The sequence below is a fragment of the Archocentrus centrarchus genome, chromosome 21 (assembly GCF_007364275.1).
Source record: "Archocentrus centrarchus isolate MPI-CPG fArcCen1 chromosome 21, fArcCen1, whole genome shotgun sequence".
Classification (NCBI taxonomy): domain Eukaryota; kingdom Metazoa; phylum Chordata; class Actinopteri; order Cichliformes; family Cichlidae; genus Archocentrus; species Archocentrus centrarchus.
This window is the reverse complement of record NC_044366.1, coordinates 28,398,049-28,519,944: the sequence shown is the minus strand read 5'-3', so window position 1 is coordinate 28,519,944 and position 121,896 is coordinate 28,398,049. Positions and strand designations below refer to the sequence as shown.

General features: G+C 39.9%; 5 protein-coding genes across 7 annotated transcripts; 1 reads left to right on the top strand and 4 right to left on the bottom strand.

The window, feature by feature from the left end:
- Window positions 1-3,647: 3,647 nt before the first annotated feature.
- Window positions 3,648-32,615, bottom strand: mphosph8 (M-phase phosphoprotein 8). Its single transcript, XM_030757768.1, has 14 exons — window positions 32,378-32,615; window positions 30,667-30,828; window positions 29,107-30,126; window positions 28,823-28,919; window positions 26,566-26,814; window positions 26,143-26,265; window positions 24,347-24,435; window positions 12,693-12,833; window positions 12,443-12,529; window positions 12,025-12,179; window positions 11,651-11,802; window positions 9,973-10,097; window positions 9,552-9,635; window positions 3,648-7,756 (listed from the first exon to the last, which is right to left on the bottom strand). The coding sequence occupies exons 1-14, from the start codon at window positions 32,477-32,479 to the stop codon at window positions 7,715-7,717; spliced, it is 2,628 nt and encodes an 875-aa protein (XP_030613628.1). The 5' UTR covers window positions 32,480-32,615; the 3' UTR covers window positions 3,648-7,714.
- LOC115800422 (uncharacterized) lies at window positions 17,859-19,940 on the bottom strand. The gene is made up of 2 exons (XM_030757769.1): window positions 19,743-19,940; window positions 17,859-19,390 (listed from the first exon to the last, which is right to left on the bottom strand). The coding sequence occupies exons 1-2, from the start codon at window positions 19,909-19,911 to the stop codon at window positions 18,072-18,074; spliced, it is 1,488 nt and encodes a 495-aa protein (XP_030613629.1). The 5' UTR covers window positions 19,912-19,940; the 3' UTR covers window positions 17,859-18,071.
- Window positions 32,616-33,375: 760 nt separating the features above from the next.
- ttf2 (transcription termination factor, RNA polymerase II) lies at window positions 33,376-46,068 on the bottom strand. 2 transcript variants are annotated; one of them, XM_030758404.1, is made up of 23 exons: window positions 45,977-46,068; window positions 45,634-45,739; window positions 45,242-45,328; window positions 45,096-45,118; window positions 43,175-44,026; window positions 42,132-42,252; window positions 41,708-41,890; window positions 41,392-41,549; window positions 40,492-40,573; window positions 40,093-40,218; window positions 39,809-39,959; window positions 38,884-38,989; window positions 38,553-38,737; window positions 37,692-37,845; window positions 37,450-37,541; window positions 37,046-37,131; window positions 36,585-36,727; window positions 36,203-36,382; window positions 35,693-35,751; window positions 35,375-35,528; window positions 34,362-34,444; window positions 34,072-34,146; window positions 33,376-33,929 (listed from the first exon to the last, which is right to left on the bottom strand). In XM_030758404.1, the coding sequence occupies exons 2-23, from the start codon at window positions 45,704-45,706 to the stop codon at window positions 33,785-33,787; spliced, it is 3,318 nt and encodes a 1,105-aa protein (XP_030614264.1). In that variant the 5' UTR covers window positions 45,707-45,739; window positions 45,977-46,068; the 3' UTR covers window positions 33,376-33,784. The 2 variants fall into 2 exon arrangements, with proteins under 2 accessions (XP_030614264.1, XP_030614263.1); XM_030758403.1 differs by having other exon boundaries at window positions 45,049-45,118; window positions 45,977-46,062.
- A 430-nt stretch (window positions 46,069-46,498) lies between these two features.
- On the top strand, window positions 46,499-58,745 carry cpap (centrosome assembly and centriole elongation protein). Its single transcript, XM_030757361.1, has 19 exons — window positions 46,499-46,617; window positions 47,036-47,448; window positions 48,267-48,393; window positions 48,513-48,713; window positions 48,862-49,006; window positions 49,129-49,234; window positions 49,449-50,195; window positions 50,335-51,166; window positions 51,383-51,515; window positions 51,761-51,926; window positions 52,241-52,372; window positions 52,555-52,689; window positions 52,957-53,056; window positions 53,895-54,037; window positions 54,385-54,474; window positions 54,827-54,967; window positions 55,785-55,869; window positions 56,321-56,441; window positions 57,780-58,745. Exons 2-19 carry the CDS (start codon window positions 47,065-47,067, stop codon window positions 57,988-57,990), a joined length of 3,999 nt encoding a protein of 1,332 aa, XP_030613221.1. The 5' UTR covers window positions 46,499-46,617; window positions 47,036-47,064; the 3' UTR covers window positions 57,991-58,745.
- A 149-nt stretch (window positions 58,746-58,894) lies between these two features.
- rnf17 (ring finger protein 17) lies at window positions 58,895-98,951 on the bottom strand. 2 transcript variants are annotated; one of them, XM_030758383.1, is made up of 38 exons: window positions 98,809-98,951; window positions 93,124-93,236; window positions 92,589-92,686; window positions 91,926-92,013; window positions 88,911-88,991; window positions 88,701-88,804; window positions 88,327-88,495; window positions 88,101-88,177; window positions 87,756-87,830; window positions 85,580-85,857; window positions 85,061-85,147; window positions 84,678-84,836; window positions 80,976-81,147; window positions 80,165-80,306; window positions 79,589-79,776; window positions 79,321-79,450; window positions 78,897-79,059; window positions 76,716-76,831; window positions 76,223-76,340; window positions 76,008-76,125; window positions 74,450-74,707; window positions 73,064-73,211; window positions 72,606-72,718; window positions 72,106-72,196; window positions 71,878-71,999; window positions 71,486-71,672; window positions 71,281-71,392; window positions 70,891-71,054; window positions 70,447-70,566; window positions 69,842-69,922; window positions 65,121-65,243; window positions 64,984-65,040; window positions 64,450-64,560; window positions 64,204-64,327; window positions 62,637-62,772; window positions 62,150-62,336; window positions 59,738-59,872; window positions 58,895-59,120 (listed from the first exon to the last, which is right to left on the bottom strand). In XM_030758383.1, the coding sequence occupies exons 1-37, from the start codon at window positions 98,873-98,875 to the stop codon at window positions 59,777-59,779; spliced, it is 4,773 nt and encodes a 1,590-aa protein (XP_030614243.1). In that variant the 5' UTR covers window positions 98,876-98,951; the 3' UTR covers window positions 58,895-59,120; window positions 59,738-59,776. The 2 variants fall into 2 exon arrangements, with proteins under 2 accessions (XP_030614243.1, XP_030614244.1); XM_030758384.1 differs by lacking the exon at window positions 93,124-93,236 and having other exon boundaries at window positions 98,809-98,933.
- Between the last annotated feature and the right edge of the window lie 22,945 nt (window positions 98,952-121,896).

The following is a 121,896-nucleotide window of genomic DNA, read 5'->3' as shown; positions in this document are numbered from 1 at the left end:
AACTGTGTTAATTAACAATAATTGGCAGCATACCTTTCCCTTAAAGCATCTGTTTTATTTTTTAAAAAAATGATATAATATATATATATATATATATATATACATACAGTGTATCACAAAAGTGAGTACACCCCTCATGTGTTTGCATATATTTAAGTATATCTTTTGATGGGACAACACTGACAAAATGACAGTTTGACACAATGAAAAGTAGTCTGTGTGCAGCTTATATAACAGTCTTCATGTAGCGCAACAATTCGTCTTTTAAGATCCTCAGAGAGTTCTTTGCCATGAGGTGCCATGTTGGAACTTTCAGTGACCAGTATGAGAGAGTGTGAGAGCTGTACTACAAAATTGAACACACTTGCTCCCTATGCACACCTGAGACCTAGTAACACAAACGAGTCACATGACATTTTGGAGGGGAAATGACAAGCAGTGCTCAATTTGGACATTTACGGGTGTAGTCTCTTAGGGGTATACTCACTTTTGTTGCCGCTGGTTTAGACATTAATGGCTGTATATTGAGTTACTTTAAGGGAAGAATAAATTTACACTGTTATATAAGCTGCACACAGACTACTTTTCATTGTGTCAAAGTGTCATTTTGTCAGTGTTGTCCCATCAAAAGATATATGCAAACACGTGAGGGGTGTACTCACTTTTGTGACACACTGTGTGTGTGTGTGTGTGTGTGTGTGTGTGTGTGTGTGTGTGTGTGTGTGTGTGTATATATATATATATATATATATATATATATATATATATATATATATATATATATATATATATATATATATATATATATTTACACGTCGCCCCTTTTCCAGGTCTCTTGGCTTGAGATCTCTTTCATAAAAGCCCTGTGTGGTTAGTACTCCCACCTCACATGCATTCACCCAGATAGATTCCCAGAGAAGTAAAATCTATCATCCTGTTGGGATACGTGCAGCCTGTGGGTTGACACAGTCATGCTGAAAGATGCAAGGCCTTCCATGAAACAGATGTTATCTGAATGGGAGCATATAACAGGTGGGCAAGTTATGTGCATTAATAAAACCCCAAGGGACATTTCTCACTTTGTCTAAGTCCATCTCTAGTGATCTTGGGCCCAGAGGAGGATGTGGTATTTCTGTCTTGTGTTTAAATGTTATTTTTCTTTCTAATTTGCATTGTGGACTTGGGATGAATTGTGGTCACTGACAGTCCATTTCAAGAGTGTTCCTGAGCCCTTGCAGTGATTTCTATAACAGAATCGTGTGTTTTTAAAGCAGCGCTGCCTGAAAGCCTGCCTAGTTTTCTAAGAATTCTCTCACTGAGTGGTGAACCCCTCCTCATCATTACCTCTGAAAGCTTCAGCCCTGCTGGGATGTTCCATCGGCTGTGCATTTTGTTTAGGAACTTTCCAATCTTATCATCCCTGTCAGAATATTAAAGACTTATAAACTTAAATATATCTGAGCTACTTTGGCTTTTAAAGCTTATGGAACAGCAAAATATTGATTCTACAAGAGAGATTCATGCAGAACTTTTACAAGTAATGAATGAATACTATGGATACTATATACAGAAGTGGCCTTTTAAAGTGGCCTGATCCCCAGGTTGTGGAAGACTGTATCAAAAATTTTACTGCAGCACCAATCAGCTATCCAATAATAATGTGTTACTTACACATTATTTAGTTACAAGATCAGAGTTTCTCTTCCACCTCCGTCTGTATGCTAAAGACATATTCCAGAAACGTATTGCTGTCCAGGGATTTGCGACAAACAGATTAGTACCTTCAGTTACTTTTTCCTGGTCGTTTTTCCTTAAGAAGCTTTAAAATTGCATCATCTCTCTGTGGCTTGCTTTGGAAAAACAGGATGACTATACACCTAACTAAAATGATCTTATACTATAATTATTACTTAATTGATTTATTAAGAAGTTAAAGAGCACCAGAAAAAAAAAAAAAAGGATGACAAAAAAATGAGTTGCAGTTTTGATAATTTTATTGGTAAACTCATTATTTAAGCTGTACTTATAACTACTGGGAAATTAACAACAAAGCATATTTTACACACTGATCAAGCATAACATTTTGACTGCCTGCCTAATATTGTGTTGGTCCCCCGTTTTTTGCTATAACTCTCCTGACCCACTGAGGCACAGACTCCACTGGACTCCTGACGGTGTGCTGTGGTATCTGCACCAAGATGTTACGGACAGATTCTTTAAGTTGTGCAGTGGGGCCTCCGTGAATCAGACTTGTTTGTCCCACAGATGATTGAATGGATTTAGATGTGGGGAATTTAGAGGCCACATCAACACCTCAAACTCGTTGTGCTCTTCAAACCAAGCCATCAGGAATGGTTTGGGAGCCATGCACACAGTTTCCATGAAAGGGTGTAGATGGTTTGCAACAGTGCTTAGGTGGGTGGTACGTGTCAAAGTAACATCCACATGGATGGCAGGACCCAAGGTTTCCCAGAACATTGCCCAAACTGCCTTTGCCAGCTTGCCTTCTTCCCATAATGCATCCTGCCGGAAGCCAGCTGTTCCCCAGGTAAGCGACTCTCCCTCTGATCATGACACCTTTTTCCAGTTCTGATGCTCATGTGCCCATAGTTGGTGCTTTCAGTGAGTGACGGGTCAGCATGGGTACCCTGACAGCTCGTCTGTTGGATCAGATCACACGGGCCAGCCTTCACTCCCCATGTGCATCAGCGAGCCTTGGCCACCCATGACCCTGTTGTTGGTTCACCACTATTCCTTCCTTGGACCACCTCTGATAGATACTGGCCACTGCAGGCTGGGAACACCCCACAGGAGCTGCAATTTTGGAGATGCTTTTACCCAGCTAGCCATCACAATTTGGCCCTTATCAAACTCGCTCAAATCCTTATGTTTACCCATTTTTCCTGCTTCTAACATCAACTTTGAGGACAAAATGTTCACTTGCTCTCTGATATATCCCACCCACTACCAGCTGCCATGATAAATAGATAATCAGTGGTATCCACTTCATCAGTCAGTGGTCAAAATGTTATGCTTGATCAGAGTAAGCTCTTCATCATAAATGATTCAGTAGACCAACTGATTTATCAGTGGGACTATATTATCTGCAGATCTATTATTACAACTGATAAGTGAAAATTTAAAACATAAAGAGACTGGAGAAACAGTTCAACCATATTATGAGTGTTGATGCTGCATAGGGCACTCTGTAACTTCCCTATCAGAAAGGTGTTTGGAAGGCTACAAACAACAACCGGGCAATCCGAGCAGAGTTGTGCAGAGCATAAATGAAACTAACTACACACAACAAATGTTAGGTAAATCTGTTAGTTTCATTTGTCTGAAAGGAAAAAAACACTGCTGATATTTACTGGAATAACTGATTTTTAAATCACTAAATATCTGTATTAGTATCAGTCTTAAAAATGTCTACTGCTCAGGCTCTACTGTTTAGAATGAAAAAAAAAGTGAATCTGTAAAGTAATCACTAACTAAAGTTATCAGATAATCGCAGCAAAGTACAAAGTACAATATTTCTGTCTGAATGTATCAGAGTAGAATAAGAAAATATCAAGTATTACATGAAAAGACTAAAAACCATAATTTTTACTTGAAAGTACTTAGTTACATTTCCTCATTGTAAATAAATTTCCTTCCCTCACTTTTTTTTTTTTTTTACTTTAAAACAGCCTTTCAAAGCCAGGTTTAGTTTATGTATTAATACTTCTTTTAAAACTAAACTCTGAAGCAGATCTCGTCTCCTTCCTCTGAGTGGTGCTGTTTCAATGTATCGCCCTCTTTGACAGGAAAGCGATCTGTCGGAGCTTCTAAAGGCCTCTGATCAGGAATGACTGGTTGAACACCTGCATCTGATGTGTTCATCAAAGATGTGGCTTCTAAAAAAAAAAAACTGGCATCAATGGTTATTTTATGTTTTCATGCTTGATTCAGATCAATTTGCAGAAACTTTTAATCAGTTTTTTGTTAGATGTACAGCATTAATATCAGCTGCATGTGTTTAAATATCCCAATGGCAACTCTTTCTCATGCATATATTTTCATCCTCTCATTTATATAATGATCACATCAGAAAACATCTTAAGATGAATAATCAGAAGTCTGTGGAGCTGCAGAAGAATGTAATTACTTACATTTTAAAATCTTTTAAGAGAGAGAGCGAGAGAACATCAACAGGAACTTTTATACAAAGTATTTCCTGTCTGTAAAACGGTGACCTCTCGATGTTTCTAGTTCAAAAAGTGAATTTGTGACATCCTCTGAACACAAAAAACCTCACGTATTGAGCAGATGGCCACGTAATAAACAAAAACAAGCAGCATGTGCAAATGTATGTACACGTTTTATTCAGGGCAGAGAGACAGCCTCAGGTAAGCAGCATCTCTCTACACACACACACACACACACACACACACACACACACACACACACACACACACAGCACATCTATCTGCAGGAAACATTCAGAGCCAAGTACAAGTCAAAGTGAAGCGACTGTAGAGGTAAAGGAAGGTACTGGCAAGGCAGTGAGAAAACCATGAGGGGCTCAAACTACGACACATGATCAAGAGACAGTTCCTGTCATTAAAAACGATCTTCACATTGCTCTAAAATGACTTAAAAAACAAAGCTGCGTATTATTTTTTACTGCTGTAGTTTAACATATCTTTAATGATCTTAATCCTTCCTCCCATCTTTTATTCCAATGCAATGTGAAAGCACTCCTGAAATAAACCACAAGGTGTAATCCATTAAAGTGAACACTTTTGCTCCACCTCTGACTGAGAAACCTGTATTATAAGAACTATGCATGTATTTGTATATATGTATAATGTCCTTAAGTAACTTAAATGATGGTGGATTTAATGTTCACTGAGATGGCTTACATATCTGAGGCAAGTTTAGAGAGGCTGGTTTTTACTGCTGGAAACCAATCACAGCATGGAGGATGGGGATAAATACATAAAGCAATACAAAACAGCAGAACGCGTTTCAAAACGTTGAGCTGTAATTGTAAAGCAGAAAAATCACTGGTAATGTTTGAACTAGAGCTGTCCTTGGTTTTTCAGGTATTCCAGTTTCATGTCTTTCCTCATATCGTGCTTGCCTCCAACAACTGAAACCAAAACGCCTACTCCATGTCCCGATTCCTCACTGTGCAGTGAGCTAAGAACAGGTGACAGGTGTCTAAAGACAAGGTTTTAGTTTTGCTGCCTTTTAATGCCGTAAAGTGAAACGCGCTGCATCCATCTGCCGAGTGAAGCAAAAGAAATCAAAATCAAAATGTAAAATTTATTATAGTGTCAGCATGATGTAAAGGCAATGCTTGATTTTTGAAGCATCCGCATGCCTGTTAAAAAATAGGAGTCAAAACTGTGACACCAGACAAGCTAAAAGTATGCAGCTCTATAAAGAACCAACTGACAAGTATGTGGTAAAAAACACAAAGCAGACCAAAGTTTCTTTAAAAGCACACTTCAAACTGTAGTCAGTGGGATGAGTTACTGAATGTGGACATCCAATTTCTTAACTGTTTACCCAGCACAGGATCGCAGGGGACCTGGAGCCTATCCCAGCTGTCATAAGGCAAGAGGTACCTCTATCTCACAGGGCTAACACAGAGAGAACCACTCATCTCACATTCACACCCACAGCCAATTTAGAATCACCAGATTAACCTAACATTAAGTCTTCGGACTGCGGGAAGAAGAAAAGAACCCAGAGAAAACCAATGCAGGGACAGGGCGAGGATGCAAACTCCACCCAGAAATCTTTACGCTCTGAGGAATCATTACAAATCACACCACCAACACTGTGCCACCTGAATGTGAGCATGCAACTTTAAATAAAAGGTTAAGTTTTAGACTAAGAAGTTACCGCCAACCTGTTTTTCTAAGAGAGCCAATTAAATGTTAATTCCAGCAGCAGTGAATACAGCAAATCATTTTCTGTCCTAGCTACAATCTCATTACTAACTTCTTTTTTTGAGAAATGCCTTACTTTGTGCAGAAAATGGAAACTGACTATTGAAATTAAAGATAAATAGCAGCATGTGAAGTCACCTTCGTGCTGAATTAAAACACAGGCAAAAATCTGCTGGTATATTGTTTACTTAACCTTCAGAAAAGACTGACAAACTAATGTAAAAACTGAATATGCAGCATGGAGACAACCAATCAAACAGCACTGCTGCGCTTTAGAGACATACTGCTGGCCTGAGCTGGGTTTGTAGGCAACATCATGCAGCTAGGTGCGTTTATGGTGTTCTGAAGATGAATATCAAAGCCAAACCTTTGAATTTGGTATCCATCTTGCTGTAGAGAGACTCCTTCAATATCACATGATGAAAACTGATTGTTAAGAGGCGACTGAAGGGGAGCAATAAGCAGGCTCAGTACAGTGTCTGTGTGGAAAAATGTGTTAAATTCTGCAGCTATACAGATGTTAACTATGAGGTTCTTCAACGTAAAAAAACAAAAATCCCCTAATCTGTACTAGCAGGGCAGTCTGAGACATTTTAGCCCTTAAAAGGAACTAACATCAGAGCGTTTTCCTGTACAAACTAAATAATTTAGCCCAAATAGGAACAAAAATATCAGCAGTCATCACATGACATAACTGCATATATGTATGTATATATTTATATATAGTATGTGAATATGTACAGAGCAGAAAATATAAACAGCAACTCTGTGCACGGAAAGCAAAAGTAACTTTTCTTCACTCACTAAAAACTCTCAAAATCACACTTTGAAATAACCTCATACTGGCGTAATTCTAAGTGGGAAAACAAGACAAAGGAAATTTAAGGATGCATGCATTGTGTCTGTGCCCCAGAATCAGTGTTTGAACTTCTCATCTCTCTCCTGAAGTGAATTATCCACCAACAACCCAGATTTAGCACAACCAAGAGATGTTATTAATTAGGGAGTTGTAAACTAATTTGACAGAAATGTAAATATCATTTGAGGATAACTATATACAAATCATTTTTTTCTGAGGGCAGCACTGACTCGAGTTCGTACAATGAAGTAAGTTCATTATAAAGTGATGTGTTACCAAAAGCAACACGAGTGAAAACGTTTTTCCATTGGTCCAACTAAAAATGCTAAAAACAGGAGGGGGAAAACAAACAAACAAACAAACAAAAAAAAAAACAGTGATGGAAAATCCCCTCTCCATATTCTTCAAATGCACCAAAAATCATCACACATGTACACACAATCAACACACGTATCTAACTGCTCCACCCTGACAGAAGGTGGAACTCGGAGAAAGGCACGGCACAGGTGGCTGTCAGTCTTCAAAGTTCCTCCAGTAACAGTTTTTGATCGCCTCCTTCACTCAGCTGACTGTGTAGTGATGGCATCTCCCACAAAGGACGGACTGCTCAAAGGTTACACAAGCCTTAACTGACTTTGTGCCTCACATTTGTGCTGTATATGTTGGCCTGCACCAAGCTTTGGTCTGGTCTGGAGTCAGATCTCATCACTGAGATTCAGTTGTCAAGAATGTGCACCTGCGTCTCAGGAAGCCAGCTTTGAATTTCACTCCACGACGACAAGGACGCAATCACTTTTTTCTTCTCAGAGGGTAATGTGCTTCGTGAAGTATTTCAGCTGCTGCTCAGAATCTGCATGTGTAGTATTATGTTGTCCAAGCTTGGTATGACCATTAACGTGAGCAGAGAGGGGCATCACTGCAGCTGGACTCTGTACGCGCAGATGAGGAGCTTAACCTGAGGAGAGAAGATCAGACAGAACCGCTGCAGAGATGTTTCAAATTGGATCGCTCATGCTAAACTAAACAAAAAAAAATCAGTTTTTATGATTGGCAATTAAAAAAAAACTGGACAGCTACAGAGTAAAGCTGATGATATTCTATATTTGAGTTATTAACATGAAAGCCAGCAGTGAAGGCATCCGATTGAAAAACACCATGTGTACCCAAAACCTGATATTATTATATGCTGCCACATTTTTTCCCCTAAAAACTATTTAAAAAACTCAAATAGAACCACATTGGCTGACATGTTTCTGTATAGACAGTGAAAGCAAATGTCTAAGAAAACAGTCCCTTTCAAAGCACCTTCAGGTTGTCTCTGGAGCTTGAAAAAAAAGGGCGACTGGACTTCTTTTTGTTTCTTGTAGATGTTTCACCTCTCATTCGAAAGGCTTCTTCAGTTCTCAAACCAAAAGGTGGAGAGACCCAGGTATTTAAACCCCAGTGGACCTGGTCCCCTGGAGGTGGTTATGACCCTCTATTGTTCTATTGTGCATAATCAAATGCACCAAGGTGTGAAAGGAGGCGTGGGTCATTACAATCAGTGGTTTCGGGTGAAACCAATTTGGGACTTCGCTTCATTGTATCAGGGGACCTATTGAGGTCACCGGAACAAAGGTGTGAATGGGGGTTGAGGCGCCTGGGGAGGGAGCTCAGGACAGCACTGTCCTGAAAAGAGTGCCCTTTCTCCTTCAGATGCAGATGTACTGCTGAGTCTGGTCCTGTTGAGGTGGCTCTTCTATGTTGTGCCATTCATTCATTCACAAACAAATGGCACAACATAGAAGATTTTGCTATGTTAAGAATTTCTGCGGCAGAACAATTAGAGAGATAATCAATATGCAAATTCCTACCAAAATTATGTCATGAACAACAGATGAAAACAAACTGAAGAAACAATTCTGTACTGGAAATTATGAAATTTAGGAAGTCAGCAGATAACAATGCAGCACACTGGAGTTTCCCAATCAGCTTTGAACGATGGTTTAAAGAAAAGAATGAAATGAAATGGGAATAAACAGGACACGACTGCAAATGCAATCTACAGCATCCAGTTGATTTACGAAATCACTTATAGTTAAACTATATACCTGTGACCCATTTTATATCTTCTAGGGACAAATGAGCTTTGGATCAAATGTTATTGAGAGCAGCATATGGACAGACCCAGACCTCATCCTTTAACATGTCTTCCATCATTACTAAAAAAGATAAACCCCACTCAGCTACATGGGTTTATTTTTTTTTGAATATTAAAGTAATTTGTGCAATATACATAAAAATTAATGCATTTTTATTACAGATGGGAAAAACTGACATTTCCTCACTTGTTTGTTTTTTTTCCAAAGTTTGCTGTTAAACAGTGGAAACTGAGTCAGAGCGTGATGGAGAATGTTACATGATTCTGGATGCTTGTCAACATGAACTCTGACACAAACATGGAAACTTTGTTATTTGCGGTAGAGGCTAAACTTAAGATTGAAGCCTCAGCCAAAAACCAAAGAACGCATAGAACCCTTTCAGGCTCGAAAGGTTTCTGTAAAAACTTTGTACATTATTTATTTGGGTTGGCTTTAAGACTGTGAACATGCTTTGTTCTGCTACTGGTAAACACAAACAAGCAAAACAAAAAAATGCCTCAATTTCAAAAACATTTCATCAGATTTCATAATGGACTGATTTGCAGCAGAGACCTTTGTATGCCTGTCTAAGATGTTGCACGTGTTTGTGTGTTACTGTATGTGTGTCACCTTGGCTGCTGGCGCCTCTGCAAGACGAATGAAGAGTTTGTTGATGCCTGGAGTCGGGCTGAAGGAGTAGATGAAGTGACTATCCTGAAAGGTTGAGCACAAATAGTGGAAAAGAATCAGCAAAAATCTGCACACTTCCCTAAATGTAAAAGATTTAATAAAGTACATTAAATCCAAACAGTGATATTAAAACATGGCTGCAGGAACAGCAAAAGCTTCAGTAAAGAGAGACAATCAGTAAAGGTTAACATGCGCTGCAGAGAAACGGCCACTTTGAACTGCATCAAAAAAAGATTTAATAAATGAAAATCAGAGGGATTAAAACAGTTTTCAGGTTTTATTTATTTATTTAGTTTTTGTATAAACCACTTGGTACATTTTGTTTTTAACCAAGTGTTGTATAATCATAACCTCAACGCACCAGGAAAATGGGCAGCTGGAACTTGTCATTGAGCACCACAGCGTGAACGCTGCAAGGACCGCATAGCCTGGCTGTGATCTCATTCAGGAAGTTGGCGTGGAAGATGAAGAGGAGGATGCCCGAACCTGGAAACAGCAGGGACGATAAAAACGTTTCACTTGGAATGCAAATCTAAAGCAAAGACATCAGCGGTAAAATGTTCTACTGATGTTTGACCCATTCGGTCCATATCAGCTTTTATTTTCGTTCACCTGATTCTGCTGTCAGGATCAGCTGTCTGTCTGAAGCTGTTTTCACACATGCATTGCTTAAACCTCTCTCATATGAAGGCTGCTTACCTGGGCCAGTGATGTGCAGGAGGTAGGATGTTTGATGCCCACGTCCCCACTGTGAATTCACAACTACAACCAGTGCTTTTCTCACAAGAACACAATCAGACACCTGGTACTAGCGGACTGGCAGGTTAACAAAAGTTTAAATCTTTTTTTAGACTAATTTTACTAAAATGTTCAAAATATACATTTACACCTTTATTTCATAACACCTTATGTCGACTGGACTTTGCATTATATGGTCTATGGATTATAAAATAACGTTTGCTTTAATGTCAGTAATGAACCGTTTATTTTTTCCCCACAAATGGCCTTTTTTTTTAAAAAAAAAGCATTTTATCACCCAGTAAGGACTGGAAAGGTATATTTATTTGACTTCCACTTCGTTTCACAGGTCTGGGTATTATCTTCATCTTTACAACATCTATTCAGTCATGCATGTTCATTGGTAGCAATGACCATCTGCTCACATCCCTTTTAATCCAAGCTGCTGGAAAGGTTGAACTGTTTTCATATATTGCAGCTCAAGGGTATTTAATAGTGTTGCCTTCCCCTTTGTAGTCCCCTCATCTTTGAATATTTTCTTATAAAGGTGAGGGTATATGTATAGTTTGCAAATTGTCTTTTCAAATAAATATGTAAAAAATGTCACAGTACAAAGGCAGCTTCCTCAACATGAGTTTTTTCTTTTACTCTGAGTCAGAAATCTTTACTGTTTCCAACCTTTCTAGTTTTATTCGTGTAAATATCCTGAAGGTTTTTACTTAAGATCAGGACCTGATTTACTCAACATTTTATTCCTTAAAAAAAGAAAAGAAAAAAGACTGATCCAAAATCCTCTCTGCTTGAATGTTGGAGAAATTTTGAATCAACATTTCGATTTCTGTTCTTGTAAAAAAAAACAAAAAAAAAAAACAAAAAAACAAAACAAAATGCAAATCAGCACAAAATGTAACATAAATTGCCTCATTTGCATAAAATATAATTTTAATCAAAGAAGAATCTTAATGCAAGTTATCAACTGGAGCAGTTTCATGGTGACACGTTCACAATTTCAGTCTAATGTCTTCCTCCTCTTATCCAGTCTGTAACATCTAGAGAAGTTCAGTGCTGCAGTGCATGTGTAAAAACAGCTTGTCAATAGCACAAAGGTATTATAAGAACAGCGTGTTCACCAAGCTGAGAGCAGCATGGACCAATGTGGACCGATATTTTTGATAACAACGTATTCATCTGATAACATCTGTTTTGCAACAGAAAACCAGGCAAACAGCTCTCACATCGAGTGAGGTGATAGAGTTGCACATCAGAGAATGTAAATTAAATTGAAAAAATTTGTATTTTACCCTCTGGTTGTGGCTGTGACTTGAAGGTAAAATCCATGGCGAAGTCTGGACCCTCACAAAGCCTGTGGCACGCCAGAGGGAAGACGGGCTCCAGCAGCACCAGACGAGACTCAAAGTACGCTCGGATGGTGTCCTCCGCCACGCTGGACAGCCTGCAACATAAAGCGGGAGTAGGTTTTAAAGTGGCGTGAAACCAAATTTATCTGGTTTATACTGGTCAGTATTAGCAATGCAGTGCACAGTTTTCTGACATCCCCTTTGAGGACATCAACCAAATATAAGTTCTCTCTCTCTCTTTCAAATATTACTGTAGACGCCATGCTCCCAAACCACATCACAAAACTGATCAAAACCACGATGTGGTTAACACTCACATGCTGATGTGGTCCTTGATGAGGTCGCACACTGTCAGGTTGTTGCTGTGCTTGGCGAAGTACATAGCTGTGTTCTGGTGTTTGGACAGGATGTTGCAGTCAGCTCCATACTCCAGCAGGAGGCGCACAACATCAGCATTCCCTCTTTTGCATGCCTGAAGTGAAGAAGAACCAACACTCACTAACAAGAACTGTAAATGGCTCTGAACAAGAGTTCTTAAAGTGCATTAAATATTTTTATCCTACAAACAATAGTAGAATAGAAAATGTGGTGATGCAGGAAAAAAATGTGCAAATCTTGCAAATTTATTTATTTATTTTTAAACAGGTCCAAGCTCATCTAAAAATGAACATGTGAATTTATTCTGGACAAAAACCAACATGAAAGTTAGTGTTTGTGTATGAAATGTAGCTTTACCTTCATCAGCGCTGTCTCGCCACTCAACGTCTGAGCATTGACGTAAGCCCCAGCCTCCAGCAGGATTGCAACAGTTGTCAAACAATTCTGGGATGACAGAAAGAAGAAGCTTTATAAAATACACAAATGTGGCAGATCTCTTTTATTTCAGTGTCCTTGACTAGTTTGACTTTCACTGGGAATTAGTATTAAACATTTATGCACAGTATAGGTAAAGACCCCAGCATCAACTTGGATAAAAGGTAGTTACCTTTTCGGCAGCATGCATCAGGGCTGTGGTGCCGTTCTTCTGTCGTTTGTTCACTCTCACCCCCTTTTTAATCAGTAACCTGAGGATGTCATCCTGTCCTCCTATTGCTGCCAGCATGGTGAGGGTCATACAACTGCCATCCTGCAGACAAATGGATAGACAAAATTATAAGCAAAGGTTGTAAAACAACATGATCTTCTGTGGATTCCATAATTCGCCCACTGCACTGTGTTACAGCTAAAGAGAGGAAATCCCTAAAAAATGATTTACCATGTGCAGTCTTTTTGGGGCTGTTGTACACAACACTGCGATGTGATGCCCTTTGCTCTTTGACCTCTGTAAAAACTTTAATGAGTTTAGAGGCTCAATCACATGCTCATTTTGGTCCTTATTAGAGTCAGAAGTGAGGATTATCCAGGGTATACACAGGGAAGTGTCCTCAGTGTCAGTGTCAGATCCACCCCTTCCTTGGCATGTGCAGTTTTAAAATACCAAAATGACAATGGGGAAAAAAATGCTCAAGTCAGAGCTTATTAACATGACTTCACTAATCAATGCATGACATTACAGTGGCCATTTTTATCTTTTATGCTCTTTGGTATTATCAGTTTACAGTTCTACTTAATGAAGACTCTGTTCAGCTCAGGCAGCTTTTAAAGGTGACATACCAATTCATGATCCATGGTTAACCTGCTTATATGCACGGTTTTGAGAGGACAGGATCTTATATCTACTAATATTAGTTCAGAAGTTCACCTCATGCAGATAGGCAGACAATAAATCCCACTGTGTGCACCCTAGTAAGGTTTAGTGACACAGTGTCCTTCCACAGCATCTTTAATGCACCACAGCAGTGAGTCTACATGTGAAACTCTACTGGAGGGATGAACGCCATTTTCCCAAAAGGAATGTGTGTCAGTGTAAATGTGTGTTTGTTAGTAAACACTTAGATGTAGAAGGAAGGGCTTGAATTAATAGGTGTGAATGGGCAAATGCAAACATGTTGTATAAAGTGCATTGAGTGCTGAGCTAGAGTAGAAAAGCACTATATAAGAACAAGTCCATTTACCATAGGGTGAAGCTGTAATACTTGGAACAACTAATTTGCAAAATGACAAACTGCACCAAAATGCCTCTCACATCAAATCCTCTCACTGTTAGGGAGTATCAAGGTGAAGGCCTAGTTCAAATCCTACAAAGCTTAATATCAATACCTGCTTGAGCAAAACTGAAAAATTATATTAATGACATCTTTGGTTGAACGTTTTCACATAAATAGGGATTATTTGAATATTACTTGAATAATTTTTTTGAAGCACTTACCGTTTCAACCTTAAAAATAAAATATAGGGATAAGGATATTGAGAACCTTTTTTGTATCTTTGCATGACAGCAATAATACATAAATATTCCGTATTCACAACAACAAAACTCATTTAGAAAACAATCAGGTATGCCTGACAGTCCTAAAGACAGGCACCAAATTATGCATAAACATTTAAGCTGAGAATTGCCATAAAATTTTGTCCTAAATTTGTTCTCTGTCCTTTTTGCGGCTTTATCATCAAATCAGCATTTTATTACTTTATGACAAAATGCACACACTCAGATTTCCAGCAGCTTCAGCTGTTTAGCAACGCTTTGATGGTGAACATGTGTAACATCAACATTTTAGCACTGTCACTTTACACATAACACCCCAATTTTGATCGGAGCATCTTTGTGCCTAAACATAGTTCAACAGTCAGCAAGCGTATAAATTGTTTAGCAAAACCTCAAACCTTCACCCACTAAGAGTCTCGATTAGCAATCAGAAAAAAAGCAAATAATTTAACACTTTTTATCAGTTTTCAAATTTTAAGCCAAGAAGCATTTTATTGTACAAGCAGAATTTATAAGTTTCTTATATTACTTGATAGGAAGTATTAACTGAGGGCAAGATAATTACAAGATGAAGACTAACACATAATGTGTGCTTATACAACAGCAATAAAAAAATAATCTAACTTCTACGAAGGGAAAAACATTTGTTTTGCAACATTAAACAACAATGGTAGTGTCTGAACAATCATTTGTATACCATCTACAGATTCAGCTTCCAAACAGCATTATATGTAACTATACACTGTAACACAGATGTACCCTTTTAACGAGGCAGTAACACAGGAAAAGCCTGATGGAAATCACATGGACATGGGCTATCTTAACCTGCTTGTGCAACTCATCTCATAGTCAGGGTTTATATGTCTAATACTAATGGCTTTGGTATGAAAGGGTGAACCCTGGTTACTCAAAACCAGTTCACCACAGCTACTACTGAGGTTAAAAGAAAAGCTTTTAAATGTGAACATAAGCAGCGGCACTGTCTGCCTCTGTATTCCTCTCCTTTTAAATTCAAAGAAAAATGGTTAAAAAAAAACTGAAGACTGCACATTAAATTTTCCTTTGCAAATGTCCTGATGATGGCATCTACAAAGTCGACTGACCTAAATAACAGATCATCTACACCACATCTCCTGTTGAATATCCAATGTGAATGAAACAATAAATTGAACAATTTTTGAACTGAAATGTAAAAACTTTGTTCAATGTCCGAGCCTGTAAACCAGCAGTCTGAGGTGAGCAAATGCAGGCTGAACTAAACAAGCCACAAATTTCTACTTAAAATGAAACGTGAAATATAAAAAGTAAACATTTTAGGTACTATCACTTTCCACGGGGATCAGAAACTCCTCATCCTCTGTCTACTGTCTGGTACACAACTATATAGTACCAGTCAAAAGTTTGGACACACTGTCTGGTACTGTACTTTTTTTTTTTTAAAAGTATATTAAAAAAATGATTACAAGCAACAATGCTTTTTTTGTCCAGGAACACGTGCTATGTTGTATTTTGAATATAATGTTGAAAAAAGAAAAAAAAAAAAAAAAAGAGAAAAAAAGGACATAAGGCAATTTGTTCTTAGCAACCAGATATTAATGTTATAAACATCTAGAAAATAAAAACCTAAAATGAAGTAATGCACATGATGCAAATTTAACTAAAATAGAGTACATCGAATAAAATAAAATACTAATATGTTTCTACACAGTCACTGTATGGTTATACAAAAATACAACACATCTTTTAGGCAGCTTGTTAAAGATAAAAAAACAAAAACAAAACAAAAACAAGACCAAAACAAATGATAATAATAGACAAGTATTAACTGGGTCTTCAAAGAAAAAAAAAAGTGTTATTTATATTTAATATATAGGTATACACACTGCTCCTAATTCTCTATTATCAGCAAAGAAGGTATGCCATTACTGCTGCAGGCTATCTACAATAAAGGCTATTGGCTAAAGCAAGAATATAGTACACTTGGGCTTGGCATTTGGGTACACAGCAAAGCAAGTAAACTCGCATCTAATCACGTTGGAAGGATTTACTGCAAAAATTTGCTGGTAGATTTTTGATTTCTAATCACCAAAATACATAAAAATGCTACTGAAATCAGTACAGGCAGTAAGACATGCATAGGTACATGTCAGACAGGTAAAAAAAAAAATCCCACCGGAAACATCGTTACTGAGGCCATCTATGCTCAGAAATAGGTTGCCCTGTTCATGGTGGAGGTGGCATTCCCAAGTAATTCCTGGTTTTATGATTTTCACAACTAGTGTTTGAAATTATGAAAGTATGTTTGGGTGGCACTACTCACCAAAAAATGGTTTCACTAGTGGAAAGTTGTGAATAGAGGCAAAAATGAGGTACAAGTCTGCTAAATGATCACAAAACTCAATCAGAGCATTTCCTAGAAACCTGACAGGATATGCATTCTAAGCCTATCTAACACTATCTTCTCCTTATAAGCCAAAGCTACAGTACACACTAGGGTTTAATCCCGGGATCCGGGATTCCCGGGAAATGCGATCAGAACCATTTCCCGTTTCCCGGGAAACGTTAGACGGGAAACCGGGAAAAAAGTCGCGCGCGTCGATTTGACTTTCAGAAAGAAAAGAAAGTTTCAGAAAGTTAAATTTAAGGAAATATTGAGAGAAGGGTTCGTTTAATGCGAAAAGCATTACTCTTCATTTCAGGCACGTTCAGCCTCCGTTTAAGGCTTCAGCCTTCATCTCAAGCGTTTTAATAGAGGTATTACACAGTTGTACTTTTTTCCTCTTTAATTTGTTGAAATCGTAGGCAATGGGTTTACCCTAAGGTATTTTGTATTATATAATTTTATATTATTATATATTGTTATATTGCATTATATAGCCTATAAAATATGCCTGCCCTGAACAATAAAGAAATATCTGTTTAACTTCGAGTGTTTCTTTTCCTCGTTTGCAGCCGCTTACTAACAATCATGAATTAGGATACGGGCCTAATGGGTGAAGAAATTATCATGAAATAGATTGCTTTAACATATTTCGCTTTTAAAATGGAGTTGAGGAAAATGTATATTTTTTAGGCTATAAGGATCGGCCAGTTTTTCAATAGACGATTCACAGCGAACCTACTTTAACCCTCAGACACGGTGTTATAAATTTGTTGTTGCCAGAATGGCAATGACCAAGTCGTAGTGCATTACTCAAGGCCCTGTGTTATGCCATATTATAGTGTAGTACGGTAGTTAACTTTTCAATGACTATTACAGCGTTCCACTGGTGGAGATATAGTGCAACAGATGTCGCCACGACAGCGTGGCTGAGCCTTTATCAATGCTGTGGAGATGAACCGTATTGTTTTGCACCAGCAGTTGTAAAATATCTTGGTATAATTCCATGTACAATGGAGGAATATTCTAATTATATTTGTTAAGGGAGTGTTGAGGAACGATACAACACCGCATAGCTCGAGCACTCGAATGTCGAGATGTAGGTTTTATTGCGTTAATCAAGCCGACGTTACCCCCTACTGGGCATAACAGGACATAGCTGGAAAGCTACCTCTACAATATCACAATAGGTTAAGGCCGACACAGGCTACAGAAGGCCTAATTAAAATAAAAAAATAAATAAACTTTTTCCCGGGATTCCCGGGAAATGGCTCGTCATTTCCCGGGATTTGATTCATGTCATTTTCGGGAAAAATATTAAACCCTAGTACACACATCCTTAATTCCACCCATTTAGTGTATATTTGTGCAACCAATAACTTAGTTGATACTTGGACTTGATCCAGAATACTCTGGGGTCTTTAACTTGAAGAATAAAAGGGCTGCCTGCAAATATGTCATTGCTACTGAGACAAAGACTGAATGACAGCATGTTACAATAATTCCCAACGGTTTAATTTTTACACCCCATTCAAACCGAGGTAAAGCCATGGCCCTCTCATGTCTAAAATCTCTCCAATAATGTACTGTTATCTTGAATGTCCAATAATTAACATTTACAGGGACAGATAAACGGGACCATCCCATTCAGGGTTTGAATTATGAGTCTCTGGATCCTGTCCTCCACTTTGTTTGGATGCGACAGTATGACCTCTTCTTTTGAGTGACTGAATTGAGTTATGCACAAAATATTTGACCTCCCTCCATGTTCGGCTGCTTAGAGCAGGTTCAGCAGCTAAACATGCATCACAGTCCTTTTTGCCTGGCACTTTCACCAGCTTACAGAAGTCTCCAAGCTGACGCCTCACTGCTGCCTGTTCTTCCTCACTCCACAACCTTTTGTTTCTCTTTTGAGGCTTTGCAGCTGGATTACTCTGTCTTCCTGCAGAAGACATAGGTGCACTTTCTTGTACCACTGGTCTTCTGTCAGAAACACTGGGTCCATGGATTGTTGGGACAACCTGTGCAGCTGCAGGGGCCTTAGGTGGGCTTAAGGGGTAAGGTGGTGAACTTGAATGATTCAGAGGTGTAAACGAAGACATGATAGGCCTGCTTCTATCATTTAGTGTTGCAAATGCATTGACCATTGGAGAACTTGGACTATTTAACTGTGTGAATGTAGGAACCATTGAGGTACTTGGAGTATTAAGAGAGGTAAAAGAAGGAATCATTGATGAAGTTGTAGTGTCCTGTGGTGCATACACAGAAGGAGGTGGCATATTTGCAGAATTCTGTGTATATGAAGGAGACATTGGCATAATTCTGCTGTTTTCTGAGGTGTATGGTGGAGGCATTAGAGCATTTGTAGTGTTGTGTGGAGTAAATGTAGGAACAACCTGTGTATCAGTAGCATTCAATGGTGTGAAAGCAGAAATCAATGACTGACTTGTATGGACCAGGTTTGTACTAGATGAGCAGAGGGATACATAAGTTGAAGTGATCTCTTGGGAGAATGGTGATGTGTCTCCCAGGTTGGCTGCTGGTGGTGGTTGTATTGTCATACAACAACCTGAACTTTCTGTTAAGATATCTGGGTGGACGGTTGTCATAGTACACACAGTGCTTGTATCTTCCAAATTTGACTTTACGGTTTGGACTCCAGCTTTTGATCTCTTTGGATTCAAAACATTTAGGTTCCCCTCAGACTTCTGTTGGTTGTTTCTCCTACGTATTGTCTGTAGTGTGTTGTGTACATAGTTTTTAACGTCTGTCCAAGATCTTCCTCCAAGATCTGGTTCAGCAGCTATGCAAGCATTGCACTCCTTTTTGCCTGGAACCTTCATCCTTGTGATAAATTCACTTAAGTAACGCTTCACTGCAGCCTGCTCCTTCTCACTCCAAGGTCTTCTCTTTAAAGCAGACTTCTGTACAGTTCCTAAAATGACAGTGTTGAGAATCACTGTTATGCAGGAGATAAAATATCTGTCCAATTTAAACTGTAGTTTAAACAATTTCAACGGGTTAAGATTAAAGAAATCATATTCATATATTCTGATGTTTTAAAGACAACTTTCTGCTTTTCGCAACATCAAACTATAAGCGAAGATTGTCTTGTGAAGTCCTAAAAGGGATCTGAAAATGGGTTATTTAAACATCTACTGCTTCATTAAAAGTGGGAAAATTTCTGATGAAGACCTTGTAATAGAGGACTAAGTTCAAGAACAAAGAAACTTAGAGGATTTTTGTGAGATGTCAGTTATATCTGGACAAAACAAAAAGGTACTCACCATCTTTTGTACTGCTGACTGGAATTGATGGCAGTGTTCGATCCATCTTCAGCAGTTGTTTGCTCACTTCCTCAAGCTGGGATGCATTTTTTAAGAGCCTGTAACACTCCTGGCTGCTCTTTCCCAATAGCCTGGCCACTCGATCCAGTTCGCATTCACTGAGGCTCATTAGCTGCCAGCAGCTGGCAATTTGCTCTCTTAGTGATGAGGAAAGAAGTGCTTCTGGGTTTTTAACTCCACATTCCATTGCAGCCCGTCGGAAACAATCCAACGCTCGGATGAATGATGGACCTTCAGTCCGTGCAAAAAGGTATGGGTTTGTTTTTGACACACCTGCTCGCTCTCTATTTTCAACAAGCAAGTCAATAGACAAAACCATCCGTTCTGTTAGAAGAACCAGCATGTTCCTTCCATACTGACCTTCTAGTTCCAATCTGGTTAAAGTTGAACCAAGTTCCAACTCCAATTTCGTGCTTTTCCTTATTTGATCTGTAGCGAGCATAAATGTTCCCTTGCTCTTTCTCTGAATGTAAGTTTGCAAAAGCAGTCTACCGATATTTCCCACCCTCCCTCTGTTGAACAGACAGACATCTGCTAAAGTTGCTTCACTGAGCTTTTTCCATGTTGACAAACTAGGACTTTCTTTGAGCTCCTTCCTGGCTTCATCTCCTTCTGCTGTGATAAACCTGTGAAGTTTCATCAAATCTTCTGTCATAGTTGATTTGTCTACTTCCACTTTCTTGACTTCTTGTTTTAGAGAGTAGGTGAGCGTTTTGCGAGAAAAACTCTCACTCCATTTTGTATCAAGAAGTTGGATGAATTTTTTCACTTCACTTTCTGATTCACTGTCCTCCGTCATGCGACTCTCCCCAAAAGCAATTTCGGCAGCTCGTTTCAAAGAGTATCCAATCTTCGAGACAAGGGAAATGGTTTTAAACTTACTGGAACTGGGGTCAAATCCACTAACCTTTTTGACTCCTTCAACGGCTAATTCGAATCGGGATGGTAGACATACTTCATGCAAGTACTTCACACTCTTGTCCAGTTCATTTACAGCAAGAACAAATCTACCCAGCTCCCTCATTTTCTGTGCAATGTAAGCAAATTGAGACTTGTCATGGTCATACTTAGCAGACAATGCATTGCCATATTTACAAATAAGTGGGTCATTTCTGATATGCCTTGAGATGTCATCTTGATGCATGATATGGATGATTTCCTCACAGCCTCCAGTTAAGAACTCCGACATTGGAAGCAGCCGGGAGGCAGCACTGTGACCTCTTGTTCTTTTTGCTCCTTCAGATGATTTCTCTTCTCCCTTTCTGGCCTTACATGACCTTTCGTGCCTCCATAAATCTGTTTTGCGATAAAACGCAAAACAATGCTGGCAAGGTAGGAAGTCACGAACAGATATGCTGGGTTTCTTTACCTGTTTCTTAGTCACAATTTCCCCATCACCACTCTTAAGAACTTGACAATTATGTTCATAATCTCCCTTATTGCGAATTTGATCAAGCAAAATTTGTCTGACTTTGGAACCTTTTGGAAAGTGAATTGCATGGGCAACATCTGTTTCCTCTGCGTGTTTCCTTTCCAAGTGCTTTGCAAGTTGACTGAAAGTCATTTTGCAGTATAAACAAAAGTGTTTCTTACATGACTCTTTCTTCTCTTCATCCACTATGCTAGGTGTTGTTTGAAGCACTTTCTTACAAGTTCTTAGACTTGATCTCGTTGGTTCTCTGTTCTCCACAGTTTTTGTGCGGCGCCGGAATCGTGTTTTAACCATCTCTTTCATAATTGACGTAGACAGAACCTGATGTGTTCTATCTGAATTACCTGCTCCTACATCCTTTACCCCATCACCTAGGTCACTGGCTTGTTTGGGGGAGTTTTGTTTGTTAGATATATCCTTTTGTTCGGTTTCATTATCCCCCTTTGACACCTCCCCTTCTCCATTTCTGATATGATCTGAATGATCAACATTCAAGCACATTTTTTTTGACAAACCTCCCTTTGAGTCAGCTGATGTCTCATCTTTGTCCTTTTGGTCTTCCTTTCCTTGACTTTTCTGCTCGGTAGGTGAACCAAATGCTGTGTTTTTTGATTCAGTTATATCATCATCATCATTTTTTTGATCATCCAAATCTTGTGGGGTATTTTCTTTTGCAGTACCCTCTTCATTTCTTGCACTGTCAGTGTTAGAAGTGAATTTAAGAGCATCACTCTAACTTCTCTCTTCAATCAAGTTCCTCTCTCCTTCAAATGACCTCTTCTCACCAATAGTACACGCCTGTAAAAGAACAAGTATATGTAAGACTCACAGCCAAATCAGATTCTATGAATAATTTTGGTAAACTTAAAACACAGACTTCAGGGAATAAGTGTGGAAGGGGACGCTTTAATTTTTTTAAAATTTTCGTTAAGTGGTTTTGTTTTTGTTTTGTTTTTTAATTATTGATACATTTTTATAATCCTGTTTTAGCACATCAGCACCTTGGCACTGCCCCAACCAAGATCCAGGCTCATTCAAACAAAAGTCAATGTGATGGCCACTTTTTATCCAAGCTTCGGTATCAAAACCCCCCTCCTGACACCTCAAGTCTCCAGTACAAAAACCACATATGACCCATTCAAGTACAATTAATGGCTTTATTGGATCAAGCAATGTTTTAACATCATAAATGTCTAACCAAGTATATGTAGTAATGGGGTGTTTGATGAAATGCTACATGAAGAGAACAGAATATGCACTGACACTAGACCCATATTCTTTGTTTAAAATTAAACAAAGGTAGATTTTGGCTGAGCATACCAGTGTTTTTACAGAGCTTACTGGTAATCTAGCACATCATGTCTTCAGGACCAGGCAAGGCACAAATGTAAAACATGGGAATGCCATGTCCAGCCCTTCACATATCAACGAGCTGGAAATTTTTTTCATCTATGCTTTCAATTTTTTGTTTAAAAAACATAATATATGGTAGCTACAGGTGCATGCTGCACACACTGTGCAATGGTAATGGCGATGATACAGATTCTGAAAGCATACATTATGTACCTGCTTCAAAGGGTTCATCTTGTCCAAGTGCTTCATGTCTTCAGTGTTTTCATTCACTGGCTTGTTAACTGCAATGCAAGATGATATCACAGTCTCTAAGGTGCACACATTACAATTTATATAGCAACGAATGGTAATTTGAACCCAATATTCAATCAACAAAAAATTCAAGATCCATTTCAGAAATCAAAAAAGTACAGGCTGGTGGTAGACAGAATGGCATGCACCAACATATTAACCACATAAAATCCTACTTTATAGTTCTTCTACACAAGTGTGACTAAAACTTTCATACATAACAAAGACACTGCTAATAATTTATTTAGAATTACAATTATGGCTCTATTTGTCCTACTGAGACTTTTATTAATATGGTAAATGAAATAAAAAGGCTTCTGAACTTGCTGACAAGAGCTAGCAATTAAAGTTAATATAATAACATCTACAAAACTAGGCAGCAATTCTAGCCACTTCTTACATATTCTTTCTACTGTAATACTGTAGCTCAGGTTAAATAGAATTTAACTTTAAAAATCTACAAATTACAATAGTGTAGGTTTTGCTATACAACTTATAATCAGACTGAATGAATTTAAACTATTACATTAACATTTCTTAACAAGTTATATATAGATTTTCATGTAAAAAAAAAAAAAAAGAACGAAGCCACATTCTTACCTGCTTTGTCGCAGAACGTGCCTTAGAGTTGAAAAAAGAAAACATCTTGACGTGTGGAATTATTAGTAGACATTAAAAAGTCTTTGGATGCAGATCTTGAAGAAACAGATTACATGGAGCACAATTTTGAAAAATAAAATTGTTCTTCCATCTAAAAGCGATATACGTAACCATTTTTTCAAATTATCTCCTTGGTAGTTTCTTTTACTGTTTTTACTTGAGCAAAATCATTAAAACATTCCAAAGAATTTTAAGTGCCAAATTTTATAAAGTCACAAACCTATTATTGTATCTGATACAGAAAATCATTAGTTTATAAGCACCAGTTATATAACAAATACCTTCATGATACTTTTGTAAGAAGTATAAAGATTGTGCTCAACAAAGCTGAAATCAGTTTATATGTAAACCATTGTTAAACATGTCAAATAAGCTTTTACCAATGTTTGTCTAATGTTTTCCATTTATTTACAGCAGTGGTTCTTCAGTGTGGAATTTTAATGCAATGCTAATTTATGCATGTGTAACTCAGGGGAACTATAGGGGAAGTATTCATTCCTATTAGTGTCATATATGTGACTGGCATTGCGTGATGGATAGTCATCAATTGAATCAATATTATTTTTCACAACAGTACAATCACTCCCAAACACACACACAAAACACACTAGGGGCAACCAAGGTGCAAGCTGTGGAATTTTTAAAATGCATTTGTCTTGATTTGAGCACTTAGAAAGTCTTGTGATATATTTAAAAAAAAAAAAAAAAAAAAAAAAAAAATCAAAACTAAATTTTTAAACCAGAAGTAGGACACAAACTAGCCAGGAAATAAAAATAAGCTAGGTGGATGATGGGTATTAGAACATACCTCTTGGTCCAGATTGTAGTCCTCTTTGGAATTAAGCGCCAATTTTACAGCCATGTAATCTCCACTTTTTACAGCATCTCGCAACTCATCTGAAAGAAACAGGTTAGGGACAAATGAAGTTCAGAGAAAGTGTACGTCACATACAATAATGTCATTCTTAATCTGTAGGGTGATGCCAGCCCACCCATTGCAGCTATAACTCTTCTGAGAAGGCTTTCCACAAGGTTTAGGAGTGTTTATGGGAATTTTTGACCAGTATTCAAGAAGCACATTTGTGAGGTCAGACACTGATGTTGGATGAGAAAGCCTGGCTCACAGTCTCCTCTCTAATTCATGTTCTATCAGGTTGAGGTCAGGACTCTGTGCAGGCCAGTCAAGTTCTTCCACACCAAACCTGCTCATCCATGTCTTTATGGACCTGCTTTGTGCACTGGTGCGCAGTCATGTTGGCGCATTATTAACACTGCATGTTATACACCAAACAACAAAGAAAAAGAACCTTAAAATAAATTTATGTTATATGAAAGCACATTACTGCAAACAATGTCACTGACTGAGAAAATAACATTCGAAAAACAAATAAATTGCAACTTAAAAGTGTGGCGCATTGTGCCGTGCATTATGAACGATGCTAGTTGTTCTACAATTCATTATACACATCCAAACAATACAATACAAACACCCATCCATATTCTTCCGCTTATCCGGGATTGGTGCACAGCATCCTGAGCAGTGAAGCCTCCCTCTCCCTCAGCCTACCCCTGATTCAGACTTCAGTGCTGCATCTATGTAGAGCTACGACATAACCCACATAAGTGGCCAATGTTGTTGCCGGCGTTTATGCTTGTGTAGGTGCGTTGCATGTGTTTATTACCTTTCGGTCATGTCCCGGTGTTTTACATGCAGTGCTGCCAACAGAAATATAAAATGCTGGGACTTTTTTCCTTCCTGGGTCCTACTCTTTGCTGTGGTCAGTTTTTTTTTTTTTTTTTTTAAAGGTGCAAACACATTTCCCTCTAGTTTTTTCGCTTCTTTGTACAAACTTGGGGGAAGTAGCTTGAAATGCAGGGAAGGAAGGGTGTTTCTATGGAGGGCCGCCTCAGGTTACATTGTAAAACTTCAAAAATAACTAACAATATTAGACCTAATAAAAGTATCAGGCCAAGATTAACAGAGTTATGGCATTTTTCTATAACAATGTCAGGGCTGCAGCTCCATCTGGTGGCAGATTGCTGCATAAAAGTTAGGACAAACATTTACCGGCACAGGGTATCAATTAAAACCTTAATAATACGGCTAACCGACTAGTATGTCAGGTACCAACTGGTGACAATAGCGACGATTAGACCTCTAGTTGCGCACATCCCTAGTGGCATCCTATCACGGTACCATGCTGGAATTCACTGAACTCCTGAGAGCGACCCATTCTTTTACAAATGCTACTTGTAGAAGCAGTCTGCATGCCTAGGTGCTTGGTTTATACACCTGTGGCCATGGAAATGACTGGAACACCTCAAATTCAATTATGTGGATGGGTGAGTAAATACTTTTAGCAATATAGTGTAGATTTCGTGCTCATTTTATGAAACACTGTTTCAGTATTTACATTTAAATTCCTCTCTTTACTAGTTTTGTTTTTATTTTCTTGCAAATTAGTCATTCACTCAGACTGAATCATTTGGATGGTAAACAATTTGTGGTTTTCTCATGGCTTGTTCGCACTAAAAGCACAACGCTTCTAAATACCAAGACTCATGTGATAGTCAAGTGTCTGATGAACAAAAGGAAATACTCACTTGGTGACAATGGTGGACCTGACAGGATCTCATCCTCGCCGTTAAGATGTTTCTGGAAATCATCCAGAGTCATCCAGTCCAGGTTGAGATCCATTCCTAGACTCAAAGTGGCCTGCCCCTTGTCTGTAAAAACACACAATGCAGAGATCATCAACTGGACAGTCAAAGCCTTGAAAACAAAACTGAAATTAAATCTTATTCCCTCTGAAACTAAAATCAACACATTTGACAAGTGAAATGTGCAGAGGAAATAGTTTAATCAGATGAGAAAGAATAATCTATCTATCTAAATGAAGCTACACTGTTAGCAGAGTAGAATTAGGTAGGTATCTCAAAATATGCCAAAATATGACTTAGGCAATTATGCTATTAGGCTAATGATATGATCGTTGGAGGCATTTGTCCAGCCAATCAGAAACATACCAGATTTGTCAGTGCCCTCTGATGGGTCCTGGGTATCATCACATGCCATAAAGAGTCTAGGTTCACTGTCCTCCCTTTTCTTCCTCCTATCATCAGTAGGGGTTCTCCGATCCCAGCTTTGCCGCTGTGGCTCCTCTGGCCTATCCCTCCGTTCCCGGGAATCATCTCCAGGCCTCAGTTTTGCCGTAGACTCCTCTTCTCTTTCATCACTATCCAGGCTGAAGCCGTAACTCTGACCAGGTCTGGGAACTGAAACGGAGGGGGACAGACAAGACAACATACTTTATGCACTATGTATCATAAAGACCTTGTTTAGATGTTCAGATGTGGTACATTTCAAAGTAACATCAACATGACTCCCCGGCATAATACTGTATTGTAATGCAATAGTTACTTTACCTGTCAGCATTATACTTTGGCTGATTGGTTTAAATAAAATGGATGGATGCGATTAAACAGTTTCTTTGCCATCAGGCCACTTCACACTTTGCACCCTTTATTATGTTGCACATTTTGTTCTGAACAGTTGAAATGGCCATTTTACATAAACTACACTAACGTTTTTCTTTACCAATGTCAAGAATGAAGTCATACTTTCAGAAACCTTTGCCCATATTAGGGGGAAAAAAAAAAAATCTAAAACTTCAATTTACAAAAAGAACTGTGTAGTAGCCCCCACAGCAGCAAGGACAGCTTTGAGTTTTGGGTGAGTCTCTACAGGATTTCCTGGAAGTACAGCGTGGCACATTAAATTTAATAATAAATGAGCTAAACATAGCTATTTGTGACTACTCTGACCATCGTCAATTCCTGAGATCGTTACCAATCTCCACGACCATATTCTTGACATAATTTGTCTTCAGTACTGGTCAGCAGAAAAACTATGTAAAATACACAATAATAAATATCTTTTGGTTGTTTGACAGATTAAAAAATTGACTGACATACTGGGCTTTAAAGAAAAAACATTTTTGTTCTTGCATGTCATGCCCTTAAAGAGACTAAATGATATTTTGGTGGTTAAGGAATGTGTTAAATTTACTTTAAAATGCAACGAGAGGTTGATGACACTTTTTTAAAATGACAAAATATTACATAACTTAAGACCTTTTTCTTTGGCATCACACACTAGGGGCAGGAACAGGGGTTAAACATGCAATGACAGCTAGACTTTGTTTTTGCATACCGTAATCTATGATAGCTCTATGTCTACACTTCAGTAATCTGCTTTCACCTGGGGCCTGAGCTACGAAGACAGTTTAACATACCCAGGATGTCTTTCCTCAGCTGGCTTCACTCACACTAATACCAGCAATCCCACAAACTGTTCACACGAAGGTGGTTTTCAACCCAGGGATAGGGACTCCTATTCTAGGTATGAGCGTGTTCACATAAAAGGGATGCTGCTGGCACCATAGGACCAGCCCACAAACATGGATCAGTCTGCTGACAGCAGAGCAGCCGGTTTTACAACGATAATAATATTTAACACAGAACAGAGGCTGAAAGCAACACAGCAGCTGCAGATAAAAGTGTGTGTGTGAAGGTACTGTACTGGGTACTGTTTGAATGTGCTTTGATCAGTAAGACTGGGAAATAGAATAGAATGCCTTTATTTGTCATTATACAGAATGTACAGTGAGACTGGAGCAGGAAAAGCGTTACTATATTAATGAAGTTTACACTATTTGAAGTCAGAAGTTAAAGTCGGCAAGAATGCTGACTGTGTAACTTAAGAGCCGTGTCATTAAGACGGGGAGAACCTGACAGATTATAGTTTTTATTCCATTCAATCAATGTTTATATGTACTTAAGGCAATTTTAACTTCAGTCAGCTGCAGCACCAGTGGTATTTAATGGTTTGGGTGCAAATAAAGAATAAATATAAAACAGGCACCCTGTTTCCTGATTAATCCTTCTAGAAGTTTTTTTTTTAATTTTTACAAAGATTCCTGCTTTACATTACAGGCCCCTGGAAGATAGAGTTGTTACTGGAGTCTGACTGTAGGGCAGTAACCCTCTTGGCCTAAGAGCTCAATTTTTGGAGGCTGCTTTTTTCAGAGGAGCATCTGACTATTATTTTCAGTCATGGATCAGGTCCTTTATGTCCTACAGCTTTATTTCCCACTTCCCTTTCTTCTGTTTTGACTTGATAACATATTTTTAAATTAATTAAGTTTAGGTTCATGCAACTATGCATAAGTATGATTAAAGTTACACAGTGTTAATTTAAGTTTAATTCAAGTTTCATGCATACCATCTGACTGCTTGGTCCGCTCTGTCTTCTCAGCCTCTTGTTTCTGAGCTGGAGACTCTTTGGTTGTCTTGGGAATCTTCTCAATCTTTCCTATTAACTAAAGTTGGGACAAAAAGTAAATGTTAACACCTTGTAGTGTTTCAGGAAAACCACTGAGCAGCAGACACTGTTTAAAAACACAAATGACATGAGCTCAAATCTGACCATGATGTCCAAAAGATCATATGATGCGTTTTTGTTTAATTTACAAAAATACTGGATGAAAATGGAAATAAAGTATAGACCTTTGTGGTTTTGCTGCTGCTCTTCTCTGCGGTGGGTTGATTCCTGCGGGGGGCGCGATCCTTGGCCTCACAGTTTAACAGGAACTTTTCAAAAAGGTTAGTTGAGCCTGTGGTGTCCTTCTGTCCCAACACCTCCTCCTTACTTACCTCCTCCTCCTTACTCTTGGTGATGCTAGCAGCTGTGACGGAGGATGAGGAGGAGGATGAGGATGTGGAGGGGACTTTGGGTGGTGCCGACGTGCTCTCCTGCCCCTTGCTCTTTGCTTTCTTATGTAGTGTGGAGCTGTCACTGGAGTCTGATTGTAGGGCAGTATCCTCTTTTGCTTTAGAGGCGTGACTCTTCAGTTTTTGGAGGGTGCTTTCTTTCTGAGTAGCGTCTGTCTTTTTGTTCTTTTTGTCATGGATAAGATCCTTTATGCCCTGCAGCTTTACTTCCCACTTCCCCTTTTTTTGTTTGGACTTGTCATCCAAACCTGCTTTCTCCACTGATTTTGTTACAGTCTCAGTTGATGCAGAATCGTCCATTTGGGACTCCGAAGGGCCTTCGCTCAGGTCATCCTCCAGCGGAGCAGTGGCCTCATCTTCAGATGTTTCAATCTTCCTCTCTTTCTTCCCTTTCTTTTTCTTCCCCTCATCGCCCTTTTCTTTTTTATGCTTCCCACCCTCTTTTCCCTTTTCCTTCTTGTGTTTCTTAGAGGGAACAGGCTCATCATCTTCCTCTTCAGAGTCAACCACACGTTTTTTTGATTCAGGCTTTCTCTCCTTGGGTGGAGAGGGTGGGGTTGGGACTCTGTCTTCCTCGTCATCCGTTTCTGGTGCCGGCATTGGCCTGAACTCTTCTCTTCGTTTGTCCTTCTTCTTTTTCTTTTTCTCCTTAAGATGTGATTCTTCTTCCTCCTCTTCTTCTTCCCTGATTTTCTTCTTTTTCTTCTTCTTGACGGGCGCCTCAGCAGGTCGGTCTTTGTCACTGTCACTTTCCGAGTCAGCATCAAACACGTCGCTCTTTGAAGGCAGTGGTTTCTAATGAGAGAATGGGAAGAGCAATGTCACATTTTGGTGATAGAAATTATTTTTTGACCTTATGCCTAAATCCTGATGGTCAATTATCTGATGGTTTTTCATAAGCAATTAAACATCAATGCTGCTACCAAAGATATTTTCCCTCTTTATTATACGCTGTCCAGACAGATGGCAAAACAACATCAATAATAACAACAACACACAAAATTTGTTTTAAGTTCTTCTGTTGTGTATCAGTTTCGTAATCCAGGGAAGAAAACATCAACGACTATGGACCAGATCACTCACACTACAGTAGCTAAGTTATGGTTATTCATTTCTACTACACAACGTATACACAAAGAGATTTAGTTTACTTCTGGCTGTCACACATGGGGCAGCGGTATGTGAAAAAAAATTAATCTTTACTTGACAATTACTCTGAATCAGGAAAGCCAACCATTTTATCCTGTTTTATATGATAGTTTTCAGTCATCATTATGATATTTTACATCATATTACTGTTTACAACATCAGCAGTAATTTGCAAGCCAGACTTACTACACTCTTCTTGGTTTCTGCCTCTTTCTTGGCCTTAGCTTCAGCCAGCGACTTCTTAAAAGCCAAGAGGACTTCGCGACAGTCTTCTAAATGGGCCTCTGGCTCCCACGTGTCATCGTCAGAGCAGTAGTTCTTCCAGCGAACTCTGTAGAGCACTTCACCCTGAGAACGAGAGGGGGAAGATGTAGTGGTTAGCATTACCTCCTCCACTGCCCTGACACAGTGGCTGAGATCACAAGCCAACAGAATCTATAGGAACAGAAAATTTCCACGATAGCTGAGACACAAGCAAACATGGGATGTCTGCATTCATAACATGTAATATTAAAATTAAAATTAAAAATAGGGTTCACTGAGGAGAAAAAGCAAAACACTTAAAACCTGCAGTGAAAGAAATTCTGGAAGAAAGTGCATGAAAAAAGTGCAAGGCAAAAACAGTAACTGGAGAGATGGATATTTTAATAACATAGACCAGAGTGGTTGTCAATATAGTAGCCTATGTATTTTAACCCACGATATCATTTTCGCATTTTTAACATGTTAGTTTCACAGTTGGCTTTTGTGGATTGGGAGCCACCGGGAGTGAGCAAGAGAGATGCACTATCCTCAAAAAAGCAGACATGTCTGGGAAAAAAAAAAAAAAAAAAAAAGGCAGAATAGACTGAATTGATGACTGAAATTAAAAAAACATGACATTTAACCTTTGTAACAAGACCTGGCACTCAAAGGAAAAAACAAAACAACAACAAACAAATAAAAAAAACACCACCCGCCAACACACTTCCACTCAAAACAGTGAAGGGCTAACTAATATTGTGTCCCTTGTAACAATGCACACCTGAAAACTACATCAGGGGAATAACAAGAGAGATCACTGCCAAAACATAAAGTGCACCTTTTCCAGTTTATAACACTGTCATCACTGCGACACTATACTGTAATTCATATCTGCGAGTCCTAAATAATTTACAGCAAACAAATAAACTGAATATAAAACTGTTTGTTACAATGCATTCCCGTTGGGGGTATTTCAGAAGACAAATATGGTACAAAAGAAACGTAATGCCACTGAAATTCTAAGTACTTTGCCACAATCTTACAAATACCCGACTTAACAAAAGGTAAAAAGCCAGAAAGATGTCAAATGTAGTTGAATATTAGCTACTGAGGCAGTCTTCGTTTATGCACAGGTCTCAATCATGTTTGTCCGTTACATTCAGCAGTTGTAAATACGGCGGCCACGGGGCTAACCCATTATTAGCTGGCGTTAGTAAATTCACATGGATCTACTACGTTTACGCACAATGTTAACCACCAGCAAATCTCTTCATACAATATGAGACTCGCATTATTCAGGGATTTAGTCGATGCAGCCCTGCAAATACGACGAAAACATTTGCAAGCTTGCAACGCGTCCGTCCTTGGCCTCAGCAGGGGAGAGCCGAGCGGACATCATGGGAGAAGTTGTTCTTGGAAAAGATGCTATGTATGGACGAGCAGCGAGCCGCGACGAAAAACACAAAACGCACGCAATAAAGTAACACACGAGCAATTCCGTGCATCTAACTGCATTGCAGAAGAGTGTTTTGTGAACATAAAAGGTCTGTCCGCCGTTGTAGGTGGGCTATGCCTCGGCAAAGTGGACTGAGAGAAATGCCAGCCATGTTTGCAAAGCTAGCGAAACGGCTACGTAGCACTTAGCTATCTTTACCTCTTCCACTCGCATGTCAATGATCTTTTCCACCTCATACACGTCTTCTTCCTCGTCCTGCTCGCTGTCCGCGGGCTCTACCTTGTCAGTTTCAGCCGCCATGGCTGCGTGATAGTGTTTGTTTTCCTAAAATTTGCCTATTTTGGGTTTTACGCTCGAAAAGGCCGCCGTGTTGACAGAGGTAGGACGCCGCCGTACGCCGGTGACCGCACTAGCTCTGCAGCTCGGAAGACTGTGATGAGCACAGACCCGGCTACAGCCCGCACTCACGGGAGGCGTTCAAATACCACCCCTAAATCGTATTGATATATAGTTTATTTTTGTTGAAGTTTGGACTCTAAAAAAACATCGATCGTGCTTTTTAGTAATTAATCTTAATCTAAATAATACATGAAAACTAATTTATAGGTAGCAGAAGATGGTAGATTGTTTTACATACCTCCTGACACTTTTATGCCCTGTTCAAAGTTTAAGGAAAAGCCCTGCGTGCAAAGCATTACAGAGTTTATATTTTATATATATATATATATATATATATATATATATATATATAAATAAAATTTTACATATATAAATAACATTTTACAACGTATTCTCCATTTTTTGTCAATTGTTATGTCATTTCACTCAATGACACCAAAAAGTCCGAGGTTTCCAAAAGGCATCAACAGGCTTCATTTGTATACATTGAAAACATGGAGGCCTGGCCTGCTAACTAACTAATTCTACTTAATGTAGAACACAACTTTCTCACTCAGTGAGATCTAAACACTAAACTAAACAAACGCACCCATTCATACTTTCATTCTTAAATAATCACAGCTGTAATACTAGGTCATAATATTAGCAACATGTCTCTGGGCTGAGCAAATCCACTCTGACTTACATTTTCTAACACTGTTTAATCATTTCAGTTTACTACCTAAAGCTAGCAGTCATTTCCAATAACTTCAGTCACCCGAGTTTATTTAAACATGATATCAACACAAATACAGCAATACTAATAAAAAAAAAAAAACCCTTAAAGAACATAAACTCCATCAGGTGGCAGAAAAAGAAGCAACACATATACAGAAAGATATTATGTAATTTAACAAAATACAGTAAGAAAATCTTGAAAGATGTACAAATACTTTTAGAATACTGTCCAACTGTGTGTTAGCTGTGGCATTTAAATATCTGCAGATGAAGCAGTCAAAAGGAAAAAAAACCCTCATGTTTTACAGAAAGCTCCAATCTGCTGTTTAGTGTAACATTGCTGCAATGCCTTCAAGTGGTTGGAGGGAAATTCTTAGTCTTGTTGCAGCAATATATTACCTCAGTTTTATCAATTTTTTTTTAAATTTTAAGATTTTCCAAAGTTATATCCTATGTGTCGGTAGCTGTCGGTCAGCTGGAGCAGCTCTCTCAGACTCCAAAAATGATTTTAAGATCAGCTAGCGAGAGTTTAGAGATGGTGTTTTCTGTTCCTGACAGGACATTCTGTGCCAGCTCCTTCTTCTTCACCTGCAGTGTGGAAATCTTCTCCTCTACTGTGTTTTCACACACAAACCTGTTGGCATGCACACAAAGAAGCTTAGTTTTCACATCCACATTACCATTACCTTACCGTACCTGCTTCCAGTAATAAAAATTAAAAATAAAGATGCAAACAGGAAATTTTGTGCAGATTCAGTCAGGAGCTGACGTGTCACCTGTGGATGGTGACATCTTTATGTTGTCCCACTCTATAGATTCGGTCACAGGCCTGATCCTCCAAAGCTGGGTTCCTGTCAAGAGAGTTAGAGTTCAAACTGGACTTTCTTCTACCATATCAAAATATTTCCTTAAGTTTGGAATAACCTAGTCTCTGCAAAACCGCTAAATTTGTTTTTAATCTCCACATAAAATGTACTTCAAATGCAGCTGGCTACAGTAAACCAAAGGGAGGCAAACAGCAGAAATTATGCTCTTTTGGCTTTTTGAAGGACAGTGTGGCTCTCACCAGTGCATGTCAATGAGAAACAGGTGATTCCCACCAATCAGATTGAGTCCGACCCCTCCGGCACAAAGAGAAACCAGCATCACCTTTAGCAGAAACCAGAAAAATTAAGTAGCATTATACATTTGAAGTTGTGCCACAAAGCAGTTGGCTTAGACTCATTTTTTATCAGTTTGCCTTCATGCTTAGTACTCAGCTACAGACCACACTTAGTACAATCATACATGTATTCACAGATTACAGCCTGCAAGCAAAGTTCTTTTATAGATAAATTATTTACAGTGTTACACAAACTGTACAGAAAGAAAAGTCTGTCTCTCTTCCACGTACAGTCTGTTTTGCCCTCGTTACCTCCTTTCAGTACAGCAGAACAAATGGGCAACTCCAGAACCACACATCTGTACATACTTTCATTTAGGGGTTATAAAATATCTTAATAGGTTTTGCCAGCAGAATCTTCCCCAAACACCTGAGTTGGTAGAGGTCAATTACACCAGGCACATATTCTGTATCATCATCTGAAAGTGGGAAACTTGTTCTCCCACTTAGATTACAATTTATTAGTTGATGGTTTCTTCACTGATTGGCTATTTGAATATATTATTACTGTTGGTTTTATACTTGTTAATAATTAAGACTATTAAATTGGAGTCCTTTGGGTTTCAGTATTTTATCTCACCTTTAAAGTAAGCTCTTAACTGTAAGTACCTGAAAAAGCCCATTTTACCTAAGCCATAGTTTTCCTGGAAACCAGTGTTATGTAATTCTCCATCTGATGAGGGTGAGCAGCAGGAAGTGAAACCAATTTCATTCCAATATTTATGATGATTTAATTATTTTAAATATAGGCCTGCTGCTCTCAGATTAAAAAAAAAAACAAACACCACCACCATGTGGACTTTCCTTGGGGTTTTATAGAGGTCTGTAATAAAACAGCCCTGCATGGCTCTGTAATCTCAGTAAACACTTAACTTATGAGTTTATGGGCATTTTATTTTAAGAACTGAGACATTTACCTGTGGTCCTTTTGGGTTAGTGTTGAATTCTTCCACCAGGTCCATGCGCCGTTTAGGGTTGACGGTCCCATCGATCACGGCGTACCTTAACCCCATCCGCTGCAGATGAACTGCTACAATATGGAGCATGCTGGTCCACTGGGACACGATCACACTGGACAATACCAGGCAGGACACACCATGCAGACCACACATAAGAATGTAACACAAAAATTGGTTTGCTAACTGTTAAAAAGCCCAAATGATATGAAGTCAGAGTTTTGAACATAAGTGGATGGAAAACAGAGTGTGGGGTTATTGCAACGTGTAATGTTTTACCTCTTGTGGTCATTACTCTTCTGTCTGATCGCCTTTAGCTCAGAGATGATAGCAGAGATCTAGAAGGAAGAATCATTTTTTTAGAATAAACACAGACTTTGAACTGGATCACACTATGTCCTCTTCGTCATAGAGAGCCAAAGTTCTCTCATCACGCATATTGTGCATTTTCCGTGGCCTCTAATAAACACAAATAGTAACCTATGAGGTATCAAACATTGAGCATAGAAACAATCATGTTTAATCAAGATTCAGAGCTGAACCCCTGTGCCAAAGATCCTCCTGTGATTTTATAACTGTGTAGAGGGAGAGGCTCCACCTGAGAACAGCCAATCCCTTTAAACACCCAGTGATCTGTGCCAACACCTATGGAAACCACCAAAACCCACAAACACTTGTCGTGCCATATAAGTCACTCATTTTTTGACTTTACTGTGACTTTTGAATGAACAAAAACAACCATAACCTGAGCCTATTTATCTTATTGAAGTGTGCTGAGTTTTTGCCCACCTTGGTACTTTCACTGGTGTCCTCAAACAGCTGTGAGGCGAAGCGGGTGCCATTTAGGGCCACGGTATCTTTGGGGTCAGGACCAGATGGCGAGGGACTGGAGGAGAGCGAGAGAGCATTGAGCTGCTCCTCCAAAGACAAGACGATCCCATCACCCTGCAGCTCCGATGAGTCCAGTGTCTGAGCAGAGGAGACATAGAAGGAAGGAGATGCTTGGGTGCAATCTTCAGTTTGTATTATTGTGTGTGTGTGTGTGTGTGTGTGTGTGTGTGTGTGTGTGTGTGTGTGTGTGTGTGTGTGTGTGTGTGTGTGTGTGTGTATATTGTTTTTCCTGTAAAGGACAAAGCTGGTAAGCCTCGTCAGTGAATGTGAGTGTATATACCTTCTTAAGAAGCGAGAGGTGACAGCAGCATTGTCGGAGGCGCAGCAACAAAGACAGGATGTGGACGGTGCTGGACGCCTGCTGAGGCTGCTGAGAGCTCGACAGAGCAGGATCAGCCTGGGACATGCCAAACTCCTGGGCCACTGGAGAAAGTGCGAGCGTGCACACAATTTTTAATCACTATTACTGTTAACAGCAGACACTGATTGCTAAAATAGACTTAAAAGGCAAAAATGACATCAAAATTCCCAGTTTAATTTTTAATTTCTACACATGAATTGAATTATGTACCTAAAAAAAACAAAACTTAAACAATCCACTTTATACAAGAAGAAAAGCCTCGTCTGAGTTGTACAATATACAACTGTGACTTCAAAACAACCTTTGCTCTGTTTAAATGGACTTATTGGTGAGTTGTGTTGTATAAGTTGGGGCTATATTCATGTGATGCTACACCTCACCTTTCTCAAAGGGATTAGAACTGGATGTGCTCCCCCTCGTCAAATTGTTTCCTTTGTGCCTCATTAGGTAGCTCTGCAGAGTAGATCTAGAGTAAAGGAAAAAGAAACATTAACAGTTTCCATCACTCTTTACGCGATGCCAAATTTATTTTACTCTCTAGGAACATACAGCCAAAAGCCAAAGACACAGCCAACATTTGGTGATTTAATTCCTATTTTCAAAGGTAAAAATATGAAGATGTCAAAAAAAGAATTGCAGGAAATACAATGCTGAACAAGAACAGCACATAAACAGAACAACTTTCTGTGTTATCTTTAAAACACTGAAGAAACCACTAAGGGAGGACAGTAATACTACCGCTGCTTTTCACAAATGTTCATGTGTTTCCTAAAGTATTTTTTACCTGGACTGGGCAAAAACCACATCATACACAGCCTGCTCATCCTCACAAAGTTTGAGTTGATGCACCTTGCAAGTCCGATCAGGAAGAGAAACCTGAAACGAAGCCCGACTTTAGTGTCTGTGTTTTGTAACTAACAGATGCTTTGCCACCATTTAAGGAAAACTCTTAATAGTGAGTGTGTGCTCCCTGATGTGCTACTACAAAGACAGAGGTTCATGGTGTCTGTGCGTGTGTGTCTCTACCAGTGGTTTTCCTGTGGAGTCCAGCTGGTCTTTGGTTCGTCGGAGCAGCAGAGTCCTGGTCAGGATGTTGAGTCGCTCTCTGCCTCTCTTGGAGCCGTTGTCCACCTGATCTTTCCACAGTTTGTACTCATCAAACGGTGAACAACGCAGAAACCTGAAAGACAGAGGCACACAGTCAATGAACAGGATTTCATTCAAGACATACACAAATTATTAATGATGCAGTTTTCTCATTTCTCTAATTTGTGCCTCCTCGTCTCCTGTCTTCCATCCTTCTGCTTGTGACACAGATATTAAGCTCAGTGCTCCAGGCTGAAGAATGTATCCGGAGGCCAGAGGATGAAGGAGGAAGGAGCTATAATCAAGGATGCACAGGTGTGTCCTCTGTGGAGGTGTTTTTATCAAGTGTAAAACAGGCGTGGCACAGAGCTGAAATATGGAAACCAAGGCAAGAAGAGGATTCATATGTTGTTTCAGTTATTTAAGATGTTCACCTGTGTGATCAAACACTCGGGCCTTCATGGTTTAAAAGTGGGTTATTAAAAATAGCTGTAACATGTTGTCATGCAGGGCCATGTTGAGAATATACCTAAAAATAGCCCCAAATATTAAAAAAAAAAACAAAACAAAATGTAAACACTGAGAAATGAGTAAGTGGGTGAGTGACCTCACCTGAGTATATTATGAATTTATCATATGGACATTTATCCTGTGCTTCATTATAGCTTTTGTCCTGGTTGCATGCTTTATTTAATCATATCATATATTGTACTAAACACAACTTTCTTAAGAATGTCCCACTGAGGACCACACAAAACAGAGGATGTTTAAAAACTTGTATTCACTGTGTTGCTGTCTTACTTGAGCAGCGAGTACATGTCCAGCAGGTTGTTCTGAATGGGTGTACCAGTGACAGCCCAACGGGCTCCGGCCCTCAGCCGACAGACCGCCATGGAGGTCTGCACCTTTGGGTTTTTGATGTTGTGGGCTTCATCGAGAATTATGCGGGCCCAGGCCACTCGGAGAAGAGGAGCTGAGCGTGGCGGCTGAAGAAAAATGACAAGAAGTGCGTTTGTAAGGTTTTTAATTGTAGTGAGTGCGATGTTTTCAATACAACACTATTTTGGAGGTACTAAAAAAAAGGCTGCTAGGATCTTCAGATATTGCTTTCTATCATAAACGTAATATTTACCAAATCATCGTTTTCCTTGGTGGGGTTATCAGCTTCCTCCTTCTGGGCTGGAATCTCCTTGGAGACTAGACTGTAGGTGGTCACCACCACATCGTAATCCGCCAGCCTGGTGGACACACACACACACACTTTACATTTAGTTTGTGTCATTCAAATATCCTTCAAATGGGAAACATAACAGTTGTAATGAAGACTTTTGACTTGTCTATAGGAAGCTGACAAGTCAAAGACACAGCAGCAAGGCTTCTCTCCACTGCTTTGCATGAACATGAGATCAAATATTTACAGTACATGAAGCTCAAATGTTCTGCAACTGTAGGTGGGTGGCTGTAGCTGAGGAGGTAGAGCAGATCACCTACTAATCGGAAGGTTAGAGGGTTGATTCCTGGCTGTGCCGGGCTGCATGCCAAAGTATCCTTGGGCAACATACTGAACCCTAAATTGCTCTCCGACACAAGTGCTGGAGTATGAATGTGTGTGAATGTCGGAGAGCAAAAAGCACTTAGCTTAGCGTCATATCGAAGCACTTGTATGAGTGAGTGTGAATGAGTAAATGTAAAACGTGTTGTGTAAGCGCTTTGAGTGCTCAGACAGAGTAGAAAAGCACTCTATAAAAACTAATCCATTTACCATTTACTCCGCTGCTTCCTTTTTTCAGGTTTTCCTAGAGGTTCGCTTTCTCTTTATAAGTCTGTAAGTAACTTTTGTTCCTAGGGTGCTTTAATATGGCCTCTAACACCAACATATTAATATGTAAATGTTGGCATAACGCTAAATAATCAAGTGACAGTTAACTGTCACTACGGGAACTTTGTGTGGCCACAAATAGAACAACATGTAACTGTACCATTAGAAACTGAGGCAGAAGCAGGGCAGACAAACAATGCTGTGTATGTGTTTGTGGAAATGTGTGCAGCTTTCTCACACTCTGGCACTTCTCTCACGGTTCGGGCCGTGGTACAGGTACACCGTCAGCTTGCCTGTCCTGACATGTCTGTCAATCTCCTTCTTCCAGTGGTGCACCAGTGAGGCAGGGCAGATGATAAGAGTCCCTTTAGACACCGCTAAGCTGGAGTCTGGATATAAAGCAAGGAAACAATTTAAAAGGAGGTGCTGTGCAATTTTACTTTGAACTGTGAGAAAGTGATTCAGTTTACCCAGCTGTGTTTTGTCTGACCCACTGAAACAGTGTCAAAAGGTTCTAGTTACCAGTTTTGGATAACCAGCTCTCCAGCTTCTTCTCTTCCTTCTTTCCATCATCCTCCTTCGCCTTCCTTTTCATGGCCAGTATCAGAGAAATCATGGTCAAGGTCTTCCCCAGACCCATGTCATCCGCTGATTCAAAAAGAATCCAAGTGAGATGTACAAGAAAAATCAATGAAGAAGCTTTGTCAAGTGCGTGTTTGTTGCAGTAGAAAGAGTTTTCATCGTGAACTGTTTTTAATGAACCAAACTGTCAGGCCTGATAACAGAACAAGAGCAGACTATATCCTGTATGCAAAATAGCAATGTACATGTAATAAATACACCACACTAGCTTATTTCCAACTCTAAAAGGAGGAAGAAAATCACATTAAAAAACAAACAAAAAAAACAAAATACACTCACCCAGAATTCCTCCACAAGGACTCTGCGTTTCTCTCCAGAGCAACCAGGCCAAAGCTCTCCTCTGATGGGCCAGCAGTGGCACCTGAGCAACCAATCACAAAGCGGCTATGTTAGACTAAACACAACTGTCCAATCAAAAGAGGAAAAATAGGTTGTATTCATTCTAAATTGTGACAATTCTGTACTTAAAATTAAATCTTCTGATGCAAAAATGAAATCCTCTATGAGCTGAAATATATGTGCACAAAGATTATATCCAGGTGTGACTTTTTTTGAACACGGTAATCCAAGACTACAGGCTACAATCTAATGCTATATTTTCAAAAATGTTGCTGCAATGTTGGAAGCAGGAAAAACATCCTCAGACTAGTGAATGTTCACACTGCAGGGAAAAGTGTCCCAAATTATTATTTTTTTTTTTAATTTTAAATGGCAATGAATTTTATTCAAATTTTGGTACTAAATCAGATACAAGGTATCTTTCATGCAGTACAGCCTCAGTCTGACCAATCAAATCAGAATTCAGGTAAGGTTTACACCTCTCGCCTGAGCTGAGTGTCTTGTGGAACTTGCTGGTAGATGAAGTTAAAAGTGGGCTTTCATATCTTGAAATTTTGGATGAAATGTGTTATTCACGCCACAGTTCAGAGTTGTCTCTCATCCTTTGGTTTTATATCACATCACCATAAAACTGTATTCAGTGTAACTACAGTTGCTGAGAGAGCCGAGCTCTAATTCTCGCAGTGTAATCACAGACTGAGGTACATGAGCGTCAGTCAGAATATCTGAATGCTGCAGTGAGTTCCCTTCATTTTTGAAGTCTTGTCAATCTAGTTTGTGTTTGTGATTTTTTTTTGGAGAGAATGGAAAGTCACACCAGTAAGTGAAGCACTGTTTCACCTTGATGCCCTTGGGGTCAGGGGCCTCAGCTTCAGCATCAGGACAGGACTCCAATGATTTGTGGAGATGGTCGATGGCCTCACAGGTGGCATTTTTCACCGCCAGCAGACGGTCGTTGGTCATTCTGCCCCCATAAAATGTCTGTGCCTGTGGGTTTGCTGGAAACATTAAGAATTAAGGATGAAATTATGTGTGTAGTAATAAAACTGGTGAAACACATACACAAAACATAGTTACTGGAGAGGACCAACAGCCACCAGCACTCGCTCCATTAAGCGTTTTACAGAAGTGTTTTCATCTTTCCCATTCGGCCTACCTCCATACATCTGGGTGTATCCCTGGCTCAGCTGGAGCCCCAGAGAGCTCCCAGAGGCCTGATGGTGGTGTGGACCCGGGGCTGGAGGGGACGGGAGCAGGATGGTCCCACCCTGCCGACTGAATGGGTTGATCTGGGTGCTGCTGATGCCAGAATCACTGCTGCTACATACTTCCTCAGACTCTGAAAGGGGTTTACATATTACAGAGGAGACACAGACATCCAGGCAAATCTAAGAGCTTTGCTGCATTTCTGTGTCCTTATTGTTTTCACAATAAAGTACATAGCAACTTACTAAGACACAAACATGTCCCACAAGGTTTTACTATGAATATATCATGGATTCAAAGTGGAATAACTAAAAAGATAAACCAGCTGTTAAATAGACCTTGACCTAGATCTTCCTGTGCAGTGTGACTCCTACCAGGCTCAGAAGCAGCAGTGAGGCTCAGTGACTCCAGCGCTTCCTCCAGCTCTTTAACCTGTGTCTTCAACCTCTCTCCTTTATCTGGCAGGGCCTCCATATTCACAGAAGACAGCGTGGCCTTATCAAAAAAGAAAAAGGGTGAAGGTACAGTTAAAACTGAAAGACACATCTGAAAAGGCCTCTCACAGCCCAATGTATCAAACTGACCCGTCCCCCTAAAGAGGGCCAGATCCATTTTGCAGTTTATAGTGTTTGAGTATGACATTTAGCTCTTGCAAAGCTAAACAAGGAAATTAGAGTTTCTAGCCAAGTACAGCTCACAATAATACAGCCCACAAGTTTTATTAAATGTATTTGTTAAAATAATATCCATCTACGATATAAAGCATTGACAATCATATGTGGCTGCACAGGCTGTTAAACTACGTCAACAGGGAAGTTGCAGATGGCTCTCTGGTAGAGAAACTATACAACATCAACACTCATAATGTGGTCGAAGAGTGTTGCTCTCACCTCTACTTTACTTTTTTCCACTTTCACTTATCGGCTTTTATAAATGCCTATACTGGTGGACCAGCAATTAGCTAATACCAGCCGATTAAAGCCTCATGATAAAGTGCTCAGGCTTTAGTCAGAGATAAAGGCACTTCACTCATGACTGAATGACATGTCATAGCTTGGCTTAACTTGAAAAGGTAACTGTACTTAGCAGCCACAACTACTGCCTACTTTGTAAGCTAGTGTAGCAAACAGTGCCAACTTTAAGATTTAAAGGGAAAAGCACATTCTGAGAGCTTGCAGCTCATTTATTAGGATATAATTACAAGTACTACACATAATCTGCAGGGATTAGGATCCTCTACAGTGTTCAGGGAAATGCAGCCTAGGAGCTACTGATATGAGCATATTGGCATGGTTGATTACATTTGGTTTGAGGTGCATATCTTGCTGTTTTTGTTAATTATAATAATATTTCTATGTCAGGTTTTAAAGCAATGCAGGGCTCATGCATGACATGTGCGGCCCCCTCTTCCCCTCACCTTTTTCTGTTGGAGCTGAGTAGTGAGCAGGCTCTGGAGCCTTTTGGGATTTTCCACTGGACTTCTGATCTTAGAAGCTGGCTGGAATCCTGGGAAGTTGGTCAGAGTCTTTTGGACAGTGGAAACAGGAGGAGTTTTCTGTGGAGCAGTTTTCACTGACACCAACACTACATCATCATCATCATCATCATCATTGTTGTCTTTAGGACTTCTGGGTTGAATGGACACTGACTGTGTTGGTTTGTCAGATGTGGGATTCCTGCTGTCACTAGAGTCTCTGGATGCAGATTCAGAGTGGCTCTTTTTTAGGGTTTGACTGGTTTCTTTCACCAGAGAGGTTTCACCATTAGATGGTTGCTGGGGCAAGCTCTTGTGAGAAACTGGTGCAGTTTGATTCACTTTCTCAGAATGAAGAGTCTTGATGCTGGAGGTAGAAATGCTCTTTTCTGCTTCTCCCTGCTCCGTGTGCTTCTCTTCAGCATCTTGAATCTTCTCTGTTCTTTTTTCCACACTGTTTTCTTTGGGAATGTTGCTCTCCTCATTTGAAACTCTCTTTTTTAACTTCATTCCTGGTGGAAGTTTTTTGCCTTGGTAAGTATCCGATGTCCCGAGCTTACCTTCCTCCTTTTCTTCCACTCCTGCACATTGTTTCCCCTCATTTTCTTTCTGATAACTTTCTCTTCCTTCAGCCTTGTGACTTGCTTCTTTCTCCGCATGTCTACCGTGGTGCAACTTTCTCCACTCAGAGTCCTTCTCTGTCTGGCTTGGTGCCTTAAAGGGGTTTCGTACAGGTGGAAGACAGGAGTGCTGTAACTGCGAGTCAGATAGCAGGCTTCTCTTTTCTTTTTCTGGCTGCAATCATGGAACACAACAAGCTTTTTAAAAATATACAGCAGAAATTTGCAGGAAAATGTTTATTAACAGGTAATCCCTCTTGAAACATTTCAGAATAAGAATAAAATACATTCAATCCAACTGGCTACATTCTGTGTAAGGCTGCAACTTATGATTTGTTTTTCTAATGAATTTTTTATTTTAAATGTCCGTCCATCCATCCATCCATCCATCCATCCATCCATCCATCCATCCATCCTCTTCCGCTTATCCTGTTCAGGGTCGCAAGGGGGCTGGAGCCTATCCCAGCTGTCACAGGGCGAGAATCAGAGTACACCCTGTACAGGTTACCAGCATGCCGCAGGGCTAACACACAGAGACAGACAACCATTCACACCTATGGGCAATTTAGAATCACCAATTAAACTAACCCCAGTAACTGCATGTCTTTAGACTGTGGGAAGAAACTGAAATACCCGGAGAAAACCAACGTAAACACAAAGAGATCATGCAAATCGTTGTGCTGGTTAGCACTGTTGCCTCACTGCTAGAAGGTCTGGGTTCGAATACACCTAGGACCAGGCCTTTCTGTATATAAGATAACTTTTTTGTGCAATAATCTGAAAAGACGCAGGTTTTTTTTTTGTCCCAGGGTAAACACAATAACATCTTTTGTCCTAGTGCAAAAGTTGGTTTAACAAAGAGTAAATCAGTTCACCTCCTGGCCTTCTGCATAAACATGCAGATGTGCTGAGGAGGAATTTCTGTATTTGTGTGCTTCACCTCTTTGTGTAGGCTATGATATCCATGACATTCAGGGATATTATGATTGTATGGCCAGTGAGCTATATAGGATTTTAACAACTCTTACTAAAATCCATGTTTGTCTCTCTGGGAACACTTAAATGGTAACAAGAATTTGAAAATAAATGTTTAATGCTGAAAAGTAATAAAAATATTGTCTAGAGCTGATGAGTCCCAGACACCGTTGGTGACACAGATATTAAACGTATATAATAAGAGTGTATGACAGCACTTACTGCCGTCCAGGGCACATTTCCACACCATCTCTGGCCTGCTTTTTTACCTGTAACACATCGGTAGAACAACCTGGAAAAAGAAGCAACTTACATTCAGAGGTACAATCCAACCAACCTGGCGTCCAGTCACAAAGGCTGCAGAATTAACTTTCTGTTCTGTACATAAATCACACATAGACACACAGACACACACCTGTAGCCCTGCTGTTGCTGACTGTAGTTGAGAGCCTGGAGTTCCACCATTGAATCTTCATGATGGAGGCAGTGAGAAGGTGAGATGCTGGAGACATGATAATGCAGATTAATGAGAGAAACATTTGTGCGTGCTAGTTAATTTCATTGATTAAACATATATATGTGTATTACACATATACGTTTAATCAATAAAATTAACTAGCACGCCACTGAATAACTACCAGTTTTAACCTCAGATGGTTGGAGAGAGGCAATGAGTGTGAAAAAATATGGCTACTGTGATGAATGCAACAAAAGCCATACTCTATTATTTGGTCCAAAGGCAGAGTGACAACAGATGGTTCAGATCTTTGAATGAAGTAGAGTGGTCATTGGATGCCATGGAAATACCTGGTTTGCTGACTGAAATCACAGCCTTCCTTGTCAACGCAGACGTAGAAGCTCTTGCCTTTATTTGGTCCATCCTTTACGCCGGTTTTTAACATACAGACGCTGTCTGTGGGTGACAAATAGCTCTTTTTTATTTTTACAGAAAAAAAATTATACTCCCTGTACGCGAAATGCGCCGCAGTAAAGCCAAAGAAACTGACTGTTTAATTAAATTGCCTTGTCATGAATGTATCAGCAGTATTTCTATGGCTAAAACACAAATACAACCTCCTGAAACTAAACAGGATATGCAGTTACGCATTTTTAACATACAATTAATTACCACTGACTTGTTACAACTTACCGTGGACTTTACACAAAACCTTTTCCATTCTTACAAACACCTTTAGCTCAGTTTCAGTTGCTAGAACGTGTAGTGAAAGTCTGTATTTTGTATGGACCAATCGCAGCTCTCTAATAGCATATCCGGTCTGCAAACATCAGTATAACAGTCAAGGTTAGAGATGTTTAGCAAAATTGCATCATGTGGGCCAAAGAAATAAATATATAATAATTTTAAATGTTAAAACCGATCACTATTCAACATCTATCAAAATTTTACAAAAAACAGTGAATGAACGCTAGATTACATTCGCTTGTTGACCCTTATTATGAAATATTTTTTCTCTAAACCGGATTCGTACAAAGCTAGTTCAGAGAACTTCTGTGTTGTTGTTTTTTTTTTTTTTTTTGCTATTGGATACAAAAGTTGCTTTTAAATTTGTAAAAACGTTTATATAATTTATATAAAATAAAAAAATTAAATAAGTTAGCGAGAGCAGAGTGTAAGACTACATCACCCACAATGCAACAGCTCCTTTGTCGTCTTTTTGGGGTCTCGCGGGCTTTGTTTTGATATGGCGGCAGGCTTCGAAAATTCAGTTTGTTACCTTTGTATAACACCCGCTTTCATTTCAGTAAACCCGCTTTTCTCCTGAGTTACAGGTAATTTCTATATTTTTTGTCATGTTTGTTAATGTTGCAGTGTCGTCACTACAGTGTAACACTCGGAAAAAGTTTTTATGAATTAAATGAAACGCAGCAGGCAAAATCATAGGAGTATCGCTTTTAAATTAAGCGATATTTGACAAGAATGAAAAGGGCACTTCCAGCTGCTCTGTGAGCCACATGTCATAAATGTCAGCATGTTTTTGATTTCACTGTGTTTAGATTACTGTTATTAGTAACCAAATATTTGAAACTAACACTGGCAACCCGGACGAAATCAGTCTGCTTAAAATGGCCAGTCTTTTCTATATATATCATTACTGAACGTCAGCTAGAGTGTGTTGGACGGTGTTTATTCTTGTCGTGATTAACCCTTAACCTGTCACCATAATCTGCCGTTTCAATCCCGGATTAGACAACCCTGCCTGAGACATCGTGGCCATCATGTCATCTCCAGCTGGCCTTCAGTACTCCCAGGCAGACTTCTTGGCCCGGTGGATGCCAAGTAGCACCAGAGCCGGAGTTATCCTCAATCACTCCCCGGATTTGGCTGGCCCCTTCCGGCACACCTCTGCCGTGGGAACCTCGCCCATGCTGCCAGATGATTCCTTCGCTTCCGACTTTGCCCCTTTGCCCGCATCTACAGACAGCAGCTGCCTCGGCGTGGATGGATTTACACGGGCACCAGGAGGAGAGAGGGCTGAGGCTGACAGGCCGGTGAACGGTCTGAACTCTTCCCCAACGAGAAATGCAGATGGACAGCTGGACAGTTTGGATGAGATGGCAAGCAAGTCACAGGATCTGCCCCTTATGATGAAGCTTGAGCAGGTATGGACGTGGATGCTTTACAGAAGCTGTTGTCTCCTGTAACTGATGCTGCTTATGTCAGGCCAGCTTGTCTATTTATGTGAAGATGAAAAGTGTTCTTATATAAAAGGAGACAATCAAGTTGTTAAAATTAGGACTCGGTTCTTAGTGAAGCCCTGGTTGGGTTTACTTAAGAGAGATATTAGAAATCTGTGACCTTGCCAGCTGAAACTGGCAACCGTCCCTGAGGCCATGCATCTGAGGAGACTGACTTTAAATGGTATCAATACTGGGAATCCCTTCAGTTTTACTGGTTTATAGAGACAAGCATGAGGCAGACTTACAAAGCAAATTACACATTTATTTCTAATGTGTTAAATTATTACATTATTAAAAATTTCATTATATTATCTAATGACTAAAAAGATATCTTATCTCATCTTATTTAGGCACTCTTACACCACAGATTCCCTAAAATATGCAAAAATCTGGGCCTGTATGAACTTCAGTATTGATTATATCACACTGCTGTATACTTAATACCCCTGTACCTGCACTCCTTTGCGTTTCTCTGCTATTAATAGTATTTTCCTCTAAGGCAATTATGTTGGCCAGGACTCCAATAGTAACAGGAGTGTGTAGATGCAAGTACACTTAGGCTATATGTTAGTTGTCAGTATGTGCAGTGCATGTGCTTTAGCACTGAGGTGAAGCTAGTTGTACTGTGAGGCACACAGGGTGTAATCAGAAACATCTAGGTTAAACACTGTTTAACTCATATGAAAAACACTGTGGGAGATAAGCTATTTATTTAATTCGAATTTAATATGTGTGTGCAGCTGAGGAAATGGCAGCAGCACATGCAGGAACAGCTCAGAGTTCATCAGCTGGAGGAGCTGCTTCGCCTCCAGGAAGAGCAGCAGAGGCTGCTGGGAACTCTGAATGGATCCCAGCACTGCACAGGAGGTCAGAGAAAGAAATTACCTGTACAACTGCAGATGTGATCATTCTGAGTTCAGGATGAATGCGATGTGCATGTATTTGTCCTGCTTCATAAAGTGAAATGATGATAACGCATCTTACAGAGAGTTCAGAAATGTCTGGAGCAGAGTGGGCTGAAGACACGCTCCACAGGTCTCATTGCACACAGAGCTCATTCAGCCCTGATATAAACTGCCGTGGAGACCCACGGTGCCGCAAACCAGAACAGCAGCTTTCACCAGCAGCCAGACAAGAGCAGCGACCCAAAGGTCAAGCACCTGAGGACGGTGATGAGGAGGAAGAGTGTGAGATTTTCTTTTAGAGTTTGAAGTAACACACCTGCGCATTTTTTTTTATTTTGTATTTATAAAATAGCCAGCACACATCTACCCTGACTTTAATCACAGGGATGCCATGTTTTTGGTGGTTAATCACTTTGTGTTTTAATCTTAGACTTATTGAACTCCAGAGAAGATGATGAGGAGCAGAGTGTGGATACTAACCATTTTTCTGAGCAAGATGACGCATTAACACAGCATAACACCGTGGCAAGGACTGAAGACAACAGCAGAACAGAAGATGGCATTTTTCATGACAGGTCAATAGTACATTGTTTTGTATTTATGTAGTATTAAAATGAGACACATCAGCTGACACATCGGTGAATGTGTGTACTTGTTGACAACTGTATTTGAATGCATGTGTTTGCCTCCTCTGCAGACCTATAAGGGCGGGTATTGGGGGTCAGAAGCAGACATTTGAAGAGTTATTGGAGGAGCAGCTGAGGCTGGAGGAGCAGAGGCTAAAGTCTGCCCAGCAACAGCAGGTCAGAGGATGAATCAGGGGTGCTGAGACACTCTGGAAAATGCTATTAAAAGTGTCAATACTGAACCACTCATTTGAGTTTTGTGCACAGCAGGTGACAACCTGTTTGTATGTAAATGTAATGCCTTTGCAAGTGAAAGGCATATTTTCCATTAAAATACTTTAACTGAAAAAATCTTAAATTTAATTTAAATTGTGTCCTATTCTCTTAACAGAGTCAAGATGGAGCCACAGCTGTACAAGCCCCTCCTAAGAGAGCCTTCTTGAAGCGAGGCGAGGGGCTTTCAAGATTTACAAACAATCGCAAAGCTACGCTGCAAAAAACAGAAGCAAAGAAGGACCCCAAACCACCACCACCCCAAGCTAGAGTAATCTCCCGCAGCAACTCAGAGCCTGCGTATCTCAAGAAAGGAGCTGCAAACAGCATCCCACGGCTTCCCCTCCAGCGTAAAACTGCCACGCTCAATAAGGAGAACCGACTGAAGGCACTCAGTTCACCACCTCGCGATATCAGAGCAGAGACTAAAGCAGCACGGACAAAGGTTTTAGGTAGTCATCAGAGACAGAACACAGTTGGACCAGAGGCTATCCAAGCAAATCCGGATGGCAGACAACCCAAACATCAGCTGGAGAAAGTAAAGGAGAACAACAACATGAAAGTGGGTTTTTCAGTTCAGGCTTTGAAAACCCCTTTTCACAACATTCAGCCTATAACCAAACAGGGAGGGACGTTAGGACAGACAGAGGTGGCTGAAAATGAAAAAAGCTGTGGTTCAGAAGTGGAATTGGTGGAAGGAGGAGAGCGAGTCCTACAGGATTCCTTTGAGTTGTCATTCCAGAAGAAGCTCCATCGATGGGAGTGCGACAGACAGCTGGAAAGCATGGAGCTGGGAGAGTTTGAGCTGCTGGAGCAAGCAGCTGAAGAGCTGTCCTTCTCATCCAACTCCTCCTTTGTTATGAAGGTGCTCTCTTTAACTCACCAGTAGCAGCCGAGTGCTCTAATTCAACACTTTATGTTTAAATGCTGGAGTGTTTGGATGTATGTATTTGGATCTCACTGTAAAAATGTATGACACCTAATACTCTGTTCATTGCTTGCAGGTTCTTCAGATGGACCAACGCCAGCGGCAGCTGCAGACGGCCAAAGGACTGCACCAGCGACGCCTCTCTTCAACTCCCATTAAATCACCTCCCAAAGGTGCATTTCAGAGGTGCAATAGTGTTGGGAATAGGAGTGGCTTGGCATGTGAAAGCAACTCTGTGAACTTGGAAGCATTTGTAAAGAGAACAGATGATACACTAAAGAACAAAGAGAGCATTAAAGATAAGGGCAGACAGGACAGTGAGAGCGAAGACAAACAGGACATCTTTGACATGACACCCTGCAGCGCCTCTGAACTTGGAGACCACAAAGCCATCAAAAGTTCCCTCTGCTTCCCTGCACCTACTAACCCACCATATGACAAGCGGTCTTATGAAGATGAGGATAGTTTCAGAGACTCAACTTCAGAAGTGGCACAAGAGGACGATGTGGAGAGTGAGGATGTCCTGAACAATGCCGAGGACTCCACTCTGATAGAGGACAAAGACGGCCAGCAGGGGAGAGTCGTGTTTGATGATGACGACACATGGAACGACCTGGAGGACACCGCCATCGGCACAGCCAATGAAAGCAAAGAACTCAGTCTGATTTCCAAGCCCAGAGAAATTTCTCCCCCTGAGAAGACTCTGTTGAGGAAGGTGGCCGTGAGCAAAGGTTTGGAGCTGGGTAAAGGCACAGGTATGGGTTCAGTCATTCTGGAGCCTGATCATCCTCCTGCCTCCCAGCTCATGACCAAGTTGTTCCCCTCGCTGAAGCCAAAAGCCCAGAATGCACCTCTCCCTCTTCCCCCAGCTGCTTCTGTTGAGTCCAAAAAGCCAGAGGAGGACACAGGTTAGACAAACACTTGCTTTGATTATTGCTGAATGTTCATAAACTTATTTCAGTACATGTCTGATTTTGTTTTAACCCCACGAAGCTACATGAGAGTTTGATTTCATGTGTTCATAAAATTAAGCAATTGCTTGCAGAGGCAGTTAAAAAAATCACATATTCCTCTGTGTGTGGTGTTATTATTTTTCAGTTGTGTATGCATGCTGTTGTCCTCAGGTCAGCAGGTCCAGTCGAGGCAGCTCAGGGAGAGAGTGGCTGAGCTGGAGATCGAGATTGAGAGATTTAAGAAGGAGAATGCTGCGCTCACCAAACTCAGGCAGGAGAACGAGAAAAAACAGGAAAGTCTCAGGTGATGTGTTTTTCTTTGCATAAATAGAAATGTCAGAATCTCCTTGACCCCTCCAGTGAGATTCAGGTCTCTGAACTGGTTATTGCAGCATTGCAGAGAATGCTAAAAATATATAAAGACATTGCATTTGGACTTTGGAAGTAACCTCCTCAGTGTTACATCCAGCTCTCTATTCTGGGAGGAATATTTTTGTAAAGTCAGTATTTTTGTCCTCTCCTTTCTCATGTCTGAACTTTGTTTTGCAGGAAAGAGCGTTTGGAGTTTGAGCAGAGAAAAGCAGAGGAGATGGTCAAGTTTGAGGAGTACAAGAAAGAGGAAAACAGGAAGCTGCAGAAGGAGCGCAAACTGTTCGAGAAGCACACGTCAGCAGCCAGAGCTATTCCTGACAAGAAGGAGCGAGAAGAGATCCAGGTGACACGCGGACAGATTATCACATTTATTATTTTTGCAAATCTCAATGTGTAAATAAGAAACACTGGAGTAATCAAAACAGTGATCTTCTTTTCTTTTTTTTAAAATAATGAATCTGCACTCACATTTTGGAGCCATTTAATACATACTGTATGTAAATAAAGGATATATAATCTCCTAAACTATACGTAATCTATAGAGTTATTAATGTTAAAGATGAAACTAACAGCTTGCATGTCTTAGAGTTAAATTATTGTGTTGTCAGAAATCTTAACACCGCCTGCCTTTATTCTCCGCTCTGCTCCTCACATCAGGAGTTGAAGCAGCAGCTGAACTCCCTGCAGGAGGAGCTCAAGAGGAGGGAGAGCCGCTGGGCTTCCACACATGGCCGTCTGCGGCAACAGATCGACTCCCTCAGACAAGAGAACAGTTCACTCCGGGAGGAGGTACCTCACCTCTTCTACCTTTTCCCCTGTTTGCACACAGCTTTGAAATGCACCCTGTGTCTGGATTGTGGAGAACACGTCTAAAAGAAGTCAGCCCAGCCAGTTTTCTTATGTCAATAAAGTTACGCATGAATTTTTATTTAAAAGTTTCTTTGCCTTTCATGTTTGCCTTTGAATTGAAGATCCACATGATGGAGAAGCTCCGGCTGAGTGCCTGGAAGAAAAACCTCCTCACTGCTGAGGACAGGGGAACAAAGGAAGGTCCTAGTGTGTTTGAGTATAACACACCATCTGTGACCAAAGGAGTCAAATTTGCTGTAAGTTTATTTATAAAGTCTCTTAGTGTTATCTAAGAATTATGATTCTTGGTTCAAATCTGAAGTGAAAACCTTGAATCAGCATGCAGAGGAAACTGTGGGAGAAGTTGTGGTTGTGTAACACTTTGTTTTTCAGTTTTCACACAGCAGTGACTGCACAGTTTACTTTGACAGCCTTCAGAGCTTTTATTGGCTGTACAGGAGCTCTACTTATATCTTCAGGTTTTTTCCTATTGGAGTATCAGTGAATTCCCTCTTTGTTTCCAGAGTCCTCTTCACTCCAGAGAGAGTGACAGCAGCCCTCCGCAGGTCGGCACCGCTGCAGCCACTAGAATGAACTCCAAGGACAGCAGTCAGGTTGCTGCAGGTACACTGAACTTTCCATTCAGACGGATTCAATCTGAATCCTTTGTGACACACGGATGTTAAAGAGGTTTTTGCTGACCTGTAACTCCATGAAGATGCTTTGTTTGAGCATTGAAAGCTGATTCCAAGCAAGTGGACACGCTGCTGCTGCCTCTCTCTTCACACTTGCACCATAACTTTGACCTTAAAACTGCTACAATATTTTTTTTATATCTAAACAATGGATCTCATTCTAACTTGTCAAAGGTGTGTTACAAAAGTGGGTGGAGGTGCTTCTAGAAGAACTTAGGAAACAGCCAGACGTCAGCCTCAGCCTGCCTGAGGATCTGAGGCGGTGCTCTTTTTTTTGAGAGCAATAAGTCATCGTTAGCAACAAAGAACAGCCACCTCACTTCATGTGAACTTTGAGCTCAATGCATCTCTTTTAGCTTTTATAGTTTCATTTTCAACCAGACGTGGCATAAAATCTTTTTAAAAACCGACTACAGTGGGAGCTGGTGGCCATAGTGGAGCATCTGGCATCTGTATGCAGGGAACGCAGAACAGCGATAGAGTGATTAGACCTGGATTTGCCTGCTGGATGCAAAAGTGACCTGAAATCAGTTATGTTGGTTCTTCTGGGTTTGCAAATGTCTGAGTGTGCTATATCTGCACAGTGAAGATTTTATTTACTTCAGAACTTTTTAGTGTTTCTGTCCCTGATCATAATTTATGAGTCATAAATGTCGTAAACACCCCGAACCCTGCACACTGTAAAACCACCTGACTGATGGATGGTCTGTCATCTTAATGGCTGCGACTGGTGAATTCTTTATTGCCCACATTTATATTTTCTGCAGGAATAAAGAGCAGCCTGAGGAAGCCATCGGGACCCGGCTCCTCTTCCACCTCAGTGCCCAGCAGGAGGACAGAGGAGAAGTCAGCACCTGCCAGCAGTCAGGAAAAACCACCAACCCAGGAACACTTCCACAACCGCTCTCAGGTAAGAAGCATCATTAGTGTTATAGAAATACTGCACAGTTTTCTGTAAATGATGTAAAACATCTGACAGATACAAAAGGACAACACTCATGTTTTAAAGCACAAATTTAGGATACATTTGAAAAATCAGGTTCATTAATCTGATACATCAGAGCAATTAAAAAATCTTGTTTTTAAAAAATATATATATCAGATGTACAATTAAAGCCAATTTCCACCCCATCCCAGTTTAGACTGTGTGGTTTCTTCACCCTTTTTGTAACCACGATGTGGAGAGGCCTGTTTGTACACGCTGCTCTGTCACAGAACTTTGTGCCTGTGCTCACGTTCAAAATCTTCATATTGCAGGAAAGAGATTCTCCGCCGAAGGAGCTTGAGCAAAGTAAGGCCGAAGAGACCGAATCAGCCAAGGAGGTTATCACACATCCTGATGGCAGGGTGAGAAAGTGCATCATCAGAATATAAAATATTACTGCACACCACCAGATAGATGTGCTGAGTAAACACACAAAGCAAACAGTGAGTGCCTTATTTGATTTTCAGTTACAATTACCTGATTTGATATTACTAAAGCCATAAAGTGCCTCTGCTTTGTGATGGTGAGAACAGTTATACACAGCTGGGTTTGGCCCAGTTTTCAACAGGAAACAATACTGAAGGTAACATTACTAAGTGTGAGCAAATCTGTAGGATAACCTAAAACTTCCTGTCAGCTATATATGAAGTTTACACTAACTTCTCTTTTATTTATTAGAAGTTGTTGATGGAGCTCTCCTTCTGATCCTTCCAGGTAGAGAAGGTTCTGGTCAGCGGTGATCGTCTTATAATTTTCCCCAACGGGACCAGGAAGGAGGTTTCAGCAGACGGGCTGACGGTCAAGGTCACCTTCTTCAACGGAGATACTAAACAAGTCACAGCCGACCAGAGAGTGGTGAGATGTTCATATTTTCAATAAAACATTCCCTCTGGTTCCCTGGATACCTACTGCGTGTGCTGGACTTTATTTGCCTTGCTTAAGGGAAGGACGTGAGGAAGGAGGGGAGGGGTGACTTGTCAGGCATACAGCACTGCCCTAGGGAGGGGCTGTCGAGCTGACTAACCTCATTCTGATGCATTTGTTTGAAGAGTTATTCAGGGGGAAGCAATATGAAGATATGAAAACATCTGACAGATTTAAAATGAATTTAAAAACAAACTAAAAAAGGACAAACATGGTGATGTAGGCAGAGAGGCCGGGAAGGCCTTTTACAGCCGTTTGAATCTGTTAACCTTTCTGAAGAACCAGAGCAAACACACACACACACACACAGACTACCTGATGTAACAATGAGATTTTAGCATAGAAAGATGAGAGGCAAGAAAAGCTGCAGTGACTCATCCTTCAAGGTTTTGGTTTGCTTTTATTCACGTGTATCTGGAGTACACCATCCTCTCTGCTGAGATTTGAACACAAATGCTGGTACGTGTTGGGTTAAACTAAGCAGAATCGTTCAGTTTTAGAAAAAAAAGATTCTCAGATAATTGATGGGATTCTGAATTAATATCTAAGGGAATTTTTTTATTGGACATGAACAGTTGAGTTCAATAAAGGATGAAAAATCTAAACTTTTACCACTAAGGTCAGTGAAGGATGCAAAAGGAATAGATCTGGGATCTCACAAATAAACTATATGGGTTGATGTAAGAAATACCTTTGTCTGTTTCCCTTGTTTGATGTTAACTAATGTAGTGCTGCCCTTTGTGCTCAGGTGTACTACTACGCCGAGACCCAGACTACACATATCACCTACCCAGATGGCATGGAGGTCCTGCACTTCGCCAACAACCAGACAGGTGAGAGCAGATGAGGAAATGGTGAAATATTCCCATCTCGGCTCATTTGATCTGTCGGCAGAGCACAAACTGGATCTGCTCCACTGTCAGAGTAATTCTAAAATTGATAACAAGGCCCGTCAGAAGTCAGTTACTAGACCCACAGCCACCCAGTGTTTACTGCATCCAAAGTAAATCCTGTCTAAATTCCCCATCATAATTAAGTGAAAAATGTCCTCGGGATATCTGTAGTGTGCTGTAGAGTAAACAGGAACAATTTTAAGTACAAATATCTAGAAATGCAGTTTCCTTCTTGAAGATTGAACTTTAAAAATGACTGTACTGCATTATCTCCCTCTTAATTGCAGTGGAGTAGAAGTTAAATTATTTAAGTACAACAAAACTCTATTTTCCTTTCTGACAGTCATCTTGTGGACTTTGTGTACTAACTCAGTTTTTATTCCTGCTCCAGAAAAGCACTTCCCTGACGGCCGTAAGGAAATCACCTTCCCAGACCAGACGGTAAAGAACCTTTTCCCTGACGGCAGGGAGGAAAGTGTACTGACGGATGGGACCATCATCCAGGTTAACCCGTAAGTCATTTATGTTTATGTTAAAAACTGGATGCCTGCTTTAGGTTAGCTGCATTTACCTTTAAATTTAATCACTTTCACTTACTAACATTTATAATGAATTGTTTAGTTTTTCGCAAGACTGCCTCTACCAGGCATATGGTTAGATATCAAATACAGGGTTCATACACCTTTTCCATGGTTAAATTCAAGCACTTTTTAAGCACTTTCAAGGTCCATTTTCAATTTTTCCAGCACATTGACACTGAGATACATATTTATACAAATGATTACATACTCACACATTTTTTAATCACATTAAAAGATGGTATTATCCCATAAGTCACTTGACAGAAAACAGTAACTATTGATGGTTAATTCTGGCAACTCTGTTCTCCAGATTATGAGCAAATCCAGATTAAAACAGCTCTTCTGTTGCTGCCACGGTGTGACAGCAGTCAGTTTCTTCACAGGTGTAGAATTCAGCTCCATGCATGTATTTTCCTCACAAAAGCACGAACCTGCAGCAACACAGGCGCACAGCGGACACTTATGTGTGCCACGTTTCTTTGTGTGCGTGGCTGCAGAGTTCTACTCACGCGAGTTGTTAAATTTATTCACTCGGGGCATGACATTTGTGCAGATTGTTTTGTTTTTTTTGTGTGTGTGACTTTTGACAAATATAATTCTATACTCATCCATTATTGGAATTTGAAGCTTTCCAGCCAACACTCATTAGAATGGCGACTCTGTCTTTGGGGGAGGGGCAGGGTCACAAACAGACTGACAGGTCACAGGCCAGGCCCAGGCGGAGAAATTTTCATTTTAGATTTTCCCACTCATTTTTTTTCTCCATCTCATAAGTGAACTATTCAGTCTTTTGTCTTTTTTTTTTTTAAAAAAAAGGTTACAATTTCAAGCAGTTTCAAGCTCTATATCCAAAATTCAAGCAGTTTTCAAGCCTTGAAAACACAAAATTAAAATCCAAGCATTTACAAGGATTTCCAGCACCTGTATGCACCCTGCAAATATTTTACACAAATGAACAGATCTGAGAAAACAGTAACACTCTTGTAGGACTTCAGACCCCTCTTTCCCACATCTACCCTGAGCCTTGTCACTGTTTAGCTTTATACAAAAAGAGCAAATAATTATTTACTACCATATGTCAGTCAGATATTGCGCATATTAGATGAAGAAGAAACAAATACCTAAAGAATGTGACAATAAAAAGATTAACACAAAATAAGAGGGGTTACAATTTTCAAACTGGCCAATCAACTGATGTTTAAAGAGTATTTCTACATCTCAGATTTAAATGAACACTAACTGGACAAGAACACATGCTGTTTCTCTCAGGGACGGCACCAAAGAGATACTTTTCAACACGGGCCAGAAGGAGATTCACACGGCCGACTACAAGAGGCGAGAGTATCCAGACGGCACAGTGAAGACGGTCTATGGAGACGGCAGGCAAGAAACCCGCTACCCCACCGGGCGGCTCAGGATCAAAGACAAAGATGGAAACGTCATCCTGGACAAGGTGGAGAAATGTGGTGCATCTCAGTGACTGTGAGGACTTTGTTTTAAGCATTTTTATTATTGCAGCTGTTGTTTAAACTGTGAAAAGGGTCCAGAAACTCAGAGAGGGGTGTCAGAGTTTGGTGCTTTTTCTTTCTGTATTTATTTTCGTGGTTAAATGTGATGACAGAGGTGAGCTTTAGGGATGGATTTTGCCACCTTTGGACACTTTATTTCAATGGCGTAACAGTTTGAGCGGTTTTAATATTCTTGTCACTCCTGGATTTTCACAAATCAACAATTTTTTTTTTTTTTTAACTACTTCTGTCTATATGTAGCAATTAGCAGGATGAGACACGCTTTTGTGCCAGTGGTTCCAAACCCGCCCCTGAAGCAGAACCAGAACAGGCTCGTATCAGTGCATTAAAGTCAGGGAAAAAGCACAGGCATAAAAAACAATCAACATGTTTTAAAACATTTACAGATGATCTGAGGTAAGAAAGGAATGCAACACATTACACTCAAAGTACTGTCAGACTGAAGACTCTTAAACAGGACCTTTGTTTGCAAGAGAACTTCATGGGTTTCCAGGATATTCCCTGCTTATTATCCAAACTACCAAACATCTTTATAACTTAACACAAAATCTGGATGGCAGATATGGATTCATATTGTTTATTGTGTATTCAGGCATGTGGAAGTGGGCCACAGATACAGGATGAACCGCTTTAGTGGGCTGCACATGAAATTCATTTTAGTTTCAAGTGTTTGTAAAACTGTTAAATACATATTTATTTTCATAGCTGGCTGATTTTTTTTTTTTTTGTAAAATAAATTTTAATTTATTTATTTTTTTTTAAAGATTTGGAGTCTTGAGTCTGAGTGGTTTTTTTGTAGATACTGTACCAGAGTCCTTCTCTTCAGAGTATCTTAGTAAAAACACAAGGCAGCAGTGAGTGAACAATGAAGTACTTTAATGAGAATCTTACAGTAAGGTTTGTCACACAAGTCAAACGACAAGAAAACAGAGAGCTAAATTAACAGCTTTAAAAAAAACATGTGAACTTAATGCTCTGCAGGAACAATTTGAACGTAAAGATGGTCAAACCTGTAAAAATTAAGAACAGCAGTCCAACACAATGAAATCCAGAAGATCACAAAACATGAAAGCCCGTAAACCTGGAAAGATTATAATAAATGTATTAAAAGCAAGCTAATAAACTTAGTCAGATCTACTGTTTTACAGATTCTGCTGGTTACATTTATTAATATCTAATCCATTTTGGCTTCAGAGCTGCAACTTCACTGAGTTTATATTTGATCAGTAACTGAGCCAGAAAGAGTGAAAAATCTTGAATCCCCCCCCAACAGGTCCAACAGCATTGTTAATCACAAAGCTATTGCAAACTGTATTTAATGGTATGCTGTGGAACTGGATCCCATTCAGGCACTTTCGTAGGGGCAGTGATTACTGTGTGAAGCGTCATACCTCTAGAACAGGGGTGCCCGATACGTCGATCGCAAGAGGCGTGCAGGTAGATCGCATGGCACCCCCAGTGGAGTTGGGGGGAAAATGTTGATTGCATGGCATTAAAGGAAGTAGAAGATGATTGATGAACTGTCATCCATCCGTTTCGTTACCACCCTACACACGCGCATTTAACCATGCTAGCTTTGCGTGTAGCTCGCGAGCTGAAAAAGTGTGGGCACCCCTGCTCTAGAATCAAGTTCACACATTTCCAAAAGTATTCAGTTTACAATAATTTTCATGCTTGAAATAAAAGCTGAAAACTTACCCGAATAGTATCTGGTGGGTGTAAAGATTCTCCTTTCTGTTACTCGAGATCAGCTAGTCCTCTGCTCACCAGAGGCAGATGGACCAACTCTCCATCTTCGTTGTACAGCAGCACTGTGAGCTCTGGTTCTTGAGCCTAAACAGAGGACAACACACGAAGGCACTGAGATACTGACTGAAACAAAAAAAAGTTTTATTCTGACAAAATCTGAGGCCACAGATTATACAATAACTTAGAACACCTACTCTGTTGCACTAAGTTATTTAAATTTATTATGTAGTCCTGTTAATACACCAAATCAATTGTGACCACTGACAGGTGAAGTGGATAACTTATCTCTTCATCACGGCACCTGTTAGAGGGTGGGATATATCAGGGAGCAAGGGAATGTTTTATCCTCAAAGTTAACATGTTAGAAGCAGGTAAAAGAGCACTGCTGAGTGGGTGCACACGCTCGGTTGTTTTGGATTCATAACGGGGTTGAAGGGGGACAGGTCAAAATGCTGTTATAGTAAAGTCAGAAAGTAGTAAATAGTAAAATGAAAGTTTGATTGTATAGCTTGGACAGTATGCATCTGTGGTGTGAATTTGAACATCCTGGGTCACATCGTTCTTGAGTTATGGCTGAAATTATATATATATATATATATATAAATAAATTAAAAAAAAAAAAGACACCGCTGATGCAGAGCCTAGGACAATACCTAATCTTTTTCTTTGAAACAGCTGAGCTAAAAGTGTGAGGATTTGACAAGGGCCAAATCGTCATGACTAGATGACTGGGTCAGAGCATCTCCAAAACTGCAGCTCCTGTGGGGTGTTCCCAGCCTGCAGTGTTCTATCAAAAGTGGTGCAAGAAAGTAACACTAGTGACCCAGCGACAGTCTTGGGCAACCAAGGCTCACTGATGCACCTGGGGAGTGAAGGCTGGCCCGTTTGAACAGACAAAATTCTGTAGCTCAAAATGCTAAAAAAAAAAAAAAATCTGATAGAAATGTGTCAAAATGTGCACAGAGCATCACAGTTGGTTGAGCATGGGCTTCATAGCTGCAGACCAGTCAGGGTGCCCATGCTGATCTGTCACCGAGCACCGACAGTGAGCACGCCGGCATCAGAACTGGACCACAGAGCAATGGAAGAGGGTGTCCTGGTCTGATTAATCGTGTTTTTACATCACGTGGATGGCCAGGTGCATGTGCGTCACCTGGCACCAGGAGGCACTATGGGAAGAAGGCAAGCCGGCGAGGCAGTGTGATGCTTTTGAGCAACGTTCTGCTGGGAAACCTTGGGTCCTGCCATCCACGTGGATGTTACTTTGACACGTACCACCTACCTAAACATTACTGCAGGCCGTATACACCCTTTCATGCAAACAGTATTCCCTGATAGCTGTTCCCTCTTTCAGCAGGATAATGCTCCCTGCTACAAAGCAAAAATGCTTCAGGAATGGTTTGAGGAGCACAATGAGATTGAGGTGTTCATGTGGCCTCCAAATTCCCCAGATCTCAATCCAAATCAAGCATCTGTGGGATGTGCTGGACAAACAAGTCCAGTCCATGGATGCCCCACTTCGCAGCTTACAGGACTTAAAGGATCTGCTGCTAACAATCCGATTACCACAGCACACCTTCAGGGGTCTAATGGAGTCCAGGCGGTGACAGGTCAGGACTGTGTTGGCAGCAAAAAGGGGGGGCCAATACAATATTTGGCCGGTGGTCATAATATTATGCTTGATGGGTGTATACACTAATTTATTAGTTACCATTGCTAGTACCAGGTTGGACCCCCTTTTTGTCTTCAGAACTGCCTTAAATCTGGTAAAGATTCAAGAAGGTGCTGGAAACCTTTAACAGATTCAGCACCGTATTGAGATGATGGGAACTATTCCTACAGTGGTACAGGAAGTGGTTTTCACTTTTTGGATTGTGAAGCTTTGTGCATTCAGACCACATATAAACAAACTGCAGATCATGGAAAAAAATAAATGCTTCAAAATCATCACAATCACCATATTTTAGTTTTCATCTGTACTAAAAGTAAATCACTGAAGGTAAATAGCATATGTAAACTGCTACAGGAATTTGACCTTCTAGATTTTTCAAAATATAAAAAAGGGCTCGAGAAGGGATTGAATAAAACTGTGAGTAAACACCGGCGTAAAGCGTGCAGATTTCACACTGCTGCGGAGAAAGTGTCTCTGAAAATGTTTAATTAGGACATTTGTTATGTTTATTGTGTTATGTTAGAGCTCAAAGATAAAGATAACACATTCTGGTGTACTGATTGCAAAAAAAAAAAAAAAACTGTTTGCATGGTACCCTTGAACGACAATCATTTAAGGTCCAATCCACCTGAAACATCTGTGAAACAGACATCTGTTATGGCTACTTGTACTTTGTGAGTGTTTCATACCACAACAGAGGCAGTGATGTTCGTGTGCAATAGGTCGATCATGACCATCGCAGCCTTCACGCTCCATTTGGGGCTGTAAGGCAGCACATTTTCATCCTTTGTGACACTTGGAGCTCTGAAGCCAGCGACTTTGACTTTTAGTGCCATACATGGAAACTGCAGCAGCTCAGCAGGCATTTGACGCAGCCTGCCAGGAAGCGAAATAAGTATCAGAACACCACACAACACATTCATGTGTCCACAACATCTGTAAATTAACCTCATTCAGGGTGGGTCTAGAAGAAATTCAAAGTTAAACAAACGGCAGCCCCAGAGCTAGAACTTGGATTCCACTGTGGTCCATAACACATACAAATTTACTTCTCCTCTTTTCCCCACAACAAGCCACAGATTTAATGCACGTAAAGTTTTCCAACACTTGGCCTTGTTTGTACATAAATTCACAGTTTACAGAGGAAGTGTGATAATAGGATGTTAAGCTTCATACTTGCTGATGGGCAGAGTGTCATCAGAGCCAAAGTCAACGTGTTGTACCAGGAGTGTGACAGGCTCCACACTGATGAACTTCAAAATCCTGGCCCGATAGTACTTCCCATCACTGTACTCAGCCAGACATGGACCACCTGGAAACCACAGAGTGTTGGGCATCCAACTTATTCAGTCTTGCATAGAAGTGTCTGCAATTAAGTGACTGCCTGATGTCAGTACAAGTAAAAGGTACATGTTTGGAAAAGATCACTTTTCACATCGCCTTTGTGTTCCTGTGTGAGAGCAGGTGCAAGAATGACAGCAGAGGAGGAGGGTAAAATCAAGCATGTCACTGAAACATGAACATATGATGTAAAGTTCAATAAATGTTTTCATTCTAGTCCTGAAATGTAGTTAATTCTGGTCTGAATGACAAGATAACAACCAAAGATCCAGCAGCAAATCAGAGCATTTACATTTCACAGACCTACTATGTGTATTTCCAGATGTGGGAAGTACCAATACTTTGTTACTGTAGAATTTTCAGGTATGTGTCCTTGAGTATTTTTTTTTTTACTTTTACTCCCTACATTTTTAGACAACCTTTACATTTTAAAAATGGGCTCATTACTTCAGGTGCACACTTTCAAGCATCAAACTGTTTTAAATCTAAATGGAGTGAATAAGCCAATCCTGCTGTGCACCCATCACTGGTGTTTATTGCACACAGAGAGATGAAACTGGCACATAGAGGTTTTTTGTTTTTTTTGTTTTTTTTAAGTGGCAGGTAATTTCAAATACAATGTTTCTATCAACTCAGCAAATATCAGCAGACACACAAACAGTGTGCAGCTTGCCAGACAGTGTCTGTTAGCTAGTTGCTGTATTTCCTACGAAGAGAAAAGAAGGACAAGACTTCACTCAGAGGTGGAGAAAGATGACCGGAGAGGAAGATTTAAAGGAAAGAACTGCTCAGTGACACTTGATGAAGTGTACACAAAATCTTCTGGATTACACAAAATATAAATGATTGTAACTTATTTCCCCACAGTGCATCACTACACCCAATCTTAGGGTTCCCACACCTGTCAAATCTCACTTAAACCCATCACTGTACTAATTTTCCTGTTTAATGTGGAGGCAAAGTCACACATCTACAATGTAACCAACAGAAAATAGAGCTCATTTGTTCTCTTTATAACAGAAGCAGAGAAAAACAAATGCTCAGACTGTGTCAGTTCATTAGAACTTATGTGGAAAGTTTGTGTTCCCTTATATTAATATTAATATGACATGAGGTTCGGGTAGCTTGATGCAAAAATAGCTGGTAGAAATGTCCTCCAAAGACCTGAGTTTTACTTTTATACTTTGAATGCATTTCAGAGTCTGTACTTTTTAACTTTTACTTGAGTAAAGGTAAATAAGTACTTCAGCTTTCACCAGAATGTTTTTAAATACAAGCAGCTGTATTTCTACTCAAGTGAAGAATGCCTGTACTTCTGCCACCTCTGTATATTTCAAATAAATCTCAATGATGCTACTTGCTTAAATCTTTTCAAATCTGTCCGGACACAGTGAAACGTTACCCTCAGGGAAGCTGCTGAGTCGTGTCAGACTGCCGATGTTTCTATTGATTCTGGTCAAAGCATCATCTAGAGTCTCTCCGTTAACCTCCACATCAGCAGTTTCTTCCATCGGCCACAGGAACAGCTGCAGGAGAGACAGAATCTTTTATTAACAAAAGTATTGTTGTCATCTTTACTTAAAGGGTTTGTGACAGTTTCTTGTTTGTACTGCAGCATGTTTGTTGTTTTAATGTAATGAGTAGGTACCTCATTGGGGGTCAACAGATGTTTGACCTTAACTTTAAAGTGCTGTCCCTTCTGTGGCAGCGTTGGGTAGGTAAAGAGCCCCAGCATTGGCTCCTCTGGGCCTTTCAAATCCTAAAAACACATCATCATCATCATCATCACTCTTAAACCCAATCTGCACAGATGATCTAGCAGCAACCTTGATACTACATGTGTCTACACAGGATCTATCCAAGCACAGTGTAACACAGGAAAACATCTAAAGCATAATAACTTGCTTTAGTTACCTTCAGAAGTGGACAGCTTGAGTAATATGATAGGTCTAACAATAGCAGTGAAAGTGACCCACAGGTCAATGAGAAGATGACCTTTGAGGCGAGATCAGCCAAATGTAAATGTTGTAAGGTTTTTGATTTCTACGGATGGAGTCCCAGAATTATGATCACACCTTGTAGGAGTGATACTGATCTTTGTATAAAATGAACTGCAAAGACACTTCAGGTAAGTTAAAGAGACTTTTTTGTAAAATACATTTCTTCAGTCTTACTATAATACCTCAGTGTTAATATCCCAATCATCCAAGACGGGGGCAGGAGACATCACTGAGAGCCCCTGCAGAGAAGCACACATACGCCTGAGTATATTATTAACAGTGCTTAATTTTGGAAAAATTAAACAACACAAATGGAAACCTTAAGTGGTGACACAGTCCGATCTATGAAGGCATGTTCGTGATGACACAGGATTGTGCTGAGGCTCAAACCATCTAAGAAGAGCTCAATGGTGAGAGGTCCCCTTGGATCAGCTGGCAGCTCCTATCACACAAAAACACACAAGGGATCATGTGTCACCTTACAACTAATACTACTACTACTACTAATGATGATGATAATAATAATAATAATAATAATAATAATAATAATAATAATAATAATAATAATAATACTACTACTACTTTTTTATAATTGTATTTTTATTGACATTCAGCATCCAGAAAATCAATATACATCTATTTCCAACCATATTGCCATGTATCTGTCTGAATGTCCTGTTTTTTGGGGAAAGTAAAGATAAAATTAAAAATAAAAAAACCCACAGCACTACAAAAAAGGTAATAGTACAATGAACTATCAAGAACATGAACACTTAAGGAGAGGGGGTGGTTGTTTTTGTGAATCATGCATTAAATAAAGTTAACCAAAGTAGTATCAGGCCTGCATGATATTATATAGTCTATCCACTTCTCCCATCGTGAATCAAATAGATCTGTCTTATGATTTATTTCTGCAGTTATTCTCTCCATCCTGTATATGTCCATTATAATGTCCATCCACATATTCAAAGCTGGGCTTTCCTGAGTGAGCCATTTTTTGGTAATAGCCTTTTTACCAGCCACTAGTAGGATATTAAACAGATATTTGTCTCTTTTCGGCCATTCTTCGGGGACCAGTCCAAAAAAAAAAAAAAAAAAAAAAAAAAAGAACGTCGCTCTCCAATGGCAGATGACTACCTAAAATGTCTCGTACTGCATTATGTATTCCCTTCCAGTACATTTTAATTGTCTGACAATCCCAAAATATATGATAATGATTAGCATTCATGCTTCCACAATTTCTCCAACACGCTAGAGAGCTACCTTTGTACTGAGATTTCTGGTAAGGTGTGATAAAGTATCTAATCAGGCTTTTCCAGCCAAACTCCCTCCAACTTAGTGAGCTGCTGCATTTCCATTGGTACTCCCAGATTGTTATCCATTCTTCCTCCGTTATACTTAATTCTCCCTCTATTTCCCATTTTGTTTTTATATAGATGGTCGAATTTGTTTTCATGTTCCTAAGCCCTTTCTATAAACCTGAAATAATACCTCTGTCTTTGTTTGAATTATATGCTCTTTTAAACAGATCCAGCAGCTGTTTGCTTGATTCTGTTTTATTTTTTCACTGACAAAGTGTCTCATCTGTAGGTAGCGGTAGAAATCCTGTGTTTCTAATGAGTATTTTTCTTTAAGTATTTCAAAACTTAATAGTGTATTTCCCTTCATTATCTTGCATACCGCTGTTAGTCCTTTATATGTCCATTCCTTAAATCTTGTATCTAACTTATTTGGTGTAAACTGTGTATCATATGCGCACCACTTAAGAATCACTATATCTTCTTCTAATTTGAATTTTTGTTTTTATGGTCTTCCATATTTTAAGGGTCTGCTCGACCCATGGGTTTTCTATATTTTTTATTAAGCTTTGTAAATTGCTATCCGCTATAAGGGCTTCTATGGGAATTGGAGTCAGGTCCTCTTCAATGCTTTTCCACTGGGCATCATATGAAGGATTACACCAGTATACCATTGGTCTTAATTGTGCTGGCAAATAGTAATCCCTGAGAGAGGGAAGGTCCCACCCTCCCTTCCTTTTTTCCAGCTGTAAAGTTTTAAAATCGAATCCTAGCATTTTTTCCCTGCCATATGTATCTGGACAGGAGTTTGTCCCATTCATTGAATTGTTTTTGGTCTATTTGTATTGGCAAGGTTTGGAAAAAGTATTAGTTTGGGGAGAATACTCATTTTTATAGACTGTATTCTTGAACTAAAGCTTAGATATGGGATTAAATTCCATCTCGTTATATCGTCTTTAATTTTCTTTTGTACTGGTGAATAATTACGTTCAAATAGCTCTGTGAAATTTTTTGATATTACAATTCCCAAATATTTAAGAAATTCTGTTTCCCATGCTAATTGATACCTTTTCCTTATTTCTTCTGGTGGGGTATAGCTGTATTTAAGCAGCTGTGTTTTACTTATATTAATTTTATATCCTGATAAATGGCCAAAATATTCAAACAATAGCATTAATTTAGGTAGAGAGCTTGTTGGTTGACCCAAAAAGACTAAAATATCATCTGCATAGCAGGCTAATTTATGCTCTCTCCCATGGATGTTGATGCCCTTTATTTCTTTATTTTGTCTTATATATTGAGGTAATGGTTCCAGATATAATGCAAATAATAGTGGTGAGCATGCACAGCCCTGCCTTGTGCCTCTTTCCAACACAAAACTATCTGATAGACCGCCATTAACTTTAACTCTAGCTGTGGGTTTGCTATATAATGCCTGTATTGTTTTAATTATTGTTTCATGTAGCCCAAATCTACGTAGTACTCGATAGAGGAAGCTCCAATTCACTGAGTCGAATGCCTTTTCTGCATCTATACTAATTACCATTGCTGCTATTTTTTTTTCTTGAATGTGACTAATAATTTGTAATGTTCGTCGTATATTGTCCTGCGTTTGACGTTCTCGTATGAAGCCTGTCTGATCATTGTGTATCAATTTAGGCATGAGCTTTTCCAGTCTCCTGGCCATGATAGAAGTAAATAATCTGTAATCTATGTTCAGAACTGATATTGGTCTGTATGATCCACATTCTAATTTATCTTTATTTTCTTTTGGGATTGCTGAAATTATTGCTTCTTTCCAGCTGGACGGCATTTGCGCCCAGTTCAGTGTAGGAAGCATCACATTAGCTCCTCCTTTAACTCCTTATACCATTCTGCTGTATAGCCATCTGACCCTGGAGATTTGTTTAATTTGAGCTTACTTATTGCCATTTTTAACTCCTCTCCTGTTATGTCGTCCCTCATTATTTTATTCTGTTCTTTATTTAACATTGGTAATTCCAGAGAATCCAGAAAATGATCTTTTCTGCTATGCTTCCTGCCCTCCTTTTTGGAGTACAGCATCCTGTAGTATACTTCAAATGCTCCCTGAACTTCTTTTAGTTTACTTTTGATTGTTTTTGTGACTGGGTCTTTAATTTTATGGATTGTATTCTGTGCTCTCTTTTTTTTTAAGTTTCCAAGCCAGAACTTTATTGATTTAGATCCGCCTTCATAATATCTTTAAGAAATATCACATTTTTCTTAATTTCATGTGTGGTCAAATCTTTAATTTCATTTCTTATTTTTGTGATTTCCCCCCATAATTCCTGTGTTATTTTTTCCTTATGTTTTTTCTCTAATTCTTTTAGTTTATTCTGTAGTTCTTCTAATTTCTTATTTCTCATCTTTTTCTTGTAGGAAGATAGTGCTATAATTTTCCCTATCAGTACAGCCTTCACAGCATCCCATAAAATGGGGAGAGATACATACATCTGCTGTGTCATTCATTTCTAAATAGAATTGAATCTCTTTTTTAATCTGTTCTTTTATAAAAGGATCATTAAGAAGACTTGAGTTTAGTTTCCGATTATTATTTTTTATTTGTAGGTTTAGATCAATGGACAGGTATATGGGTGCGTGGTCGCTTAAATCTATTGTTCCAATTTCACTTGTGTTTATCTTATCCTTGTCTTTTCCGAATGTTATAAAATAATCTATTCTTGTGTATACAGAGTGGGGTGTGGAATAGTGAGTGTAATCCCTTTGTTTAGGGTGCAAGTTTCTCCATATATCAATTAAGCCTACCTCCTCGAGTAATGTATTAACTTTCTTAATTAATGGTTTTGTACTCAGTGCTTTCCCATTAGAAGTATCTCGTTTAGGCTTTAAGTGTATATTCAGATCACCTCCGCAAATCAGAAGACCTACTGTCTCAGTTGTCATCATATCAACAATTTTTTTTAAAGAAATGAATGTCGCTTCCTGGTGGTGCATATGTATTTAACATTGTAATTGGATTCCCCTCACCAGTACAAACCTTCCCTCCTTGTCTATTCTCTCAGATACTTTTTCAAAATGTAGTTTGTCTAACAAAAGGACAGCGACTCCTCTCCTTCGCCCAGATTTGTATGAAGAGGAGAAGACAGTTGTAAATCCCATTCTTTTCAATTTCTCATGTTCCTTTAAATCCAAATGAGTTTCCTGTAGGTATATTTTTATTGGACTCAGCAGACCATTCACATTATAGGAGATTACTTTTACCTTACTATTAGCCATACTCTAAGCTTCTGGTTATTTTGAGTGTGGCCAAACCCCATACAATCCACCCTCTCCCTGAACCTACATAAGCAAACCTCATTTCAACATTAGAACTATAGCAACAAATGAAACACTTTGTTGTTCTTGAGTAACAATGAAATGAAAAGCAGATAAATTGACTTCCAACTGTGGGGTCTTTGGTATGACCCTAAATAAGCCCCGGTAGAAGGGGGGCTTCGAAGGTGGGCCTCTCTCACCTGATAGTGAGAAAGGGCCTTCCTTTGCCATCTGGCTAACGTCCCTTTCTTTGGCAGCCCATGTGAGACGCCCGACCGTTTTCATTGTCTCTTTTGCCATGCTTAATTCCTGTTCATTTATTTATTATATTATTATTTTTTTAATTATAAAGAATCTCCAATAGTGTATAATAATATTATAGTGAGCATCTCCAGTTTAACAGTTGTGTAAAACTGTACTACCCAATTCATTTGTGCATTTTTACCACAACGTTTATATCCACATGGCGGTTTAGCAGCATCTCTCTCATCAGGGCCACTGCATCCCGCTGCCATTTACCACCAACCTGCAGACACAGCGGTGAAAAAGGAGAATTACTTCAATACCTGATGATACAACAGCAGTTACCCCCGTTTTTGTAATTGCACTGTTTCACTCTACTGGCCTTGGCCCCACTTTGCTCTCAGTGTACTTCTGAAAAAACACTGATGAGGCTGTGATTCTAGAAACCATTGCTGCCTTCTTGTAGGAGCTCATTTTCTTCTGCTGGTTTTCAGAAGTAAACATTTACTCAGCTACTTTTTGTGTGTAGGTGTCTCAGCTCTGAACATTTAAAGTTAACACACATTTAAAACCAGAAGTAGAAAAAGTTGCCTTTAGGTGTTGCAAATCTATCTTCCACTCTGAAGTCCTCAATTACTTTATAGATGGTTCAACAAAAATAACTAGTCAAGTCTTCATAACTAGGCCACTAGGATCACCCATTAAACCCAAGTCACACTTTCCACACATGCATGGGTGCTAGAGTCCACGAGATGTTGGATGAGAGCCCTTTTTTAAAGATGGACAGACAGGCTGTCTCTTTCTTACAGGGTTGATGCCATGCAGCTGACAGGTCATGCAGAGCTGAGGAACATCATCACACAGCAGGATGGGGTACAGATGAACCACCGGGATGTTCTCCACCAGACCATAATCAACGTACTGTACCTGGTCCCACAAGCATTCACAAAAGTCACATTAATATACCATTCAAGGACAGGTTTTTAACACGCATATGTGGTTTAGCACAGACTGTTGATGAAATATTGTAGTTGTGAAATATCAAGCCACATCAAATTTCACTACTGATGTTAATACTAAGTATTATATATTAACTTTTATGTCATTAAAGCTAAAAATGATTCCTCTTATGGAATTTGACCAGATTTTCCTAGCAACCATTGTTTTGGTTTTGGCTTCTTTTCTTGTTTAAAAAGCAAAATTTGTTTACTTCAAAAGCAACCACAGAAATAACTAAGGGTTCTTCCTGACCTTAACATGCCCCCCCAGCACCTCCAGCAACTGTCCTCTGTACCACAACATGTCAGGTCCAATGACAGCACAGCCCAGGACTGACTTCCAGGTGTAGGGCTTCTGTCTGGGCAATGCCTTCATGCTCTGCTGAATCCTCTCTCTGAGCTGCTTGAGCTGATGCTCTGTCAGATCAACAAATATACTCTTATTTTCACTTTAGGCATTTACACTTATTCAATCTAATACAAGCCAACAGACACAAACAGCAGCACTTTACAGGCACATTAAAGAGATTACAGTAAGGCTGCTGTAAAAGTCAACCACAAAAAGCTGACAGCTACTTCTGTTTGAAGTATATGCATTACAGTCAACATTACAATCGCCATAATGGTGCGGTCTTCTCTGTACCTGCATTTTGTGTTCTGACATAAATGAGACCGTCATCTCCGATAGCAGAGACATTTATCTGAATGTGACCGAGACTTGGGAGCTCCGGGGGTTGGTACATTGACGTCTTTACCTACACACACACACACACACACACTCTCTCTCATTAGTTTGGAGAGTTGTTTTTATTATAAGCCTTACACAGAGTGTATGTGCATGTAATCACCTTCTCAGCTGTCATAATGGAGCGGGTGGCTGGTTTTGGAGGCATGCAACCAGACACAATGGATGACTGGAAGGGGAAAGAAATGAGAGGAACAGGTGGGCAACCGGTTTTTGTCTCGCTCTCACTTTGTATCTCTTTCACTGGAGACTGTGGGTCCGTGTCTTTGGATTGCTGAACAACAGCATCTCTGCAACAGGACAGAAAAACCACAAAACAGGTGATAAACATTAGAAACATTCACTTAAAATAAATGTTTACATTCTATTTAATGCTTGGTAAAAATCTGACAGAAAGAGGGATTCAGAAGAGATAAATGAAGGATGTGTACAATAACCCCACACACACCAACACATCTGGCATCCCCAACACACGTGGAACATGAACTCACACACCTTGGCTTTCTTTCCCTGAGTGCGAGGCCTTCGCCGACCAGAAAGTCTGCAATGCTTATCAACTCTCCCATTCTATTAGAGCAGAACAGAGTGACAGGTACCGGACGCTCATCGGTCTTCTCCTGGAAAATCAGAGGCAAGTAGAAACATTCTGGAAAACCAGAGCAACAAACAGGCGAAAATGAAACAAAGAAACTGGCCTAAAATGAGCGGAAAAGAGAAGAAGACCTTGATTGTCATAACAGCCGAAGCTCCGCTCAAATAGTAGCAGATTGAGTCACAGGCTGTATCTGTCCAGGTAGATTGGCCTCCTGCGGGCCTAAAAGGGACAGAGTTAAAAAGTAACTGAGAGGAAGAAGCACAAACGAGTACAGATTTTATCCAAACCAACATGCTAAAATTTTATGGAAACAAACAGAAGCTGTCACACTGAAGTGAAACTAATGGGGTACACAAATCCATGTACACCACCACAAAAACTGTAAAACAGATTGACTGATTAAAAACTTCCAAGACAGATGTTTACTGATTGTCATAGCTACTCTAACAGTTTCATTAAAAATAAATAAATCTGATTTGTGTGAAATGACATTGGACCTTGAGACAGAAACTATATTGTCAAATTTTCATACTGTGATGTCAAATTTTAATAAAACCACCTGGCCCTAATGTATCTGCTCTTTTTATATACAAATATATTCGGTGTGTCCTTGTTCACAATTCAATACCTGATGTCATAAAGAGTGCACTCGAATGCCATGGAGCCAATCAGGGAAGACGGCAGCGGTCGCAGGTTGCTGAGGTGGATCTTCACCGTGCTGCCATGATCACACAGTCTCACCTGGTACCAGCCAGCAGAGACGTAATCAGTGTCACTAATGTAGCCTAAAGTTTGCTTGAATTAGCATTTAAAGGAAAATTCTAGTATGTCTCAACTGTGAGTGGACAGCTGTGGATATTTTTAATAAAACCTTCACTGGTCTCCTACAAGCGCCCCCCCCCCCCCCCCCCAAATTGACTTTCTAGCTGAAAGAAAGTATCCACCTGCAGTAACTTTTACACCATAAAAGATCAGCATTTCTGCCAAACGCAGTTGGTTTTTTAACATGTGACACTGACGTTCAGTGTTGTTAAACTAAAATTAGTTTGATGCTGCTTTTTTTGTTGGGAGCAGCACTTGTTATACCTCTGCAGTGTTGCCAGATATGACATCCGAGCAGATCTGTGCTCTCTCCCAAACTCCATTAAAGAGTGCAGCACAGTACATGTCTGCCTTCCATGCTACATCCTGGGGCTCTGTCTGTGCACACTCCTGCTTGACCAGTTCACATATCCTGAAAAACAAAACAAAAAAAGGACCATAACAGTATATGCTTGCAACACCACATGACTATCAGTACTTCCTGATTCTGTTTGTGTGCATTCATGAGGTTGGCATCAATACAAGCTATCCATCTTAAAAATTCTGTTTTGGTTGGGCATAAGTGACTATAGTGGTTACATTAAAAGACTGGCATTAAAACTGCTAAATTAACCTCTCCAGTGGCTTAACAGCTATTGCTTTTTGAACATTATATCTAATGTACTAAAAAGTACACTCCTTACTACACTGGCAGTGTGTTTGGATCATTCTCCAAGTGTGTGTAAAGTTTGACGGGTATAGCTTTAACAGTGTGCATCTATAGTGTGAATTTGAACATCCTAGGTCGCATCGTTCGAGTTATGACCAGCATTAAAGTTTTTGTGGAACAGATGCCAGCAGCATCGCGGCAGCCAAAAAGGCTGACAAAACCTCGACTTTTCCTTCGAAACAGCTGAGCTAAAACTGAAGCTGCTGTCAATCTTTACCTTCCAGATGGTATTGCATGGTGGATAAAAATTTGACGCTACTTTTCTTCATTCCATCAATACTGACACGATCCCCAGCACCACAAAAGGAAATGCATCCCCCAAACCATGACAGAGCCTCCGCAGTTTATTAAATATGGCTTTAGACACTCATTGTTATACCTCTCTACTGACCTCCTCTGTATGTATTCACAACAATACGCACATACAACAGTAAATGGTCCAACTCAGGGGCCAGATGAATCTTTCAGGTCCTGTATCAGGTTTTTCCTATTTTTTTAATGACATGACCTTCAGATACTGTTCATCTGTGCTACATAGATTTTCATCTCCTGTAGACAGTTTAGGCCTGAAACTTTTTGAAAGGACACACTGTAGGAGTAGGAGGTGTTCCCATAGTGAGACTCACTATGCTTTTTTTGGAGGCAAAATATAAAGAAATGAGGGGTAGCTCAAGACATTTGCACAGTACTGTATTTAAAGAAGTGCAAGCCAACTGATGTGAAGAGGGCGGGAGAAAAATAAATAAATAAATCTCAGATTTTCTTCAATTCTCAGTCTGCATGGCAGGACAGCCAGCCAACCTATCATACAACAAAACAGCCCCAAGTAATTACTGATCATGAAACTAATAGGACTAAGTGGTAAAGAAGTATTTTATAGAACAGTTCCGATAATTCTGTCACTCTATATATTTTTAATGACTTATTCTTTAACAGCTAACCTTTTGAGGTGAGACTCGTTCTGCATGAGCCGGATGTAGAAGCTGCTCGGAGATTTGGTGTGGCTGACTCTCACTTTAACATCTTTGAGCTGGGCAGGGAGCTTCACCTGAAGCTGAAACTCATGTGGTTCCTCATTTTGGTCTCCAGAGATTATTTGTTCTGAAATATCAGCTCCCCCTGTTGCTGAAGCAAGCTCAAGTGGAGGGTCCCATATGGCTGCATCATTGCCAGAGGGCCTGGCATTTTTGGAGCTCAGTCTATATCAGATGAGACATAAGTGGACAAGATAGAGGAAGTGAGGGAAGAAAATGAAGTGAAATGGAAATACTCTACTCTCTATAAATGAGCACAAAGACAAAAAGATGTACTAAATGGTTCTAAGGTACAAAAAAAAAAAAAGAAAAATGACACTGTGCAATAAAGTAAAAAAAAAAAAAAGCACAATATAAATTGTTACACTGTAAAATCTCACCATTAATTTGCAGATTGCAGTCAACAGTTCTTTTTTCTTACTCCTCGTAACTCAAGTGCACAATCCTAACTACAGTGGCTGCTGCAGAATAAATAACTCTGGCTGCTGGTCATCTGTAGTGAGTGTAGGCCGTCAGTCTGCTGTTTACCTCAGCTGTCAGTATGCGTTCACATCTATTTACTCTGGAGGTGGTTATAAAAACTTTGACTCATATCGGACTCCTTTCACAATGAGGCAGCGAAGCTCACTTCTGACCGATGACAGAGGTACTGAGTTGTTGAGGATATCCTGAACTTTTATGTCACAAGCGCTGCAGCTAGCTGTTGACAGCCAGAGTGAGCGAACTTTCTTTAAGTGGAACTAACATTGTTGGACTCTGCTGACAATAAGTAATTGCAAGAATATTGGGAAAAAATAAGGATGTTTATGCACATTTTTTTTTGTGTTTTAGAGGTGACAAAACAATCCACATCATTTTTGTCCTGTCTCCCTCCTCTCACCACCAGCCAGTCATGGCAGGTGACTGCCCCTGCATTACCGTATGGTCTTCACCTTACAATATAAAGCACCTCGAGGCAACTGTTTGTTGTGATTTGTCACTACATAAATAAAACAATTGAATAAAACATAGGCATGCTCATGAGTCTGAAGGTGCAAGGACAAATTTAAGTTTGCTTGCACGTCATGGAAATGTCTTTGAGTTCCCTTTTCCTCCGTCTCTGGTGTACTGAACACAGTTCCAGTCAAACGTTTGGACACACCTGAGTGTCCAAACTGACTGGTACTGTGTGTGGCTGGTAGCTAACCACATAAATAAAACGTGATTAGGAGAAATGGCAGCTTCTATCTGTGTTCACGGCAGCTTCCACAAACCAGTATTTTTAATGGATTAATTCTAAATTTATGACAATGCATCAATTTGCTGGAAGACAATCACTCACTAAAACACACACACACACACAATTTTTTTTTTCTATTAAACACATTCAAACGACTGACTGCACCTTTAACATATACAACTTTGGATGCCTCATTTATGAAACACTTTGCATTGTAAGCTGTAAAACAAACTTGAGAGGACTAACCCCTCTTTGAAGCGGGCCAGCTCTTCTTTGACCAGCAGCTCAGCAATGTTAGTTAGTGACTCGCTCCCTTCACCCTGAAACAGTTTGACTGGGAGAGGCTCAGACTTAGGCGCTCGTCCTAGAGGGGCACAGACAACAAAAGAGTACAAGAATGGCTTCTGGTGTGCAATATTTACAGAAGAGCTTAATGTTTCACACATCGATTCACACTGTACCTGTAGCTATAACAGTGACCAGTTTGTCCTTAACTAGGCCGATGAATCTGTTAGCACAGGCATCACTCCAGGACTCTCCTTCCACAGGAATCACATTAGACAAACAGCAGTGGATTGCCTGCACACAGGAGAAATCATTTACTGTTGACTTAAACCAGCACTATTCAAAAATGTAACACAAAAATTAAAAAATGGGGGAGGGGGTAATTAGACATATATTTGTTTTAAGAAAAAAATCTTCTTTTTTAATGCTAAAATAAGTCAGCAAATACACCAGAGCAGGCCCCTCAAGTGGAGTCTATATGTGGGAAACACTGATAACCGACTTCATTAAGGAATGAGCAAACACACACACACACACACACACACACACACACACATCCATGTTAACTGAATTGAACTGGAATCAGAAATGAATTTTTAGCCAAATTACTATTAACAACTTACAGATTCTGTAGATTTTATTGACATATAAAAAATTCTGTGCTCTCACCCTGGCAGGAAGGGCGAAAAACTCTTCTTTGATCTTCTTCAAGTCACGGACTGACAAGATTTTCCTGTCGCCAAAGTCAACATACTGTACTTCTACTTTTCTTCCCTCTGGATGACCTAAACACACACACCAGAGTTACATTAGTGCACTTTTTGTAGTTGACTGAACAATGAAGGTTAAGGAGAAGGTTCAAGTTAAAAAAAAAAAAAAAAAATATATATATATATATATATATATATATATATAAATAAAACACACACACAGTGTTCTGGCTAGCGGTTGACCGCCAGGCGCTACGCTCGGCTCAGGATTTCACCTTCACTTTCGGAGCTCTGCTGTCACTGCATTTAGCAAAACACGAGCCCGCCCCGGCTATATCGCTGCTTGCACCTGTATAATTTCACTGCAATCTACCACTGAGCACGGAAAGTTCACAATATGCACATGCTGTGAGTGTGCGTGTGTGGCTGCGCGCACGCGTTTTGCTCGCTGTGCAGAAAATGTCAGCTGTTATTCTTTCTTTACATCAGCTGTAGCCACCAGAACTACAACCACAGTTTGCTAGCGGAGCCTGTCATAGCACTAGCGATCATTTGGTCACGGGTGCCCCCCTTCCTCAGTATCGAGGGGAATATTTTTTATGCTTTAATCCCCAATTAGCAACTAAAAATAGACCTGCAGTAGAAACGTAATTTGGAGGATGCTTGTGAATAAAAAGCATTACAGCAACATGAAGAACAGAGAACTTTGTAGCTGCTCCATCCACCGCTGTTTGTTTCACACAGAGAAACACTGCAGTACGGAAGTTCAAATATGCAGATGAATTGTAAATACGAAAAATTATTTCTTATCTGATTACTTGATGGCGTAATCGATAGAATACTCAATTACTAAAATAATCGATAGTTGCAGCCCTACTTATATTCAGAAAGCCATAATCAAACATTACTTTTCAGCACCAGTGAAGCTATGAAAGACCTTCAAGAAAAAACTACAGTTCCCAGCAAGATGATGTCACTCACAACATGGTGTCTGATATTCCAATGTAGGAAATGCTTTTAGCAGCTGTTTGATAAAAAATCTGGATTATGTTTTTGTTGTGTATGCTTTTTTACATGATTTCTGCAAACCCATTAGTGAAAGTGAATGGCACTCTTAGGCGCATTAAATGCATGATAAATAAGTAACTCTTCTGAATTATATGCGAAAATTATCACTATCTAATAAGGCCTGGGTTAGTGTTCTGCGTTGGTCCTACATACATAACCGAAAATCCTCTCTGAACCTAACCTGACATGCACCTCGAGAAATGTAACTACAGGTTCACAATGACTGATTAGCCTTCAGAGGTGCTTTCTGGTTACATGAGCAGGCACCCTCACTCAATTAACAAGGCCGGCACCCCTCCCCCCCTTGGGGAGGGGTGACTTTACCAGCACAAAGCCCCCATGAACCACTGCTAGCTACTTAGGGAATACACATTTTCTCTAGCAACTGTATCATATCCACTGTGGGAAACAACTCTTGAGGAATAAGGGTGCAAGTGCCACAAGTGAAAGCCCACAGCCTTGACAGCTGTAACTGGTGGTATGCATATACTATGCATATATTTTCACTTTTCACTTCCCTCCTTAACTAAATTCCATTATGGTTTCACTAAGCCTAAATTAACCCGTTTAAAAAAAAAAAAAAAAAAATGCTACAGCTGTTAAGTAAACTACTTTATCTTATTAACTTTAGTTCATTTTTGAAACATGTACAAAAGCACGTAAACTATGAAACAGTTTAACAAGAATGGAAAATGTAGATTAGCAGCATTTTATCAGTTCAGCTGCTTTTCATACGCTTACATCGAGTGATTAGATTACAGTCGGCCAAATAATTTATTGCTGTATGCGACCAGATTATGTGATTCTCTGCCATCTTGCTCGTATAGCTGGAAAGTGGAAAATCTCCTTGATCTCACTCTTCTCTTACCCACTGGGTGATGATGTAACCCACACAATTAGCAGTGTAGCAGGTGGATTATATGAACAATATCAAATTATATATAGTGGACACTGGCAGAATTACTAATACTACATTATCTTATTTTATTAGCTCAATAGGAAATGGTAACTAGGTATGGTACATAGGTAAGTACATTTATTCAAACCTTGACATGCTCATACACATACTTACCCTTCACCTGAGCTCTGCACCACTGTGTGTCATCAAAACGGGCGACACAGGCTTGTCCTATCACAGGGCAGTAGATGCTGAGCTCATCTTCTCCCAGTAATGCCAGATCTTTGTAGAAGTCCTGAAGCTTGGCTGAGAGCAACATGAACTCCATGTTGTCAGCCTGGTTGTGATGTTAAACAGGAAAATTTCAAAAGGAAATAAAATACAAAACTCAAACAGAAGGAAAAAAAAAATTGCACATGTGGCAAAAAAAATAGATGTGTTTAATGTAAATATCTAGTAATTAACCTATTCTATTAATCTATTTATTTATTGATCTATTAATTACTGTGACACAAAGCAATCTCTGTCTATTTATATTCTATTGCTGGCAGCTGAGATTTTTTTTGAGGATATTAAAACATTTGTTCATGTTTAGTACCAGGTGGATATAGAAGTCAGCAGGGTTGCTGACGTGGGACACCAAAGCAGCAACCTCTCTGTTGATCTTGGGATATACAGGAGGGTAGTACTGCAGGGGCCTCCTGCCCGTTGTCATTGGAGAATAAAACCTGTGAGCAGTTTTTGAAAAGCAAAACAAGTTTAGGCCATTTCAGTGACAGTCCAACTGAACAGAATTTGATTCTTGGTTAAATAAATTTTCTTAAGGAATTTTTGCCTGGCTAACTTGGACATGTATGTATGGGTACCTGGCCACTTCAATGAAAACAAGATACTCTCTGATAGAGATGAATCCATCACCGGACTGTTCCTTGGGAGCTTTCCGCAGGTCCACCAACAGGAAGTCTCTGTCCTGACCCAAAATCCACATTTCCACTGCTGCAAAGCCGACCACACGGCGGAATTCAACCTGTGCCTCCTTACTCCAGCCTTTTATCTACATGGACGCATGCGCACGCACACACACACACACGCACACATGCCTACTATTGCTGCTGTGTTTCAAAACAACATGCCTCCACAATAAAAGCACAACACTTTTTTTTTTTTCCCCAAAACAGGTAGATAAAAAACCCCTAAAATTCCAAGAAGTTATGAAAAAAGTACATCTCTCTGGGAAACTGTCAAATAAAGTTGCATTTAAAATACAAACTATTAATTTGTTTTTCTTTGTGTTGAACTGTTATAAGCAGCATATTCATGTTTTTCTTGTGCCTTCTGAAATGCTCAAAAGTTTTTTTTAAAAATTTTTTTATATGAACTATCCAAGAAAGCAACCACGTATCCTTCCAAATACAAATACCGTATAAATCCAGTTGTCTTACCACATCAGAAGGGACCAGGCCCTTGAACGAACATCTGATGGCCAGTGGAGTAAAGTTAAACAAGACCGCTTTAACTGCTCTATCCACTTTTCTCAGCTGGTTGTTCACAGCATTCAGTGAAGTCTCAGTGGCCATGTCTTCACTGGTAAATTCATCCACAAGAATACAGAATGAAGTCAGAACAGAAAACTGCACACACTATACTTACATACCACCTCTCAGATCAAAAGGAAATCAACAGCGTCAACAATAATTGTGGAAATATTTCTTTTAAAGTGACACATACTGAGAAGATATTTTACTATATTTTACTACTACTCATTGTGTGGCTATGTGTAGGATGTCAGTTACTTAGTGATGAAGGGGAAACAATCCTGTTCTGGTGCTGGATAAAGGGGCAAAAATGCAAAACAGCAGCTTTACAAGCTGGACAATATTATAACAAAGGAAACCAGCCGTGAAGCAGGGAGAATGCAGTTCTATGGACTACCACGTGCTCCAGACAGTTAAATCTTTAAGGAAATATAAATAAAAACAGAAAGTAATAATTTGCAAATCTCATAAACCCATATTTGATTCACAATAGAACATAGAAAACACATCAAATATTTAAACTGAAATGTTTCACTATTTCACAAATAACAGCTCATTTTGAATTTAATGGCAACAACATGTCTCAAAACAGCTGCAGGAACATTTTGCAACTAATTAGATTAACTGGCAACATGACTGGGTATAAAAACATCATCTCAGAAATGCAGAGTTTCTCAGAACCAAAGATGGGCAGATGTTCACTCATCTGTACGCGTACCTCTTCGTGGTGATTGTTTGGGTAAGTCCGTGATCAAGGAAGAAAACTCGTGCACTAGCCAGCTGGGTGACCGCACAGGTTTTCACAGGCTCTGAAGAGCCTTTCTGCAAGACTTCAAGCACTCTAGCCCGGCACCAGAGTCCCTCCTCACTCTTCACAAAGATCAAGGAGTCTGTAAAGGAGACGTGAAACAAAGAAAATATTTGGAGCCACTCTGAATGGAGAGTGTGGCTTGATGCAATCTCAATATTATATGTCAGGAAACTGAAGCATAATCAAAAAGTGAACAAGGAAGCAGAATAAAATTATCTGCGATGCATGTTTCAGCACAACATAAAACCAATGGGAATCAGTCCACAAGTGACTAAATTCCCAAATTATTGGCTTGACAGTTAGCACAACAAAACAGTCAAGTACTTTCCAGGCAAGCACATTTATTTTATTTTTTTTTTTTAGCCTGTCATGTCTGGCATCTTTCACAATCGGAATGATGATCCGAATGCACTGATGTACCAAACATATTTGCTTTGACAAGAACAGCTCTATATGTTTCCTATAGGCTCTTCTTGTTAATGTTTGCAATTTTATTTTTATTTATTTATCTTTTTATTTAGTTATTCATGCCAAGTCTGACAGGCAACCAGGAAGGGGCAAGAACAAGAGGTGGGGGGGGGGGAAAGGAGATAGAGAGAAAAAATAAATAAATAAATAAATAAATAAAAGGGGTTGATATACTCACACACACACACACACACACACACACCCATACACACACCCATATGCACCTACATATACACACACACACACACACACAAGTGTATTGTTTGTAGTAATGTGTGTGTATGCGCCTTTGTCATGCAATGTATTCGATAATGAGGGCGAGAAACTGCAACCATGCCCCCCGCGATCCAGAGGCAGATAGGGAAGGACCCAGGGGACCCAGGCCATCCACAGCACAGGAGCTCAGAAGACTTGGGGCCACACATCCCGATGGCAACCGCGTACACTCCCCAGATAAGGAAGGAGGGAGGCTACAGACGGAACCCCCACAATCCAGGGGCTAGAGTCCAGAGAGCCAGAGGTGACGGGCAGCCCACCCCCCCCGGCAGGCCGGCACCCCCAGCACGAGCCAGGCATGCGGCCCCCGAGGCCCCAAGCGCCCGAGAGCAGCCCGACACCCGGCAGAGCCCCCCCACGCGCCAAAGAGGCCCAAGCCACCCCCAGGCCATGGCCGCCAAGGGAGCAGGCCAAAGACCATGCCGAGATATCCGGCCACACACCCCGGGACCCACGGGCACCCACACCCCAGGGGCGGCAGTGACGACCAGTGGGGAGCAGCGTGGAGCGGTAGGGAGGGGTAACTCCCACCCTCCGTGTCCCACAGGTGCCAAGGCTTGGCAAGCCACCAACCCAGGCCCAGCTGTCCACACACACACACTCTCACAAGCACGCACGTACACACACACACGTACCAGTCATTCCCTCATGTACACACACGCACATACACACGCACGCACATTCGCATGCACCAGTCACACACTCATGTATACACACTCACACTCACACGCACATACACACACACACACACGTACCAGTCATTCCCTCATGTACACACACGCACATTCGCATGCACCAGTCACACACTCATGCATACGCACATGTAACATACATGGACACCTAATGTGGGAGAGCGGGTACCAGCACCAAGCCAGCGGCAACCCAGGGAAGCAGCCAACCCAGCCCCGAACAATGAGCCAGTCCCCATCCCAGGCGGGGTGCACGGAACTGGGGTGTGAGAAGGCCCGCCCGCCCCCTCCTCCCACTCAGCGTGTTGGGGGGGGTGATGTGAGTGTATGTACTGAGAAGAATGTGTATGGCTGTGTGAAAACTACAGTGCTTTTAAAATTGGAGGGACAGATGTAATATGAGCACTGAATAACAGCGCCCATCCACACCGTCCCCCCCAAGGCCCTCAATGTCTAAAATGTAAATAAAATTGAGGTGCAGGCAGCAGTGAACAGACAAGTGGGGCCACCTCAGGCAAGCACATTTAAATTGAATGGTGTTTTGTTGTGTTTAGCAGTGAGAGTAAAAAAAAAAAAAAAAAAAAATCCCATAATTTGCCATTAAAAAGTATTCAGATCAAGCATATTGATGACACATTCATTTCATAATCATGACATGCTGCTCTCCCCTACATAAGCTGTCTCTTAACCCTCTAGGACAGGGCTCTTTAACTCCAGGCCTCGAGGTCCGGTGTCCTGCAGGTTTTAGATGCGTCTCTGCTTCAACACACCTGAGTCAAATATAGAAGTCATTAGCAGGACTCTGGAAAACTTGACTGCATACTGAGAAGGTAATTCAGCCATTTGATTCAGGTGTGTTGGATCAAGGACACATCTAAAACCTGCAGGACAGGAGCTCTCGAGGCCTGGAGTTGAAGAGCCCTGCTCTAGGGGATAATTTGTCATTTTTAACTACTTTTCCCTTTACCTTTATAGTTCACCTTAAAAACTTTTTACCTTGCCTTGTTTTGGTATCATTATTTTCAGCACAACCTCATGTGTAGGGCTGTACAGTTATTCTTTCATTTTGACATACTGTATTAATACATTGGACCTAAAAATAACAAATTGGATTTTTTTTTTTACAGTGAAAACCAAAAACATGTTTAACAAATTATTTTTACAACTTAAAATACAAATATAAGCTGTAAATTTTTAAATTTTTAAAAAAATATATAGCAAACAAAGTTACAGTGTATCACAAAAGTGAGTACACCCCTCACAGGTCTGCATATATTTAAGTAGCGTATTTTCCAGACTATAAGTCGCACTTTTATTCATAGTTTGGCCAGGGGTGTAACCTATTCTCCGGAGCGACTTATAGTCTGAAAGATACGGTATATCTTTTCATGGGACAACACTGACAAAATGACACTTTGACACAATGAAAAGTAGTCTGTATGCAGCTTGTGTCATTTTGTCAGTATATACCTAAATATCTGCAGAAATATGAGGGGTGTACTCACTTTTGTGATACACTTTACATACAACTATTTACATTCAAATGCAGGAAATGCTGCAGGAGCTTTTTGTACAACTATTTGCAGAACAATCGGGTCTCACAGTAAGATGCCTCACAAATTATTTGTGCCACTCCAAAAAACCAGCTCCTGTGCACCCCAAGACAGAGGAGCACAGCCGAGGTAAAACCTGCCACTGAAGCAAGCACTTCCTGCTAGCAAATATCCCGTTTTTGCTGTTTTTTCCTGCACAAAATGCACAAATGTGAGAACAAGAGACAGAAAAAAGCATGGTGTGATGATAACTCTGGTCTTACTTGGCCTATCAACACAATTTAGTTTGAAGTCTGCACTTTCAACTTATGTTGAAACGGAGACTCAGCGAGGCAGCGTCCTGCTGCTACATCATCCTAAATGGCCGTGGACATTTTGGACATACCAGCACATAAGTCAGCCTCAGAGGGTCACGTTAAAAGTATCAGTTACAGTGATACCAAATTTTGCAGCATTGCACACCACCCTTGCCCAGGCTTGTCTTGTGTGCGCACTAGGGAATGTAAACACCTGCCATATCATGCAAAAATTTATACTAGTATTACTGCAGACAATTATATCCAACAGTCCTAATGTGGTATATGTTTGACCTGAAATCAAACTTCTCACACACACACACAAACCTGTCTCCACTATGTCCTTTTCAGTGAAGCTACAACCATCTTCTCTGCAGAATTTGTTGATTTTGGCCGACAGCATCTCACATTCCCTTTTCTCAGCCACATACTGGATATAGAAGTGGCTTGGACTCACGATGTGGGTTACCACTACCCACTGTGTGACTACAGCATGAGAACAAAGAGATGGTGTAAAAAAATGACTTGTTTGTAACTGTACACCAGCTAATTTTATAAGATGGGTGCTGGGATAAGTGTTTATTGATGGGCTGATATCATGCTCACAACATGAAGTTAAATGCAAGTTATCTTTAGATTTTCTTTCATTAGGGAAAAAAATAACTGAATGTCTAATTATATTTCTGAACACAAATATATTAATTCCTTACCATTTCTCTTATTAGAAGATAACTGATGTTTTCTTCTGTTGATTCTCAGTTTGTCACCAGCCAGTTCAGGACCAGTTGGCGGGAGGGCTACAGGAAGCATTTCAAACTGATTTAAGTGTCTCTTCTGCCTCCATTTTAAGATTCTGTTTGGTTCTAGCATTGTTTAACCCTTTAACAATGATCATGTCACCGCTGACTTTTTTTTTTTTTTTAATCTTTATTTTACCAGGTTAAATGTTTGAGAACCAGTTCTCATCTTTCAAATGTCCCACTGTGAAATAAAAAAAATAAATAAAGTGAAATTACTGTAATAACCTCCTGTTGGCTATGAAGCACAATTTCATATTTCGGAAACTGTCATATTATTACGGTAACAGAAATTCTGCTTGCACAACCATGTTGGCGCTGTGTTTAACCGTGTTACACTGTGTTAAAGAGTGTACTGGCGACAAGAGCTCAGTGTTAAAGGGTTAAAAAAAAAAAAATTCAGTGTAATGGACTAATGACAAAGCCACACACCTTGCTCTTGTCCCTCATCTAAAAACTCCTCAATAATGATATCTGGGCCTCCAAGGTCTGAGGCCGAGCTGTGGCGAGAAAGCCTGTGATCAGGCCTTGGAGAGGAGCCTCGTGATAAGGAACTGCTAGCTCTTGGACTCTGCTCACACTGCTTTTGTGGGGTGGGGAGCTTGTCACTGTGTGGAATACAGCCAGTGTTCTTGTCATCTGCACGCTTCCAGTGAGACTTTTTGTTAAAGCTGCCTGGCTGGTGGTTTTTGGGTGGGGACTGAGTCAGCCTAAAACAAATTTCACAAATTAAGACCCATTCCAAAATTAAAAGGCAAGGCACATAGCACCAGCAGTGCACTGAAAACCAATAGCTCTGAGATCTTTATTAAATCTTCTTTGCCCATATTTAAATATATATTTGACCACAATGTGTTCACATTTTACACTAGAACCACTTATTTAAACACAATAACCTATTGTGGAGCAATGCCATGGGTTTAATAACAGTATACTATAACACAGATGAAAGGAACTCTCCTCATAGACCATGACTATAGTCAGGGTTGTAGCTAGCGGTTGATCAGCTGGCACTGCGCCTGGCTGAGAATTTCAGCTGTTGGAACAGATCACTATCATCACAGTTAGATAGTGGGCTCATCCAATAGCACCAGCAAGTGGTCGCTCGGTACCGATATTGCCGGTCAGTGACCTTTTTCTAGCTACAATCCTGCTATAGTACTGTGCACAAGTCCCTTACTTTTATATATTTTGCATCTAAAGAGCCAGACTTTCTGCAGGCCATTCAAAAGCTCTCTTTGGACATTGGCTGCTTTTTCCACTTATTTTCAGTCCAGTCCTCATACCGGACAATTTTCAGAGGATGTTTTTGTGTTTGTTTGTTGAGCCATTTAACTTTTAACTTACCCATTTAACTTACCTATGAATCGCTCAAGCATTAAAAAAAAAAAAAAAAAAAAAGATTCATCCAACTCAAGGGATGAACCAGTGTGGTACCTACACATTAAGTTTATCTTAAGGCACTTTGTCACTAAGAGCCTGTTGCAATAAAGTAGCATTTGTTCCCATTTCTTTAGTTGAAACTATGAAAAATGGCAAAGATTACAGTTTTGCAGCCATAAAATTGTTTTACTGCAACAAGGGGTCTCCTGGGGTGCTGTCCAAAAACTTTGCATACTATGGTATGCAGTGTTTGTCTCTAAACTGGGCAAGTGGAGGCCAAAAGAAGTAATGGCAGGCCTTAAAAAAAAAAAAAAAAAACTATCAGCAGCAGATGAACAGTATCAAAAAACGATGTCCTTAAGAAACAGGAAGAAAAAAAAAATCCAGCAAAGACCTGATAGGACCTGAGAGAGGCATCCAGCCCTTTAGTTAAATGGTTTCAGTAAAACGGTGGCTGTCAAAATAAATAAGAGATATGCCAAATTACACAAGAACTGGACTGACACCTAGTGGCAACAGGTCTAATAGAGTGATGAATCAAAATTTGAAAGTAGACAACAGTGAGTGTACACAGCCATCTTTAAAAACACGGTACAGAATCAATCATGGTTGGGGGGGCTGCGTTTAAGCATACTTCCCCATAGCCTGAACCTCATCAAAGTTGAAAAAGTGTGGGGGTCAACTCGACAAAAAAAAAAACAGACCAAAATGCAGCCAACATCCAAAAAAAGAGCTTTCAATGGCCTTCAAGGAGCCTGGAGACTACTTCAAGAAATGGCAGGAAAGGTGCCTCAGAGAGTTCAGGTAGTCCTGAAGAATAAGTGTGGTCATACCAAATACTGACTTTCAAGATTATAAGAATTGCAGAAACTCTATTTTGGCCTTATATAATGTATTTCCATGTACATTTCAATAAATATCTGCCCCCATTTTCCATTTCTCTAACAAAATATAAAGAAATGAAAGGTGACTCAAGACTTGCACCGTACTGTATGGTAAAGATAGCTGCAAATTATAATTAAAAAAAAAAAAAAAAAAAAAAAAAAAAAGGCAATTTGCCATACTTAATGTGTGTCTATACAATGTGCTGAATATAAAAATCTATGGAATGATATTTTACTCTGATGCTCAAAAAAGAAGCAAGTCTTTTTGTCAGTTTTCATCTCAAGGCTTCAATCAGTTCAAAAAGGTATAGTGGATACAGAGAAATAAGTTTAGCACTCACTCTTTGGGGTCACCGACTTCCATCTTCAAGGACAAAACCAAATTACCATTCAGACACTCTAACTGGAAAACACAACTAAAACACAAACACAGATGCCCTTATTTTATGTAGGGACAAAGTGTGTCACTCATGCATTTACACCTCAATAAATTTGCAGGAAAGACTGCTAAGTGCGTAAATTTCTGTTACAGTTTGAATTTTAACAATGGCTTTTGCTGTCTTTTGAGCTAGTCTAAGTCTAAAGAAGGGCCTGGAAGATAGACCTGGTAATGTGCAACATGTCCCTACAAATTCTACAATAAAACAATGCAAACAAAAACAAACATCAGGTTTAAAATAACCAACCTCTTTCCAGTCCCCATGCTAATGGACTTCATATCAAATAGCTGGTTATCCACAGGCGCCTGCAGCGTCTCTAGAACCTGTAACACACACACAGGAGCAGCATCATTAATTTGCTAGAAAGTAAACAAAGCAGCAGACAAAATGAGATCAACTTGGTACAAGTTTTACTGCATCTGACATGTACTGTGTGCTTACTAGGAAGAATCTGTCAGAATAACAATCATACCTTATCCAGTGTGCAGTACTGCTCCAACAAGGGGACACGGCGCACTTGTCTGGCCATCTGCATGGCAGTCTCCAATGCCTTTATTCGCTCCTGGACATGGCACACTGCAGCTTGGCTGGCTGAGAATTCTGTCTTCAGTGTAGTCAGCTGGCTCATCTGTGTATCCTTCCTGTTTTGGGGGGTGTGGGGGGGGTGAAAACATGTTTCTCTACAGAAAATGTTGTAATTAATCTGTTCACTTATAGTAACTCCCATTTGATTTTCAAAAAATAAAACAATTGAAGACCTGGGGTCATTCCCATTGCAAAAAAGTAAACACAGGATCTCATTAAAGCCTTCCTACTGAAATACATTTAGAGACTTGATATCCATACCACTTCTGAATAGCACAAATAGCCTTGGTTGCAGCTTCCCTGATCTCCACCTCCAGCCGGGCCCCCTCTTTCTTCACTTGTTGTTCCAGGCCAGTCGTCAGTGTCTGCTCAAATGAAAAATATACATTTGCAAATCCAACAACACACACAATCTTATGTCAACTGATGGTATTTCTTAGCTACTCATTAATCTACAGGCTTGCTTTTTACCTCATGATTGTGCACAAGCTGGGCAAGATTTTCTCCAGCCTGAGCCAACGCCTTATCCACAGTCTTCTCAATATCAGCTGGCTAAAGAAAACAGCACCAGAAAGCTTACTAAGAATAATTATTAAATATTAGCTACATATATGTCTAAACGTATTCTTGATTAGTACTGAAAGCATGTGTCAATCTGCATAAATCAATAAGCATTTGTCAGTAACTTAGGGTTGCAGCGGTAACTGGTTTCACGGTATACCATGGTATTAAAATGCACGGTTATCATACCGTGGGTGTTTGCTTATTACCGGTAAAGAGAAAAAGGCAAGCCAACTGAGAAACTCGAACACGGAGCTCTGCTCCGTCTTGGCTGCCCCTTGGTCAGCGGTGCTGCTCTCAGGCACACAGTGGTAAAAATGGCGACAGATTTAACCAGTTTCCATACTCCTTAAAAAAAAAAAAAAAAACCTAAACTAAAATCAGCAGTGTGGGACTACTTCGGATACCCACCAAACGTACGTGAGGATGGGTATCCTGTTTGCAAACAGTGTGTAAGTAAAGTGGCTGCTAAAGGAGGGAATACTTCAAACTTGTTCTCACATCTACTACAACACCATCCCTCCGTGCAGATTAAAGTAGCTATCTTGTTAATACCTGTCTCTCTAACAAAAATGTGTGAAATGTTGACTATAAACCCCGTCTATGTTTCCTCGTGCTCGTTCCACACGCTAACCACCAGCAAAAGTGCTGAGTCATCCGAACTATAGACATGCCGGTCCCCGTGGCCGTGAAGCGCGTGCTGTGCTGGATGTGCATGTCCATGTTAAGGGCCTTTTGAAAGACGGCATATTTACCTGCGTTTATTTTAAAGCTTTGGCGTGTCTATTTTTCATCCCTTAAAATCAGGCTCGGCATGAAAGCCTTAAGAGTGAAATCTGTATTATGAGGATCATGTCAGAAATAATCCCCTCTGTCTGCAGTATCTGGTTATTTCCCACTAACTTAGCAGCACAACGCGTGTTATAAAGCAGTCAACAGTAGTTGATCAGACACTGACCCAGGCTCAGTTTCTCAGGTATTAAATATGTTTTTAAGGTGATACATAATTTTACTGAACATTTTAAATGAAGGATGTTTAATTCTAAGAGTACATATAAAGTGTGTGTGTGTAAATAATACCATTTTAATTGTATTAATTATTATTTATTATTATTATTATTATTATAAAAAATTAGTATAAAAGTCTGATCAAGAAAACTCCTGCACTTTTTCTCACATTTGTTTACAAAGACAAAGAATTTTCTCTTTCTAAAGAGACAGATTCATTTTTATTTAAGGATTTGGCTTTTTCCTCATTCTAATATTGCAAATTTTGCAGACAAAAACAGGAGGTGTATAGCTTTTCTTTTTTTCTTTTTTTTTTTATAAATGGAGACATTTTAAACAAAACTGTCATTAAAAATGGTTCCAAGTACAATAAAAAAAAACTTTTGTTGTCATTTCTTTAAGGGTCAGTGTAACTTATAATAATATATGTGAAATACGGTGATACTGCAATAACCGTGATACCGCGATATTTTCTGAGACGATTATACCGTGAAAATCTCATACCGTTGCAACCCTACAGTAACCTTACAAAGACACTTGCGTTGTACTCATGACATGCTAGAATAAATGTTACAGAGAATATGTTAACGCAGTTGAGTAATTTGAAAACTTTAAAAGTACTTCATGATTTTTCCTCTCTAAGCCCCATCGTGTCTAACCATTTCTTTAAACCATCTGTTCAGGACGGGGTATTTTTAGAATGGAACAGGAGGGGACTCACTCATTTCAAGGACCTTTTCTTAGGGAAGAAACTAGCATCATTTGAACAACTCGGCAATAAATATGGTCTACCACAATCCCACTTTTTTTTATATATTTACAAGCCAGAAGTTTTATTCAATTTTTTCTTTCAGGCTCAGTTTCTCTACCGGAGTTTACATTGTTAAAAACCATCCTATTACTGAACCCGACCTGTAAAGGCCTGATTTCGTGGCTGTACAATAAAATGCTAAACATGACAGACACCTCCTCATCCAAACTTAAAACTTTATGGAAAGAAGACTTGAACATGACCATTCCAGATGAGACATGGGCCTCCATACTTAAACTTGTTAATACATCTTCTTTGTGTGTGCGCCACCGTCTTATTCAATTTAAAGTGGTACATAGAGCCCACTTTTCTAAAAGCAAACTATCAGGAAATCACCCCATACTGTGACAAATGCAAAACTGCTGAGGCCACACTGGTTCATATGTACTGGTCCTGTCCCAGTCCGCATCAGTTCATCAGTTTTTCACACCCTGTCCAGGTTCCTCAGAATTGCAATAACACCTAGCCCTCTCCTGGCTCTTTTTGGCATTAGTGATGAGGAGTTGCCCTTAGCAGCCTCTAAAAGACAGGCGCTGTCATTTTGTTCTTTGCTAGCCAGACGTACAATCCTAATCAGATGGAAGGGCGCTGCCCCTCCAACACATTAGCAGTGGTTATATGACCTCATGTCCTGTTTAAAACTGGAAAAAATAAGCTGCTCTCTTCAGCACTCTATTGGGAAATTCAAAAACATATGGGGCCCCTTTCTTGACCCTTTCCAAATTATACAGTAATATTTCAGATGAATTCATTTTTTAAATACAAGCCCCGCTTGAGGTAGAGGTAAGGATGAAATGTGTAGACCTATGGCAGTGACCTGGGTAGGATTGAATGGGGTTACTTTGTAGGGATTATTTTTCCAAATGTATTTATTTATTATCATTTATTTGTTTATTATTTTGTTTTTTTCTTTTATTTCTTTCTTTCTTGGGCTATGTTTGAATGGTAGTATTATTCTATATTTTGTTCTTTCGTACCTACTTTTTTTTTGTATGTCTAAAAGGAAAACAAACTAATAAAAAGACAGTGATTAAAAAAAAAAAAGTACTTTCAAATTAGACAACTTTCATTTCTCATTAGAAACCTCTGAAATCCCTCAAACATACCTGCTCCATGTCCTCAGTACTGACAAGAGTGTCTGCGGATGCTGATGATTTCTTCTTTCTGCGAATCTTTGATTTGTCACATCGGAGGCTTACGAAGACAGAAATACCACAGCAATTACAATCTGTAACACGATGTTTGCCTTTGATAAGCATTTCTTTCACCCTTTTTATTGTAAAACAATAGAAAATATCCATTATTCCTGACAAACTTTTTTTTTTGCCCCCAAATAGATTAATTTAAATCGAAGTGTTTGGTTGAAAATTGTGCAACATTTCAGAAGATTATTGAAATCTCAGCAAATTCTTCTGAACTCTTGAAATTTTGTGTTTGACCTTAACAGTTAAAGATTTGATGACACTGAATTTTTGTTACATCAATTTATTGTTATTTTTTCTTTTAATTGAACATTTTTATAGGCAATTTCTTGAAGAGACAACAGCTTGAAAAATGGTTAAAACCTAAATTAAGACCACTAGTAAGTGGCATTATATTGGAAACTGAAATTTGTAAAATCATTGCCTGAACCAAAAAGAATTTTAGGGTCAAATATATATATATATTTTAGTTTGTTTAGTTTACATGTACAGGACTAGAAAAACAGTTTAAACTCAAAGACAAGACAAAAGTGAAAATTTGCACAACATTCAAGAGGTGCATATTACCTTTTCATCTTATTTGTTTTAGCAGTGTAGATGAGTCCTATGATTCTGCTCTCTTCCTGCAGACCACACACTCCACTTTCAGGAAGAGTGGACACAATCTGCAGGGAGGACACCTTTGTTAGCTCACCGTCACATTTCACCCCTTTCTGCTGTGAAACATTTTGATGCAAAACCACATTTTCAACAGCAACTTTTATTGATTTACCTTAAAAGAAAGAACAAATAGCTAAATGGTTATTAACTAAAGGTGGCCAGCAACAGGGTTTACAGAGGACATGATAAGACTTCTGAAGTATCAGCAGCCTTACTACAAACCCTCTTGGACCTCTACACCTACTTCAACAATGAGAAGCACAAATGCCCTTAAGTTTGAATTTAAGGCATTGCCAAAAAGACCATGGGAAGTGAAATGTTGTTTGCTTTACAATTTAAAGAACCACTCGTCATTTATAATGAAAGCGATACTTTTAAATTTGCGATGGTCAGTGGCTGAGATGTGACCCTCTCAGAAGGGAAGGGCAAGATCAATTTTTACCTCACAATCAGGACATCTGATGACACCGTCATGCTCAAGAGACCGCAGGCAAAATGTGCAGTAGATGTGGCCACATAAAAGCACACGAGGGAGATTGCCAAGGATTTCATCCTCTGAAAGAAAAAAAAGTAATAAAAACCACACTAAATGTCAAATACAGCAGTCTGTATTTCACCTGTCCCTTTCTCTCCTTCACTGCTGAGGCTAGCAGTCTCTCTCAAATTCAGCTAGCTATTGTGGATACAGTACTTCAAAAAATGAATGAAACAACAAACATTGCAGTTAACTTTAAAGTTGTTGAAACAGCGTTCAGCTAAATGACATGCAAACTATTCCAGAGGTTAACTGTAGAAGCAGCTCACAACTACTGTGGATTTATGACCTGAACTTTTGGACTGATCTAAATTAAGCATGACTGTTGTCATGTCATATCTTTGTGGATGGCCTGCATGAAGTTTTTTTTTAAACAGAAAAAAGAAAAAAAAAAGGGAATATTCCTTTTCTCAAAAGAGCTCTTTTGGCTATGGCTAACAACCTGAACCCAGTCGTCTGACAGGTACCAACGAGGTTGAAAAACCCATGCTGCGATCTCCCCTGGAGCTCCACATGAATGACATGTACAAACGCGCAGAAGCTAGCCTCAACATCCCATGGCCCCTTGAGCAAACTGCAATTGTAGTCCACTTCCACTCCAGACTTACAGATAAGTGCTACAAGGCACCTCAACTCTCAATGCCTCCTCTATCCTAATGGCTTACCACGCTTATCTGGAAGAGGACCTGACAGCTAAACCAGATACCACTGTTTGGGAAGAAATCCGTGTCATAACTGACCATGTCCTCCGCCTCCACAAAGTGGTGACATAGGCTACTGGGAGAGACATGGGTCTCATGGTTCTCTAGGAGCAGGCACACTGGCTCAGGCTCACCAACCTGACAATTAAGGAAAAAGAGCTCCTTGACACACCTGTCATCCCTCAAGGTCTCTTCGGTGCAGATGTTACCTCCATGCAGAAGAGATGTGAGGAGAAAAAGAGATGATGAGGCTTTGAAACTCTGCCTGCTGAGGAGGGCCCAACCCGCTACCCCATCAGCGCCACGCCAGTCATACATGCAGGCAGTGTCTCACCCAGCCCCCACTTTCAGGATCCCCAGGGAGCCTAAGGTGTAGGAAGCCCCATAAGCTGCAGGAAAATCCAAGAATCCCTGAGCTAGGAAGCAGTCTCCCCAGGCCAGACCTCAAGCAGCCCCTCTTTCTCTACCCGCTGCTGTGACCTGAAGGAAAAAGAAGGGGCTGGCCTGACAGCCTCTCCTCTAGGAGAGTGCAAGCCCAGCTTGTCCCCTTTGTGGGCCACTCTGCCCTCACAAAGAGTGCAGTACTGAGGTTGGCATTCCTGTCACTGGACCCACCAGGGAGAAACAAAATCAGAGTTTGAAGTGTTGTTTCACAAACACATCCCTCATGCATTCTGTATTGAAAAAGTCTCGAAACATGCATGCAGCAAGTTTGCTGAGGCCACTGTCAAGTGTTGTAAAACACATAGAAACAATAAACATGCTGAAAAACAGATCAATACTGTCTGCCATAGCGCAGGTCGTGGAGACTCGCATTTTCTGTGTTAAGGACAGCAGAAAAAAGCTACAGGCTTTAAATTCAATGTTCTATTAAATTCAAAGCAGGCAACTGGTTCACATCAATCGACCTTATTTCCACATCGCCATACACCCCCCAGTTGGCAACAATGGCTGCCAACTTAGTGACTTTGTCATTAGGACTGCAACAATTCATCAATGTAATCAATGACGTCGACTACAAAGATTAGTCGACAAGGAGTTTTAACATATATGTGTCATATTTCATAAACTATCAATCCATTTTCTTCCGCTTATCATGTGATTTTGTAACTGTAATGCACTACAGGAAGACATGGGGCAGTATTGACTCCATTTTCTGCCAATAACAACAACAATACCAACGAAGGAGAACATAACATGAACAACACAACACTGGTGGAACAGAGAGTAGGGTGGTGAGAGCCGGCTCTTTAGGCTCGGCACCCAAAGAAGATCCAGCTCTTTCGGCTTCCAAGTTGCTCCTCAAATTTTAATTTTTTTTAAAAGTGTAAAATTAATTACTAATGTAAAGACATACATTATATCAAACATTTCTTTACATACTCTACATATAATAGAGTGTTCCAAATACAAATTATAAAACAAAAGATTGAAACTCAGAAAAACCAAGGGCCTTTGAGAAGTCCCTACCTGATATGACCTGCCCTGGTTTGTTCTTCTAATTGCACTGATGGATGAACCATTCGTATACACCTGTGCAGATTGCTTATGGAACCTGTCCAGTCTTTACTACGTTTTCCGTCACTCATTTCCTCACTTCCTCTAGCTCTCTCCTGTCGCCAAGCAAATTTTGCAGGAGCCCCTCCCTCTCTGGTGTTTGTTTACTCCCTGCCTATTGTGTCCTTGGCCCCTCCCCAGTGTAGACGCTCATACGCTACCACTCATCTTAACCAATCACGTGCAGCTTCCACAAAAAAAAAAAAAAAAAAAAAAAAAAAAGAAACAAACGAAAAGAAAAAGAAATGGCTCACTATCAGGAGCCAGCTCCCATTGTTCACTTTAAAGAGCTGGCTCTTAGAGCTGGATCTTTCGCGACTGACCCATCACTAGTGGAGAAAATGAAAGAAAATCGAGAGACTGTCAAAGGTGTGGAGCATTTGACAGAAAACAAAGATAAAGCTGAATGCAGACTGTGCAAAGCAGAGATTTCCTTCTACGGCAGCATCACTGCAATGCTGAGCGTTTAAAACGCCGGCACCCTGGAGCTGTGACGTCGGCTCTTGATGGGTAAGTTTTAGAGTGCGTCATAGATACCTGTTAATATTTGTACAGTAATGTTTCTGCTAGTTTACCTGTTAGAAACAAGCTCTTATGGATGATGTTTGCTAAGCGCCACCATTTCAGTTATGTTAGCTAATGAGTGAAGGACTAAATAAAAAATAAAAATAAATATATATATAAATTGCAATATACATAAATACATTATAAATTAAACAAATAAATAACTAGAAAAAGCATTTCCTGAAGAAAATGCATTGTAAATGCTGAAAGATTGCAGCTGAAATGCCAAGAAATGCTTCAAACAGCCGAAACTTTATTTGCTCAATGAGCTTCAACAGCTAAATAAGACAAAAAAAATTCAAAACAGCTGAAATTGTAAACAAAGGATCTAAATTACTGAAAAGGGAGAAAAACAGCGTGAAACTCAAACTGTAACTGAAAAGAAAAAAAAACAAAGAAAATATTAATAGAAGTTTTAAAGTTCAATGTCTTGGCTTCGTTTTAAAGTTTAAATGGTGTCTCTAGCTGAAAGTATGATGAAGTTATTACATTTCACAGAATGTGAAGAGGATTTGAACCTTTCCCCATTCATTTGAATGTGGCAAAAATTCATAAAAAGCTGAATATTTCAAAAAACATACAAGTTACAAACAAGAAAAGTAATAGCATAAATGTCCAGAAGAAGCTGAACGTTTTGATACCAAAACAGGTTCTGTACCATAAACGGTGCTGAAGTTATTAAAGCAGAACCAACAGCCCAACTCTGAATAACTTGCATGCTCAAGACAGATCCATCAATCAGTTTAAAGTATTATCAGCCAATCAGGCTGGCTGGCTTCTTATTCATGCACTGCTCACATTTTTCTGCCAAAACTGGCAGGTAGAGAGCAGGAACTGCTAAAGCCCTACCCTCAAACAAATGCTTCTCACACAAAAACTGGAGGTCCCACTCAATATTTTTACATCATGAGTACAAGGAGATGTAATATTTATCAATGTATCCTCATACAGTGGCTGAGAAATGGCAGTTTTAAAAATGCCTTCATTTTGGTTTTTGCTCCAAGGAGAAGAGAGAATTTAACATTGCAGTGAATGAGAGCTGGGGAGGGTGCACCTGCCACTCTGATGCTCATAGTTTAAATTCTATAAGTGGCAGAAATTTGGAAAGTACATTTTCTGAAAGAGCACAACCATAGCTACAATTTGAAGTATAAGTTGTTAGTGTACAACAACATTTGTAGGAGTAAAAAAACAAAAACAAAAAACAAACAAACTGTAAAACAAAAAATTTGAACATTTAAAATCCCTTAAATTCTAGACTGGTGATAATGTCACCACTCTAAAAGCTCCCAATACACACTAATGTCAATTTCAGAAACTGTCCTAAAAGTTCATAAAACTAAAACTGCCTCTGTTCAAAAACCATAAAAGATATCAACAAACCAACTAATAGCTGAATAGCTGAAGGTCTTGGCTTCATTTTAAAGCTTAAATTGTGTCTCTAGCTGAAAGTATGCTGAAATTATTAGATTTGAAATTAGGAATAGATATGAAGATTTTTTGAAGCTTTCCCCATTCATTTGAATGGGGCAAAACATTCATAAAAAGCTGAATATTTCAAAAATCATAAAAGTTATGAGCAAGAAAAGTAATAGCATAAATCTGCAGAAGAAGCTTAACGTTTTAAACAACTTGCATGCAGAAGACAAATCCACCAATCAGTTTAAAATATTATGAGCAATCAGAATGCTCCTACACATTTAGTGTCTAAGTGTTGAAATGTAGGCACTTTGCTGCAAAGCCTCGGCTTAAATGGTGTCTCTAGCTTAAAGTATGCTTAAGTTATTACATTTCAAAGTTGAATGAATTTGAAGAGGATTTGAAGCTTTCCCCATGCATTTGAATGGGGCAAAAAAAAAAATTTCATAAAAAGCTTAATATTTCAAAAACCATAAAAGTTACGAACAAGAAAACTAACAGCCCACTTCTCCAGAAGAAGCTGAACCTTGATACCAGAACGGTTTCTGTAGCTTAAAGTGCTCAAGTTTTTAACGACAGAAAACATACGGAATAATAATAATAATCATGATAATAAAGAATACAACAACTATACTGTAAATGCTTAACAACATTCACAGTAAATAGTCCCTCCTTCCCTTGCTAATCACACCCGGGTTGGTAGGGACATTGCAGATTTGATATTCGCTGGAGGTGCTGATCAGGTTGGCGCCATTTTCCCGCTCGATAATTAACGGTAATTAAGACACAATGCAGCTTCACGTTGTAGGGCCTCAAAGACTCGAGACTGCAGAATAAATCAGGGATAAGAATAAACGGAGCATAATGTGACAAAATAATTTTAATAGTAATCGGTTTTTTTTGTCGATTTCACTGTTTTTATGATCATGTGGGAGCCAAAATCGAAATTAAATTTTGAGTAACTGCACAACCCTAAAGTGAGCTTGAACTTAATGTAAGCTTCTAACAAAAAGTTTCTCCTGTCCTTATTAAAACATTTTTATGGGTTTGTTCAAATACCTGACTTACTACAGGCAAATCTTTCCTGCTTAGGCGCCAATTTAGTCCTTACTGCCAGGTGCAGGTGCATTAATTTAAGGCCGGTTTAGGTCAAAGCTTCACAGAAGCAACAGTACCCGTTTTCGGCGCGTTTTGATATGAACACTAGTTATCTGTCTATTTCTCTATCTATAAAACCCATTAGCTAACTAAACTAGCTGCTACCGCTGCTAGCTAGCGGACAGAAACAGTAATTATATAAGACAGTATAACAGCTCATTAATCTGTAAGAAAATAATTTTAAATACCCTACCAGGCAGCGTGAAAGCCTCCCCACATAACATGCAAAGGACAGCGCTATTGTAGCTACCTCCGTCCATCGTTGAAAATCTTTTTTCTCTTCTTCCTACAGAAAATTTACTCGCGTCTCTTTGTCACGTGACCTTCAAGGTGCGTTCAGGGCCCACACCTTATCCTCCTGTCAGTGAGTGGTGAAACTACTTCGTTTTAAGAACTGTTATTAATTTACTGCACTGCTTTAATGCTGTTTATGTGATTCACTTTGGACCATTTTATTGCCAAAACAACATCCTTTTATAAGGCAGACACCCCCAATCAAAGACAACAGAAAAAATGATTAATTCAGAGATCATAAGACAACTCTTAGAACAATAAAAACACTGTAAGTTTCCCTCAAGATGTACCCCTTATCACACAATGTTGCCCTGAGGCAACAAAAAGAAAAACTGCATTCCTAACCATGCAAAAAAAAAAAAAAAAAAACAACGATATAAAAAACCTATAATATAAACCTGACAAAATCCATCTCTACAACTTCATCCACACATGTATTTTTAATTTAAAGTTTATGTAATTTTAAATATGTTTATGTGTTCGGGTTAGGGTTGGTGTGTTTATAGTGCTTTGAGTGCTCAATTAGAGTAGAAAAGTGCTATGTAAGAACTAGCCCATTACCATTACAATTACCACTGTACACCACTCTGCATTTCTGGCTCTCTTCTATGGGGTAACCCCATACTCTTCCACTGTTTGTGTTTTGTCCTGTCTCCCTCCCCTCACCCCCAACCGGTTGTTGCAGGTGACTGCCCCTCCCTGAGCCTGGTTCTGCCCGAGGTTTCTTCCTATTAAAAAGGAGTTTTTCTTTCCCAGTGTGACCAAGTGACAGTGGGAAAGGGGGTTGTTTTGACTGTTGGGTTTTCTCTGTAATTATTGTAGGGTTTTTAATTTTACAATATAAAGCACCTTGAGATTACTTTTTGTTCTGATTTGGTTCTATATAAATAAAATTGAATTAAAATATGATTACTAGGGCAAATATTCTTATCTTTTTTCTCACACAAAGTGCTCCTGTGACCATGTGCCAGCAAAGGATGTGCTGCCTTTAAAATCATGCTAAATCATGAATCCCACATCTTATTGGACTAAAATTTGATACTTTTAAAAACACTATTAAGACACATTTGTACTGGGCATGGGCCTTAAGAAAACTTTCTGTTGCCCAAGGGCAACGCTGTGCTATAGAGGGTTAAATTTCGGTATCTGTCATGTCCTGATGCATCAGTTCAATTTGCTCAACAGAAAACACTTGTGTTGCACTGAAATGCTGGGGATATGTTCTTGACTATGACAGGTTGTGTGATTTGTTTGTGAAGGAAGACACCTGAAACACTTTAATTAAACAATTATGACATTTAATCTATTAAAGAATCAGACGAAATCACATGTACATGTGGGCAAATCTTGTTCAGGGAGACACAGGCCTTCCCAGCCAGCTGCCTGTGGCTCCCTCCCCAGAAGAGCACTGACTGCACTAAGCTAACCATAACAATTTTATACTACAGGCGCTATCGATTCAAAAACAATTGGAGAGAGCCATGGTTTAGACTTGGCCTTCTCAGATTGGTTTGTCCAGTGGTTTTTTCCGACATCAGAGCACAAGATTCTCCAATCAGCAATAAAAGCTCTAAAAAGACACACACACACACACACACACACACACACACACACACACACACACACACACACACACACACATCTTCCCCTCGCATATATTCCTAATCATGAATTGGCAGTTTTATTTTCCGTAGCAACAGAGTGGGATGACCTACACGCACCCTTCCTCCGTAGACACAGATGTACATGTTCTGGCAATAAATAGTGAAAATCTCCAGTTCCTTCAGCTCTTTACAAGCAAAACAAGTAAAAATGTCCCCAGACCTACTAACTATATCAGTTACCTAATGTTTGTTTTGTTGGTCATTATTTTATTGTATATCAATAAACCCAGCCTGCAACCAAAAGTGTGCCCACTAAAACTGTCAAATGATAAGTAAATGAAATGAAAAACAGGTGGCTTTCACATGGGTTACTAAATGTAACTGTAATGACTAAATGTCTTTTTTTTTTTTTATCAGCCTGAGCCAAAATAAGCTTTACTTATATTATACTGTGGTCCACACACTCACACAAATGTTGGAGAAGACACTGACAAAGCTGATTAGTAAATATTTACAAAACCTGTATAATTTTGTGAAATATCTAAACCATAGCTAAGACAGCAGAGATTTAATGCACCTATTAGCTCTTTATTTATTCAGCAGCTATTGTGAAGTTTGAGTTTAGAGTACAGCCTGTCACATAAAGGGCTGAAAAACAGTCCTGATTATGTACGCCAGGGCTCTTCAACTCCAGGCCTCGAGAGCCCCTGTCCTGCAGGTTTTAGATGTGAACACCTGAATCAAATGGCTGAATTACCTCCTCAGTAGTCTCTGGAGCTTGAAAAAGGCGACTGGACTTCTTTTTTGTTTCTTGAAGACGTTTCACCTCTCATCCGAAAGGCTTCTTCAGTTCTCAACCAAATGGTGGAGAGACCCAGGTATTTAAACCCCTGTGGGCGTAGTCCCCTGGAGGTGGTTATGACCCTCTATTGATCATGTGCTTGAACACATGTGCCCAGGTGTGAAGGGGGCGTGGGTCATATTTAATCAGTGGTTTCAGTTGAAACCAATTTAGGACTCCGCTCCATTGTTTCCTGTGGCCTATTGAGGTCACTGGAACAAAGGTGTGAATGGGGGTTGAGACGTCTGGGAAGGGAGCTCAGGACAGCACTGTAAGCGGGGGAAAGTTGGTGACGTAATCCACCTCCTCTGTTCAATGATGGTTGTTCACAGTGGACATAGATGGCTTCTTTCACTCCTCTTTCAAACCATCTGTTTTCCCTGTCCAAAATGTGGACATTGGCATCCTCAAAAGAGTGCCCTTTTTCCTTCAGATGCAGATGTACTGCTGAATCTTGTCCTGTCGAGGTGGCTCTTCTATGTTGTGCCATTCGTTTGTGAAGAGGCTGTTTGGTTTCACCAATGTAGAGGTCCGAGCATTCTTCACTGCACTGAACAGCATACACTACATCGCTGATCTTGTGTTTGGCGGGTTTGTCCTTGGGATGAACCAGTTTTTGTCTTAGGGTGTGACTTGGTTTGAAGTATACTGAGATGTCATGCTTGGAGAAAATTCTTCTGAGTTTCTCTGACAAGCCTGACACATATGGGATGACAATGTTGTTCCTCTTGTCCTTCCCATTCTCTGTAGTTTGTGTTTGGCCTTCATTCCTGTGCATCTTAGCTGATTTGATGAAGGCCCAGTTGGGGTAACCGCATGTTTTGAGGGCTTTCTTAATGTGTGTGTGTTCCTTATGCTTCCCTTCTGCCTTAGAGGGAACACTTTCCGCACGGTCTCAGCCTTTCGGATGAGAGGTGAAACGTCTTCAAGAAACAAAAAGAAGTCCAGTCGCCTTTTTCAAGCTCCAGAGACTACTATGACCTGGATAACTGAGAATCTACACAGACATACCTCCTCAGTATGCAGTCAAGTTCTCCAGAGTCCTGCTAATGACTTCTATATTTGACTCAGGTGTGTTTAAGCCGAGACATATCTAAAACCTGCAGGACAGGGGCTCTCGAGGCCTGGAGTTGAAGAGCTCTGATGTACGCTTTTCTGTGGACACTTGGGGGCACCAAAGACCAAGGCGGACTCGATAAATGACCAGGTAGAAAAATATATCCTTGGGTTTGCACAGATATTCTCTTTGATTTTCTTTCTTTGATGGAATATGAAACTATTAATAACCAATACATGGGAAAGAAGAAGAAGAAGAAGAAGAAACAGCCTTTATTGTCCCGCAAAGGGGAAATTTAGGTGTAACAGCAGCAAAAATGTAAAAACACAACAAGACAAGATTAACAATACTACTACTACTAATAATAAAATAATATATACTGTACAGGATTATAATTACAGGAAATAACAATATACTATGTATTACTATACAATATGTGCATACTATTGGTTCTATTTTTGTTGGGAGCAGTGACGGTTATACAGTCTTACAGCTGCTGGGGGGAAGGATCTGCAGTAATGCTCCTTTGTGCATTCAGGATGCAGCAGTCTGTCACTGAAGGAGGTCTCCAGTTCAGTAAGAGTTTCATGCATGGGGTGGGAGACCTTGTCCATCAGTGATGTTATTTTGGTCAGGGTTCTTCTGTCTCCCACCACCTGCACTGGCTCGAGAGGACATCCTAGGACAGAGCTGGCCTTCTTGATGAGCTTGTCTAACCGCTTCCTCTCAGCTGCAGATAAGCTGCTGCTCCAACATACTACAGCATAGAAGATGGCTGATGCTACTACAGAGTCATAGAAGGGAAAACAAAGTTTATTGCAACGTCAATTGTAATTCTAATGAATTTACGCAGTCTGAACACTTATTATGTACAACACAAGCAGAGAAAAACAAAGGGAACTAGAAGAGCACTCAGTAGACTGCCCACCCTGTAATTGTCTATATGCCAATATTACACTGCAATAGATATCACCCGGTGTTGTTATACTCTATCAAAAATTACTAGATCACAAAGCCTAGAAATTTATTTTATTGGATTTAAAAAATGTAAAATATGATTTTACTTTTTTTTTTTATTTTAAAAATGAGATCCGCATGAACAGATAATGGCATATACAGTCTGGATACGTTTTATTCAGTTCATGTACCCTAATGGCATCCTCTAAAAAACTAAATGAAATACAAGAAAAACAAACATTTGGCAAGATATCAGTTGTACAAGTGTATGTGATTTTTGTGTAGGGTCTTTAGTTCACTTTTCAATATTGTGAGTATTTTAATTTAAAATAGAAAAAGACAATGAATTATCAACAGTAACTGTTTAGAACTGAGTACCGAATTTAATTGTGAATGACGACAAATTCACTGAAATAATAATTTTAAAATGTCCCTAATGATGAGTGATAGGGATTTTTTTTTTAATATTTGAAATTTTTGGTGACCATGACCTTTGACCTTTAACCACTTACACTTACTGACCTTTACCTTGAACGTTAAAACATAGCTCTATTTCCTGTTGCTTACATTGTAGACGTGTGACTTTGCCTCCACACTAAACAGAAAAATGAATAAAATGAGTGTGGTTTTGACAGGTGTGCAAACCCTAAGACTGGGTGTCGTAGTGCAGCGTGGGGGAAAAGAATCACTTAGACATAAGTTACAGTCATTTCTATTGAGTAATCCAGTAGATTTTGTGGGGATTTTGACCTGTGTTGCTGCCTGTGGATTTACATAACTCAAAAAGATATAACCAGATGTTATACCTTTGTTGACCTATCACAGCTGACTTCCCACCTCCAGATAGTATAAAGCTATTATGAAGGTAAAATTTCCCAAGTGAATCTCGTCAGCATCATTGCATCAATTTAATTTGAAGTCTGCCACCCTTTATGCCAGTGTTTCTCAAACTGTGGGGCACGAGTGAGCTGAGAGAAAAGTCATGCGGAACAATTGTTGAACATCATTAGCAGGTACATTAGCGCAGTGACTAGCGAAATGTTCTGCCGTCACCCTCTGTCGTGTATATAGAACCATGCTTCGCCACCGTGCCACTGGTTCACCACCGAGGGGTACCCCCACTAGAACGTGCTTCACGTGGGGCGTGATGGAAAAAGTTTGAGAACCATTGCTTTATGTAACCTAACACTGACCATGAACACCACAGCTGCTCTGCAGCAGTCCAGCATAGTGCATTACTGACCAAGCAACCAGTGTAGTCTGCATTAAACTGTCCAGTATTTCCATGCATCCTTCAAATAGCACAAAGCTAGTATACTGCAATTTGTTTTACATGATGCTTCACTGTATGAAAACACAACTTCAGCAACACATCATGTATAGATGCACTGTCTGATCAAAAAACTGTAAATGAATGAGGACATCACATGTAAGCTTTAACTTTCAAGTTTATCAAATGTCACTGAGCAGTGCTTCCCTTTAACTCTAATCTCTTCTTCCACTCCTGTCCTCTTTCCTACAGCTTTCACCATCTCACACAAACAGTTTTTGTGTTTGCTGATATTTGTTGAGCTGATAAAAACATGAAATTACATGGCACTTAAAAAAAAGTTACTCTTTATGCTCACTCCTCGTCTGTAGGGCTAACTAGATGTTGACTGTGACCCCAGCTTATGGACATCTGCAGATATTTCCAGCACACTTAAGCCCCTGGGTATAGAGCTATAAATGATGTATAAATTATATGATCTCACCTCTTTCATCTCTTTGTGTGCAGTGATGGATACATCGGTAGGATTGTATATTATGTGTTATTGTTCCCTCCATTTAGGTTCAAAACAGTTTGTTGTTTGTGACGGAAAATAACAACTCATTTTAAATGTCTTAAACCTAACGTAATGAGCTTATTTATTTTTTAAAAAAAGGAATGAAAGTAGTTTTTTTTTGTCTAAAATGTAGGGAGCAAAAGTCAAAAGTTGTCACAAAAATAAATACTCAAGATACCTGCATCTATCTCTTTTGTGTTTTCTCTCACAATTTGGATTCCTCTTGTTTGCTGTGTGCTGTAGTATAAAGTCTTTTGTTTTCTAACACATCACAAGTCTCCACAGCAAACCTAATGGCAGTGCACTGCTTCCATCTGAGCACGACTGCCAGGCAGCACCGCTGCCTGAGGACAACGGCCAGCCACTCAGTGAAGCAGCAGTAACCGGGAGTGACAGCCAGTGGAGAGCGGAGAGGCAAAGACATCAGATGGTAAAGGTAAATCATCTGGTATGCAACACTGCCAAAACCTAACCTTGAGAGAGAGTGTTCTTCCAAGTCCCTCGAGGGGGTAATAAAACTGCAGCAAAAGAAGAGGGACTTTCCATTACAAGGTGGCAGGATTTACCCTCAAAGAACAACTTGAAATACATGCTTTTTATTAGTACAACCACCACCTCTTTAAATGTCTAAATAAACACATCTCCTGGCTTTGATTTCAAGTGAAAATGGATCACCTTGGAGCGAGGTGTCACAATGTCTGCAGGGATATGAGTCCACCTGTCTCCTAATAGGCAGGTGGTAGGAACAGATCCTAGATTAGTTAAAACAAGAGGCACAAGGATGTGTAGCACTGCAAGCGCATCTGGCAATGCTTTTTCATTGCTTAAATTAAGACAACAACAGTGACTTTAGGATATCAGTATATAACACAGGCAATTATCAGTGCTACATTACAGGACTGACAACAAAACAGCTGAAAGCAAATGAAAGAAACAAAAACACACCCCTCTTTACTCTTATATTGTTAATCTATCCAAACAAAACTCAACATGATATTTATTGATTTTCCACCTTGAAACCTTCAAAAAAAGGTGGAGCCAAAGGCATATTTAAAATAAAAAAAACCAAAAAAAAAACCAACCTTTATCAATTGGGTACTTCCTGCATATATTAGAGAAATTGGCAGTTGGATGGGTGGATCAATATATTATTATTTGAAATAGCATATTTAATGGGTAGTATTTATCTAACTTTGCATTTTCTCTGGAAAGTTTATTTGTACTTTCCCCCAGTTTTTCTGTGATTTTACAAGTCAGACTGCAGAAAAATGAAATCTCTTCCTGTTTGAAAGAATCTTTTGTTATGTTGGTTAATTGCTTCCTTTTCTGTAAACAGGCTTTGTAAACTTTCTACCAGACAAAAAACGATTTCTTCCATTTTGTACGCTGAATTCTGGCAGATGAAGAGAATGAGATGAGTCTGATTTGGAGACTGAAGGAATCTAGACGTCGGTCAGGCAGACTGGAAGGGGGCAGGGACAGCTATTTGTGCCTATATGTGTATGTACCACGGTGGGGGGTTGTAAGTGTGTTTACTACGGGTAATGAACCAATCAGCAGGCCACCCAGAGGAGGATGTAGGGGTGCCAGAAAGGGGAATGGGGGTTGCCGCCCCATTATTCCTCTTCCCAAATGTGGGTCACTTCCCATCCTCGGGTGATTTTCCTCATGTTTCTGTAGGAACAATAACCCTCCTGCACCCCTAAACCTTATCAAATCACTTACTCATTAATGATGCCCTTAATTAAGCTGTGTTGTCTTATTAACTCTTGCCTGATGTCTCACACAAGCCTTGAACAACCATCAATTCACATCATTGTTATTATCCAGCTATTTCCCAAGTTAATTATTGTGGGTCACTTCATGTGACAGAAGATGATGTGTATAGGAAGCAGTCTGTTTATGTGTACTTCAAAAGTCTTATTAAAAAACCGTAAAACACCCCACCCTGTTCATTTCTTTCATTCTAAGGGTAACAAGGGTCAGAATATTGATGTTACAGGATTGAGAATGTGTACTTTAAAAATCAGTTGAACCAAAGAAAACCACTGATCGTGACACAGTCCTCTGGCATATTGATTTTTTTAAAAGGCAGCATCATGGATTTTTTTCTACTGAGGAACCTCTTATCTTTTATAAATCTATGAGGAAGCCCTACTTGGATCCTGACCGACCGAGTAAAAAAAAAAAAAGGAAAGGTCAGCAGCCATCCAAGGGATAGGAGATTCATATATTGACTTTAAGTGGTTGACCCCCGCAGGCCACTTGGTCAAAGCATGAAAAGAGCAGAGGCGATGGCAAATGACAGTCGCTTTCTTGTACCTCCCGTAATGTCTTTGTCTGGCTAAAGAAAGACCTGCTTCTTCACAAAGAACAATAACAGTCGAGGAGGAATGTTTTAATTATTGAAAGGTTATACTATTTTATTTATTTTGATACACATTGTTTTACATTTGCATAATTTTTTTTGTATTTTTTTGCTTTTATGTCTATGCAGTCAATTTTTGTTTTTGGCTGGCAGATATTTGCCTGAATGTAGTGGTTACAATTAGATTCAGGTCAGCTGAAACAAACAGACAGAGGGCTGCTCTTTTTTATGTGTAGTGACCGCACAAATTCACATAATGATGATACGGGGGGGTTGGGAATGTTTCATATTTGTTCACAATACTCTCAAAATGGACACGTGGGTTACAGGTTTCAAACTGACAGTTTGCAGAGACTTATAGTCAAACAGCCTTTTCAGTAGCAAGCTTCTGAGGTCATCGTCTGACTTACTGCAGCAACACTTTTGTTTTTTTACCCATTTATTTTTCTTAAGTAATTAGGCTTGTTAAGTACAGATGTATGCTGAATAACCAAAACAAACAAACAAACAAGAATCCAAAAATGATTGTGCAGATATCCAATGCAGTGCAACAGTCATTAAATACAGTAAATATCAATCTACTTACACCTGACTAACATACTATTTTTCTATTGAGACTACTGCTTATTTCTTGTGTTTTGACTCAGTTCTGTGGTAAGTTTCAGGACTTTTGTGATGTATCTCATTGACTGTATACAGTGAGTACAGTAAATACATTGTCGTGTTCAGGAACCCAGTTTGAGATTATTTGAGTTTTGTGACACGTTGTGTTATCCTGTGGTACCCAGCATTCAGAAGATGGGTACACTGTGGTCATAAAGTGATAGTCATGGTCAACAACAGTACTCGGGTAGGCTGTGGTGTGTAAACAATGCTCAGTTGGCCCTAAGGGGTCCAAATTGAGCCGAGAAAATATCACTCACACCATTACACCACCAGCAGCCTGAACCGTTGATACGAGGCAGGATGGATCCATGCTTTTATGTTGTTTAAATTCTGAGCATACCAATCTGAATTTTGTAGGGGAAATTGAGACTCATCAGACCTGGCAATGTTTTTCAAATCTTCACTCGTCCAGTTTTGATGAGCCAGTGTGAATTGTAGCCTCAGTTTCCTGTTTTCATGAGAGGCACCAGGTGTGGTGTTCTGCTGCTGTGGCACATCTGCTTCAAGGTTTGAAATCGTTGTGCGCTCTTTCTATCTTGGTTGTATGTAAGTGGTTATTTTAATTACTTTCATATAAGCTTGAAGCATTAACCTCTGACTGCTGACACCAACAAGACATTTTTTCCCAGAGAACTCACTTTTTCTATTTTTGGACCATCCTCTGTAAACCCTAGAGACAGCTGTGTGGGACAATCCCAGTAGATAAGTTTCTGAAATACTGGCCCATCTGACACCAACAACCATGCTGCATCCATAGTCTCTTAAATCACCTTTCTTCCCGATTCTGAAGCTCAGTTTGAACTTCAGCAGGTCATCTTGACCATGTTTACATGCGTAAATACATTTCTGTGAGTATACACAAAAGCTGGAAGAAATTGCGGGCCTGAAAAGTGAGGCTACTTTTAAACTGCATTAATCCTGCAATGTCTTTAAAGGCCAGCAGGAGGTAAATCTTCTTGTATCGAATTCTGTGAGAAAACACCACTGCTCACTCGAACTCCTTGAATTTGCTTTAGTTCTTATTTAATATGACATGATGTTCATTTGTAAAATATTGTTTTAGAGTAACATAGACGATAAAGCAGGGTATGGTGTGGTTGTGGCTACCATGTGACTAACCAGTTGGCAAAGTATAAGCATGGCTCTTTGTTACGTAGCCAGATTTACCCTTAGCTTGTGATGTCTGGTTTAGGAAAGAAACAGAGATTTCAAGGTTTCAAAGGGGACCTAATAATGGTGTAGAATCACACTGCATCCACTTAGAGAAACTTAGAGAAAAGCTGACCAGGCCAGGATAACCGAACACAGTTTATGCAGTTGTGGTGTTATTTTCACTCCCACTTTAGCGCTTTGTATTTTTGAGGAGGAACACATATGGTGGCTATGTGCATAGGGTGTATACTGCCTTGCTGTAACTCACTGATGCACAGTCAGAAATAAGCCTTCATTCCAGATGGTTGAGCGACATGTACTCTTTCCATGATATGTGTTGTTGATTGCCACCAATGAACATGAGCTATTTCATTCATTACATCACACAGCCAGGATGTAGAAACCATGCACCTCTGATATGATATTTAAGACCTTCCCTCCTCTCATCAACAGAGGGGTGACAACATCAAGGAAAAATCTGGACACTGGGAGTCATTCAAGTAGGGCACCTGAACAGCAGCAGTTCTGATCATACAAGTACAGTGAGCACACTGCAGCTGTCCGCTGCTGCCAGTTATGACCCACAGCTTTAAAGGGCACTCATTCAGCTGCTGAGGATTCATAGCCTGTGTAGCTACAAGAAATATTTTAAAAGGTTTGTTTGAGCAGTTTCTAGTTCATGACAGTTTTATCGTGCTTCTTGGGTTCTTCCTGAACATCCTAACCAATTTTCTCTTTGTGAGTGACCCAGACCTTGGCAAAGTGGTGACACAATCAAATAACTTGTATTGTCTGAACTGATGCTCTTGGAATCTAAAGTTGGGTAGAAATGGCTCAAAGAGACCTTTGTAAGTCTACAGTTCTCCTTCTTAGATCTTCACTGAGCTCCTGGGACTTTCCCATTGTTCTGAAAATTGGTCAATCCAGTGAGTGCTGTCAAACATTTTTATGCTGGCAAATAAAAACTACCACTTGCAGTCAATCATGATCACTAATGAAAAGTTAGCAGCCTTTGGCCTTGTGAAGTTAAAATACATTGTAGAACCTTCAGCGTAGAACCTTAAGTGCTACCCTGATCAGCTGCCTGTGTGATGTGCACTGGATCTTCTCCAATGTATCAAGACAAAAACCCACTAATTTGATTTTCCTTTAGAGGAAGTGGACAAAGTTGGAGCAAAGATTGTGTTGATGGGGCCAAAAAACTCCTGTGTTTTCAATGCACTGTGCTTCAGGATATGAGGGCATGCTGATATGATTGCACACACTGGTACCAGCCAGAGGCCATGCTGTTTTTGCTCTCTGTCAGATGCCAGATATTACAATAGAACTCTGCACCGACAGTCATTAACAGAATAACAGTCAACAAATTCATGATGCACAACCCTTTAAATGTAGAAAAAAAGACAAGCATGCTCCCAGTCACACTGACCTGATGCACAAACTAAAGGCTCAGTGTCTGAAAATCCTTGCCTAGTCTTAGCATCAAAGCTGAAGACCCTGCTCTCATTACCACTAATGATCCTCCACATGAAAGTCACATTAGCTTTGACTCAGTGGAGGACCCCCAGGAAGGGATAGCAGATGCACCAAAAGTATTGAAGCAGTTTTTAATATTTGATTATAATTAAGTATGATTCAGATAAACTGCGTACATACATAGATGACAGTTAGCAGTGAAATGTGACAAAGGTATTTTTTATTACAGGATTGTTCTACAGAGTTGTTTCTGTTTTTCTGTCCACACCAGAATCTTATGGTTTTACTCCTATGACATTAGAGCGCACCAGGTCATCCCAACAAGCACTTATTAAATATTAAAAACAATTCAAAGTCAGGCTTAGTGCTTCTGAACATTTTGTGCCCTTAGTCACCCTTCCTCAGTCCTTATTTCTCCCATCCACCCATACTTTCACATATGCTTGATCACTCACACTCATTCACATCTACCCTTGGTCATGCTTCTCTTCACACTCAAACTTTAATCCTTTATGTTCAAAGACATAGTTAGGAGCTGTAGGCAGTGGATGATTAGGTAGCAGTCATTGAGAGTGACTTGGAAAGCTGGTGTGGTTTTAAGACCAGCCTTACTGCCTGTGTGACCTAATACCTGCTGAAAATCAAACGGATCCACATCAAGGAGAAGGATTGGGAGAGGGAGGGAAAATGAGAGATCATCTCATTAGCCAAACTCATTAACTAGTCTGTCACTAAGCATTTCATGACTTGTCCATCTTTGGAAAAAAACAAAAAAAGACCCTCAGCACCTCTGCCACTTAGCCTTTTACACCAGAGGCCATTGTCCTCTGCAAGAAGAATGTTAGATGTTAGATTCAACTCATTGTCATTGTGTGCACAAGGCAAACAACGAAATGATCGTTCCAGATCACTCATCCAGAGACGAGCATCTGCAGTCATGCAGCCAGAGACCGGCGCTACCGTTAGGCAATGTGGTTTAAGTGTCTTGCCTAAGGACACAATACAGCACCGAGACAGGGGCTCGAACCCGCAACCTTCCAGCTGAAAGGCGAGTGCCTACCCACTGCGCCACTCCCATATGGTGGGGGGGCCTGGTCCATTTTGGGGGGGGATGGGGTCATGTGTTTTAATAGGAAGCTGTGAGCAATATTTGTTGTAATTATCTCACTTTGCTGCACTTACAGAATGCTTGACCTGCTTCTCAGGATTGATATGGCACATTTCTCAGGGTAAGGCGGGGGGGGGGGGGGGGGGGGGGGGGGGGGGGGGGGGAGGCTGCGCACAGGATTTGGATCTTTGTGGGAGTTTGCATGAAGGAGAAATGCTTTGGTGTGAGTGAGAACATGCATAAGTTCGATAGTGTGCTTCAGCTGCCCTGGTGGGACGGAGGCCGTGAGAGTCTTCATCTTCATGGGTGGGCAACAGAAGGGGTGAAGAGGCTGGAAAGATGCCAAATTGTTGGCTGATTTACCTTATCACAAGACCCAATATGAAAAGAAAATGCTGGATTAAGCTATGTAATGTGAATACGTTAGTTTGAATAATACCCTTTAGAGTTTACATGAGCAATGATTTGAGAAGTTTTGTGGATCCTTAAAACAGCCAAAAACAATAAAACATTAAAAATTTAATCAGGCAAATACATCCATTGGCCATACTGGACACGTAATTTATTCATCAGCAACTTTTAAAAAGGTTTCCTTAATGATGCAAACTCTGATTATTTCACATTTACTTCTTGTTCTCGCAAGGCAAGAGTCAGAACAAAGCTCAAAGCAGGCAACTGCATTGTACTGCTAACACAATGATCTTTGCAAGCATCTGCACAGACAGCATGTTAGCAGTTCAATTTTATTTATATAGTGCCAAATCACAACAGTCACTTTATACTGTAAGGTAAAGACCCTACAATAATTACAGAGAAAACCCCAATAACAAGACGACCTCCTATAAACAAGCACTTGGCGACAGTGGGAAGGAAAAACTCCTTTTAACAGGAAGAACCAGGCTCAGGGAGGGGCAGCCTTCTGTCACGGCCGGTTGGGGCTGAGGGGAGGGAGACAGGAAAAAAAGACATGCTGTGGAAGAGAGCCAGAGATTAATTATAACTAATGATTAAATGCAGAGTGGTGTAACACAAAGCTAACAAAAGAATGATGTTAAAGCTGAATGTATGGCGACCCCAGCCCAACAGTCAGTCTGATCTTCAACAGGAAACAGTGATTTTGAGCAGAGTTTTACATTTGTTTGTATATGTTTGTACAGCAGAATCACTGCAGCGATTGCTTTGGAGTCTCTTTGGGCTGGTTTTCAGGTTCACTTTGTGTTGTCAGCTTTGTGTTGTAACTTAAACGCCATAAAACAGTATGTGCGACGACATTCGTACAGGAATTTGTGTCAGCGTGTGTGAATGATGCCCGAGGTTTATGCTGTCAACTGGTAATTATGTGACAGTGCATTTCAGGACATGTTATGGAGTAATGCTAAAGTAATGTAATGAGTAAAGTAACAAATTACTTTCTTTGGAGTGTAATTAAATAATGTAATGCACCACTTTTTTTTTCTTTATTTTTTTTTAGAAAACTAATGTGTAATACTAATAACCCCAACACTCATGGGCATGCATGGTGTCCCCTGGTTCTTGATCTGTTCTCTGGTCAGAGCCACCAATGATTTGCGATGTTTGATTTAAAGCTCATTGCTTTAAAACGGTGGTCCTCAAACTAACAGGTGACGTCACAGGGGGGGTATCTTTTGCATATATGATTTCTGATGAGTTTGCAGTATAGTACTCCCAACTGTTTGCTTGATCAATTTCAGTTCAACAAACGTGAACTTGAGAATGAATTATTTTCAAAAGCTAAAGCAGACAGACTTTAGCTCTGAGTTCCAGATTACATGTTTTCTTTTTTCTTTCAGCTGCAGCTGCTCTGATGAAGTACTGCTGTATGCAGTATTTCCACAGTTGGGCCGTACAGTGCACCATGGCCTGCTTGCTAGGCGTGTAGCAGATGATTCTTGGACAGAAAAGTGCTCTGGCATGCTGCTGCGAAATGTGACCTGAAGCGCTGGGACACACTAAATCATTTCTGGAACATTAAATTGTATGGTAGTATAGTTAATGGAATGCACCCTCCATTTGTCACAGCAGGAAGAGGTGATACTAATGACATTAAAATTACTGCATTCCTTTCACCTGGGCTCCTTCCAGGTTTCTGTGTTATAAATTCCGGCTCACTGGGATGCTAGATGGAATAATTAACAAAATTGCTTTCACCTGTGTTTTTGCTGCTTTGACAAATCAAGAAGTCTGCCTCAAAAGGGGTATCTTTAATTTGTCAAGCTTTCTTCTCTGCACAATAAAAAAAATTAGCCCCAATATTCCTGCTTGTGGTCCTTAGGTTTTAAACACAGTTATCAATCCTGCTTCCAAAGAAGGCAAAAAATGACCTCAGGACCCAAAAAGATTCTCATGGACACAAAAGACAAACAACAAAAAAAAAGAGTCTGTTCCCGATGTAAAGCTTAACGTCAGTGGCTTTGCCTTCTGGCTGATGGTAAAATGTAGCGCTGACAGATTTCTGTTTGTCAAGAGGTGACATCTGTCAGGAGACATGATTCAACCAGGATGCATTCCACCATCAGGTCTTTGGCAAGCACAGAAGAGCCGCTCTTCCACCTTCATTATGCCTGCACGAATCAGATGGAGGAACAGCTGCTCGGGTGACTCAAAGAGAATTTAAAACAGAAAGAGTTTGGCAAAAGAAACAGTGAGAAAAACTGTGGTGATGAGCTGTGATTTTGTTTTATGCACCATCTGATACAGTAAGAATGCTTTGACTCAGCAAATCTGGTTCTTCGTGTATTTACTTAGTTTTTAACAGGGTCACTTAGTTTACACAGGGTCTTCCAAATATTCATTAAAAATCAGATCAAATTAATATGATCTAATTTTTGCTGAATGAGCTGCACTTCAGAGCAACTACTCCTGGCAACACAAACTGAGTTACACACACACACATCTCCCTTTCTTGGCAGAATTGGGCTAGATGACACACACCTGGGCTTGTTGGCAGGAATTTACAGTCGCTATTTCTTCCCCTGTGAAGTGGTGAGCTGCTTCAAAGCACTTCATGGAAATTTCAAAAGCCTAAAAGGATCAGGTTAGAATTGGCTGTTAAAACCACTATTTGTCACTATGCTGTATACTAAAAGCACACGAAACTCTGTTAATCATCAAACTGTTGCTTTAAATAGCCCGGGATTTACAGAAAACACTCACACATACACACTCACCTGGGCCAGAAACAGGAGTGTTATAGTTTTAGCCAGAGCTGAGAAGACAAATGAAAGGAAAGTTGGCAATGTAAGCGCATAAAGACAAAAGGCTAAGGAGGTAATTAATGTATCTTTTTGGGTTCCTATGTGGACAACGTGAAATATGTGTGTGTGTGTGGGGGGGGGGGGGGGGGGGGGGTGAATACAGTGAAAGACACTTCACTGTATTCATCCTTTATGTTCATTGATTAATAACTAGATTTTCTACCAATGACCCTGCACATTTTTTTATCATTGCTCACTGTTGACACATGTAAATACTGCTTAGTGGAAAGCAATATGGAGAGCATTAGTCTTGGTTGGTAAATTAATGTAGCGTGCATATGAATCTTTGTTAATATACTTTTTGGGGGGATTTCTGACTGGGTACCCAGAATTTCAGACCAACCTCTCAAAGTGTGACTGCTGCTACAGCACAAACCGAGCTGATGCTGATTAATGTGGTATTTTAACATTCATGTTCAATTAAAGATGGTGTCAAAAAAAGCTTGTTTATGTGAGTGCTGCACATGGATGATGTAAGCAGATGCCTCTGCTAACATTATTTCCTATATTTGATTCACTAGGTCTTAATTATACAGTCTGATATAGCTTAAAAATACCATGAACGTGCCAGGGTGCTTAAATCAATTTTGTGATGCTCTTCATTTTTGCAGTTTAATTCTGTCTATGAAATCTAGCTCCATATGATGTGCACAGAAAGCTTTCTTCTCTGTTGTGTGCTTCAATAGTGCAACTATCGCTTGATCTCAGTGAGCAAGATGGGACAAAATTGTCAAAATGGTCTACAACTTTGAGGGGATATGATATGCATTTTATTTTGAATTTAATTTATAGTATTGAGCAGTGATTGTCAACTGGCAGCCTGCGGGCCACATCTGGCCACACGTACTATACGCCAATCAAATCATGTTGCGTCACAACCTGTTAAATACCCGTCTCTGACTAGTCTGAATTAACAGTGGGTTGTCAAAAGCCTGTACATCCATAGAACTAACCAGAATGCAAGATTGGACCATGTATTTTCAGCACTGCGCTGCACTGAGGAAATGTTCAGCAATGTTCAGCAATCAAACTTGTCTAACTAAAGGTGGTAAAAGTTGTAACCAGATTTATGGCGGTGAACTTGCGGAAGGATCGTTACACCACAGCCTGCACGGGGCTCCCATCTCCTTTGCTGTGAGGGTCTCTCACACAGAGCAAGTGTGGGTGGCTCGATGGCATACATTATAACCATGCTTATAACCACTACTGTAACCACTACTACTACTGCACGTGCACACACACACACACACACACACACACACACACACACACACACACACACACACACACACACACACACACACACACACACAAAGAACAACTCTGCACAAATCTTTCTTATTGCCCTTTATCTGTCTGTGTCACTGTAGACAGACGATGACAACAATGCCATCAGCTAAACCCACAGCAATAATTGCACCTCTAACAGAGCCGATCCGCCCTCTTGCCAGTCAGAGTCACATTAAACCGTGACAGTGACTGCAGTGAAACACCTGCATGAATGTCTCAGAGGTGATGAGAGACTAATGTGGTGGTGAAGTGTGGCGCCATGCCGCGAGCACACTCACGGCCTTGTAATCTGAGGAAGCTGCAGGAAATGGGCAGCAGGAGGACTTCCTGAAATGTCAGCTTTTGTGGTTTTTATAATGTTGCACTCAGTGTTTTCTCCTCTCCTGTCCTCTTGAGTCAAACAGTATATAAAAAAAAGATGCTAAAACATTCAAAGATGGCTGTAAAATATTGGCTACAGATTATGCTGTAAGCTGTCAACAATATAATGTAGTTTTCTGCTTGTTTATTGTCTTTTCAAGTAATGAACTCTTTTTAGTTTGCTAGAATACCAGAGTATTGTTAGTTATAAAGGAATATAGTGAATTACATGTAAACCAATCACCGTAGTGATGCATGAGGCTGTCCATTAATGAGAAAAGAACCCCAGCATCAGCTGATTTGGCAAATAGACCCCCCCCCCCCCAAAAAAAAAAAAAAAAATGAATGCAGTCATACTAATTACACTGATTATGGTGACAGCTTTCCCCTAAACTTGACAAAATAGTTTCTGTGTTAAACCTAAATAAACCTGTACTGTATCAGTGTAATGTAATTAAAAGATAACTAATAACACTATTTTTTAAGGTCAGTTAAAGGTTGTTCAATTAATTGCTATTAACTAGTTGGAAATGATTGTTAAAATAAACTAGAAAACTGAACTGGATTTTTTTTCCATTGTAATTTTGCTTGACTGACACCACTGGTCTGTGTGTTTATTCATTCATGAACAGCAGTTTGGGGTTTATTTTCATAGCTTTTGCCATCGGTTCTGTTCATTGTAATAACACATTTACCTTCTTGGGTTTTCTCCGGTAATATGTCAAGATTGCTTAAAGTTTATCCGTCAGATGAAGTCACCACGGTGATCAGACAGAAGCTGTCATTTTTTTAATCAAATGATCTAAAACTCAGGGTAAGCATAAGCAGAAATGTTGCCAGTAATCTCAAACTGCCTAGTATGATTACACAACTACTGAAAATACTCTTGGCAAAATCTGAACCAGGAAGATTATTTGTAAAATGTGGTGCATATTTAGTGCCACATTCATCAGGACAATAATCAGAACTGATGGAAGAGATGGCTGAAACCCAAGTTATGTTAAAACATTGTTTTCCTTGAAACCTACTTTATTGAACACATGGGAAAAGGTTACATACATGGACACACACACGTCAAACCATAATAAATTTTTTTCACCCCAGCTTACTTTGCATTTTATTTTTCTCAGCTCACAGTTATTTGTCTCTTCCATGCCTGCCATGATTCATATGTTCCCATAAATGAGTCTACATCACCCACTGACACGGGTGTAATAGCTAACACGGCTAATATGATGCCACTAGACGTCCCCTCGTGTTAAATTCAGCGTGCATCTTATTGCCTGCCAGCTGCAGGCTCCACACTTTTTTTCTACATTGACATCAGCTACATTAGTGCTGAGGCACAGAGGAGGGAAGGCGCGATGCTTTGCTGTGTGACACTAATGCAAGCATTAATACACATGGGCATGCACATACACAGAGCCAAGCATATTGTAAATATGACTCAGAGGGATGAATGTCAGTATGATGAAAAGATCAACACCAGGATACTTAATGGGGTAATCAGATAAAATGCTCTTGGTTCTCTCTGCATCAAAAGAAGTGGATCTGGGAAAACCCGCGACTGTGCTGAAATTTTATACTTTTAAGCATCAAAAACATGTGAAAGCAGGTCTCCATTAAAACCTGTCAAGTAAGTTCTGCTACATTATCAGGCTCCCCGCTGCCTGTCTGCGTGCTCCAAAGTGTGTTCCAAATGTGCTAATATTTTTAATGTGCTCATATTTTCCATGCTGTGAATTTAGGTCACCATTCAAACACATTGTTGTCAATCCAGCTGAGTGCAGCTGCTATAAAACAGACACCTCTGCAGACACCTTGCACCTTTCGCAGACACAAGCCTGCAGTGGGTGAGTATTAGATACCTTTTAGAGGCAGTGGTTACTTTCGTTCTTTTTTGCAGACACAAGTGATCAGACAGTGATCATATCAGCGTTATGTCATTTCTGGATTAATGTTATCCAGCGTGCAGAATCAGCACGAATTCTTACATTAGTTAATTCGTTATGCATTCTCCTTAATTGTCTTCCAGATCCTTCACTGTCTATTAGTCTGAGGATAAACATAAGCCAGGCACATCGAGGCCACACCCTCCCTGTTTATACTGACAAAAATGACTTGTCCCCAGCTCCAGCCCCACCACGGCCGTCCACACATGGAACTCATTCTATCTGTGCACAACAACGCGAATGCCTGCCGGATCGTTTCACCAGCATCATCCTGTAAAACAATCCGTTACTACGGCAACAGGTGCTGTTGGAGACATCCACAATTTAACAAAGAGCAGAGGTTGATTTAAAGTGACTGAACCCTGAAAGTTGAGTTTATGGGCGAAGCAGAGCGTTAGAGAAAAACACAGTAAGGATGACATCAGTGTCCGCACATGCACATGATCTAGAAATAGAGTCACTGTGTTTGTCTTGGCCCGCCTCTCTGTAGTTACTAAGCCTGTGTCAAAATGTGATATGTTGCAGATATCATCTTACACATAGGCCAAGAAAACGTTTTTAGAAAAAAAGATTTAATGAGCTTAAGGTATTAATGCGTGTTAAAGCTCTGTAGGCTCATTCCTGTCAAACTAGCAGTGCAAGATCACTGGAATGGCTTAGTATGTTTACAAAGGCAACAGCTATCAGAGGAAAAAGAAAAGCCTTCAAAAAAACACCACGTGGATGCTATCGTATGATCTGCCAACACTTTGTTAAGGCTGTTTGAATCAGACTGTAAATATTTGAGCAAAGTGTGTGTGTGTTTCCTGGTGTGGCCCAAACTCTGCTTTACTGTGTGGAATGAGGGACCACTTGAGAATCTTGCACATGTGATATAATGTCACATTTCAGTACCGTCCCGCTAATATCCAGGTCGGGGGGGGGGGGGTGAGTGGGCTGCCAAACTGAACTAACAGAACTCGTGTCATATGAACACCTTTGCCCCACTCGGTGCCTGTGCGAACACATTCTTCAGCGAGACTATCCTGTAATCCCCTATTTCAAACTGAAGATGACAATGAAACCCGAAGCTATAATTAACCCGTGCACGTCCAGCATACTTCACATGCCTTTCAGAATAAAAATGAAATGATACGTGACTTCTTCTTCCACCCTCCACTGTTAGAAGAATCTTTGTTATGTGTGCACAGAAATTGCGCCATTGTAACGAGTAGGCGCTGCTCTTTGAGGAATTTTACACACAAAAGGAGTTGACTTTGGCTTTAAGCTTTGCTAACAGCAAACATTGAGAACTGGGTCCGACTGTTGATAGCTTAGGATTACCACATAGCTGATTAAGAAGAACACAATGAACATTCCTGAGCTGAACCTTTTGTGTTTAATGCTTAACTGTGCTGTTAACAGAAAGATACAGTATCAATCAATTTGAACAGGGACTCTGCTGACTCACGGCACTGTGACAGAGCTACAGTACAGCCTTGTGATGTTAATGCTGCATGGATGAAGACCTGGATGACTCAACCCTGAAGACTGGTTGGTACCGCTGCCCAGACTTCAGGGGGTAGAAGATGGGGAGCAGCGGGTGGACAGATCACTAGACCGAGAACGATTGCTTCCAGGCCTTTCTGAGTGCCTCGTCCAGACGGATGATCCCTAACTGGAGATGACTGGTGCAGGCTGGAACTGAGATCAAATCAGGTGTTGCTCAAGACAGAACTTGGCCTCTTTTTCAGGTCTCTTTTTCGCGTCCTTTACTCCGAACCTAGTTTCTGCATTTTTCTTCCTTCTGACCCCCCCTCTTTGCCATCACTTTGACATTTATCTCTCCTGTTTCTGCCCTTCTTGTCTCTTTTTATATTCACAAACCTCCATTGCCATCTTTTTTTAAAATAAAAAGACCCTCTCCATAAAAATCAACCACTAACCTGCTGCTCTTGTGCGTGACTTTTCAAACTGTGTCTAACAATGCTGCATTTATTCCCAGCATGTTCTGTTACTCACGGTTTCCAAATTCGTTGAAGTTCATCTGAGCATAGCAGAAAGCATAGAAAGGCAATTTTATTTCTATAGCACTTTTTATATATGGTAATTCAAAAGGCTTTAAATAATAGAAAGAAAAAAGCAACAGGTTCAACAGATGAGTTTTAATTGATTAAAAAAACAAGCAAACAGAAAAACTCACAAATAATATCAGTTTTGAACTTGATCAATAGGCTATTAACCCTTTTGTGCTCTGACAGATTCTCTGTGTTCCTTTAGACTGAACATCTCCCTAAATTAAGCCTGACACATTTGATATCTTTAAAATGCTATTTTTATAAATTAAGCTTGGATAACTTTGGCTTATTGAGCAAGACTGAGATTGGAATTCAGTCAACATATGGTACCGGGGCAGTCAAGGTAAGATTTTGTTGGTCAGATACCTTGATACAGACTGAAGTACCACAGTGGGCAGAACAGCCTCTGCCCTGCTGCGAGGGGACAGTATGGACAGAGTTAAAGTCTCTGTGGTTCATGCAGTTTTCCTCCAGGGTCAGACTGTTATTTCAGACTGTCACTTTTGCCCTGAGACACTTGAGGCAGAAGCTTCGGTGGAAACAACGAACTGGTGTTTGCCAGTGTGCACACAAGATGGAAATTGTTTGCCCACATCAACACTGACCTCCTGCCCCACTGACCAGGTTTGGCTCCATGTGTTTTGTTTTGTTTTGTTTTTTTCTCCCTGGCAAAATGACATTTAGTATGAAGTTTTTGTTGATTTTTCTTTTGACACAGTGGTGGTATAGTGCAAATAACAAGTGCATAGTGCAGCTGCAAGCATACTTTGAATGTGGCTTCAAGGGAGTGATCCAAACAGAACAGGAATGCGAGAATAACACAACATTTCATATGTAGACAACCAAGAAGAGGATAACAGTGAAACTTAATTCAGGTATTTAATATGCTTTTTCTTCATGTTGCGCAGAGAACAGTATTGCAGTATTTCAGCCTGCGCTCTTGAAGACCAGACAGCAAACTCACCCTCTGACTATTATAACTGGGCTAGAGTGAATGA

What these genes read in the sequence shown, in the direction of transcription:
- cpap (XM_030757361.1), top strand. Translation starts at nt 47,065, where the DNA reads ATGTCATCTCCAGCTGGCCTTCAGTACTCCCAGGCAGACTTCTTGGCC. An exon ending in CAGCAGTCAGGTTGCTGCAG is followed by an intron (nt 53,057 to 53,894) that starts GTACACTGAACT and finishes TATTTTCTGCAG; the next exon opens with GAATAAAGAGCAGCCTGAGG. An exon ending in TCACAGCCGACCAGAGAGTG is followed by an intron (nt 54,968 to 55,784) that starts GTGAGATGTTCA and finishes CTTTGTGCTCAG; the next exon opens with GTGTACTACTACGCCGAGAC.
- ttf2 (XM_030758403.1), bottom strand. Translation starts at nt 46,004, where the DNA reads ATGGAAAAGGTTTTGTGTAAAGTCCACG. An exon ending in GAGCTGGTTATCCAAAACTG is followed by an intron (nt 39,960 to 40,092) that starts GTAACTAGAACC and finishes CTTTATATCCAG; the next exon opens with ACTCCAGCTTAGCGGTGTCT. An exon ending in GACATGTACTCGCTGCTCAA is followed by an intron (nt 37,846 to 38,552) that starts GTAAGACAGCAA and finishes TCTGTCTTTCAG; the next exon opens with GTTTCTGCGTTGTTCACCGT.
- rnf17 (XM_030758383.1), bottom strand. Translation starts at nt 98,875, where the DNA reads ATGGACGGAGGTAGCTACAATAGCGCTGTCCTTTGCATGTTATGTGGG. An exon ending in AAAGGACATAGTGGAGACAG is followed by an intron (nt 81,148 to 84,677) that starts GTTTGTGTGTGT and finishes TCTCCTTTACAG; the next exon opens with ACTCCTTGATCTTTGTGAAG. An exon ending in GCCTGGTCCCTTCTGATGTG is followed by an intron (nt 79,777 to 80,164) that starts GTAAGACAACTG and finishes GCGTCCATGTAG; the next exon opens with ATAAAAGGCTGGAGTAAGGA.
- LOC115800422 (XM_030757769.1), bottom strand. Translation starts at nt 19,911, where the DNA reads ATGAGCCTCAGTGAATGCGAACTGGATCGAGTGGCCAGGCTATTGGGA. An exon ending in AGTCAGCAGTACAAAAGATG is followed by an intron (nt 19,391 to 19,742) that starts GTGAGTACCTTT and finishes CTGTCATTTTAG; the next exon opens with GAACTGTACAGAAGTCTGCT.
- mphosph8 (XM_030757768.1), bottom strand. Translation starts at nt 32,479, where the DNA reads ATGGCGGCTGAAACTGACAAGGTAGAGCCCGCGGACAGCGAGCAGGAC. An exon ending in GCGGACCAAGCAGTCAGATG is followed by an intron (nt 26,815 to 28,822) that starts GTATGCATGAAA and finishes CCTCCGTTTCAG; the next exon opens with TTCCCAGACCTGGTCAGAGT. An exon ending in TCCAGCTGCCCATTTTCCTG is followed by an intron (nt 9,636 to 9,972) that starts GTGCGTTGAGGT and finishes TCAACCTTTCAG; the next exon opens with GATAGTCACTTCATCTACTC.